Source organism: Centruroides vittatus, unplaced genomic scaffold (assembly GCF_030686945.1).
Source record: "Centruroides vittatus isolate TY-2023 unplaced genomic scaffold, ASM3068694v2 contig_459, whole genome shotgun sequence".
Taxonomy (NCBI): domain Eukaryota; kingdom Metazoa; phylum Arthropoda; class Arachnida; order Scorpiones; family Buthidae; genus Centruroides; species Centruroides vittatus.
The window spans coordinates 3,221,712-3,365,890 of NW_027122255.1; the positions used below are offsets into that span (position 1 = coordinate 3,221,712).

The 144,179-nt window shown below is 26.7% G+C and overlaps 4 protein-coding genes across 5 annotated transcripts; 2 read left to right on the forward strand and 2 right to left on the reverse strand.

Moving 5' to 3' along the window:
* The first annotated feature begins 20,562 nt into the window (after window positions 1-20,562).
* LOC136977492 (uncharacterized) lies at window positions 20,563-22,167 on the forward strand. Its single transcript, XM_067272988.1, has one exon. The coding sequence runs from the start codon at window positions 20,563-20,565 to the stop codon at window positions 22,165-22,167; it is 1,605 nt and encodes a 534-aa protein (XP_067129089.1).
* A 262-nt stretch (window positions 22,168-22,429) lies between these two features.
* LOC136977493 (uncharacterized) lies at window positions 22,430-23,737 on the forward strand. Its single transcript, XM_067272990.1, has one exon. The coding sequence runs from the start codon at window positions 22,430-22,432 to the stop codon at window positions 23,735-23,737; it is 1,308 nt and encodes a 435-aa protein (XP_067129091.1).
* Window positions 23,738-37,637: 13,900 nt separating this feature from the next.
* LOC136977499 (allatostatin-A receptor-like) lies at window positions 37,638-92,462 on the reverse strand. Its single transcript, XM_067272995.1, has 2 exons — window positions 92,426-92,462; window positions 37,638-39,233 (listed from the first exon to the last, which is right to left on the reverse strand). The coding sequence occupies exon 2, from the start codon at window positions 39,228-39,230 to the stop codon at window positions 38,046-38,048; it is 1,185 nt and encodes a 394-aa protein (XP_067129096.1). The 5' UTR covers window positions 39,231-39,233; window positions 92,426-92,462; the 3' UTR covers window positions 37,638-38,045.
* Window positions 92,463-133,369: 40,907 nt separating this feature from the next.
* Window positions 133,370-137,971, reverse strand: LOC136977500 (uncharacterized). Of its 2 annotated transcripts, none has more exons than XM_067272996.1 (7): window positions 137,913-137,971; window positions 136,572-136,786; window positions 136,390-136,490; window positions 134,120-134,279; window positions 133,940-134,053; window positions 133,759-133,845; window positions 133,370-133,683 (listed from the first exon to the last, which is right to left on the reverse strand). In XM_067272996.1, the coding sequence occupies exons 1-7, from the start codon at window positions 137,918-137,920 to the stop codon at window positions 133,397-133,399; spliced, it is 972 nt and encodes a 323-aa protein (XP_067129097.1). In that variant the 5' UTR covers window positions 137,921-137,971; the 3' UTR covers window positions 133,370-133,396. The 2 variants fall into 2 exon arrangements, with proteins under 2 accessions (XP_067129097.1, XP_067129098.1); XM_067272997.1 differs by lacking the exon at window positions 137,913-137,971 and adding an exon at window positions 137,713-137,740.
* Window positions 137,972-144,179: the final 6,208 nt, after the last annotated feature.

A 144,179-nucleotide genomic window follows, 5' to 3' on the forward strand; every position in this document is an offset into this window, starting at 1 on the left:
TCTTAAAAAAACACACATTTATTCTTCTTTTTTTCATCCCTTCTTAAAGAAATGAAAGCATAAAGAAAAATATAAAAGCAATTATATAAAATGAATCATTTATTAAATAGAATGTTATTAAAATATCAATACAAATAAGTATATATGAGTAAGTATTAAGTTTTAACAGAATAATAAATTATGAATGCAAAATTAAACATATATTAATAAAATATAGAGGATGTATCAATATATATAATTGTATATTGAAATTTAAATTAATATCTTCGTACATAAAATATTTAAAATTTGTTATTAGGATAAAGTACTTTATTTATAATTGATTGGTTTTTTTAATATATAACATTTAAATATTTTTTATATTAATCAATTTTATTAAATCTTTTAGAATGAATTGAAAAAATGCCATTAAATTAACGAAGGTTTTAATGATGATGAAATGATTCATAAGAGAATGATGCTTATCCTCATTAATACGTTTTACAAGGTTCTATGATGCATTTATGAGTTGAAAATAAACTATAAACAGGATATATTAATAGTAACGAATACATGACAATATATATCACATATCATAGAAATTTTTTGTGATATGAGATATAGAGTGGAAGGACGTCCTATATAGAAATATAGGACAAAAATATTTGTAACTCATAAGAATCTCGAGTTATATCTGAATGTAACAAATATAGGAGAAACCAGGCAGAACGGAACTCCTTATATTTTTTGTCAATGCGTGGTGTAAACTACCGAGAACTTCATGAATTTCATAACAGACCCCACAACTCAAGTCTGCCTTGTCGATGTCACGTGCTGAAACAGTTCATCCCTCTTTCCAGCAAGATATCGTAATTTTACTGATTCTTATTTCCGCTATAACTCAAAAACTTAATGTTAAGTATTATACACGCCGCTATTTCTTTAATATCGCATTTTTAACTGTAGAATAATACACATATACTATAATTACTCAGTTTCTAACATTAATTAACAACAGTTCAAACATAACTTCTTCGTCCGGGGAAGCATCTGTTGAAGGGTCGATCGTTTACCACAACTGCCTTAAATGGGCCCATAACTCTTGTGCTGGATGGACTATGATGTTATTTTTATATGTGAATTTTTCGTTTATTAAATAATAATAATAATAAACAGTTTTTGGTATTTTTAAAAGAAATATTATGTTGTCTATTAATTAGAAAATTAAACTTGTTCATTTTCAAATAAATATGTATATATTTTACTGTTTTACAATCCTTAAAACCTTAAGTGTTTCGTTTTGCCTGGTTTCCCTTATTATACAATAAATAGAAATGTGATGTATACAGTTTAAGGATTTTGATACTTTCTGAATAAAGTAAAGCCTAAAACACTGTGGAGTGTTTCATTACGTTATTGATTAGAATCAGAAGTTATATACCTTAATCTACTCGGAGCATTATAAGTGGAGCGGACAGAGATAAGATAAACTTCAAAATTAAGTATTCATTAACAGTCTAAATTTTATCAGCTAATCTGATAAGACTTTTATAGAATTTTATACAATGTGTTTAAGAAAATGGAGTATTCTTTTAATTAAAGTTAAAATGTACGTGTAATTAATTGCATTAATTATATGTAATTATAATGCAAATGTATTTAATGAATCACGTGTAAACAGTGTACTGTACGTTACATTGATATTTTCAATTCAAAAAAAGTCTTCTTGATGAGTAAATTTATTTTAAGAATTAAATAAAGATTAATTAAAATAAATGAAAGTATAAATTTTTTTCAAAATAATAGAATAGAAATTGTACATATTAAAAGAACTGGCTACAGTCTTACTTCGATTTATTGCCAGTATTTGTTGGTCTCTTAAATTGGGAAAAAAGAATCGAGCTTGGCATTAAATTGAAATACCTTCAACATTAAAATTTTATACTCTTATTATTTTTTAACAACATTTTATTACATTTATTTATTTATTTTTTAATTTATTTCAGTTTTACTTGTTCTACCCCACGGTTTTAATAATTAGTTATTCCAGTTGTCACTATAATTATTTTTTGAAAATTTTTGTGAGTTACGCGTATGTTATATGTAAATAATTATTAAACACATTCTGTAATTTCTTATATAGTTTTACCGATTTACATAATAAAATAAGGACTGAAGAAAGGCATAAAGCCCGAGATGCATATTCGATGTGGATCATAGAAATTAAATTTTTTTAATCAAAAGAAGTGATTTTGTATGATTTGTTTTCAATAGCAACTTTATGCTAAGTTCCAAAAAATATACAACTAATTGGGAAAACAGCAAGCAATCAAGTGTTAAGGGTTATATATAATAATGAATTTTGATTTTGAATTTAAAAGTTACGTAATTTGATGATAATGATGTCGTTTTTTCTTTTTCTCATTCTTCTTCCTCCTCCTCCTCCTCCTCCTCCTCCTCCTCCTCCTCCTTTTTATTGTTATTCTACAGCAATGAACAAAATATGATTTCTAATTAATTTTAATATATGCAATTGTTTTTTAATTTATTGCTCTAATCCATTTAATTTCATAATGAAATTAATACAAGTGTAATTATTACTCGATCTGTATCATCTACATGCTCCATTAATTTAGTAAATTTCTCTTTAAAGTTAATTATTTGAACTTAAATTATTAAAAAGCTTAAAAGTATCAATTATAAAGTAAATAATTAAGAACTGAGAATGCTGGCAAATGCAAAAGTAGATATAGTTCTCGTAGATTAAATAAAAAAATTGTTTATAATAGTAATTAATAACATTCATAATGCTTAGAATTTATTTTATGAAGTTTAACTCAAAGTTTAATAACTTTGAAGATTATTAGAGATTATATAACATATAAATTTATTTATTAATATAATTAAATGTGAGAACTTAAAACTGAAATATCATTTCACTTTTTGATTTTATTTTTTTTAATTCTATTTATGTAATTCTAGAAAAGATTTATTCTAATCATTTAGTTAATATTTTCTATTTAATAATTTTGTAAATTATTTAGCTAATATTTTTACATGCTGTTGTACTGTACATGGCGACTTGACCTATTTTCCAATTTAATTTCTTATTTCAATTGAATGACGAGTATAGGCCTACAAATATAACTCCAATGTCATTAAAATCGGCATATTACAATGTGTTCAATATGTTTGTTCTTAACTTTAATTTCAACTTTTTTTGATTTTATCCCAAAGTTTGACACGCATTTCTAAGAATCTCTCGAAACGCCCATGATTTTACACTTACAATTTTCACAGTTAATTGATTTGAGCTTCTCCAAAGTCCTTAGATTGGCTTGGTGAAGTATATCCTCGAAATACACTGTACCTTGTAAATACGGCTCAAGGATTCGGATCTGAAAAATATTGTAAACAGTAAGTTGTTCTTTTCCGAAATGTTTTCCATGTTACAAAAACCATTGAAGTTAAAGGCCAACATTCTGTAATATGAGTTTAAATACTGATTTGATTATTATTTGAGTAATATTTGCAAGTCTCATTATCAGTTGCAATAAGCTTTACACTCCTTACATTCAAAATGGATTTGAGCCATTCTGCATGTAAAAAAATGATACAAAAGTAATAAATAATAATGATTTTTAATGTAAATTTCAATTTTTAAGAATTTAAGAAATAATTTTGAAAAATATAGAATAAAATCTATCAAATTGAACTATTTATTTGTTTAATTAAAAAATTAAATACGTGTACTTAAACAACGACCAAAGTTATAAAAAAAAATAATTTTTAATTCATTAATTTATGTTCAAAATATTGTATCAGAGAATTAGTATTACGGAATATAATATTTACAGTTACAATTTAATTGCATAAATTAATAGCTTTAATAAATCTGTTTAAGATTTATTAAAGTTATTAATTAAACCAGATTCAAAAATTCGGGTTATAAAGTCGCTATATGAGCAATTTCGAATTTAAAATTAAAATTTTAATGAATATATTTAATATATTTATAACATAATAATGTATTTGGTATATAATATTTATTATATTATATATCATTAATTTATTAAAGTATTCATAATAAATTAATATTGTAAACACATCTGTATAATGATGACTAAATAAATATAAATTTTAAAGCATCTAAAACGACAATTATAAATATAGAGTGTTTATAAATAACTATTTCTGGAAAAATATTTTAATAACTTTCGTCGTGGTGTAAATAAGTCAAATGCATAAAAAACAAAAAATCAATATAATTCAACATGACTCCCTTGCATGTCAACACATCTCAATGTTCAGTGGTAGCGCTGTAAACTCATTTCAAGATATCATGTGTCACCTTAGTCACTGCAGCTGTAATCCTTTCTTTCAGTTGATTAATGCTGTTAATCTTAACGTCGTACACCTCTGATTTGTTAAAATCCTTACCAAAAAATCTAGAGGTTTCAACTAGGAGCCAAAAATCTGACTGAACCTCTTCCTATCCACATACCGAAAAGTTTCATACCGTTAGTCCAGACAATTGCTGCGAAATGGTAGTGCCCCATCTTGTTGAAACAAAATAGTGTCGATAATTCCATCAGAAACAAGTTGGGGCACTAAAAGGATTGTCATCATATCTAGGGAGATGTTACCGTTTATTATGTCCTTAGGAAAAACCCAACAACGAGTTGCGTAACTTTTCCAGCAAAGGAATTTAAAACTGAGTGTGGCACCACCTGTTATGATATTTAAAAAACTTTTTATATTATTAATTATATAATGGAAAAAGCTTAATTTTCAGGATAGAGATGGGTTTTATTTGAATAAATGTAAAATTAATGAGTGAAATGTTCATTAAGTCCGTCTCCGCTCGAGATACAACATATATACTCTTTTTGTCTCCCCATCCTCTTGACCTTCGACCACCAAAATTTAATAGCATTAATCTTTCTGATACACAAACATCCCTGCAAAATTTCAGAAATTTTGAACAAAAGATACAGGAGTTATTAAGCTTCAAAGTGGGTAAATAAAAATATGCCTCTCACATTCACATGCACAAAATCTACACGTACAGGAGAAAAAAAAAACCCAAATGTTTCTGCATTTCTTGACGTCTTTCGAGTCTAAAATGTAAAAAGTGAAAGTAAAAAGAAAGGCCATAAACCTTGGATTTTGTGAAGTCCAATCAAACACTAACATCTGAAAAATCCGTTACTTACTCCAGAATTTGATGTGGATGTTCATAAGCTAAGATCCTGTAATAATGCCTGTTTACATGTTCACATGTATATGTATGGAAGATTGCATCATTACTGAACAAAATGTTATTTACGAGATCTTTTCGTTCCACGTCTTTCAAACCCATTGCCGCACAAGTTACATAGTCTTACCTGTGTACCTCAACAAGCATATGATGATAACAGCGTTTTTCCAACGTAAAAAGTAGGGTTTCGCAAACAACAGTAAGCATTCCTATTTAGTCTTCTTGTTGATGTACGAGGGCTACTATTTATTGCATTATCGATGTGTTGCACAATTTTTGATGTTATCGGAAATCGATCAGAACGTTTCTCATCGTGAACATTCCATGTCTTCCGAAATTTGTTCACCAGGGATCTGATTCTTGCTTTTGTTGAAAGTAGTTTCTGGAATTTACGAATGAACTCTTGTCTTACTCTTCCGAAGGTCAAACCTTCAAAATATGCCTCAACTATCTTCATTCTTTCTTTAGTCATCAACATGCTTCACAAAAGCTAAAAAAGATTAATATCTTTTCTAGGTTTTGTGCAAACATACTAGCGAGGTTGAGGCCGAAGTTTTAAACGCGAAAACGTGTACGTCGAACGTTCAGCGCCGCTTTCCTGTAAGTCTAGAACAGTGGTTCCCAACCTTTTCTAGGATGCGGAACACTTTTGTGAGCAATTTTTTTTAGCGGAACACTTACTTAAGTTAATATGAAATATATAAGCTTGTCATCAGTTATTTTATTAGAATTGAGCAGCTATAATTCAAAATCTCTACTCATATTATTAATGCCAATTCTAAGACAGGAAAATATATACCTAAATAACTTTAATGGGAAACTTGTGCCTGATGTTTTTTACATATTTCATTCAGTTATTATCATTGCCTTTATCTTATTCGAAAGAGTAGTACACTCCATAAGTACGAGTCGTACATATATACTTAAGTTTATGAAAATTTTATGATTTTAATTTTTTGATATTCGGCGGCTCGAATACGATTGTACTGTATACTTTCCGATTTGCGACTAAATCTGCGGAACACTTGAGAGATGCTTACGGAACACCGGTTGGGAACCACTGGTCTAGAAGTTTGGCAATGGCGTTTGGAAAGTCAGTGGAATCATGCTCGAGAAAGTCCATTGTATATAACTACAGGGGTAGCAGGGTTGTTAGAATCCGCTTTTCTTTCATATTCCAAACGCCATTGTCAAACTTCTAGGCTTACAGGAAAGCGGCGGTGAACGTTCGACGTACACGTTTTCGCGTTTAAAACTTCGGCCTCAACGTCGCTACTAAATGCAGATAAACCTGCTATAAAACATGCAGTCTTATAAGATTCTTTTAAATAAGAAGTAGCCTCTCAATTACAAATTCTTCATATCTGAAGATTTTACACTATTATTTTAATATTTCATCTAGTGTTTGAATTTTAATTACTAATTATTATCACTTTTTATATCAATTGTACGTATTAATATAGGCCTATACAAACTATTTAGATTTTTATACTGTATATAACTACAGGGGATAGCAGGGTTGTTAGAACCTGCTTTCCTTTCATATAAGAGAATTTCACACAGGGGTTCGAAATTCAACATTTTATGTAAAAAAAAGAAATGTGGAATTTATTTAAATTAAATCTTTTTAAATAAACGGTTTTAAAAATCTGTTTATTTATTTTATTAATTTCATTCTGGTATTATATGACTTTTGGAAATAATTACCATTTGTAATTGGCCGTGAGCCCTTTTTTCTAAGCCTTGAATGTATATAATAATATTATAATGTATTTATATATTTTGTAATTAATAATGTTATAAATTATTTGAAAATTTGATTTTATCTTTACATGAAAATTAATGCAAAAGATTTATAAAACAGTTAGCTTATTTTTTATATTGCTGCAATGTTTTATAATAGCATTTGGTAAAAGCTTTTATCTACTTTTACATATAAAAAAAAATGAAATTTTATATATTGTATATGAATTTATTAATATTTTATTACATAAGAGAAAATAGAATTAAATAAATTGTTTTAATTTATAGAATTCTCCGGAATAAAAATAGAAATGGTGTGTTTTATCTTGAATGTGTATCATTTCGCCGCCGTTGCTAAGCAACGAAGATAAGGCAAAGAACAAATTAAAAACTTCAAAAATTCAAACATACGTCATATGACGTTATGTTATGGCTTTGGAGTTTATTTCGCTTTCGTTATAATCTCAAACCTTATGCAAAAATTATCAGAAATTTTAAATAGCTCATAACAGTTTAAATCTATCTTATAATTTTTCAATATACATAATTATGTTCTACTTCGTAATGAATATGGAACTATTTTCCTTCGCGTACGTAGACACGAACATGGCTTCGTTCTTATCTTGGAAAAGACTACAGCAAATTCTTATTGTTTTAATTTGTATTATTTTAAATTATTTTAAAAATATTTTACTGTTATTATTCTTTAATTGCATATCGTTCTAACTTTAACAAAAAGTAATTAAGTGGAGAAAAAATTACAATTAAAATTCAATTAATTACTTTAATCAATGAAAATGTGAAAACGTTTATTTTAATAATAGAAATACGAAAAATAAGTCTTATTTAACCTGAAATTTAAACATAAATATGGTATGAATAACATATTTAATTATTACTTGAAAAATAACGTATCAATTTACTATTCTGTTCTATTCTTATATCTAATAATGATGCTGAGTAGGGATTTATCTTGTTTATCACTTGGATTACTTCAATATATTCCTATGTTCAACAATTTTAATGTCAATATAATTTACAAATTTCATTACCTTATAATAATTAATCATCTGGAAATTATATTTTACTTTTATTTTTATATAATTTAGTGTCATTTTAGAAATATTCTGATATATATATTTTTTATATATTCTTCTTTAATTATATTTATTTAATTAAACATAAAGCTGCTGATTTTAGTAAATTTACATGTTAATTTTTTTCTATTTATTTCTTTATTTTTTATGTAAATATATATTAGAAGGTCTAAAAATATAAATTTATATGCTTTATAATACAGCTTTAATGGTAAAGAAGTGATGTAAAATTTTAAAAAAATGTATATATCATTCAATAAAGCATATTAGTAGTTAAAAGGCATTTAGTGATAGATCTATTTATATGAGAGATGATGTACATAATAAGCGATTTGACATTTATTTCTTTACTAACAAGCAGACAGATATAGCATCTGTCTGTTTGTTACTGCTAAAAGCATGTATTAGCGATACGTTTATTCTTTTCGTATTTATCATTACTGATTAAAAGCGTTGATTGATAACAAAATTGATATTTATTGATGCTGATCATCAACATCTGGTAACATCATGTTATCTCATGCAAATTTTCTTAAAGCATTAAAATAATATATATATATATATATATATAATGAAATTATATAAAATACAATATTTAATTTCCTTACGGAATAATTTTAAAATATTTTTCGTTATAGACAATATTAAAATTTTTATATAAATCATGTAAACAAAGTAATTTATTATTAGAATACGTTAAAAATTATGATTTTTAATTTATAGTATTTTCTTTGCATTATTATTAATTTAATTAAATATATTTTAGTAATATTTAATTTTAATACTTCACAACAACGACATTTATCGCCTTTAAAGTCAAATTGTTTAATCAAAGAAGGAAAAAGCGATACGTAATCGTATCCTTGTCAAAGAAGTTGTTTTGAAAGAAAATCCTGAATACCATAAAAATAACGACTTGTTGCTATAGTAACTACTTTCTCTTTAAGGAAATGACATCATCACATACAATATCTATGCCACTAACAAGAACAATGTTTTTTTTGCAACTTTAAAGCTAAATTCTAATCTTATGCATATGTCTACTACATTAAGAATTCTCTAATTATCGATAAGAAAACTGGTTGAATATCGTAAATCTATTTGTTCAGAAAATATTGATTGTATTATATATTTTATTATTCATAATTAAATAAAGAATAACATTAAGAATTTTTAGTTTTCTTAATGATTTTTGCAAATGAAAAATACTTTGATTGATTTTAAAAAAAATAAATGTTTTGTATATAGTTATTCCGTCAGTTGTTTATCTGAAAGATTTCTCAGAAATTAAAAATGCAATTAAATTTTTTAATTTTTATTATAAATAAATTTATTCTTTTCGAAAAATTACATCAAATTGACATTTTCCAGCAATTCTAAGTACGAATCGTAGCCTTTATTGGAACTAAACTCGTTTGAACTATAAAGCATTCTTTTCATATTATCCATCTGTCTATTTGTTTATTCCTCTATTCGTCAGGTAGTCTGTCTGCAGAAAAATTCTTGAAAAATAATCTTAATTTGCAATTTTTGAGATATTAAAACCCTCAACATTTTTAAAAAAATCATCTCAACTGAATCTGTATAAAAATTTTAATAGTTTCCTAAAATAAAACTTAAGCAAAAATTAAATATTATTTATTATTATTTTTTTTAATGAGAAGCATCTTAAAATATTTTGCTTAATTCTTCTGTGAAATTAAAATTACAGTTATTAACATTGTAATAACTTTATGAGAATAGGATTATATTATTAAATTATTACTAAAATGATTATTTATTATTATAATAATTGATTAGTTACTGGTACTTATTTAATAATAATAATAATAAAGTTTAAATCTACATGCAAAGAGAATCTATGATTAGTTTTCGATTGAATATCCTACTTTATTGTTGTAGTAATTTATTTTCCATAGTACTCTACAAACAAATAAACACTTCCGACATCTAATCACAGCTCATTATATTTTGACAAACTACTCGAACAGAAATTTAGCCAATTATTGTAGTTATTTTGACCTAATTCTTACCCAGTTTTCTTTCTCTGCTTACCATTAATGATGACTAAAGTTGTCATCCAATCGAAATCCCTTTTCAAGGTCTCAACCTTGGTCCAAGCAAACCCCTTTCGATACAAATGATGGATCAATTAACCAGTTACATGTAATTGCACCGAGAAAAGACTTACACACGATAATTAATTTCCCTAAAGGCTTGAGTTTATTCATTACAATCCTTTGATTCTTGTATTAGTCAATTCCTTAAAGACTTACTTTTCTTGCAATTATTAATTGTCAAGGAAGTTTTGCTGTGTTTTTAGGAGTTTCAAGATAAGTTTTTCCGTGTTTTTTATCTTGTTTATTATACATTTTCCTGTCTAAAATGTAAACAACATCGGACGGCATCTAAATATTATTTTCTAAATCCCTAAGAGATTAAATTGAGATAAGTTAGTAAAAATTACAAATGTATCTATTATAATAATATAAAATATTATGTGTTTTTAAAATAAAATATGATAATAAATTAAATATTTATTTATTTATTTTAAAATGGAATCAAATAAATTGGATTTTATTTTTATAAATCCTATTTAAGTTTAAAAACATCGCCAACCTTAAAAAAATTGTCTTTAAATTTTAAAAATCTGTAAAATATTTGATTAAAAATCGATCATTTTTATTATAATTTTTAAATAATTATTTCAGTTTTAAAATAAAAGATTAGAATAAATTATTATAACGAAGCAATTAAATTAAAATAAACATTTGAATATACTAAAATTAATATTTTAAATTAATTTAGAATTTTAGTAATATAATTCAAATAAATTATTACGATAAAATTTGAAAATCTTACGAATGCTAGACTCTCGATTTTAGAGTCTAATTAGTTTCTGAAACCGTCGTAAAACGAGCCTCTCTGTTCTATGCTATTCGGTGTCATTAATCGATGTTACGTTCTCTGCTATTATTTATGTATATGTACTCTTGATACAGTTAATGATTTGGCCCAGTCCTTTGAAAGTTCATTGGAGAGTACATTGTATATGGCACCTCTCAGCTTTTCATACAATACAAATAGAGTATTTATAATAGTCGTAATAACGAGTCTATAAATGGAGTGTTCGTAAAGCGGGGTCAACTGAATGTAAGTACAAGAAATTCTCATTAGTGTGAAATTTAGGGGACGAAATATTCGCGACTTCGAACTATCCGAGATTTACATTTTTTTTTTTTTTTTTTTGTACTGTATGCCAAATGCCACGTAATTTTAACTGATGCTTGCATAAGTATTTTATTTATGCTTGATCAGTGGATCAGTAGATTATTTTATATAATTAAAAAATATATCAATAAATTAACATAAATAATATTATTAATTATATGAATAACATAAATAAGAATATAAGAAAATTCCGATATAGTGAACAATTTGTTGGTTCTTGCTATTCTTTGCCTATGATATAATGAATGATTTATCTCAGTCCTTTGAGAATTCACTATATCGAGACTATACCAGATTATGAAATATAATTTTATTTTTTACTAATATTATTTAATTTTTAAAATTTAGTTGATTTAATTATATATTTTTTTTAACATTAATGAATTACTTGCTATAAACATTGTAAAATTTAAATAAAAAAAACGTAAGCACTTTATTTAAGATATGTTATTTATTATAATATATAATATAATATGCTGTAACATAATAACTGTAATATAGTCTATTTTAAAATAGAAAAAAATAAATTTATAACACAAAAAATAACATCAAAAATTACTTTAAATCATTATTTAAATATTCAATTAAAAAAAATTTACTTAAAAATAAATTTTAAAAATGTAGAAAATGTAATTTCCTTGTTTTAAATTGAAAGTTTAATATTAAACAATAATTGAATATTTATTTGTTTAAAATATATCATTTTAACAAATATTGAAATAAACTAAAATGGATTATTTGTTTTCAATTTAAACAAGGAATTAATTAAAGTCATGCCTATTAATGATATATAATAATAGGAGATATCTACAATAGATGAATAAGAATACCAAATTATTAAATATTCTAATAATATTCTCAAAATTATTAATAATTGGATTATTATTGAATTCTCTTAATAATGTAATAAACATTACTTATTTATACGAAATCTATATAATTGTTGATTATATAATGAATAATTTAAGTTCTGAACAGAATAAATGAGTTATTCATCAATAAAATGATATCATTTTTCTTCTTTTGTGAATATGTTATCGCGATCCATTAACAGTCATGGCCTTCAGGATAAAGTTAGGATTTTTAAGAAAGGATGGTTTATTGTTGCATCTTAAATGCTTGAAGCATATTTCAGAAGGGAGCTTCTTTGCCTCTCTAAATAAGGATTTGGGTTCTGTTCTCTTCTAAAATCAAAAATCCAATTTTATTAGACTTAGTTTACTTTTTTTTAGATGAATTATAGACTTATATAATTAATTAATACTAGTAATTGTTCTAAAAATCCGAAAAGAAAGTAAGACAGCGTATTCTTAAATCTTAGGAGCTTACTGAATTTCCTAAGAAGGGAATCGAATTCTGTTCCTAAATAGAGATAGGAGCTTAAAGACAATTTTAATTTCTTTCGTGTATCGATTATAAATTTATACGATTAATTAATTATAATTAGTTTAAGAAGAAATTTTGAATCCTTAAGGATTCTTAAATGCTCAAAAGTTTTCTTTTAGAATAGAACAAAATTCATAAGATGCGGATTCGGTTTTGTTCTTAAGTTAAAGATAATTTTATATTTTTAGTTTTACCTTTTCCTGTATGATTAGTTTAAAGTAATTGTTCTAGTCGATGAAATTATGAATACTAAAGGAAGACAAGACGATTGAAAATTAGATGACTAAAACATAAATGTTAGTTGGAGATCAAGGGATCGATTCCGTTTTGAAATGAAATTCTTTTATTTTTAGTTAGAATAGGTTGTTGTTAGTTTATCAATCATCCAAGGAAAATGAACTAACAAGATATTCTTATACTTTACATGCTTAGACGCTTCCGTATATAATTACATAATGATGTAGATACTTCACATAAAAAATATCCTTTTTTAAAGAAAATCCGTTCGCATGAGTACAAATTCGAGTATATTATATGAATATTATAGTAATAATTAATAAAAACTAATTTTAATTGAATTTTACGGAAATTTAATTTTTTATTTTTTATAAAATAAAATAAATTCGAGATTTTAATATATTCTATATGACTTGTTTTCCTTTGTAAGTTTGGTTTTTTTCTATAGTTAAAAGATTGGATGATATCCAGGAAAATTCTCGCTCTAATAAAAATGATGAGTAAGTCTCTTGAGAATCGATCTATCAAGATTATCAACCGTTTATACCATTAATGTTATAAGATATGCGTGATGTAACTCAAATTGTCAAATTTAGTCAAATATAATCTTTCCTGTCAATATAGTGAATTATAAATGGAGAAACGTAATTAATTATCATTTCCTGCAACTTGTTCTTGTTTCTAGAAATGATTTTAGCAATGGAAAGCTTTTATGAGTTTGAAAATCTTATTTTCTTTGTTGACAAAGAAACATGAATTTAACTTTACAAAGGAAAAAGAATGGCTCAATATTTTTTCATTTCATTCTAGAATGATTTAATACAAGAATTGGCCATCTTTTACAATATAACTTTTGGAGAACGTCCAAATTTTACAATTGTCAATCAATAATTTATCTTATTTAAGAGCAAGAAAGTTCACGAAACAACATATCCTAAAATTTTCATTAAATGTAACAATATATATTAAAGGTAAAAACGAAATTTTTCCATAACTAATTAAATAAAATTGAAGGAAAATTGCCGAATTTGGACCGGTTCTTAGATTGGTACAGATCTTCTTCTGAAACTCAGAATCTAGATGTAGTCAGAGAACTCCGTTGATGCATCTTTAGACACAGAATCTGACTCAGGAGATAGTGACGACAGTAGTAAAGATAATGATTATAAACCATCTTTAAAAGAATGAAGCGTTTTAAAATGCTATGCGGGAGATTTTCCCCTTTCTAAAACTGTTAACTGATCCACAACCAACAACGTCACAAAGAATCCAAAGAAGTGAGCAAAAAGCAATTATGATAACTAGCAGCTTTTATAAATGGATGCCTGGACGTTCTAAAAATAAAGAAGATAAAATACAATACGCTTAATAAGCAAATTCAGATGCAAATGACGACTGCAGTTGTTTTTGCATCTTGCATGGCAAAAGCAGTAAGGAGAACATGGTGCAGTGTCTTCAGTGTCGAAGCTGAGTTCAACACTTGTTGTGCTAAGATGAGATCAAGTACTGTTTCAGGTGCGCCGTAAAGCAGATTTCTGATATTCTACTTTATGCTATAAGAGAATTAAATGTCAATTTTGTAAGCCTACCATAATTATATTTCTAAAGCCCATAATAGTATTTTCAATTATCAGTTTATCACAATGCACAGTTTACTTTTGCTCTTCCAGTTTTATTTAATGTTTAAATTTCTTCTTTTTTTACTTTTTTTTAACATTTTGAATAATTTTTTTAGACTGTAGATTTCATTTCATTTCATTGGTTTTTAGAAAGGATTCAATATAGGAAACATGTGATCAAATATAAGAAACCAATTGCTTAGAATGGACGATAAACACATGAGAAGAAAATACTTATGACGTTTGTCTTATTTCAATATTTGTTTACGTGCTGCAATATTTTATGTTTGCATTAAAAAAAAAATATTTAAAACTGGTTCCAAATTAAGAAAATTCTCCTATATATTATATTTTATTTTAAAAATAAATATTAGAATAAAAGTTATATATACGGTATTAATTAATTCTCACGTATTGTGAGAATTTTCTCAAATGCAGTCAAACCTCGATACAGCATCTTTTAAATAATGTCATCTTCTAGAGAATATTTGTGAATGGATCTTTCCTTAAATACTAAATAGATAGCCTTTCGGTATCTAAATATGCGATTTTTCATTGCAAACATCATTATCATCAAATAACGTGACTTTCCAATTCAAATTTGTTTGCAAACCTCATTAATAGCTATAATTCTCATTGTTTAAGGTGATTCACTCGATTTAATGCCAATTTCAGAGGCGAAATAGAAGCACTAAATCGAATATGACGGCATTTGCTTTTCTGTAATTAAAAGACGACGACGACGATACATTTTGTATTAGAGATAATATTAAAATGTACAAAAATGCATACTGTGCATCTTAAAGTATCAATTTGTATCATTAACAATTGGAAAAGTTTCCATCTTGTTAAAATAATTAATGATCCTTCCTTCCTTGGAGCAATGCTATTTTCTTTTGCTATTCCCATTTTATAATAATTTAATACGCTGAATTTTAGTTGAAATATTATTTTTAAAATGACAGTAAACTATTATAAAGTTCAATAGAGAAGTAATTGATGAACATAATGCTGTGTATAAGTTTTAAAAAGTAATTTCCTTCTTTGTTGAAGCGAGTTCCTTATTTTCCGACGCTCTTTTACTTCAGGTTAATCGGATTATCTGTATTTATAAAGTATAAAAAGGTAAAACCGACTTCGTTAAATATTCTATGAATTATCGTAAAAGTAATGCTCATGAATTGATTAAAAATGAATTAGGCGTTGACAACAATATGCTAACTTTTGTTGTCTGAATGCAAGGGAGGGAAAAAAATTGTTATTGTCTTCCTAACGTATCTTTAAATACATTTAATAAAGGGTTAATTACGTTATAAGATGTTCAATTATAAGTAATATTTAAAATTGTTTATATATTAACTTATATATAATATATTCTGTATCAAGCAGAACCATGAATATATTAATTGTATCGTGACTACATGAAGTGTTAATATAACGCTTTTCACAGCAAAGTTGAATAAGATAAGAAGGCAAAGATAATAAAATAAAATTAAAATATTCATTTTTTGTAGTATCAGTTGAAATGCCAGAATGTCAATTATTACATGGATAAAATATATGAAAAATATATAACGAGGATTACGTCAATTATAATAATACTTGTATAACGTAGTTCATCGAGAATATAATTTCTATCACGTACTTTAAAAAAGAATAAACCTAGATTAGTGGTGCTTTGATCACAACCATTAATCTATATTTATTGGAAGTAGTGGTTACAGTTAGGAGGCTCATAGGGTAATTAAATAACATTAGGAACACTATTTTGGTCAATCAATGTACTCTCTACATTTAGTCCTCATAGATGAAGCGTCAACTGACTGCTGGTGAGCACATTCCATTTCTAATATTTCATTACTTAACTTCTCCTCAAAGATTGACCATCCTAAACTCGAGCTGCTGCCGCACTAGTTACTGTGGCAGGTCAAACTTCCACGCAGTACCCACAATAATAGTGCTCACCGCGAATATCTCTTAAATAAAATTAGGCGCAAGCGCGCCCTAACGCAGCCGAGGTAAAAAATCGCTCACCCCGAGTGAATGCAGGACGCATTCTGATATAGCGAATCCAATATGCAGCCATCATAGCTCATTACACGTATGCAGATTCCTCGCTCCTTGATGATCATATTATCTAGAGTATTGGCGTTCGTGGTACGCGCCATTACATTGCTTAGAGAACTGCTACTCCTGCTATATACTTTGCTAGTGACATGTAACCCAACGACTATCCAGGAAGCGCAAGTGATATCAGAGAGATCCATATTTACATATTTTATCTTTCCTACCCTATGAATAGTGTCTAATCTTCTACTTTCCCATGCTAATAATGGAAATCATCTACAACGAAACGACGCGTATTATATATATATAATATATCTGATCACATACTCTTTATGACAGTCTAAAAACCACAGATGGGGGTATAGTTGATAACGCCGTTTCACACAGTATCAGATCCTCGTAGAGTACTCTATAATGAAACCTGTGCTTAAAGTCATGTAACGCAATCCCTTGACGTATTATTGGAACTGCTTGTCAAGTACTGATTGCCGCTCTCTCGCGCAGGCTGCGACGTACCGATATTTTTTTGTAGGTGAAGTGCAAATGCAGAGCCCATCGAGAGTAATGTTAAAAGTCAAACGGCTCCGATCGGAAGTGTGTACCGCTCGCGAGTTGTTTTTAACGGCTCATAGAAGTATACGCGTCCTCAAGGGCGCTCAAGCCTACTATTGCTTTCTTCTTCCTTGTTTTGAGCAGTCTCCATCACGTTCGAGGCACTATGGTAATCCAGGTCGACCGCAAACCGCATTAAAATTTTTATCATCAACCGCACATGTTCGTTTCGTTCTCCTGATCAATATGTCTTCTATAGCCAGCTTCTCCGATGTAGACGAATCTGACGCAAAGCACTCTTCACTAGCGGTCGTCGAGGTTCGTGCGACTTCGTTGCACAGCTGCATGAGAAGAAAGAGACTTAATAATATTATGCATATCCACGCAAATGAGATTAGAGTTCAAACATTGCATGTAAAAGTTTCGATCCTCCTCATTCCATGCCCATCCCATGTAGGGAATATAAAATATCGTATCTGTTATATATCTTGCTACCGACTTTATCACCGTCAGGTAGAGATTTAAAAGGCTATAGTATCGTGAGTGCAATTAAGGAAACCAAACGGCTCGTTCTTCTAGATAGAAGATTGGTGTAGTTGCCGACGTATACTGTAACCAGCATTTGAGTAGTAAAGTGTCCGACTAGTTAGTTGAAAGCGCACGTAGAGACATGACAGAAACCTTTCTAGAATAATTGGATCAAGTCTTTAGTCAAAGGAAGAGTCGCTGAGAACGTTAAACTGGACGAGATCTGAGGGACCTCCCCTCTATTATCTCTAGCTCCCTAACCCTACTCTCATGGACATGGTATGTATAGGTCTCTCGAGATACGTGAAGAATCATGAGGACAAACTTATGTAATGATATGTATAGTAGATTTAGATCCCAGTCTTAGCCGCAGTATCAACGCATCAATCTTAGAAGAGGAGATTCCCGTCCGTAGACAACGTTTTATGGTGAGTCAGGCCCCCGTAGGTCCGATCAACTTATAACCCTCCTGGACTAATACCTTGAAATTTTCCAGAGATTCCTCTACCGAAATTCTCTGGAAGATATGAAGAATGGGAGTAATTTAAAATGCCAATTTTGATTCAAATATTCATTCGGCTCAATGTCGAGCAACTATTCGGATTACCTCCTGCTAACAGAAACTACATCATATCTGTAAAGCCTGTCCCGTCATCATCACGAGCCGGGTGAACGCTTAAGATGTTTTAAGAAACACGTTACAAGTTGACTTTCATTTTGCCATTCATTGTCCCGATCTCAAAAGTCCGTTACTAAGAGTATGGTTACGCAAAACTCAAGAAATTCAAGCATAGTAGAAACCCTATTGATTTAATTGCGGATTCCTGGACTCCTGTCTTATTAAAACTAGAACTATCTATGAGGTCAAGCAAAGTGGCTTTTGCGTGATGACTTACCATTGATTTCTTATGTGAATTTACGAATCAATGCGAGCCTTAAAAAGGTCTGGGAATATGCAAAGGATATTGAGCTCTGCGATATCTTAATCATTAAACATGCTTGTGACTTCAGAAACTGTGAAAAATAAAAAGGAGACACTTAACAACCAGTACAAGAAAGAAATATCCACAGATATGTAGTTCGAATGACCAGGCCGTTTTCCTAATGCTTAGCATTTAATTCTGATTATCATTTTTTGGCAAAAACGTGTTCTTTCAGTATTAGAAAATATTAATAAGCGGCTCCGCTTCGTGAGCCATAGGTGTAATCAAGTGAGTCTTAATACACTGAGCAACTCTTATTGTAGATATATGTATAACAAATTTCTATGTCTTCGTCTGCACGATTTTTATGTTAAGCATGATCACGTCTCTGGTTGTTACAATGTTGTGATTCTTTTGCTATCACGAGCTTGGATCGTTCACCTTCCCAAAAGAACCACGAATTGTGTCGGCCCAAAATACAACCTCGTGCAATTCAATTTGCATTAAAATCGTGCATCGGACAACTAAAGTTATTCAAAACTGTAACACTCTCTCAATAAAAGCCTCTGGCTACTGTGAAGATATGCCAGAACAGTCGCAGCATAAATATACATTACTCTCTCGCCACCGGAAGATGAACAACAAGCTTCTATCAAATCTGGTTCAAATTGCACCGGCATCGACAAATCTGACAAACTCGATTCTTCAACAAGCAGGAGTTTCTTCCAATCTCCGACCCGCTCTCTCAACTAGAGTTTTCGTGAGAGGATATAAGTGTGCACATCATGTAATTGACATGAAGGGAAAATAGGCAGTAATTCTTTCGACACTAGGTCCGAATCACTGGATTTATGAGAGACTTATGTTTCAAATCATACTACTCCCGGAGCCAGCATTCAAGCGCGGCGGCTCGCACTGCCGCAGTGCATTGGCACTTCGCGACTAGCTATGCAAATATGTGCCGTACTAGAGATTTAGCAAGTCGTCCGAATCAATCCCCCTTCGGTGCACACCGCCAAGAAGAAGCTTCGAACCCCTGCACCAGCTACATTTCATCAGCTCATAAGCGAAGAAATAAAAACGCTCTTCTCGGTGTCACAGTCTCTTATAGGCATGCCTCCCGTCGCCGTATCCATTCATATTAATACGGCTAATGGCATCCTATTTTAAACGCCTAGAACTTCTTCATGTCTCTGGTGCCTTAAGGATAGTTTCACGGATTTACTTCCGGTTCTGTCCTCACTCCTACTACATGCTCAGCCAAAATCAGAAATACTTCCCGGTTCACAGTTAGTCTGTTATCCATAAGATTTAGTCCAGATCACCAGGCCAGATATTGGACCGATGCTTTATTTAGTTCGGATAGCCTGTCCAAGCAAATATTTCTCTGGCAGCCTTCCAGATTAACAAGTCAATAAGCACTACGGAGATATCCAATTCGCTCTCATCGGCAGTCCGCCAACACCAAAAATCATAGAATACCTGACGCCCTGTACAACATTCCAGCCTGACACTACCCAACGCTCTGACGGTTTGTTGGACGACCTCAGGCATCACTCTCTCGGATTCGCTAATCTACCATAGTGGTACTCCCAACTAGTACCTTCCTACATGAGCCTTCGTCATAATAGACTTACACTCAATATTCGATAGCGTGACTAAGTCCTAATCACGATCAGTGTGACTGACATCATAATCTTCGTTATAAACACTGTATTACTCATAAAGGTCAGTACCTGAAGGCTAGAAAATACGTGAAAGACTCTCTTTAGCAAGGACTCCAAGTTCTACATCTTCGCACCCTCAAGAACTGGAAGTACAAGCACATATGCAATCAGCATAATAGCTATACATTGCGCTAAAAGCTATACTCTAACACCCCACGTAAATTATACAAAAGAACTCACAGACGTAATGAAGATGGGAGATACATTGTGCAGATGGCAACCAAGGAAATACAAAACTTGGGAGAGTCAAGGAAGTTAGCATTGAAGAGATTGAATCAATTGTGGAAGAGACTATCAAGGGACAAACAATTAAAGGAGTTATATCAGAACTTCATGAAGGAGTATTTGGACTTGGGCCACATGGAAAGGGTGCAGGAACCTCCCGCTGATCAGACAGCATACAATATATGTTACTACCTTCCGCATCACGGTGTGTTTAGACCAGACAAAACCACTACAAGGTTAAGGGTAGTCTTCAACGCATCTGCTCCCACAACTTCTGGGCTGAGTCTAAATGATCATCTCTTGAAAGGTGAAGTAAAGGAAGATGTTTTCGAGATCATGACAAGATTTCGAAAATACAAGTACGCTTTTACAGCAGATATCCAGAAAATGTTTCGTCAAATTCTAATTGAGCCCTCGCAACGAGATCTCTTAAGAATTGTTTGGAAGAACGAGGAAGAAGAGATGCCAGTCACCTACAGACTGAAAACTGTGACTTATGGAACCGCCAGTGCTCCCTTTCTGGCAGTGAGAACCCTTAAGCAGTTGGCTTACGATGAAGCAGCAAGATATCCTCTGGCCTCTAAAACCATATTACGAGATGTCTACATGGATGACATTGTGTCAGGTGAGCAAGATTTCGATGCTGCCCTCGAACTACAATCTCAGTTGTGCAACATGTTGAGCACATGTGGAATGACACTACACAAATGGAACTCTAATTCAATGAAATTGATGAACAGTAGTTCACCAGAAAATAAGGAACATTGCTTTTCCTCAAGTGCGGAACCAACAGTAAAAACCTTAGGCATTATTTGGAAGCCGGTTGAAGATCAGTTCATATTCAGGGTATCGATTCCAGAAAAATTGCTTTATACAAAACGAGAAGTATTGAGTGTCATCGCCAGACTTTATGACCCCTTGGGTCTTCTGGGACCAGTTATAACTCGAGCAAAGATCTTTCTACAAAAGCTGTGGCTCATTAAGCTCGACTGGGAGGATACTCTACCAGAAAACCTTAACTATGATTGGGTGAACTTTGTGTCGTCCTTGAAAGCCCTGGACGATCTTAAGATCACTAGATATATTTTAACAGATCCACTTCAAAGGGCTGTCTTGCTAGGATATGCAGATGCCTCGGAGTCAGCTCATGGAGCAGTAGTTTACATGCATTGCATAAAGGAAGATGGAACTGGCAAGACACGACTTATTGCTAGTAAATCTCGTGTCGCTCCTCTTAAGGTTATGACAATCCCTCGATTAGAGCTATCAGCTTGTCTAGTACTGTCTCAACTTGTCAAAAAAGTACGCTCATGTCTGCAAATGGATATAGCTGAAGTGATCCTACACACAGATTCAACTATTGCCATCGCTTGGATCAACACTCCCGCATATCGCCTGAAGACCTTTATTGCGAATCGTGTGGAAAAGATCCAATCTATTACTGAAGGCTGCCACTGGAAACATATAACTTCCCACTCCAATCCTGCAGATGTAGTTTCTCGGGGTTTAAATCCGCAAGATCTACTATCCATGGAATTATGGTGGAGTGGAAGTGCAGTCTCAAGTAGCACCAACCGTTCAACGTCAGGATGAATATGCCATCGACACTTCCTCCGATGAAAAATATCTATCTGAGCTTAAAAAACAATCGCATGTTAATTTGGTGTCAGTGTCAAGCTCTGACCTTGACAATACCCTGTTTGAACTTAGTAATAATTACATCAAATTAATTCGCATACTTAGTTATATTTTCCGGTTTCTACATAACATAAAACACGTAACTCGTCGATTTGGCCCTTTATCAAGGAAAGAACTCCAAGAGTCCAAAATTTATTTGATCGGCAAAGTACAAGGAATGGCCTTTGCTGAGGAAATAAAAACATTGCAAATGGGAAGGAATCTAACGAAGGGTCAATTAAGCAGATTACATCCCTTTCTAGATAAACAGGGTCTAATGAGAGTCGGCGGTAGATTGAGCAATTCAAATTTATCATTTGATAAAAAGTTTCCAATTCTGCTACCTAAAAATCACAAGTTAACCCACTTGATTATGAGATATTATCATCTGAAAAATTTGCATGTTGGTGCACAGACTTTACTTTACCTCGTCAGACAAGAATTCTGGCCTTTAAGTGGAAGAAACCTGGCCAGAAGGGTGGTACATGAGTGCCTCGTTTGCTTTAGAAATAAACCCAAAGTCATGGAACAAATCCTAGGAAATCTTCCTTCGGAGCGAATGACTCCAAGTCCCCCCTTTAAACATGTAGGGATTGATTTTTGTGGTCCCTTTCTTATTAAATATAAGGGACAAAGAAAGGGCACCTATCAGAAGTGCTACGTCGCAATCTTCGTTTGCCTTGTGACTAGGGCAATTCACCTTGAAGTAGTTACCGACCTAACAACCGAGGCAATGATAGCAACCTTGAAAAGATTTTTTAGCAGAAGGGGTAAAAGTGCGTCACTTTGGACAGATAATGCCACAAATTTTGTGGGTGCCAGTGCGGAGTTGAAACGCCTACATGACTACGTAAAAACACCTCCTGACAGTTTAGCTGATTATCTCGCCAGCGAGGAGGTCACTTGGAAGTTCATACCGCCCAGATCACCAAATTTCGGTGGCCTTTGGGAAGCAGGAGTGAAGTCCTTTAAACATCACCTAAAAAGAACCGTAGGTAACTCGCATCTAACTATAGAGCAGTTTATAACTATCACCACGCAGATAGAAGGAATTTTGAATAGCCGACCGCTCACTCCTATGTCCTCTGATCCAAGCGACTTCCAAGTTCTAACTCCAGGACACTTTCTTATCGGAAGACCTCTGACTAGACTACCGGAGTCAGATCTCACCAGTAAACCAGATAACTATTTGTCTCAATGGCAAATGTTAACTAAATTTGTTCCAGTTATATGGCGTAAATGGAAATTGGACTACCTAAACAACCTACAGGCCCGACATAAGTGGCAATTTGAGAAGGACAATATAACACCAGACTCAATGGTCGTCTTAAAAGATGAAAACCTCCCACCCGGAAGTTGGTCGCTGGGCCGTGTACAGGAAGTTATCAAAGGACCCGACGGGAAGGTGAGAGTTGTTCTGGTGAAAACCCCTCAAGGTGTTTTTAAGAGAAGCATAACAAAATTGTGCCTGTTACCATCCATCTAGAAAGAAAATGTGATTCTCCTTGGTGACCTACACGCGTCATTTCTGTTGTAATTGTTAAATTTAAATTTAATGTTTAACATTGTTTATTGAAGTATTACTTCAACGCGGGCCGGGATGTTGCCGCCTCGAGCGCCACCGTATTTTTTGTGAGAAGAAAAAATGATAATTAAAAAACGTTTGGAGACGAGAGTTTTTGTAACGGCCAAGTAACGGCCAAGGGCGTCAGCCATATTGTTTTTTTTTCTTGTTCTTGTGTAACGACCTGCAAACCGCATTAAACTTTTATCAAACCGCAAGTGTTTTCTTTCATATTTATACAGTCCATTAAAGATCGACAAACAGTTAGTTATCGACTTCGGAATTACATAATTATTACTGTCAAAGAATAATATTTTTACAATAATTACGGTGATTTGAAGTCTAACTTTTTGGTAATATTTCTTCTCTCCATAACCTAACATCATCCGAGTCAATTTTTACGATTGATCACAGCTTTCACTTTACACGTAACCAGGATTTCGTGTGTTACATTTCGTAACACGCTTATTAAAAATTAACAAATTCTATAATCACATGTAATTTTAAATAAATTATTAGCGAATTGAACTTAGTTTTAAAAGATTTTTTCAGATAAAATCGACTTATTTAAGCTCTGAAATAAAGCATTATCTGTTCAAAAGTCTCGTATTTCTAGTTTCTATCGTTACAAGAAGTTTTTGAAAGAAAACATATAAGATACTTAAAAGACGTTCGTATAACTGGAAGTTTCCTTTTGAAATTCAACAGGAATTTAAAACTTTTACTATGATATACTGTTGCTTTTCTTTAAAAAAACAAAAACAAAAAAAATCTTATCTTTTTGCTGTTGAATCACTATTAAATATTTCAATATGCTTTTAGTATATTAAATTTCTACATTAGATACGATTATATTTTTATATTAGATGTAGAAAGAATAAAACTGGAATCAAAAGATGCATATACAGTCAAACCTGTTTTTATGCGGGGGATAGGGACCGCATAAAAGAAAATGCATTAAAAAAAATCGCGCGAAACTTCACGAGTGGCTATAAAAAAATAGTTTTCGCAACACAATTAAAAAAAAATATTTTTTTTATGCGGTGAATAGGGACCGCATAAAAAAAGTCTCACGTAGAAAATAACTCGAAACCGTACGAAATAACTAGGAATTGCTTTTTTAACTCCTTGGGCCTTTTTCTGCAACACCTAATGGGGAAAAAAATCCTCTAAGAATTTTAATTTTTATATTAATTAATTATTTCCACTTAAATACGAATCTAACATTAAAAAGTTAAAAATAATCGTTAAATAATGATTTTATTCGATAAATATAGCTGCAGGAAGTGTTATTTCATTTAACAAGGCGTGAAATTTCACACCTGCAGTCTAAAGCTGGAGGGGAGCTAACTTACCGCATCTGTTCAAATATAACATAATATTTATGGTTTTTATGCTATTAAAATAAGAGGGGACCGAAATAAACGTATGAGAAAAACATTTTACTGAATAAAAAATGAAAAAACCTGCTGATGTCATAGAAAACAACCAATAGAGTTTTTAAAAATTTTACAGGAGTCAATTATGTTCCAATTTGATTGAAATTTTTATATACCGCACAAAAAAAATCGCACAGAAAAAGACCGCACAAAAACAGGTTTGACTGTATAATTTTCTATGTATATCGCATTTGTTTACGGTAATTTTTTCCACATATTTATGGAAATTTATTCAAAATTTATCATTAAAATTATAATTTCATTAAACAAATAAATATAAAAGAATTCTCTAAATACAATTAACACATAGTATAACTACTCAATAATAGACTTGAGATAGTGTGAAGAAAATTTATTACGTTATATTACAATTGATGAATACACGTAAAACATTTTGTTGTACATTTACACATTGTTAGCTTCAATAAAATATAATAATGATCAATATATTCTCATATTTCCAAATAAAACAGTGTGGTCGAAATGTCAGTTAATCGAAATAAGTAGCTTAAGATTAATAAACTTACGAATCTGAACGTATGTAAACAGCATATACTGTATATAAGCGTATTATTTTTTAATATTATTTGTATATTTTTGTAAAAATATGCAAATATAAAATGCAAAATATAAAAAAGCAGATCTTCAATGTCATTTTTTATTTATACATATCTTCTGATGTGACACTGGTTTGGCAATGTGCCACTAGCTTAAAAATGGTCGAGAACCATTGTGTTACAGGATTCAGGATTTTTTATGAATCGATCAATAAATAATATATATATATATATAAAATACTTAATATAAATAATAAAATATGTAATATAATATAAATACTATAAATAATAATATATGTAAATTAACATGAAAAATAGCATTTTTTTTTATTTTAAATTGATTAAATCTAAGACTAACCTATAATTAAACAATATTGATTTCGTTATTGATAAAAAAAACAGCATGATATAGCTTGCTGTCGTCTAAATTTGGGCAATTTTTCTAGGTTTATCACACCTTGTAGATCAAGTGATGAAAACGGAGTCAGAGATAAGATCCAAAAAATATATACGCTTTTATTGAGCTGCAATTTGAAAATATTGTAGAGAGAAGTACGAGACCGGATAAGAAAATAATAAGGCCCAGATTAACTATATAGGAACATCTGATGCAAATCGCAGTTTACGTCATTTCAATTCAAAAGTTTCTCCTGAAAGCAGTTAACAGAAAAACGCGCCACGACTCTATTCTTATAGGGAAAATATGATGTACTGTCAGGAGCAAGCCCCTACTAATTTAAGATGGAGAGCATATATTTTGAATTAAAAATATTAAAAATTTCATCCCGGTATTGTGACGATGTCACAATAAATAATTGCTCGTTGTCAATTACATAATATTTAAATAATTATCAGGTATGTAAATTGTACCTATAAGCAGAAAATTCTGGCATTTATATGTATATATATATATATATATATAAAGATAATAGGATGATCCTGCTGTTAACGACAATTGTTATCCCGAAAAAGCACATTTACGTATTTAATTTAGACATAATTATAAAAATTTTAACAGAAAATTCCTTACAAATAATTTTAGCTTATAATTATATGATTTTCTAACCTCCGAATTAACAGATTTCAGAAGAAAAGACCAGGCGGTTTTTTAACTCATAACTATAAAGTTTAATTGTACAGTACATAGCCGTTAAGAGCAGGAACATCATATTATCTTTATATATATATACCAGAATTTTCTGTCTGTAGGTACAGTTTACATGTCTGATAATTATTTAAATATTATGTAATTGACAATCAACTTCGTCTGTATTATATAATTTTAGTCATCTATACAAACTGGTTGGAATGATGAGGAACTGTAGAGTCCGAAATGCATTTCCAAAGTTAATACAAGTGTACATATTTTTTGGATCTGATCTCTGACTCCGTTTTCAAAATCGTTTTATATATAATTTAAATATTTTAAAACATTTTTATAATTATTTTAAACACTCTTTGTCTTAAACTAATCAGTAAGCATAATCTTCATTGCGCTGTTTGTTATTATAAGTTAAATGAGGTTGATAATTACATAAAAGAACACTTAAAATTGTTATTTTATTATCGTAAAAGTTGTAAATTCAATTATCAAATTTACATAAAAATTTACTCATGTCTTACACACCTGTGCACGCTTTATTAGTACTCATTACAACATAAATGTTTATGTAAATCTAAGCACTTTAATTTCTGATTTAATAGAAAACGTTATACAAATTCATTTAAAAATTTTAAATATTCAAATATTATGATATGAATTATGATAAAATTAAATTGAAGTGAACGTTCTGTATAGTAACATTAACTATAATTGTTAGTAATTTAACATTGAATGTATTTTATTTCAGATAAAAATTTAAATTATATATAAATATTTTATTATATTTTACAAGTTTTTAACTGTTTTAATATCCCGAAACATCGTTATTTTGAACATGATTAAGAAGAAAAAAAGAAGAAAAGGTTATAAAATGTTGTGTTAAACAGAAAAAATAAATTACTAATATTTTTCAAAAATGAAAAAAGAAAAAATGGTGCGAACTTTTCACACTTCAATTTTAAATAAATTCCCCTCGAGTCATATCTTATTTGATTCTTTTTCTAGGTTTCGTTTTATGTCTTTTTAAACGTATCTGCTCACTGACAATTCTTGTAAATATGATGCTGAATCTTAGTGACAGAAAGAGAAAAATATTCCACTAATAAAAATCAACATCCACGTGTACTTATTGATCTGTCACTTAATATAAGGTTTTAAAGTTATATAAAATATCAGTTCTTTTAATGTAACTTAATACTTTTTCATTATAATTATTTTTATATTTCGTAATTTAATACTCTAAAATAAATTATTTTGATATATTATATTACTTCTTTCAATTTTATCGTATTATTATTATTTTCAATATATTTTTTCTGTCATTTTAAATCATTTATCCAATTTAATTCATCAAGAATGTTTGCTGTAAAGAGAAAAATAAAGAGATGAGAGTCGACCTCAACTCTTCTCTGATTATCAGAGCAAATAACTTTAATTAAACTGAATTTTCTTAAATAACGAGAAGAAATCTTAATGAAGTATAAGTATACTCTCAATATAACTTCTTATAAATAGCTCTACCTGTATTTAATTATAAACAGTCTGTACTTTATCAAATATAAAAATTATATAAAATAATTATATATAAGTTAAAAATAGACAGAGTTATTATTATTATTTTTTCTTTTTGTCTTTTGTATTAAATAATGTTCTAAATAGCTACTAATTTGTTACTACCACTTAAATTAAAAAACTGTGGTCTGATAAGTCCTTTTGAGTATCTATTAAGAATATTATAGACAGAGTTATTTGTATGAAGTTAAGTTAAGCAAGAAATGAATAATTATCTTTTGTAATAATGGAGGTTTTTGGATAATAGAGCCAAAATCTTATTATTTCAATGCATTTTTTGTATATAATGCGGTCATAACCACGTTAATTTGATTAAGTTTCATAATTCCTATCTATATCTCTTATCTAAAATTGAATTATTTAATTAAATAACTTGTTTCTGAACTTTCATTTAAATTTATTTAACTTTTTGATGAAAGATTCCATACTACCAGTGCGGTGGAGTCAGTGGCATTGTTCACTTATGTGTATCTTCCTTCCGATGCATCTCTCAGAGGCTAGATGAGGGGGATAAATTAATAGCATCTGAAGTTGGTACTAATTTTGATGTTGTAGAAGATTTATACATTAAAATTGTAATTAAGGTTTTATAAAATGTTAAAGTATAAATTAAAAATTTTGTATTTTTTCTCAAAAAATAATTTATACTAAAATTTCTAAGAATTTGTAAAATTAAACTATTAAGTGATGTGTACTTTTAGGTTAAAACCATTAGTAGAGAATTTTCAAAGCCCTTTATCAAAATTTATGAATGATGATTCTTTGTTACTCATCAAAGATTTGATAAAAGTTGAGAAACAGACTCAGAGGGAGGCGAGTAGGACAATTTGGCTTAGCTCGTGACACAAAGATTGCCTAAAATTTAATCTTTTATGTAAAAGTGATATAAATGTCAGAAGTAACTTTTCATAACGGTGAAAATATTTTAGTGATTTTATTCGGATTTTTTATGGCTTTCAGACACCACATTTGTGACTGGTGGACCCATTTCCCCCTTCTTAGCTCCTGTTGAGAATATAAACACGGTATACTTTAATACCAGAGAGATATAACTTAGGTTTATAACTTTATTACTACAGAATTTCTACGTAAAACAGGTTTACGTTTATTGTTACATGACTCCGTTTTAACGCTTTAACTATTATTCTATCGTAAGTTACGATATTAAAAATTTATTTAAAAAAATTCAGTTTAATAGAAATTTTTCAAACACCTTTTTCGCCATCGTAAAACCCGATACACTGAAGAAATATATCAATATAATCTATTTACTTTTATATGAATAATTGAGAATAAACTAGAGCTTTTAATAGTTACCAAATATATTTTCATAACGTTGATATAGTATTAGAAGAACAATATATTAATTAAACCTTTCTAGTGTAAGTGGTACAGGTAAAATCCATTAAAAATAAGAATATGCTGCAAAAGTATAAATTTATCATGCATCTTATTCATGCATTACTTTTATTATAATTTCTCTTTTACGCTGTGTAAATTTAGTAAATAAAGGAAGAAAATATTAATAAAACATTAAACTCGAGTTGAAATTTTTAAATAAAGAATCTTTCCTAACTTATCTAATATTTTAAAACTAAATATAAGAATTGGATGTTACTGAATTCTCATTTTGTGATATGATCAAATTTGATAAATATAATGTATACAGAATAAAATAGAGTATTTAAAAAATTATAAAATAATTAAAAAGTTAATAAAATCTCTTTAATATTTATATTTATATGAGATAAATAAAAAATAATATTTGTGAAATGTGCATTTCGTACACGAATATAAACACTTCTAAATCAATTCACAATTCTAGAAAATATTACACTAGCCTACGTAGCAAACAGACTGTAAAAGAAAAGATCCATGGTTTGCTATCGGATATATTTTTAAGTACTTTCTGATGGAATTGAGTCAGTGATTTAAGTGTCTTGACTTATTAATATTGTCTTTATTCAAAATACCAATGCTTTGAATTTACTAAACTTTATCTAACTTTAAATTACGAGCAATTGTGTTTCAGTTTGAAATTACGAGCAATTGCGACTGTAAATCATATTGCTTGTAAGCCGTAGAAATTTTCCGTAAAAACTTTGAAATTTCACTTTTCTTTTTTCTTTTAAAATTCATTTTAAATCTTCTTTTCTTTTATTCTCTAAGAGAAAAATACTTTGTTTTAGAAACCTTACCAGAAATGAATGTTATATGGCTTTAAATTTATTACCTAACATGAAATCCAACCTCAATATAGAGTTCACCTATATAACACCATCCTTGTAAATCTTCAATGAATACTTCTTATGAAAGGATCCCTCATAAATATTAAATAGAAAACCGTCAATATCTGAGATTTTGCATTGTGAAAACAATGTTATTCACGTTGTTAACGAAACATTGCAAAATCAATGTTATTGTTTGAGATAGTCTACTTCTGTTTAGCGCCACACTAGATTTAATATCAATTTCAGATGCAAACAGATGGTGCCATTAATCGAATGTTTAAATATCTTTTTGCACTATATACTTTTACAAATAATTTAACTAATTGTAAAATATATATCATAGATATAATATACCTATAGTACATAGATAATCTATATTAATTTCTAAATGTAACGAACGTGAGGTAGTATTTATACTATTTTATATTATCTTTATTTCTCTCATAAAGTTAAAAGAAGCTTTCCTAACTCAATAAAAGCTTGATTAATTAAAAACTTCATTTTTTATATAATTTTCTAATATATAAAATTATGTTTTTATATTATTTTTGTGTATAAAGTTGTACGCAATCTTTGAATTAAAATTCATAAACAACCTCTGCTTGCGAGTTAATAATTTCAATCAATTGCCGAGAGAAACAGTTTTGGGCATTTATTAATTTATACATTAATATACATCAATATTATCAATAACATTTATTATATTTTATTCAGTATAAAATTCCCAAAAAGATTCTGTTTATTACTAATTTTTCTAATGCCATGTCTAGCTACTTTGATGTTAATTCAGAAGAAAATTCAAGAATTAATTGGGTTTTATCAGGACTTTTATATTATTTTTGAATAAATAAGCGCAATAAAATATTAATATATTTAAAAAATGATTACTTTTTAATTAAATATATTTTTAAATAATTTTAATTATATTTTTTTCTAAATGTATTTAATTAAATAAAAATATTTTTTGCATTAAAGCCAATATTTTATTTTTGGAAAAGTTAAAATATATTAAATTTTATACCTATTTAATTACAATAAAGAATATTTTATTGGTTTTTTTAAATTAAAATAATACACTTTTTAAAATATTTATTTATTTTTATTTTATTTAAATAATAATATTTAAAAAAATATATCTTAATGAATACTTTAATATTATACAAATGAATTATATTGAGAATTGCAGATTAGATATATGAAAATGAATTAACGTAAATCAATTTATATAATTTAGTAATTTACACGTTGATATTATTATTGAACATATTACATAGTACTTTGAACATAATAAAGAATTTATACTATATTCTAACTTTATAACAGTAAAAAATAAGCTTATAAACCTTGCTTTTATATATATATATATATATATATATGAAGGCTCATGATAGTTTTTTTAAGGGTGGCCCAAAAATTATTTAAGTATTTGACTAATTATTTAACTATTGTGAAGATTAAATTATTGTATTATTCAAATATTTAAATATTTAATTATATATTTTTACGTTCCTACCAATTTTGCAAAAAAATTCTTTGTTTAAAACTTAGTTTACAAATTCATATGTATATTGTATATATGCATATGTGTATAACCGACTATTAAGGCATCCTACAGCAGAATTGCAAGTTTCATTAAAGTATTTATTTTTTGAAGTCCGAATTTTAAGTGCCTTTACATTTATTTCATTCACTACATTTGAAAATAGAAAAACAGTATAAATATAAGAGGATGTCTATAAATTACGTAAGGGCGATTTCGGCCATTCTAGACTCCCACCCACCCCTGTGTAAGAAACCGTAATATTTTCTTTGATCCCCCTCCCTTTCCCTATCTTACGTAATTTAGGCATGATTTTATAGAAAGATTTTAACAAAAAAAATTTTTTTTATGAAACTCTAAAACACTTATGTCCAAAATATGTAATTATTAATTAGTTAACTAATATTGTACTATTATTTATTAAACACTTTATGTGAACAAATTTAATGAATTCGAATGAACAATTTATTTTAAGAACTTTATTTTTTAATTATTAACAATAATTTTATTATCATCATCATTAATCAACGTCATAAAATTCATTTTTACATTAATTTTAATTTTTATAATGGAATGCAAAAAAACTTTGACAGATCGACTAGCTATTACACGTGTAAACAGAAAAGTCATACAAAATAAAACAAGAGAGAATAGAGAACCACATTCCGTTGCCATATTTACATCTTGGCTAAGGCCGAGAAAATAAACTACGTGCTGATGAAATGTGCTAGGTGCACCGGGGGACTAAATCAAAACGCTTATAAAACTCTATATAATGGGGAAATACAACCAATGCTACTCTACACGGCCTCTAGCTGGGATCATGTAACTAGTAAAAATTCAGTAGCAAGTAAATTACTCTCTCTTCAAAGACAGTTTGCCATCAGAATCTCAAAGTACTCCAGAACTGTTTTTACTAATGCTTCTTTGATTCTAGCAAATCTTCTTCCTTTGCCACTATGTATTGTAGAAATGGTTCTAAACTACTACATCAGAACTACAAACATTAAAACTCAACAACGGTCTCTACTCCTATCAAAGACTGTTCATATGCAATTACCCTATCTCCGATCATCAATCTGTAAACAAGGTTATCCCCAGGGTACATTTGGTGTCATCTGCTTCCTCCATGGATAACGATGCAGACATTAATATTTAGACAGATGGGTCCAAAAGCCCCCTTCTTGTCGGTTCAAGTATCTGTATCTTCCTCCAAACTAGGTACAGATACCGCCCACATATCTCCATCTTTCAAGCTGAAGAAGATGCTGTCTACCAAGCTGTTTAGTGAGCCACTACCAAACAAAACTCTTGTCTATCAACATTTACGGCGATTCTCAGTCTGTCCTAAAAGCTCTATTAAACCCCAATTGCAATAGCAATAAAATCACATATATTCAGCACTATATTAAAAATCTTGTAAATAAGATAACTTTTATATTTGTTCCTGGCCATACTAGCATACTAGGAAATGAAAAAGCCAACTTTGAGGCTAAGTCAGCTGCAAAGGACACTGACCTGACATCTCTCTCTCACCTAGCAGCCTTAAAAATTATATTCATGAAAACGCTATGCAAAAGTGGAATCAACAATAGTTGAGCAGTAAAACTGGTAGAATAAGAAGGTTTTATTTTCCTAGTATTGAATGCAGGTTCTCATCACCACTTAGAGATTTAACGTTTGCTACTGCTCAACTATTTACTGAGCATAATCATTTTAGAAGCCGATCTATAACCGGGCAGAAACTGCCTCTTGCTTTTGCTCTACAGAAAACCTAGACAGTCGACCATATGATCTGTCATTGTCCAATCTACGATCAAGATAGACTTATTCTCAAATTAGAAATTTTTACGCTTGGTTTCAGGTGGCCATATCCACGCGACGTGCTTGTTCAGAAGCCACTGTTTTAATGTTTTTAAAATTATGTTTAAAAAATATGGAAGAAAAGACTATTTATAATTTATAATTTCTAGTTTTACATTTTAGTTTTCACTAAAAGCTAAATACTAATTTTATGTTTATTTTATGTTTATTTTAATTTTATGTTTATTGTATAGTGTATTTTGGTTTATGTATTCTTGGTGTTATACTCCCATAGGAGTGGTGCACTTATTCTAATAAAAAAAAAAAGAGAGAGAGAGAGAGAGAGAGAGAAAGAGAAACCACCACACGTTCTTAATAGAAACCTCCAAATTGAAGCCAAATTCAAAACTCCACCACTCAACAAGATCAAAAAATAAAAATAAGAAAATTACGCAAGACGAGATCTAATACTCCCTACCTCTGAGTAAGAAATCGTAAAAAATCCTTGACTCCCACCCACCCCAAAATACCTTACGTAATTTATGGACAGCTCCTAAGGGGTAATTATTTACAGGAATCGATTTTTTCTGTGCTCTTCTATTTTAAGTAAGAATAATATCGGAGAAAGATTTGATTCTTTCACTACTTAATATTTAGATAATGCTTTGTCAGAATTTGTGTACTTCTTCTAATTTTGTATCCCTTAGTTGATCTGAAAAGGATTGGATTGGATTAATGGAATAAGATAACATAATAGATGGGTAATCAGCGAAAGGGGGGATGTGGCCGGGAGAACTTCTTAAGGAAAACTGACTCTTATTTAAACTATTACGCATGAAGAAAGCCCGGAAAACTCCACGCGCCTAGTCCGTTAGAGAGGCGCGAGCTCGTGACAAAGTATTAGTGTGCAGTGGTTTTATTTATTCAACCACTGCACACTAATACTTTGGCCATATAAAAGGAAAAGTGGTTTGAAATGATTATTAGGACGTTGAGAACTCGTCCAAGCTAAAAAGCTTTTTTTTTTTTTTTTTTTTTTTTTTTGAAAGAATCTACAAGTTGCTATTGCTGCACTTCTTACATAATTTCAATGTTAATTTTTTGTGGTTCCGCAAAATAATCCGGGGATTTCTCCAAAACATGTTTTTTAACGTTATTTGTGCCATGACTCCCTTTGACAGTTTGATCAAGTATATAGACTCCTTTTCGGAATAATGTTTTTAAATACATAAAAAAATCAATTAAATTGAAGTAAAACTGTTACAAAAATACTCTTATGGTAATATATAGAGAACTTTCGAAATAGCAAACTCTCAGTGGACTAAGTTAATTTTTCACTACATGTAAAATTTATTATATACGTAAGTAATAACAAGGGTCAACAATATTGTTCACCATATCAATAGTACACTCTGCCTGCTTCTTTATGAATGCATTATGTAATAATACTTAAAAGTTATTGAAAATAATGATGTAACTTTTCTGATTAAGTTTACAGACTATCTGAAATCTATTCACAGACCTTCAAGGAGTCCATGGACCTCAGCTTAAGAACTTCTGGTATCTCCAATACAAGAGGATTAAATATAATCTATATATATAATCGAGACGAGTTGATAATAATAATAATAATAATAATCAGCGCAGAGCCCAAACGGTTAGGAGTTGAAAGTTGAAATTTGGTACACAGTTAGGGTACATCACGAAAACGCACACTAAGAAGGGATTTTTCGAAATTCTTCTCCACGGGGAGAGGGACGGGATTAAAGCTTCTATATACATTATCGAGACGTGCCTAAACGGTTAGGAGTTGAAATTTGAAATTTGGTACGCAGTTAGGGTACGTCACGAGAACGCACACTAAGAAGGGATTTTTCGAAATTCCTCCCCACGGGGGAGAGGGACAGAATTAAGTCTTAACACTTCCATCAACAATGGAAGTGTTAAGTAACAATGGAAGTGTGAAGCAACAATGGAAGTATGAAGTAATAATGGAAGTGTCAACAATGGAAGTGTTAACAATGAAAGTGTTACGTAACAATGGAAATGTTAAGAGCCCAAACGGTTAAGAGCAGAAAGTTGAAATTTGGTATATAGTTACGGTACGTCACAAAAACGCACACTAAGAAGGGATTTTTCAAAATTTCTCTCCACGGGGAGAGGGACAAGATTAAGGCTTAACACTTCCATCAACAATGGAAATGTTAAGTATCAATAGAAGTGTTAAGTAACAATGGCGAACAAGAGAAGGCGACGTGCAAGATTTACGGACGCTGGAGGAAAAAAAAAAAGTAATATGTTAGAACATACTCGATTTTCAAATTTAAACAGATTAATTCGGTTTTTCTCGACTTTTCTTCTTTAGAACATTCGATGAAAATCGAACGATATAATCAGAACACGTCGTGAAAATCGAACGATATTACAATATTCGATTTTCAAATTCGACCTTTCATTAGAAATATTTAGTTTGTTGATGAAATTACTCTTTTTCTTCTGTGACTATAACGTAATAATCTTAATCTTCGCTATCATTACTTTTGCCCGAGCAACGCCGGGCCTATCTGCTAGTTTGATATAATTGGATGTAAGTATAATTTAGTATAAAAGTTTTGAATTCTATATCTTTTTCCTTATAAGTTATTTTTTATAGTAAAGTTTTTTCCTCCTGGCTACGTTTTTCTGCTTTAAACACCTTTTAAGAGTGAAATATAAGAAACTTAATTAAAAGTGAAATTTAAAAAACTGTTGTATATTCTTGTAGTATATTATTAATTGCTTTTCAATATTTTAATAACTTTAATTAATAAAAACTAAATAAAAATTCAATAGTTTAATCAATTTATAAATAATTAATGTCAGAAAATTTATTTTGAAAGTAAATTTCTTGAAAGATTTTATTGATCTAAATTTATTTATTTATTTTTTAATATAAATTTTAATTTAACATTTACACTTCATTCTGTTGATTTTTTTTAATTATATATTCAGGTATTAAATTTTATTTTTTAATTATTATCTTTTTTAATAAAAATTCTACTAACTTGTAAAGTATTCGATTTTTTATTTAGTGGAAAAAATTCAATATTTATTTATCAAATTTTTAAATCAAAACGTAAATATTAAATTTTGAACAGTTAAATTGCATTCGTGCCATTAATGAGAGATAATAAGTTTATTATTGCAGTTAAACCTCGATATAACGTCTCCTAAATATTATCACTCCCATAAGAGGCCAGTAAATGCTTATGAATGGTTCTTCATCATAAATGTTAAATAGAGAACCCTTCAGTAACTGTAGTTATTAAATATACGATTTGAATTGTAAACGACAATGTTTATCACTTAATCGAATGAATTTCAAACGTAAATTTGTGTATAGTATATATAGTATATATAATTTCTATTGTTCGGGGTACTTCACTTTAATGCCATACACGAATTAAAATTAACTTCGGAGGTGAACAATTATTGGCTCTTAATCGAAGTTTGATTATTATCGTTCACGCGAGTGACGAAAACATCTTTGCTTCTATTGAAAACAATTAAAGAAGCGTTATTTTTTTTTGAGCATTTTATTTTAACTAAGAATAAATATATATTTATATACATTTTTTTCTCTTAAATTTTGGCAACAAAAACGACAGAATTACTGTAAATCTATTGTTTTTCTTTACAAATTTCAGTTTATTAATATGTTATTTATGACCCAAATAACATCCGGTGGCTTTAGTGACACTACTAGTAGAGCCCCATTTACGAGCAGTGTCAAGAAAACCTCTTAGTTTTATACAATAATTCCAAGACAAAACCTCATTCATTCTCTTCACACATCATGACAATCAAGATGTCTAACACATTAAATTGTAAATATAGCACCTATCTACAATACAATATTATTCATGACAGAAAATATACAGCAATAAGAAGAAACTGATAAGGTTTTTCTTTTGTTTTTGAGAATTAAAACATCTAATTATCTATAACTAAACAGCAGAATTTGTTACTTTAGTGTGCGAAGAAGAATTGTTGAACGAATCGCACAACAGTAATTTGTTACACGGTGAGTTACACGATATAACTTTATGGAATGCTTTCCTAAAATTATCGGAGAGGAAAGCGTAAAGGATAGGATTTACGCAAGAATTCATATATGCCAATGTATGAGATGTAATTTGTACCATAAGTCGAAATGGTGTAATTTCGTAGGCGTTGATACTCTTTAATACGAGCACAATTTGAATTGGACACCAACACACTGCAAATATAACAACTACAACAACTACCATTCTGGTAACACGTTTTTTTGATCTTAAACTTTCCGCACTGACGTGTCCTCCGGGTGAGTTGCCAAACCATAATCGCTTTAACATTAGCATATATAAGCAAAATATAAGAGCCAAGGGTACTACGTAAGAAGATAAGAAGAAACATATGTGAAATGCGGCTAAATTATACCCTTCCTCGGATAAAAACCCGCAAGTTGAGTAATGAACGTTTTCGATAACGAAGGGAAGTTCTCCGTGTGATTGAGAAACCGGGATACACGACAATAATATGAGGCACCATAAAAGACCTATGGCAATATAAGCATTTTTTTCGGTACGGATAGACATAGAAGTTATAGGATGAACAACTGCGAGAAATCTATCTAATGACATCAATACTAATGTGTAGATACTAGCGTAAGCACATACAATGACTAGATACTGTACTGTTTTACACCATATATCTCCAAACGGCCAATATGGGAATGCATAGTCCCATGCTGTAAATGGTACACAGAATATAATAAACAGAAGGTCGGCTACAGCTAAATTGATGATTAAGATGTTAGTGGTTGAGCGCATTTGTGAGTTACAAGACACCACAACTACAACTAAGGAATTTCCTAAAAGTCCCACTGCCACGATGATACCAAATAGAGTAGGTACGAGGATGCTGACAATATTAACAATTTGTTCCATGGCAAGGTTATCACTATAAGAATAGTTATCGGATTCGTAATTTTCAGCATTGCTGCAGTTTGTATAATTACAGGTTTTTTGAATTAATTCGTTTATCTTGTGTGCACTACTCTGAGTGCTTGATGTGCCATCTGTATTTGAAATGTGGTTATTTTCTGGGATATTATTCGGATCGCTGTCTGTCAGACTCACTAAGAAGGACATTTTCTGTAAAAAAAAAGAAAACTTTTGATTAAAATTAATTTATTTATAATATTTCATTAAAATTATATACAAAATTAAATTAAATACCTTAATTTAGAACTTTTGAATATACGGAACATGAAATAAACATAATAATGTAAGGAAACAGATCAACAATTATAGAAGTTTATGACTTGTACATTGATAAAAATTACCTTAAAAACATTTTTCAATATATGAAAAACTTAAAAGTTGAAGCACTTGATAAAAAATTTATTTATTTTAAAATATTAATATAAAAATTTCAATGATTTCGGCTATTTTAATATTATATAAAATTATTATATTAGTATAAAATTAATGATCATTTCTATCTGTAAAACTTAAACTTGGCTATTTTTAAATAACTTCACAATAAAGATAAATTAATGAATAGAAAAAAAATACTTTTTGAAACTTAGAATTTCTGTTAATAGTTAATACGAAATTAAGAAAAAAAAATTGTTTTCAATGTTTTATTATATGAAAAGAAAAATGTATCACGACACATTAATAATAAAACAAATTATTTAAATAAAAGTTTAAATAGGGCATTAATAACACAAGATATTCTAGTCAGTTAACCAAGATATAATTTTAAGGTAATGACTAAGTCACATTCTTTAAAACCGGTTTCAGTCGTTCTTGAAATAATGTTAATAAAATATATCTCGGTTAACCGACTGTTGAGTCTTCTTGTGTTTGCATTTAAGTGACATTAAAATTATTTCTTTTTTATTAATTTGCATATAGAGGAAACCGGAGCAGAACGGAATACTTAAGGCTTTGAGGGTTGTAAAATAGTAAAGAATGCAAATAGACATTTGAAAATGAACAAATTCATTTTTTTAATTGCTTGAAAACATAATATTTCTTTCAAAACTACAAAAATTAAACATATAAACTGTTATTTATGATATAAAAAACACGCACTTTAGTCCGTCTGCATCGTTCTCCGCCGGAACAAAACACTGCTATTTTTATTCTTTAAAAATAACCAATGATAAAATTACATCGTTCTGTAGTTTATTTTTCTTTATGTAAATATTATTTGTCAAAATTAGTTGCATTGCACATGGAACACTTTCTTGAAAAACACATTTAAAAAGTTAAGTGAAAAACTGTTTATTATTATTATTTAATTAAATTCACAAAAGAGCATAGCATCTTTATCATCGTAGTGCATTCCACCATATGAACTACGGCTCATTTAAGGCAGTTCTGGTAAACGATTCAACTTTCGACAGATCCTGCCCCTAACACAGATGTTTGAATGTTGTTAGTCTACGTTAGAAATTGAAGAATTACAAGTACGTGAATCTACGGTTCAAAGTGCGATATTAAAGAAATAGAACTGGGTATAATATTTTACTTGTTTGACTTATCCTGAAAATAAGAATCAGTAAAATTAGAATATGTTGCTGGAAAAAAGAATGAACTCTGTGTAAGCACGTGGCTGCCAACTGCGTTATCCAGTGAACTCGATAACGCAGACAGGCGCTGTAGAATCTGCTGTAAAGTTTTTTAGATCTCGTTAGTTTGCACCACGTACTGGCCAAAAAATACGGAGAGTTCTGTTCTGCTCCGGTTTCCTTACAGTAGACATTCATTAATCTGGCACCCGATAATCCAGAATGACCGCTAATGCGACTGCAAATCATAATGTTTTAAATGCGCTAAAGATTCCGAACGGAAATCGAGGCGAAGGTGAAGATGCGACCGTACAAGTTGCTACATATAGAGAGGTCATCAGCCTAAAAATAGTTAGGAATTCAAATTCCTACGCAGTATAACTTGGTAAAGTACGTATACAGGTATACCTCGAGTTACGTCGCTCTCGAGTTACGTCGTTCCCGATTATACGTCGTTTGTCAAAAAAGTATATGGAAAAATAAAAATCAAATTTAAATCAGTTTATTTGACTTTAAATCCGTCCGCCACAAACATTGAAGTCGTAATATCACTAGAAAAGCGTTAAAAGCACATAAAATCATATTAAAATATGTATATTTACAGTAAATGTTAATATAATCATCATAAATCCTAGAGAACGAAACATAAAAACATCTGTGTTCCTGTGTTGTCGTCTTATTTAGCGGTCTTTAAGTGCTCATTATCGGCGTTTCCTCCATTATTAAGTCGAAACTACGACTTACGTCATAACTACACAAGTAAATTCGACTTACGTCGCCTCTCCTGGAACCAATTACCGACGTAAGACGAGGTATACCTGTAGGTAGTGTACTGTACAGTGCATTGTATTGTGCCGAACAAATACTGCTTAGAGCTGGCGCATGTCACACGTTTCGTGTTTAGTAACGTTCATAATTGATGTATTTTATTCTTCACAAGTTAATGAAAGGACAATGCACCTAACAAAAGTTTCTTATACTCGGATCATGTGTACATTTTGTGAATGTATATATACAGTACATGTCTGGAAAATAAATATTATATGCACACGAATCGTTGTGAATGTTGGTTTTGTGCAATAACGTGTTCATTAATGCTTTTGTAGGTTTTTAATCGACTTTAACACAGTATAGTCATACAATGTATCATCTTTAGACTGATTAAATAACGTGCTTAAATAAATCGAAAACGTACAATAACGTGGTATAAAATATACTGTACAGCAATATCTGAATGTTGCATATCGAACTTTGCCAACATAACTATAAAGTAGTCCGGTAATCCGGCATTTTCGATAATCTGGTACCACCCCCTAAGATTCCTGATTACGAATTTTTGCTGTTTAAAAAATTTTTAAATATTGATTTATTTGAAATAAGTTGTATTATCGTTTTTTGCTTTATAAGATAACATCTCAAAAAATTAATTTCCGTATTAATTAAGGTTGCTATTGAACACAATGAAAAATTTTTTTCTCGTTTTTAGAAGCTAAAATTTCTAAAATCATTATCTAAAGTGAAACTAGTTTTTTTAAAAACTTTCTAAATAAATATATTTAAAAAAATGTAACATAATAACTTGTTAAAGATAAAACTTTTCTGATTTTTATTCATTGTAAACTTATATCATATCAAAAGTTGGCATAAAAAAGATTAAAAAATAAAGTAAAATATTAACGTTTTAAAAAATCTATAAATATATGTAGTTTAATTTTTATAATTAATATAAATAAAAAATTAATTACTTGTTTTAGACACAATATATAAACATTTTATAACTTACCAAGTATATTAGATTAATATTTTATTATTGTTAATTTTGTAATGTTAGAGATAATATATATGCAAGGAATTCTTGCCTTTTGACTAGGTCCTAACACCTTTAGGGCGTCAGATATGAACAGAATATGCTTATTGATAAACAGAATTCTAGACCTTGAATATCAAGTATTGTTGTCATACGAGTTATAAATTTATTGAAAAGGGACCTCGCGAGTTCTTGATTGTCTATGATATTGCATATTGAACTCTCACTACGTATCGATGTAGCGATATTAAAATGCTGAAAATATTTACGATTTGTTATACTAATTAGGCAACCAACTTCGGGGTTAGTTACCTAATTTATTCTATGTATATACAGTATATACACAGTATATATATAACTTATATATGTTATATACTGGGACCCAGAACAGTCATAAGCGCGATACTTCTCCCAGTCTCAAATGTCATAAAAATATAAATAAAACAGATTTTTAAGATTATTAATCTTATAATTAAATTTTATCATGATTAAAAGAATCTAATATAGAAGTATAGACAAATATCGCAACTTTGTAAGCATTTAAATTTCTAATTTTTAATAATTTTATTACATAATTCTAATTAATGTTATAATAAAAATAGTCAGTTTTAATTATAAGTGAGGAGAATAAAAATGATATAATATGTAAAAAGTATAATTAATGCGATTACGAATATATAGATTAAGGTATAAAAGTAGTAAAATATTAAATTTATTATAAAACTTTATAAAATTCTCGAAATGATTATTATTTTTTAATTATAAATAAATTATTTTTCGAATATTTTAGAGAGATAATACATTTCTAGACACAACATAATCTTTCAAAATCCAGTTTTAAAGTTAAAACTTCAAAGAGATTATAAATAATATTAAATGTATATAAAAACTAAAAACGAAGACTATTTTCATGTAAATGAAATAAAGTAATAATAATAATAAATGAGTAAAATTTAATTAAAAAAACTGGAAACAATAAAGGTCACGTTGAAAACTGTTTTTAAAAATGATTAAAATTGTTCACGACAGCCATTAAAAATTATTAAAATTAAAAAATAAAATCGAGAGGATTTTAGGATCTAATTTAAGCAATTGAATTTTTAAAACTTTTTTTTTAATAATACGTTGTTTTTATCTTTCTTTTTCTTTACTTTTCTTAATCAAATGTGACAAACAAGTATTTAAATATACGAAAATAAATTGTATTTTACGAATCATTTATAAAATAATTTAGATGTTTCCGGAGAAAGATTAATAAGATTAATATTTACAGTAAATAAATATTAATTTTTTTATTTCGGAAATAACACTAATCAGTATTCTCCTCAACTTTACATAATTATATAAATGGCTAATGTGATGCAGGTGTAGATTTTCGTTGTAAATTGTCACCACGAAGTAAAAAAAAAAGTAAAAATATAAAAATTATATAAACTCAGTTTTAGTAAGTGAAGTAGAAAATTTGTAGTTTAAAACAATTTAGAAAACATTTCTACGTTTCTAGTAATAACAGCTAAGAACACAGGTAGCAGCGTGTTTGTGTGTCTGTCTTTATTGTTTTTGATTTTTATTCATTCCTACACATTTAATATATCGTAAATTGTGTGGGTTTTGCCCCCAGACACTCCAGAACATACTGCGTGTATAACACAAACCCACACACAGACACACACGCACACACGTGTGTATAGGTGTATGGGTGTGTGTATGTCATATTTTTATAGTCGCAGTGTGTTGTCGAGTGTCCGGGGTGAAACCCACACAATTTACGATATATTAAATGAGTAGGGATGAGTAAAAAGAAACAAAAGGGACACGAAGACTTCCTTATATTTCAAACTCCGCATTAGAACTAACCTTAATTCTCACCGAATAAATATACACGTGGTAATTTTCATTATTACGAAATGATTAATTTTATAATTATTATTTTTCATTTCTATATAAAATTATAGAAAAAAATATATGGAATGAATAAAAATTGAGACTTTTAGAGAGAGAAAAATAAAGAATTAGAATCAAATTTCAATTTAAATTGTCTGAAACTATTGTAGAGAAGTTAACAGATCCCGTGTCATATGCATTAATAGATTTAATTATTACTAAATTATTAATGTTATAATCTGTATTATTTATTATTTATATATAATTATAGATAACTATCTTCTTTTCTGCACAGGAAGAAGAAAAATAATGTTTTTTCCATCGACGTTTATTGATTAAACTATTATTTTATACACAAAGCATGGTTTTTAATCCCTTTTCTATCTCGAATTTAGATTTAATTTTCATATAGGTAATAAAATTATTCTTGTAATAAACTTTTAGAATATTTTAAACAATCCTACGCGTAGATAATTGGATAAATATCAGTTTAAAGTATGAAACAATGATTAAGATCAACATAATACCATTCATTATTTAGTCAAAATTCGACAACTTCAAAGTTGATTTACGTATATAAAACGATAATTAAGTGCAATAATACCAATTAAATGTCTGTCTCCTTCCAACTAACTAGCTGTTACTTTACTTATTTAATTTCTTTATTCGTGTTAATAGGTAGATTTTTAATATAGAAAAAGAAAGATTTAAGAAAGAGAATATAATTATCCATTGTGACGTCTTAGTTTTAATAGCTCCCAACTGAATTACCCTGCAACGTGATATTAAATTTAATAGATAATTTCTTACGTGACATAAGATTGAATATTTATGTTACAAAAAGTAGCTATGATGTTTAGAAATGGAAGCCATTTATCTATTAAAGAATTTAACACGTTTAAGGTACCACCCCGTCCTAAAGGTATTTGCAGAATTTAATTATCTAAGAATTTTACTTATTACCAATATTATTTTTTCGAAAACAATATAAAGAAGTTTTAAATAAGTTTTAAAAAAATAATATAAGAGTTTATGATACGAAATTTCACTTTAAATACGTTAATGTTTCAATACCAAATTCTGCATTTTAACTTATATTTTAATGTTTATTAATAGATTATTTCACTAAAAATTGTAAACTCTGATGAAATTTAATGCTATTTAAGTAAATTTAATACTATTTTTTAACGATCAAGCTTATTAAATTCCTTTTAAAAAAGTAGATCTAATCCAATTTTATCCAATAGCACAACAAGAATTTCAATAGCTTATGCCAGACTGTACCATAATACTTAAACCAAGAGTTTACTAATCCCGAAATCAAATCTAAAGTTTATTTTTTAAAAAAAAGAAAATCCATTATATCAACAGAAAACTTCAAAACCAATTTACTCTCAAGTTTAAGAACTCAGGATTATCATCTGATGTTGCATATGGTCATCACTAGATTCTTTAAGAACTAGGATAATTGATTAGTTTTAAAGGTTGATATCTGTTCTATCATTTCAGAATTGTATCTTTATTAGTTGTAGAAGAATAAAAATGTAGTTAATCTTTTATGATCTTTCGAGATAAGCTTGGTTAAGCTAGTAGAAAAGATAAATTATTACTAAGATTGAGTTATTTTTTAGAGTTTAGATGGCATTTTATTTTGAAAAAATATCTTCAAAATTTATTTATAGAAATACGTATACCTGTTTATAAATCGTAAAATATTTAATTTTATATATTTTTATGTTTTATAAAGTTATATAGGACTGTCTGATGACTTTTCCTAGAGCAATGCTTTATTAGGGTGTGTAATGAATTGCACTACCCTTTTAGATCATATGTATTAATTAATAAAACATAATCAAAATATATATCGATATTATAATAAAAATATAAAAATTAGCTAAATAAATATAACTATAACGTAATTATTAATTATAGACTTAAAGATTAGTTATAAATTAGAATAGTTATACCCATATATTGATAATATATTACGCAGTATTGTAACATATAGTGAAATTCATGTTGTAGTGGAGTCTTAGTTTATATGAATTTATATCAAATTTATAATTTACTATACACTCGAATAGCTTAATCTAAAAGTTCTATGTTTAGTATAAAGCTATTTAACTTAAATAACATTTAAGTTAATAATTAATACCTTTCACTAAGCTATAAACTATGTTATAGGTATACAATTTAAAACTTTGCAGTTGTTTCCATTTATTTTTCAGTTGAAAAAAGTAATTTAAAAGAATTTCATTTCTTTAATTTTTTAAAAGGCAAACAAATACATATTTTACAAAAATAAATTAATGTTTTTAAAAAATAAGTTAACAAATACTTTTCTTTCGTAACTCTATGCAAAAAAACAGCATCAAATTGTATTTTATCCTTCAAAAACTCTAATTTTAGGACTTATTTCTATTAAATTTGAATAAAAGATGGATTAAACTGCATGTAATCATCTATTAAAAAGTCTTTAAATCAATGTAAATAGTTCTAAAAACGTGTTTATTATTGATACCGATTTTAAAGCTACCGCATAGAAAAATAATTTAAAATTTAAAATAATATATTAGCTTATATAAAAGAGTTACTGAAGAAAATTTATTTTTAAAAATATACTCTCTGTCAATATTTTATCTTTGGGTAATCATTGGATCAATGTACGTTCGAAAGATTAATGAAAAATACTGAAATATAAGATTAGGAAAGGCATCTTGAGTTACCAAGAGTTATTATTTAAGTTATATATTTTCTTTTATAAGAAAGAATATTTATTTGATGTGCCATATACTTTCCAGTTATAAATTCTCTTACTGATAGAAAATAAGATAAATGATACTAGAATTTAAAATCATTTAAACAAGAAAAATACATAATAGTAAGCTGCTAGATTTCATTTTAAGAAGTTCTTCTTGACAAAATTCACTCAGTTTAGGAATAAAAATAAATTTTTTCACATTAATTTCATGGAAAAGTACTTTATAAAATCCTCCAAGGATCACATTAAATATTTTAAAGCATCATTTTTATAAGTAATTAATTAAGTGTTTCTTCAACAATTAAGGAGTTGTTAAAGTGAAAATTAAAAAAATTAATTAAAAAAAGGCTATTCTTAGATTACAAATAAATTAAGATTTCTAATTTAATGTTATTTTTAACAAATTTAAATGCTTTATTTTTTATTTTTTATTATATCCGAATGAAATTTTATCGATTTTCTTTTAGTTTTTGTTACTAAAAGTGCAGAAAAATTGTTCGTTTTTATTTATAAATTTTTCATTTTTACGTTTCTGAAATTGGCATTAAATCGGGGGTGGCCCTAAATCGAAATATTTCAAATCATTAAAGTTATGTGTAGAAAAGTTTGTTTGACAAATTGAAAGTCACTTGATTCGATGATAACGACGTCGTGTACAATGTAAAATCATATATTCAGTAACTCAAATACTGGAGCCTTTAATTTAATTTACAATTTAATTTTTAGGTGGACGATTAATTAACAGGTAGGCTATTTATTAAAAAATTACGAAGGTTGCGCTATTTAGGGTGATGTCATGCCAGTTTGACTGTATAGTAGGGAGGTCCACACGAAATTTCGAGTTTTAGAGTTGGAAAGCACACAATTTGGTAATAAAAACATTGTTTTCGATGCAAAATTTTATATTTAGTAAGCTTAATTTACATTTACTGGGACTATATTTAATTTTTATGAGAATGATCCGTTCTAAAGCTGTTTAGAAGAGTGCTACATCGAAGTTTGTTTATGCTCTCAGAATCTTCTTTTACATAGTTCCAAATTTTGATAATAGAGATTCTTGATTTTGTAAAATGAAATAAAATTTAATTTATTAAATTTGATACAAAATTCGAAAATTTATTATTCTTAAAAATTTAAGAAACAAAAATAGAATAGAAAACGACTAGATGATCAATGGAGGAAAAGTGTAATAAAAACGAATGCTTTAACTGACTTCACCCTAACGTGTTGAAATAGGACGTAGATGATTATGATGATCGATGGCGAATATTTTTAAATTTCGTGCGCCGTTTTGGAAAAATTTCATAAGACAAAATTTTAATTACTCATTTCAAAAGAGCTTAAAACGAGTGAAATTTTCGTCAAGTCTTACCCCAGCCGAGATGTGATTCATGACCTTTATCACTCCACCCCTTAAGTTCTGTGCTCCAAAATTTAATAGCTGTCCTTATATACATGTTACCATGCCAAATTTCATTTCTTAATCTTTACCCCTGACATCTTGAGATATTAAACGAGATAGACAACATCACACGCATTCATGCACACGCACACACGCATTCACGAAAGTTTCTTTCCTTTTCTTTTTACTTTTTTGGATTCAGGGGTCTTAAAACTTTGAGATTTGCAAAAACCCGGAGGATGACATTTGACACGATTAAATACTTTCCCGTGTTAACCTGTTCAAAACGGAAAAAAATATTCGGTGCCATACGAACAGGTATGGCACCGAATATACAGCCGGAATAATAAAATTGGATTATTAATGCGCGGATTTTGTTATAAATATACGGAAATTTGTTTCGTGAGTAATGTGGAATGGAATTTATTTTTTCTTATTAAAAAAACTGTGGTTATTCTATAGTTGCTATAACCATTTAACCTTTCGTGAGTAACTATACTCACGAATGGGTAAATGTAAACTGACACGTTATTTGCATCGATATCAAAATTACGGTCTAATATCATTACTAGATACAGTCTGAACGATTTTTAAAAGCGTTACAATTATTTTCTCCCTTGTTACATGGAGACTCAAAGAGAAAAATCGTTACAACTTCGTAAAAACTTGTGAATTGACTCAAATGTTCTCACTTTTAGATAAAATAACGATCCACACATGAAAATATTCGTCTCTTTTAAATTAATTAAAGATTTCAATACGTAACTACAGTAATAACAACTTGAAATTTCGAGATTTAAATGATTAATATATAAATTTATTGTAATTTATTCAAGATGTGACGATTAAATATTACGTTATTTATGAGAAATTTAGGATTTAATTTTTCTATTTTTATTCTGTATATTAGATAATAAAACCATATTTTTATTTCCATAAATGTCATCAAGTTGTGTTGTGTGCAATTTCTTTCTGAATTTGTTTCGAGTGAAATAAAAATATAAAATAGTGACAGAAGAAAGGAAATGAAAACTATTAAACAAAATTTATTATTATTTTTTTTCTTTTCAGCAATGACTTAAAGAATAAATTGACTCTTTACTACCAGAAACTAAGCCAGGACCTTGAAGAACTTGAGGACCCGGGGTGTAGCGGGTCTTTTGCCAATTTTTTTTTTCTTTTTTGAATGGATTAAATATGTAAAATGTTCTTTATTAAGAGACATTCTACATATTTTACATGGATTTTATTTTTATTAGTAAAAATGACATTCATTTATAGGGATAAGAACTACTATGGTCTGCTACCTTCTCTCGACGGTCCTTACTAAAGCAATAAAGGGATGCAAATTACAAGCTACGAGCAATAAAAATATAGAAAAATCTTAATTTTTTCATACTAAAAATCTTTATTTTAACTCTATAAAATATTTAGAATTTTACATGATAAATTGCGTTTAAATAAATATTTTCAAATAATAAATTATCAACAGAGTGTGTTTTTGAAACAAAATTATAATTACAAATAAAAGATAAATTTATAAAGGAAAATGCAAAGAAAATTAAATATAAAATTGATTTTTCAGTTATTAAAGTTTTGTAAAGAATATTTTTAAGTTAGAAAAGAATAAAATTATGAATAAAGTAATAATTTAGAGACTCTTCAGTTACTGTAACAAAAGAATCAGTTAAAATCTTATCATTAAAATGTATAATTTGATATTTGATGTATAATAATCAACTGATCTTTTTCTTTTTTAAAGTAATTTTAGGAAATTTAATCGCTAGATAATACTAAAAAGTCATAAATTTTATTTAAATATGATAGATAATAGCAGGGAGGGTGTTCGGGCCATTTAATCCTTGCTTTTAACACAAAGTTTAATATTTTAAGTAAAAAAAAAAAAAATAAAAATAAAACCACGATGTAGACGTATTATAAATTAAAATTTATTTTAATAAATAATTTAAAAATTTGTTTTATTTGTTTATCGATTTTATTAATGCATTTTGAAGACTTTTAAAGAGAGCTGGAGTCCTATATTTATGAACTGAATTAATGAGATAAAGCAACGTAACATATAAACGATCTGTCAAGAAGTGGTGCCTCCAGGGAGGACTGCTACAGACAACTGGCCCTTATTTAGGTTGTAGACACGTGAAGAAAATCCGAAAAACTTCATGCGGACAGCAAGTTGATCAAGCGCGAACCCACAACCAGAGCTTCTTAAATAATTTATTATTATTTTATGTTTGAAAAATGATCATTTAGCACCTGCTACAGTCACGGGGATGGTGAAAAAGAGGATTATTGCATTGAAAACTCCGCTAAATGAGCACATTATTAAATAAATTTTTGTAACAAGTAAGTTAACAGACCAGAAATTTTATTTGTAAATAAATTAAATAACATACAGGATGATCATAATTAAAAATCAGGTGCTAAGAGCATTCTGTAGAAAGAATTATTAGATAAATCTCAACCATATTTGGTCCAAATAGTTTCCTGAGTATGCGGTCTCGATTTTCTAAAAAAGAAAACAAAATTTACTTCAAAATTCATCCGCTGAGAAAAATTTGGTACAGTAGCGCATCGATTATCCGACTTAATTGGGGACTGGGGTTGGTCGGATAACTGAAAAGTCGGATAACCGAAAAGTATGAAAAAATACATTATTAGTATAGTGTATTAGGCCTGGTTTAAATACTAGCCTCCCTTTCATGATCGAGCCAGTGCTGCCAGCTAAAACATGCAAAAATTTAACAAAAATAATATTAAAGTAGCCAAGACATAACCAAATATTGTAGCGCCACATCACTAGCGTACATTTGAATTTACCGACTAGAACGCGGTCGGTTAACCGATAAGTCGGTTAATCGGGGGTCGGATAATCGATGCTCTACTGTAGTATTTATGCCAAATTTTGTCGAGATCAGCCGCTACAGAGCTCTAAACAACTACTGTCTAATTCTAATCAGTTTGTAAAATAGATTGCTCTGTTAAATCATTTCTATAATTTTTAGAAAATCTTTTGTTTGTTAAATTAAATTATTTTTTGGTAAAGAGAACAACGTTTTCGGAAATATAGAATTAAATGTTATTAATTATTTTGTTTAATCCTTTGAAACGATTGTGAAATTCACTTTTCATTACATTTAACAGTGTATAATATTGAAGATATTTAGACGTATTCAAGGATTGAAACAAATACAGACCTTAAACATTGATTTAATTTTCAGAAAGTTTCTGAAAGCACCTCTTAACCTTTCTGGTTCTATTTTCTTTAAAAATTATATCAATTTCCTTGCAAACTCAAAGAATTTTTGACAAATTTCAATAAACCAGTGACTAAATGTTTAAAATCACCGAAAACATTTGCAATTGGTTCCGAGTTTCCGCCTCACTACGGTCTGGTCACGTAAAGTTCTCCGGGTTTTCTTCACGTGTCTCATTTCTAAATAGGTACAAATTTCCCGTAGAAAGTTCTCGCGGAAGGCACTTCTCCTTGGCAGATCGCCCAAGTTTTATAGCACCCATTCACCATTTTAAAAAAAATGCGTATTTATATCCAATTAGAAAAATATAAGCGTAGCCATTGACATGTATGAAACTGTGATTATCATCATTGTCATAAAAGTCTTTTGTTCATACGCGTCCCTCTTTGATCTGACCCATGTCACTTGAACATCTTTGGCAAGTCTAGTTACGCCACTGGATTGACTGATACATTTGTGAATTGCTTGAGATTTGTCTCAAGTTCTGGGAAAAAACATGGAATCGATCAATAATTATTTTTATTTTCTAAAAAGTATCTCTTTATATGGTGAGTTGTACCATATACATTACAAAATATATGTTACAAAATTTTATATAAAACTACTTCTGCAGAAGAAAAATACAGTAAATTTTAAAACTTCAAATTTGAAATTTCGATAAAAATTCTAGTTTTTCCTTAGTGATAATGTAAGTTAATCGTTAAGTGATTTTTTTCATACTATATTTATTACATAAACATTTTATGTAGTAAATGTGTAGTGTATATAAAGTCAAACCTTGATAAAGGAACCGCTTAAATAGTGCCATCTTCGTAAATTGTTAATAAATACTTGTAAAAAACTTTATAGAAATTAAATAGAGAATCCTTCAGTATCTGTGAATTACTAAATGTATGATTTTTCATTGAAAGGGCAGATCAGCGGATCATCAAATTACGTGACCATCAGTCAAATGTGTATAGACTCGGTATTATACATCTAATTACTTGAGATTCTTCAGTTTAGCACCATGCTGGATTTAGTCCGATTTTCGAGGAGAACAAATAATGCCTCTAAATCCAGGTTTGACTGTGTACAAACACGTTTACTATGTGTGCAGTAGCCTGGCGTAGATAGGATTTGTGCCGCCCTAGACGGTCCTTGAGTTTGCCACTCCATGGAAAACAACATAATATGCATCAAATATACTTAGACAAAAATTAAAAAAGACGTATAGCCATGGACGACAAATGGTCACTAGCGTTTTACCAATATTATTAATTACGCACAACCAATCGCTTAGATACATATAATGTCCAATAGATCTATAGACTTTGTTTAAAAAAAAAACAAAGTCGTTAACAATACTCGGAAATTTCCCACCTCGTCACCAACTCCAAACACAATTTATTTCAGCAGTTTTATCGTGGAAAAATAAAATTGTGTCTGGAATCTCGTATCCTCTATTATTCTGACCCCCAAAAAACTTTCCTTTTCGTTACAGTAGACCAAAAGTGATAATCAGAATTTCCAAATGAAATTTTAAATGTTCCCTAGAGTTTTGTCCAAAAGTTCCGTAGACCAGTGGTCTCCAAAGTGGGGTACGCCAAGTTTTCCTTCAAAATGCTGTATGTGTGTCTTGTCCGCAGTCTGTCTAATCTTACAGTCATCCTCTCGAAGAAGTAGGCTCACGATCACTTGCGATCATACACGTAAAAAATTCAAATTGCGAGTAATGGAAAATTTAGCAGGATTTATGTATTTATAGTGGAAATTTAGCAAATTTTATTATGTTATAGGGGGTACAACATATAATTATTTGTACGCGATCAAAAATGTTTGGAGATCACTGCCTTAGGCAAAATAGCGTAATATTGATTGCGCGATAGTATATTATTAATTATAGAGATTAAAGTTATTAATCTCTACAACGTTAAATTAATGTTAAAGATCATTGAAGATTTAATGCCGTACGAGACACCAAGCAAGCATGAATTTGCAAGCTTATTTTATACTTATGTAACGTAGACTCAGTATCGAATGATACGGGCGATATGCCTATATTGTACTTTATAAGATCTGTGATCTTAACTGTTACTAGATTATAAACACTGAATCAAATTGAGACTGATTATAGACAAGTATATACTGTATTTCTGCGTGTCTGAAATTCTAAAGACCCGAGGGCCTACTCAAAAGCTTAGATCTTACGAGTTAGATTTTCTATATTTAAGCAGCCACTAGAAATATATGACATCAAAATATAAATCTTAAACAGTTGTAAATATCTAATACGATTAAGGTTATAGTATAGGATTATAGCTAAACAATTCTAAATGTAACTCTAATCTTAAATACTGTATATATATAACAACTTGATAAATGCACATAAAATTGTAAAGAAAGAAACAAACTTTCAAGTTTTCAAGTAAAATTTTAAGCTTGATCCTTTATTTAATTTAAAAAAATAAAGTTATTACTTTAACATTAGCTAATACACTTTAATTACTAATTATTTATTATTAAATTTAGTCACACATTTCTATCTATCGGTAAGGGTCTCGCTGATTTTAACTTGAAGAAAATTCTTATAAAACAAAACACTTGTATTGATTTAAAATACAATAGATCTTCTCTTAACGCGATGCACTTATTACGCTATTTTCGCGTAACGTTGTTTCCTCCGTAAGAAAATATTGGTTTACGTAACGTAGTGCTTTACGCGACTGTGTAAGCGAAGAGTGGCCGAGCATGAAATTTTCTTGTCCATGTTTGTTCATATTAGCAGTTTTCATTCTAAATTAGGATATTTTAAACTTAGTTACTGGATAAGAGTTTGCAATTACGTCTTAGAGTTTTTCTAGATAATACTTAATGTTATTAATTTGAGTGTTTACAGGAATTTCTCAAACTCTTGTGAAGAATTAAAAAGTTTGGTAGGAGCGAGGAAACTTTAATCCATAAAATACTTTCTTTTCAAGAATTTATCGCTTATTATATCTAATTTTTAAATATTCACTTTATTACAATATTATTATTATTTCGATTGTTTTTCTAACATATTTTACTTGGATTATTTATATTAAATTATATATTATATTTAAAAATAATAATAATAATAATAATGTATTGCTTTAATTATTTAAATATTTTGAATTTTAAGAGGTGAAAAATTTTCGTCCATATTTAAAAATTCGTTTCTTTATTTACATGAAATCATTAAATAAATTAATGATTCGAAAGTTTTGTCTATATAATGTTTTTCCCGCTTCTTGAAAAATATTTATCTATAAAATTCAAAGGAAATAAGAAGAAAATTTAATAAATTATCTCCCCTTATTAATAGCAAACATCTTGAAAGAATGTTGAATTTTTTTGAAAATTTAAAATAAAGAATTATAAGAAAAGAATTTTGAAGTTTTTACACTTAATAAAAAAAAAGGATAATTTGTTAAATTTTCTCCTTGTTTCTTATATTTACAAAAAGAATTTAAACTTTTTTCCAACAAATTTCTTCTTGTAAATTAATTTTATTTATTTATTTTTATTTCTAACGCTGAAAGTAAAAAAATAGAGTAATTTAATTTATTAAATTGTTTATGCTTTTATCCAACAAAGACACTAAAAATTATATATATATTGTATAGCTATAAAAATCATATAAGCTACAACTTTTTATAACTGTTTATATAACTTTTACAGCATAAATGTCTTAGTTATAATTAATTCAATTTTTAATTCTTAAAAATTAAAATTTAATACTAATTAAAATATTTTAAAAAGTTCATACAGAGTAGCCCAAAGTTAGCTAACTCCATTATTTTAAATGGCTCTTAAAGTAGTTGTTTGGTTTAGGACATCCAGAATAACCAAAACAGTTTTATTTAAATTATTTCTTCAATTCTTTCCTAATGAATCTTGTTTACGAGCTGTCAAAATTTCTTAATATATAAAAATAAATCTGAACTGTCAAATTTATTAAAAATCTTCAGCTTTAAGGAGTAGAAAAAGAGATCTTTTGTAAATTGTAACATGTTTACTTTCTTACAAAAGCATCTAACGACCCTCTAGTAGCTTCGTTTTACCTCCCAACTAGTTACAATGAACTCACTTTATAAAGGCAAACTTATACTTTTCTACTCTTATTTTCTAAATAATTGTTATATTTTCGGCTTTTTAAGGTTAATTATTATATCTTTATTGAAAATTTAGTTAATTTTACTCAACAATAATTTAGGTTATTTTATTTCTTAATGAGTTATATTAACTTTATTTTGGGAAATCAAAGCCATAAAATCTGAACAAAAAGAATTTATAAATCAATGAAAGGAAATTCTTTTGTTAATATTATTACAATTGAAATTAGATAAAATGCCAAAAGGCAAATTCGATAACTAAAAGTCTAATTAAACTTCGTTCTAAATAGAAACCAAATAAAGAGAAATTAAACTAAGAAATTGGAAACAAAACTTCTTAAAATGATAAATTAAATGTGTAATTTAATTATAAATTAAAATTAATTTTGCAATTGTAAATTGTAATAGGGAAACATTGTGATATAATTAACATTAATATGAATAAATTGCACTTGAAAGTTTTAAAGTTTCATAAAATTTAATGAAAATAATGTTAATTTGTTGAAGAATTTTGACTAAAGGTCAAAATGGAAACGACTTGTACTTAATAATTTAATATTTTCTTATTTTGAAGATGATAAAATATTCACCTGCAGATTTATATCTGTCATTTAACATTACAAAATTCAGATTCTCATAAATTAACAATAAAATTAATTTTCAAAAACGAAAGAAAAGCAAATTAAGAAATTCAAATTCAATAACTCAACAATTGATTGTCTAAAGTGCTCAAGAGTTATTTTGCTGGTAAAATGAAATTTGCTGATAGTAAAAATATAGGATGAACCAAAACTCAGTTAATAGTGTTTTCTCTTATATTCCGGGTACACTTGTGAAAATATTAATCGTAAATCGAGTCCCGACTGTGTCGTTCTTTCACAAAATTGGCAAATACGATTAATTATTTATGAGAGCAATTTCATATCTACCATGACAAACTGACTTTTGGGCTGCTCTGTGTATATGCAAATTAAAATATCCGAGAAAGCTATTTATACGCCGGAAATAATCAAATAACAAGAGAAATTTTTAATTTGAAACTTCAATCTTCATACAATCCAGTTGATGATTTCAACCGTATAAGTTTATAAGACTATCTAAATTTAGTAACAATCGAATTTTATAAATTTGTATAATATTTACAGGAAGAAAAATGTAATATATAAAGGAATATGATGAGAATATATGTTACAAATATCCATGTAACTATTCGAACTTATATACAATAATTGTAATCGATGATTCCTAATATACAGTTGATGAATACCCTCAGTAAAAGTATTGTTTATGTGATCACGAAAGGCAGATATTCCCTTGGGGCACATATATTACCCACAGAGGGCACATACACGTATATACTAATATCGCCCTTCAGAAGATGTCCATTATAAGAAAAAGAATATTGATAAGAAAGTACCAAAACTACCAATTTATACCTTACTGTGTATAATACCTCTCAACAAAATCTATGATTCATCGTTAATTTTTATATTTTTGGATGTGTCTAGTGTATTAGTTACTTATATCGTATTATAATGTATAATTTGTTCATTCCATTGGCTACACTGTTAGCATGAATATGATTGTTTTTCATCGAAATACTATATAAATATGTATCCCTCATGCAAATCTTTACATGAGAAAAAGATTTACACGAAAAGAAGACTTTAATAATTTGCTTATTTAATATTCATCACTTGTATATCTAATGAATAAATAAGTATTGCACTTGTACTTATGAAGACATACGTAAACGTTTTGCTGCTTTGTGTATTGTTATAACATTATGAAAAATAATGTGACATTTAAGAAAATGAATGTTAATTTACGATTATTAAGCAATTTGTGACGTTTTCATTATTCAGTATTATATTTTATTAAGGGCAGAGGAAAGTGAGATGAAATCTCGTATGGCCACAAATACGTTGCTTTATTCTTCTACGAAAGTCATAAAAATATAGGCAAAAATCAGCAAAATATATTTATAAACGGATTTTTTATCACCTATCAGAAGATTGAATTGAATTCTTTGAAATACTTATTGAATTCATATCACTTACGTAACATATTTTTAGTTTTTGCCCAGGTTACGAACCAAATGCTGGCTCCGGTCTATACATATTGTGTAGCGTTTTTATATATACCAAAGATTGTTTCTAGATTTTTTTTAAGATAGCGAAATTAATATTTTAATAAATTCTAATTTTTTTGTTAATTAAAACTAATTAAAATATTCAATTAATTTAATATCTGCAAGGAAATCTAGATCCATTCATCCATTTAACATTTACAGTTGCTTAAAATAACACCAAGTAAATAAAAAATTTGCATTTATTCCTCTAAGAAAAATTGAAAAATTTATCAAAATTGTGAAGAGATTTCTTAAACAATTCAATGAATAGAGTAAAAATAGAAATATTCTCTTATTTTTAATATTTAAAAATTAATAATAATAATAATAATTTTTAAAAAGATATTCTTTCTTCTTTTCAAACTTCAGAAAGTTTTAACAATTTTGTTAAAATATATGAAAAATGTTGTAGTAAAAATAATAAATATTCAAAGTTAAAATTTGAAATAAGAAAAGAAATTTTCCTTCGCTCTAATCGTGACTCAATATCAATAATGAAAGAATAAAACCATTTGCATAATTAAAAAGAGGAGAACATAATAAAGTTTATACTTTTAGCTTTTAAACTTTTTTAACTCTTATAAAGATTTTGCTCTTTTGATATTTCTTAAAATAAAATAAACATCAAAAGAGCTTTTAATTTAGTAAATGCATTTCATTTAAATTTTGAAGCTGCAATCAGGAATTTTCTTCAATTTTCTACATCAATTATTACTTAGGTTAAATTAAAATATATATAAATAACATGTTAAATTCTCTAGAAATCAAGTTATTGCTTTTATATTTTTCCCTAATAGTTAAGCTTATATTTAATTTCTCCTCTTTTGCTTTTATAATCAATGTTAGCGATTCATTATCAGAGTTCTAAAAACAGCATTATAATGAAATTATTTTTAAAAGATGCTTTTATAACTTTATAGGATTATCCGATGCATTCAACTAAAAACAATCTCTCCGAATAATGCGAAGTAATATATTCTGTCTCGTGAGAGATGAGTGTGAGATTTAAAGACAGCAATATATCAAATACAAGCCAATTCGATGATTGAGATGATTCAGATTCGGATACAAATTCAGTTACATCAGTATAATTTATTTTAAAAAAGTAATCTGGGTGATAATTATTGTTTCTATTCCTCTTTAATACTAGATCGAGTCTACTGTAATTCTATTAAGTTCTATTAGATACCGTTCAACAATGACTGAGTGGTAAAACCATTGAATACTAGTCGTGGGTTCGTGCCTGAACAAAGGACTAGTCGCGTAAGATTTCCGGGTTTTCTTTACGTTTCTATACTTAAATAGGGGCTATTTTCTCATAGAAAGTACTCGGGAGCACCCTCTGGCTGAACTCCCGTGTGTTGCATTGCTCTATCACATCAACTAACAGGTGTCATATTCATGTGGATTAGGTCGATCGTAAAAAATACTAGTAATATCATTGAAAAATTGAGGCTTAAGGAATGCCATTTACCATGTAAATAAATAAATAAATACCATTCATTTAATGGTACTCTTGTGACTTGCGTTAATAAATCTAAATGCATTCCTGACTAATTCTAGAAAATCGTATTCAGATCTAACAGTATTCTAGGATTAAGTTTGCCATCATGAGTAAGATCATTTAGAGTTAGTAAGGAATGAATATGCATGAATTAGGTATGTGGAATAGTTTTGCTATAATGAATACGTTAAGATATAACGAATAAAATATCATATTGATGTTTCACATTAACAAATCTAACTTCTTTTATAATAAAAATACATCTATAACATCTCTACTACGAGTATAACGCTTTTAAACAAGTTTAAGAATGTTAATTTATAACCTTTTTAAATATATTCGGAAACTATATTAAAGAAACTATAAACATATATCTTTACACCCATTTTCATTTTGAAAATATTATTACTAAATGTACACTAATGGTATATTGCAAATATTAATATTATATATACAGGAGTACCGCATATTGAATATGAAATTAATATTTAACCGTTAAGAAAAAGAAAAAAATTTAAAATAAAGGTATAAAAATTGAATTGTGTAGCATATTTTTCAGAAAATTTAACAATCTTTTATCCTGAAATTATTAGAAATAAATGTTTCAAAATGATAACAACTCATGGACATTTGTTGGTTTTTCGGTATTAATTACACATATTTCAAAATTATAGATACAAGAACAGTAGGCTCAATTATCCGGAATAAATGAGAAAAAAATGCTATCCAAATTAATACCGTTTAAATCTTATATTGTGTAAACTGAACAGGTTTAACAAATACTCTCGCCTTCATAAGTTAAGCACGGGTCACAAAAACGACAATATTTTCAAAACCATTTAAATAAATTTATAGAACTTTTACAGAGTTATATATAGTTAGTTTCAGGTATACATTGAGTGTATACATTTGAGAAACGAGAGTGATTGTTAAAAAAGAGAAAAAAATAAAAGATGAATGCAAGTAACAATAAATGTGAATACGAAAAACGAGGTTTGAATAAAATGTTGAGGTCAATATGGAATGGGACTTCTAGCATTAATGCAAGCTTGACAGCATCGACTCAATAAGAAATTGCAAAAACTGAAAAGGCAGCAATTGCCATTTATGTAAGAGTAGTTTGGAGGTCCCCAAGGGTTTGTGGACAGCTGAAACACATTTCCCTAGAGATTCCCATAGATGTTCTACAGAGTTGAGATCTGAAAATATGCAAGCCAATCCATTTATTCTATTCTCTCTTCATAAAGCTATTGGTCAACCAGTTTTTTTTCCGATGTGGATGAGCATTATTGTCCATTAAAATGAAATTATCTCAATTTCATCAGCATACGGTTTGATATAATGGTTTAGTATTTCATTCAGATATCTGTAAGAAGTAATGGTACCTCCATCAAACACCGGGAGGTCCGTGCGTTCACCTAATGAAACAGACAGTCTTTCCACCACCACTAAAAGCATGTCTTTCCGTTATGTTCTGTGATTTGTAACGTGTTCCATCCTCCGTTCCAGTCAATATTCACCTGCTATCAGATTCCAGGAAAAAATTAGACTCATCTATAAACAAAACGGTTAATGTTACCTTAGGATCCAAAATGGCGGCCAGAGAAATTTTTCCCTACTTCGGAGACTGCGACGGGGGAAAAATTTTTCCCTAGAGTCGCGACGTCGACGACGTGGGGAATTTTTCCCCGTTTGGTTTCTACCCTGCGTTCGACGTTGCCGAGTATCCTGTAACCTCGAAACGGAGACGGTAGTGTGTAAATTTGCGACGGTAGAGGGAGCCTTTTCGTGACGTCGTGCAAGAGTAAAATCGGCGGGAAATTCGTAGGTGTGTTACGAACGAATATGCAAATACATGATCTGTGACGTGATTTCTGGTCATTTCTGGGCAGTATTATGCAAATCGACTAGTTTCCAGTTGGAATCGTTTACTGCTGTGTTGCGACGAATTGCGTATTGGATTAATTGCTGTTTTTTTTTCGTAACGATATTTCATTCGCACACAAATTGCTATCGTTGAATATTTATTATTATTATTTCCTCCAGTATTAGTAAGTACTTTTATTTCTTTTATAACAATTTAATCCTAAAAGTTAGAGAACCAAGTAATGAGAAATTAAGGAAAAGGCGTGTTTTTTTCCCTATCCTTACCTCCCCTCGTTTAGTTTATTGCCAATTGTTCGATAATGACTAGTTTTGCCGATTTGAGTTGCAACGACGAATTTTGGTCGAGATGCACTTCCCGTGATTTCTACAAGTTGATGGAAGACGACTTTTCGGAGCTAGGTTTGCGTCCCCGTATCGATAACGCATCGAATTTTGCTGTAAAATTAGGCATACAGCCGACCGAGTCCGTTTGCATTCATTGCGATGAAGATAAGAATTGCTTCATATGTCAGGCGAACGACAGATCAGAAAACACTGTGAATTGGATCGTTTATAAATACTTGAATTCCGGCAGTACGATAATAACGGACGAATGGAAAGGATATATGCATATTGACGACATAGAAGTAGTAGTGGTCGAACATAGAACTGTCAACGATTCGAAAAATTTCGTCGACCCCCAAACAGGAGATCATACTCAAAATATCGAACAATCAAAAAGTCAGTAAAAAACTCCTCTTTTTGTTGTTTTTTATTGTTTATTTCTGTGAAAAAATCCGCGGAGTCTGCAGAGAAATTCAAGATGGCGGCCGGAACCGCGGCCATCTTGAATGGAGGGAAAAATTTTTTCCCCGTCGCAGTCTCCAACGTAGGGAAAAATTTTCTCTGGCCGCCATTTTGGATCCTAAGGTAACATTAACCAACAAAACATAACCTATTGTTCTCGAGTCCTGATAACACTCCGGCGTGCCTGTCTACAGCAGCGCCGCTAGCTGTTTGAGTGCCCGTGTGCAATACCGACTATGCCGCCCCTGTTTATTCTACGGCTACCTACGCTGAGCTTGCCAGCAATACCAATTTTCCGCCCCCTGGACATGCCGCCCGCGTGCGGTGCATGCCTTGCACGCCCGCTTACGGCGGGCCTGCCTGTCTATGTGTGGAGGTTAAACGCCGGTCGACGGGCGTAGAGTCCAGTCTTGTGAAGACTTCTGGTAACAGTTGGGACAGATACCTGCCTTCCCGTGGATGAAACGAAGCTAGCACGCAGAGATGAAGCAGACGCCCTATTGTTTCTTTTGACTAGAAGTCGTATATAACGATCATTCGGAGATGTTTTTATCTATGGACGACCTGAAATAAGTCTTCTCACAATGACTCCTCTTATTTGTAATTGTCTCCAAAGCTTTGAGATAACAGAATGGTGGACATTAAAGAACTCTCTACTTTGGTAATTTATTGAATGTTCTCCGATCTTCCAACAGGTATCTATCTTTCTAAATCCTGTAAACGTCATTTTTGGGACATGAGTATATACTGTTTACACCGTAACAGTTCTGTTCTTTGTCTACAGTACCCTTTCAGCAAAAATAGCACTCTTTGGGAAGATGCCAGTATTTTTCTAGTGTCCTTCATTTGCATATTTACATACATTTTGCATAATTTTAAGGAGTAAATGTTAATTTTTATACTAAATTATACCTACACACTAATTTTCATTAAACTTTCATGCTATTTAAGCTTATATTTAGCTTTTTGTGACCGTACTTAACTTTTTGTGACCGTACTTAACGAGCAGTGTATATAGAATATTTAGATATAACGCAAAAAATTGTATTTAGTCACTCGACGGAATTAAAATACGTCAATCATTTTCAAGAAATTTGTTAAAAAATTCAAAATGTTTCAATAGTGGATACATAATGAACTTTTTGCATCCTGTGTAATGCGATCCCCGATAATCGAGAGTCTACTGTTTAGCTATTTAGTTACATAGTCCTTAGGCCATCTGTTATCTTTGGTAAACAAAATGCAAAGAACAATTCAAAAACATCATTTAATTTTATTTGTTAGATTAAAGATGGGTTTAGTCTGGTTTAATGGAATTTGGCAACAAAACACGTGGGCGATCTGCCAAGAAAATGATTCCTCCTAGAGGACATTTATAGAAAACTGGTCCTTATTTAAGAGTTAAATTTGTTAAGATAACCCAAAAAATTCCACGTGGCAGGCTCGTTGGTGAGGCTCAAACCCATAACCAACTTCCACTGTTCAGTAGTTTTATCTATCGACCATTGGTGGAATAAACGATAAAAATATTCTCTTTAAATGCATGTGATCAAGTAAATAAATTTTTCAAAATGATTTTTTTAAGAAAAAACTTAAAATTCCAAATAAAACTTTAAAAGCAATAAATAATATAAAAAAACAAATGATTTTATGTTATTGATAAGCAAATATATCTTCAAACTTTATCGAAACAACTAATCTATACCACTCGAATCACTTTTAAACGATTTAGCATAGAATTTTTTTAGAAGAGATTAACGGATTTAGGACATCACACACTACAAATCCAATCCAAACATTAATAAAAACAATATTTAAACTTACTCAACAAGATTTATAAAAGATGTGGAAGATTAGAAAGCAATCACGAACAAAAAATTCTAGAAAATATTGGCTATACGATATATTCCTTATATATCTAGAGTACAACGGAATACGGTGGTTAAATATTGGATAGTGTCTTTAGAAAATGGTGTAAACAGAAAGGAGATATTTTTAGTAAAAGTAATATTAAAATCCTTAATAATTTATGAAGGTATTTTGCGCTGGTTATGAGAAAAACGTGCTTAATTTCTCGACGTTGTTTCCAGAATACGCAATTGACTGATCGATATCAAATGAACTAAGAACTTTCGTGTATGAATCGAATGATAATAGAATGCCAAAATGTTGTAAAATTTGAGTTAAAATTAAATCAAATTCCAGTCATATATAAGGTTATGATGATAAACATTCTTATTTTACAATATAAGAATAAACAGACAGATTAACAAACGACGTCCATATTGTGCAAATTATTTTATGTTTATTATACAATTTTTAATGGTTTTTTGGAATTTTAATGTTGTTAAATATAATTTATTTTTATGCGATAAATAGTTTACATTTCGGCAAAAGAACAACAAAGATTTGCATAAGATAGTACGTTCTCAATAACTGTACAAGATAACAAAAGTCATAACCATTTTGCAAGATACCCTTAGTTTTGCCTTTGGAAACATGTTCGATAGATGTTCAAATGGAAAATTCAAATTACATGAAATGCTTTAATAATCCATAAGCGCATGGTAGTTCGATGCACTGTTTGAGATACTCGTTGACAATATTTTCGTAGAAAAATACAAGAGAATCATTTATGAAAAACGTAAAGTCATTAAATGATTACTCATCAAGTTATGTAGAAGATTCTTGCGTGTTGTCCTCAGGAACGTGAATTAATCACTGTTGGTCTATCGATAAATAAATCAAAAATAGTTAAATAATACTATATCAGCAGTTTGTGTTATTTTTGCTAAATTCATCGACTGCAGAAATTATTTTAATTGGGAAAGTCTCTTATTTACTGACGACTGTCGATTTACAAACATACATTCTAGGAAAACACCGTGGATCTCTTAAACTGTTCTTTTGAAATATACAAAACGTTCAGTTACATTTTTATTTGGAAAATCAACTCCGTTCAATATAAATATGTTTTATATAAACAATTACGATGAGATGGGTTTATATCAGAAATTTTATGCAATGAATTGCATTAAGGTAATTGTCGGGAGACATTTATCGATTTTCTTTATTCTGTTTAAAATATTTGGTTCGGTAGCTCGAATTGAACTTATTTAATTTAATAAATCTTATTTTATTGTCGCTTGCCCATCGAATCATCCCAAAAGGCATTCACCCAGCAGTACTTTATATTCATATATTTAAATATAAATATTTACATTCTTCTCGTACATAATATTTAAATTTTATGTATTTTTATAAGACAGAAGAAAACCATAATCTTCAATAAATTGGAATTTTTTTCTTTCGGGAGCAAAAAATATGAATTATTTAAAGAATTCAAAGAAATTACAAAAAGATTAATCTATTTGAATTTAAAACGTGCAAAATACATGCTTTAATTTCTAATTTTAAGAGTTTAGGACCTTACAAAAGAAATTTTAAACATAATAATTTATTAGAATGATCATAATGAAACTTATTTTTAATTTAATATCTGAATTTTCCTATGCTTTTTCTTTTTCGTCATTAAATCCAAGCTATAATATTTTATAGATATTTTACTATAATAATTATTTCAGCATTTAGAATCTATTTTTTACTATTATTTTTTTTGTAACTCTTTCCGCCCTGTGGGCACTAAGAGGACCTCTTATAGCAAGCCCATCATGGGTTCGGTCAGGCTCGCAATGGGGCGGCCGGGTGGTGAGGACGGGGACCGACATATCCGAATGGACCACCCCCTGAAAAATTCCTGAGGATTTTTTTTCGACCGTCTGGATTTGATCCCGGGTCCCCCAGGGCGGCAGCTGCTAACCTTGACCGCTCGGCCATCCGGACGCTATTTAGAATCTATTGAAAATCATTCAGAGATAATATTTAATTATGTTAATATCAAATTTATTGACTGAAGCTAATGCTATTATACAAACAGCATTAACAAATCTATTATATTTAGTTAAATGAATTGAACAGGGCCATAGAATTGGTTATTAATATTTTATTAATGAGGACGTCTTAATATTGTGTCAAATTGTATTGTATTGTATTTAAAATACGTTATTTGATACAATTTCGAAATTAATTTCGAATATTATAAGTAACGTGCTTACAAATTGAAACTAATTTTTTTTAGAAACAATTCGTTAAATTACGGTAGTGAAATAAAGGATGGACTAAAAGTCATTGTAAAGATTGAAGTTCTCTATTATTTAAATGTTTTAACACTTACAAACTCGTTCAAAACTTCTTGTTCAATATATAAATCACAACGCTTTGACATCTCTTTTTGCATAATTTGCTTTCTTGCAAAAACGACTTTTCGATCCTCTTGTATTTCTGAGAATGGATTTTGTCCAACAATTATGAAAAAACAATTAATGGAAATAAACTTTTACAAAAGAAACTTTAAGCTAGAAAAGTTTGGTTATAATTAGCATCAATATTCGCTGACAGTTAAGAATATTATTGTAATATAAATGTATAAACATTTACTTTAGTACAGAAATAAAGAGAAAAAAAATCAAAATTAACAATATTTTGAGTTTATTAAACATAAATGATTCAAATAATCCATTATATAGTATTTCTGTTGTACATTCATAATATCCAATATAAAGTGAAATTAAAACAAAAAATTAAGAAATTAGCATAAGAACTAGATATACATACAAAAGAATCTTTGTAAAATACTAAAATTTACGTAAATCCTTACATTATAAAAAAACCCCACAAAAACCGTTTAAAGCTTTTTATGTATTAGAGTATCCACATGAGTAACGATACTGTTAAGAATACTTAATAATTCAAACCAGAAAAACCTAAACTGAGATGTGGTGGTGTATTCAAGAGAAGAACTACAGGAGCTTAAGTGCTCCCCATTGACATAAAAAAAAATTAAAATTACAAGTTATTTGTTCAACCTACAAAACACTATTTTTGAAAATATGATGGTAAATACGATTTATCCGACTGTATCATCCACATGTTAATAAAAGATACTTATTAACTGTTCAAATATTTTTAATTTTTGAGTTAGATTTATTTTGGGTATATCTGAATCCACCAGGTATGAAAATTTCAGGAGTCAGCGAGTAAATTATATTTTTGAAACACTTTTTTCAATGTCAACTGCAGATCTTTAAACGATAACGTCACAAAATTACAGTAGATAGGTACAGTATCTATAAACTAAAAATACTACGATTGTTTTCGTTAAATAATAAAATATTAACTAAGAATATAAAAAAAAGGTCAGCCAAAAACTATTTCATTGTAGTGAATTTCGCGAGTTCATAAAGTTTAAGGGCTGCTGTTGTAAACAATAAAAATTGTAAAATTTCTAAAAAATCCGGGACGAAATATACTTTTAAAATATATATTGTAAAAATACAAGTAATAAAGACATATTTTTAAAAATTTTACAATATGAAATTTTATGAAAATATCCGAAATCGAGGAACTGATTAATATACAAAGGAAGTGCAAAACAATTTATAATTACGTCCTTAATTACATTATTTTTACTCTCCAACTATTATAGACTACATAACAGAAAATATGGCGATCAGTCAATGACCCCACCCCCAAGATTTGTACATTTTTGGAGTGAGGGGATTTTGAAATGTCGAGAAATGCAAAAAAGTTTGGAGGTTTCTTCTGTATGTAGAGATGTTTGTGTGTTTGTGGTGGCACGATTTTGTTCACGCTGAAGCTTAATAATCCTATTTTTTTATTTTTTATTTTTGTCGAAAATTTCTAAAATTTTGTATATTAAGGGGAATTGAAGCTATTAAATGTTGGTGATTAAAAGTCAGGGTGGAAAGATAGAGGGGGGGGTCATATATCGTATCCAGAGTGGATCGGACTTAATGAAGATTTTACTCGTTATTAGCACTTACAACTTTTAATAAGATTTTTGCCAATTTATAATAATTAATAATACAAAAAGTTTAAAATAATTTGAATTGAAGTGTTTGAATTCTTTCCACCCTGTGCGCATTAAAAGGGCATTGTTAATCATTCGGCCAGGCTCACGGTGAGGGCCCGGTTTAGGGATCGATGGCTATTACCTCGGCCAACCGGCTGTCCCAAATTTAGAAAAAAAATTTAAAAATCACAAAACGTTAAGTTAACTTCAGTGTAAGGTATAAAGGACTGTACTAGGTAGGCATCACTTTCATGTATTTGGTATCATTGAATCACGAAAAATCTTCTACTGATGAGATTGTAAATTGACATTGAGGATTGTAAAGTGAATGAAAATCAATAAAACGAATTCGGTGTAAGAAATACTAAATAATAATACCTTATTTTTTAAAATCTCAGTTAAAACAAGTTACATAATTAAGAAAATTAAATTTTAAAGTAACTATTGATAGAGATGTAATTATTTCAAAATACATTATGTACTTATTTTTAATTTATGTAAAGTCTCTTGATCTTGTATAATCTATTACATTATGTAACGAAATTAAATCAATTCTCTGTTGTTCATAATGACTCGGGTGATTGTTATTCTTCAGGTGCATATAAAGACTAGAAATCCGAAACCATTACTCAAATTTTTTTACCTGTTTTAATATGATAAAACAAAAACGTAGACTGAAGTTATAAAGAAGAATAAAAATATTAATGATTTTAAATAAAATTTAAATTCATCATATAATATAATGAATTATCAATAATAAAAATTATTTTTTTTTATTAATCTTATTACATTTGCTAGTGATATAAACAAGTCAATATATCAAACAAAATATGGGTATGTATTTTAAAGAATATTTTTCCTCCGAAAACTAAAGAAATATGAAGAAAAAATTTGTGAAAAATAATGTGACAAAGTATATAAAATGAAATTTAATCTTTTCCCTTTGTAATTAATATAGGATTTGACTTATTTGAATGAATGCCAGTATGTACAAACGAACATTTATTTTATTGCAATATAGTAAGTGCGGTGCCAAGACTTAAATTTATATAAATGTATTAATGCATGTACAGTACAATTGATGTGTTTATGCAGTATTAGAAAACATTTAAGATATTTCTCTTTAATATATTTTTGACTTAAAACAATAATAGGTTACATAATAGGCTTAAAGTTCGAATGCTGTTAATATCAATCATATATTTTATTATAAATTGATTCGTTTTAATGAAATTCGCTCTGTGTTCATCGACTGTCGGAAGGCCAAGGTTTTGGTGTACCGGGATTGAATCCAGGCGGTCGAATGCCCGAAGAATTTTTTAGGGAGATGGTGTGTTCTGGATATGACGAGCCCACCCCTCGTCACCCGATTTTCTCCATGTGGGCCTATCCGAATACATGATAAGTGTGGAATAAAGGCCCTCTTAGTACTCACAATGCACTAGGAGGATTAAAAAGCTTTCTATTCATTTATATTTTTGCCAAAATTGAAATAGGAATGAATAAAGCTATCATTGTTAAAAGGATAAAATGAATAATATAAAAATAATTTCATAAAGTTATAAAATATAATAAATAAATAGAAATTATCTAGAAGTTTATTTATTATTTTTTATTTTACTCTATTTCTATAAAATATTCTTCCCGGCATGAAAATTAATGAACATTACAATTGAATTTTAATGTAAAATAAAATATTCAATAAGTCAACATTAAATATGTTTGTTTTGTTAGAGTAATAGTATATTTTTACGTCAATTTGACGTCATTTTTACATCAGCTTATTACGAAAATACAGAAATAATGCCAAACTGAACCTTCTCTTGATAAACAAATGAACTAAAAATAGCAATGTATATTTGTATGGTATATAAGGCACTATATAAACAACAAATAGTGTGTTTCTGTTTGCTACTCCAAGAAAGAACAGCTCTTCTGTAGTCCGATTTTTCCCCGTGCTTTACCTTTTGGATAAACTTTACTTTTTATAATGGATATGAAACTTTACCTTTTATAACGGATAACCCCGTGCTTTACCTTTTATAATGGATATGAAATCTATAAATGGATATGATATCCATTATAGATACTGCCAGGCTCAGAATAAGATGACCTGATGATGAAGAACGGACATGACGTAACTAAATCAACCCACCAGTAAAAAATTCTGAAATAGCGCGATACTTAATCTTGCATTGTGCTACTATCTCACAAAAAATATTCAGGATATCACAATGTTACGAACTCGTGTAATAAGGCCCCACACTATGACCTCGAAATATTATGTAAGTAGCAACATGTTCGTGTTAAATTATGTAATTAACAACTAGATATTTAGTCTCTTGTTATGTTACCCGAACTCAGATTCGGGTTCCTCAGACGGCAGGCTAGTTTCCTTATCGGATTGACCGTACTGTCATCCAACTTGCCTGGATAATCCTAAGCAGTTTCTGACCCTCTACAGTCAACCTTCTTATGTCTTCTTGAAGATAAGAAGAGTTCCTCCAGAAAGAACAACCAATTACTAAATCCTCCAAAATCTTCCTCAACGAGATCTTCCAGGATAAACCATCATTTGTTAACAGTAATGAGGCATATTGATTCACGTTTTACAACTATACGAGAATTGCTTACACAAATATATAGGCTATAAACTTAAGTTACGTTTCAGTAAAACTTTTAGGATAATATATAATGTCAGAAGATACAGAGAAAAAAATAAAATGTTAAATTTAATATCATTCAGTTATACTAACAAGAAATTTAGATAAGTTGTGTTAATATGATATTAAAATTAAAAAAAATACAATATTAAGTTTAAAACAATACATTTTAATCAAATAAATATGGAGGATGAATATCGACTGGCGCAGTTTCTCCAATTCCAATGTATAAAGTATTATCACCGTGTTTATCAAATGATAAGCCGTACTCTTAATAATGTGTATTGAATTTAAGCATAGATATTTTTGTTAATTTTCCTGCTATTTTTCATTTCACTGACTCTTTTATCTTAGATATTGAGATCTATCTACTTGAAGCTTAGAAAGTAGGATCTGATAATCCATAATCCCATCTATCTTAGTGTCAAGAAGCGCACTTACACTTAATCTCACAATAAAACAGTAAATAAAAGATAAAACATTGTTTTTAAAAATACAGCTTTATATAATCGATTATTTAATATTTAATTGATAATCCTTGCATTATTAAAGATATATTTAAGTCCGAAAATAATTAAAATGTAGTTTATGATTTTCTTAATTCTGTAAAAATCCATTTATCAGATTAAACTTATGAATAAATGAATGCAGCATAATTCGTTTTCTTTATAAAAATAATGTATTTTAAATAGAATCGAAATGTCATCGTATTATCAAATTTCATCGAATAATTATATCTGAAATTAATTTTGTTGGTGACTTTTATTACTTAGGAATAAAATAAATGAAGAATTAATAAAATATTGTATATTATATTACAAATAGTTTCCCTGCTGAGCCTCCGTATTTATTATGTAATATAACAGGGTGGTCCAAAAGTCAATTAATATCGTAAAGAGTAAATTATTGTCTTATTCATTACTTTATTACTTACAAACTTCATAAAAGTGATCAAAATTAGACTAAAATTAGATTTTTGGATTACCTTGTATTCAAAAATGGGCGCTAATTTCTTGTTAATTTTACAATAGTTTTAATTAAACTGTATAAGAAATTAAATTAAATATCTGTAAAGAAATTACTCTGTAATTTATTCATTCTCAACTCTTTAGACCTATATTACACAATATTTAGTGGCACACCATCGAACCATTATCACATCAAATATACTATATAAACGATAAGTGACATTAAAGTATACTTTTTACATTAAAAATATTCACAAATAATGTTAAAAAATAGAGATACAATTAGCATTTTTAATTATTTTTTTGAAATTTTGTGGCACTCTTATGAGAAGTTTGGGGTCATACGTATGTCGTGGGACATCAGTTAAGAATCACTCTTCTATATCTATTGATAGAAGTAAAGACAAGTGAAATGATGTTCAAACAGATCATAAAATAAACACAGGCCATACATCGATTAGTGAGCATTGTAATTTGGTGATAACATTATCCTTTGCTACGCAATATCGTACATATAGTAAGTAACTCAGATATTGAAGTTCTCTATTTAATATAGTCTATATGAGAAAAATCTGTTCACAAGTCGACGGTTTATAGGATAGCGCTATTTAGGAAGGCGCTGTATCGAGATTCAGTTGTATTTTTGCTCTATTTAATTAGTTAATTATATAATTCTAATTAATAATTCCTAATTAGTGTATTTGTGTCTAAAAGTTTTTTAAAATTTCATCTAGTATATGCTAAGAAAATAAACTATTCAGTCAAGAAGAAAATTTGTATAAGTTTATAAGAAAAAACTGGAATTTAGTCTTTTGGGAGTAAAAATCTCCTTTAAGTAACAACTTCTTATATTTTAAATCTTATTTTTTATGAATTTAAATACAATTTATATAAGAAATTAAACTTAAATATTATATTTTACATACAGGGAACTCTCAAAGGATTGAACTAAATCGTTGACTCTATCGAAAGTTCATGAAGTTGGTTAGTCAATCCTTTGCGTATAGTCTATGTGTTTAAATAACGCTAATTACATTTAATTTATATGGCAAACTTTTGATATAATAATCATCTTATATAGTAAACAATTTTGTTGGTTCTTTCTTTTCTTTAAGCATATAATGATTTCTTGATATAGTAATGAATATAGTAATGATTTATCTCGTTCCTTTGAGAATTACTATGTCAAGAGCCTGGTGTAAGTTATTTACACCTAACTATAGCTTAATTATACATAAAAATTCTGAGAATGTAGAAAATTCAATTGCTAAAAAATAAATTATTATATTATAAATCTTATAAAATATTTATTTTTTTTATCTAATACGTTTTTCCTGATCAACGAGAAAGAAGAAGACATAAAAATTCGGGAGAATGGCCACTGGTACGTGACTTGCAGAATATTACTAAAAACATGACAAAATTGGAATTGATAAATTTGTTTTTATTTATTTATTTATTTATTTATTTTTTATAGATTTTTAAAACTTTATCAATTATAAGTTATTTGAAAAGAAATAAAATGTGTTGAAAATTAGATATGGCATTTTATATCCTTATAAGTCCAAGTATTGAATTATATGGTTTCCGTAAATAATTCAAATCATAAATAAATAAATTTTTGTAAGTTGTACGTTTAAAATAATTTTTAATAAACAAATTAGCTTATTTTAAACTATAAAGGATAACTCAAAAGTCAGTTAGCCTTTATAAGAAGTGACTTTCTGTATAATTTAACTGTTTATTCATGTTTTAAATCACGTTTAAACCAATTTTTAAAAGAAAAACATGTTTTTCTAAACTTAATTTATTGTTAACATGGTTAAGTTACTTTTGGTCTACCCTGTATACATACTTCAAGAATCAAGTTTTATCAATTAATTGGGCTTCAATTTGAAAAATTTGTAGACCTACAAATTCGCACTGTCTGCTGTCTCTCTGTCTGTCTGTCCTTCCTTAATTTAAAAAACAGTATTAGACAGGTGCATGTCAAGACCAGATATGGAAAATTTCGGAGCAGGAGGCCCCGATTCACTATACGTAAACTTCTGGTTTAAATCAGAAGCCACATAAATTCAATTTAAATGTTTTCTCTGGATGGAGTTACATAGAGGATAGGCACGACTCTGTTGTTATCAGGAAAAATGTAATATATGAAGGCAAGACACTACAAATTTGAGATGGAGAACAAATATTTTAAATTAAATAAATTAAGAATACGAGTAAAAATTGCAGCCTGGCATAATAAATAATTGCTCGTTAATTTTATTTTTCTGATATATTTATTTGTTTTAAAAATAAAATTTTAACTTTGAATGCTTAATTAAGAACAAAATTAAATTATTTTACAAATTATTAATTTTTTATTTATAATAAAATCATAATATATAAACTCAAGTCAAAACAATATGAAATTTGCTATTTTAATAATATCAGTCATTCTCCTATTTTCTTAATTTTATTTATAAAATGGTTATACAATTAAATATTTATTAATAGAGAAAAAATGGGAAATTGTTATTTGCCAAAATTTAATAATTTCTTTAATTAAGAACGAAAAACTTTCATTAAATACATATGTTTACTTAATAAAAATATTAATGTAGACTTAATTATCAAAATAATAATGTAATTTATTGTAAGATAATTAAAGAATTTTTTATGTTTAACGCTGTTTGATTTGATTTTAATTAAAACATCATAAATCTTAGTGTGAAAGCAGAAAATCAGTTACTTCATACCATGCTCTTAAGATGAATTAAGAAGAGATGATGTATGATGACCGGAGGGAATTTCTATAAAATTTACAAAAAGACATTTTAAAATTTTAATGTTAGTTAAGTTATTTTTTATGTATTAAACGTTTTTCGAGAATTTTGTCATTCAAGTAAATTCAGTATAAGAAACCGGGCATAACGAAACACTTAAGATTTTATGGATTGTAAGATAGTAAACGATACACATAGACACTAAATTGCACTGCTTTATGTAAATATTATTTGTCAAAATTAGTTGTATTTAACACGGTAACTTTCATGAAAAACATTTAAAAGATTAAGTCAAAAACTTTCATTATAAATTAACGGAAAAATTCACATATAAAAATAACATCATCGTCCACTCAGAATAAGAATTATGGACCCATTTAAGGCAGTTGTGGTAAACGATCGACCCTTCAACAGATACTTTCCCGGTCGAAGAAGTTATGTTTGAATGTTGTTAATCAATGTTAGAAACTAAATAATTATAATATAGGTGCATTAATCTACAAATTCAAAATGCAATATTAAAGAAATAGAGGCGCATATAACACTTAACATTAACTTGTTTGAGTTATTGAGAAAATAAGAATCAGTAAAGTTACGATATCTTGCTGGAAAGAGTGAACTCTGTTTCATCACGTGGTTGCCAATTCAAGTGACCTAGACAGGGCAGACATGCGTTTTAAAGTCTATCATGAAGTTCTTGAAGTTCTTACTAGTGTGCACCACCCACAGAGGAATAAACATAGGGAATTCTGTTCTGCCCCGGTTTTCTCTATAAAAAAAAAAACTCAGTTCGCTAATGATCGATTATAAGAATAACTGTTAGCGATTTTTCTTCGATTTTCCAAGTTTGTTCGATTATCTTTTGATATATAACTTCAATTATAGTTGACAACCTACTATATAAATCAAGAAATTAGGAGAAATCCTGAAATATACCTTACAGATAGTTTTATTTTCATACTACAACTCTGGCTATTAGGATAATAATTAAATATCGAATTCTTCTACAAAATTAAATTTATTAAATAAAAATATATAGATTTTTATAAAACTCGATGCAATAGGTTTTATCTTTATTTAGAGTAATCCTATTTTTTTCTGTTATTTTTATGGAAAAAAGAGAAAATATCATTACATTAAAATTTCCGCATCCCAAATTAGGGATAATAGCTGCAAGTAACTAGATCATCGTAATTAAATTTTACATTTATGTTAATGGATTATCTCGAGAAAGTTTCATTACGATTCCCGCTGGGGTTCTTGAGAATTTTTCTAGTTAAACACAGTAAAATTGATATTAATTTCTCCCTTATTTCTATTGGAAAAATAAATAATCTGTAAATAATGAACTGCGAGTATTTTTGCTATTCTTAAGAAGTAATAACTAATATCCTTCTTAGAAATAATCGCTTATTTTGCAGTCACGTATATGTTGTCTTAAGACAACATTGCATGTTGACATAATGTCCACTTGAACAGAAATGATGGCACATTGCCTTACCATCAAAATTAGTATGAAACTTCGTCACCGTCACATCTTTAATCATTTCTTTCTTCGTATAAAATTTTCAATCTTGTCAGATTTATATTTATTATTTTTGAACTTTATTAAATATTTCCAGATAAAAATTATTATTATTATTATTATTATTTGAAGGAATAAAAGAAAAATAAATAAAATTTGTAAGCTTTTACTCTATATCACTGCCTGCACCTATATAAATAATTGGTTAAAATTATTTTATTCAAGGGATAGATAGGCTCGTCTCTTATTATTTAGTCTAAATTTAAATTGTGTTTAAGCAGCTATTTATAAAGTAAATATATTCATATCCATTCATCAATCCATACGTTTAGTTCTAGTTAGGAAGTTAAAATAGAAAAAATATACATTTAAAATTAGTTTCGATGTGCAGTATTTTCATTTAAAGAAGACTCAATTATCAATGTAAAAAAAGGGAAAATGAATTAAAAATTTCAATTTAAAAAATTTATCCCCAGAGAAGCTTCACCCCTGAGGGTGATCACAGGTTATCAATGCTTTATGTCAATTAACTTAAATTTCTCGTATTTTAGTGACAAAAAATCCCATTAACAAATTAGAAATTATTTCTTAAAAATTAATTATTCATCTAAAAAATGTGAAATAAATTTTTCTAAAACTTGTCAAAATAATAAACTATTAAAGAAAATTTTTTTAACTCTCTAGTTCCTTTGAAAATGATGCTTCTTACAGTAAGCATTTATACTAATGATCACATATTCTTTGCAATTGCTACATAAATTTTAAATACGGAAAAGAAAATTCGAAAAGATTTTTTTAATGATTTAAAGTTAATGATAATATTCATAGGTTACATCAAGAGTAATTTACTGGAGTGAAAATCCAACATTTCTGAAATGCGACGTTCCCAAATGATTGAAGAAGCACCTTTTAAAGTTACAACATTAAATTATGTAAACAAGACTAAGAAATAACAAAAATATATTTTTTCTTTGATTTTTTATGTCGAAAAAAATTTAAACTTTTTAAATTTTTAGTAATTTTATTAAGTAGGAAAATATTAAAAATAATTTTTGTTAAAAAAACACAAAAACGCGCCGACACGTAATGAGAAGTATTCATTTTTCTTTAACTTTTTCTCTATAAAATAATAATTATTATATTAAAAATATCTTTTAAATCTAAAATACAGCCTTGAAACATTTTAACATAATAATTTTCGTTATATTAAATAAATATATATAAGAAAACGATAAGAAAGTAAGCTTCTGTTATGGAAGATATATAGCTTAGTATATTGATGAAAGAATTAAGTAAGATTTATATTTATAATTATCTGCCTCAAGAAATATTTGCCTCATAAATTTATATATACTGTATGTAATATATAATTAGAAAAAATATTTTTTCTAATTAAATTGCATTTATAACTTATATATGACATATACAAACTTGACATATATGAAACGTAAGGAAACATCTCTGCTCTTAATTATCTTCAATCCAGTTGATGGCGATGACAATAAATTCATGATTTGCCACTGCAAATCTTAGTATTTATTCTGGAATATGTTTATTAAACATAGTTAATCTATTTATATAAGATGATAGGTTATTGCAATATGTGTTTCTATTAATGTATATCGAATTATATTTGTGTAAACAAATTTTATTGGAAAATTCTCTACTCTCTGGAAAATGAATAATTTCAAAGTTACATTTACTTTCATATGTATATAAAAAATTGCAATTTCATATCATATCAACAATTCGAAGGTCTATTTTTGTATCTTTTCCTCGAAGAAGTAGCAATATACACTACTTTAAAAATTATTTTTTTAAATAAAAACAAAGTGAATCATTATATAATAAAACGATAAAATATTTAGAAATGCTTCAAAGAACTATATTTTATAAAATTATATTAAATTTATCTTTAAATTACTTTTTTAAAAGTAAATTACTTATTCATTATCATATAAAACTGTAAAATTATTCTAAATTGCTCTAATTTAATTTCTTGAAAAGAGTTTTTTAATGCATAATATTTTCTCTTGTGACCATATCATTTTTTTCCATTCGCTAGTCAAGGGTCGTGGTCGACATTTTTCTTATTTTATTTTATTTTTTAAATTTTTTCTCTGGCTTATTTCCATTTTAGTAGCATCGCTTTGGGGTTATATCTATACAAGGAGTATACAATCTTTTCAAAATATTTTTTGAAGTTAGAAACGCGAATGACAAGTCGAAGTCATTGACTGGAAAGTAAATGGTCAATTTACCAAGCAGCTTCTTCCAACAAAATTTTTTCCTCACACCAATATTTTGCAATAAAGATACTCACTGCGTTTGTTGGATAGAGTTACAAAAGGAGAACAAACAGTAAAGAAAAACAAAAAAACAACCGAAAATTTCAACAAGGGAGGAAAGATTTTTCTATTGTAACAACAGAAATTAATGGACTTTTAATCGATTTTTTAAGATTTTACACAGAAAAAAAATGTACAAAATTCGTGATTATTTTTTATTTCTTTTTAAAAAATAATAAAATGTTATGATTTGTAATTTGAAATTTAAAATATATATATATATATATATTAATATTGCTTAAAATCGATTGATTCTTAATGCAATATTCTGTATTAAATTTCATAATAATTTATTATAGATTAATAAAATCTGAATTAACAAATCTAAAGAATGAGTTATAATTAAATTTTAATGTTAGTCTTGTATAAAATTCATTAAAGATATAATAGGATAGACCTATTTTAAAAAATTGCAATTAAGCTATTAAATTATGTTTATTTATTTATTTATTTTTAGTTGAAAATTTAAATTAATTAACAAATTTACTCACGAAAATGCCTTATTTTCGTATAAAATTGACATGACGGAATAATATTAATATTATTTTTAAAGATGATTAAATTAAAATTTTAAAAAATGTATATATATATATATATATATTAATTAATTATAATTTAAAAATTGCATGTAGTTTAATGATTATTCCCATGGATATTAAGTTTGTTAGTTATTCGATTCTATTAATTAATAAAAGCCATAGAAAGTAGTTAGTTGGTTCATTTTATACTTAGAAAGTGCATGGATTCACTTAGTAAATGAATAAATGAATACCCCAGATTATAACAATAAGGAAATGATTAAATTATTTATGTTAACATCGTTCATGTTTACTGTTGAGTGCCACATTCCAGTTGTAGAAGTGGTGGTTGGTTGGAGGAAACAAGATGTCCATTCGTTTCTAATCACAGTTCAGACTTCTGTAGACATCAATGTTGCTCAACGAGGCTGAAATCAATTCCGAACATTTGTCGATCCGTTGTCCTTTCCTGTCAGAAATGTTCACTGAACGAAATTACGAGTGTACATTCCATGCACGTGGTTGATACGGATTACTGTTTAGAAATTTTACAAGTAGCACTTCAAAATTATTAGCTAATTAGCGATTTATATAAATATTATTAAGCATAAAATTTCTATATTTATATCATATTAATAGTTAAATATATATAACTTCTTAAAATTTAATGCTAGAGTTAGTTGGGCGTTAAATTCGATTACATTTGCATATATTAAATTAGTCATATCTCTCCCCTCTTGATGCTTATATTAAAAATATTCTTTTAATGAAGATAAGTGGCTTTTGCAAACACAAAATATTGAATGTTTAATGAAATTATAATGAGAAATTAATGAGCTTTCTGATAAATATCGATACTAAAAATATTTTTAACCTTCTATTTTAGTTTGATTTATCATCAAAAGTAAGAGGAAAATATATATATATTTCTTTTTTACTTGAAATTTTTATTTTTCTTCTCTTATTTAGTTTAATTGCCGGAGGAAATTGGAAGAAAATCATTGTGCAAAATAGATAAGTTTCATCTTTAATTTATTTTTTAGTAATTAAAGAAAAATTATTAATAAGTTTTATAACATGACTAAAGTTTAAAAATACAATTTATATTAAAAACAATTTATAAAATTTTCAAAACTTCAATAAATTAAATTATAATTTAAGTATAAAATTTCATATTTTAATGATTATATTAATGTAATTTTAATTAGTTTTAACTGCTTAAAATACTTATTTTATTAAAATTTATGGTGTAAATTTTAATTTAAATAACATTAAAGCAATCTTTTCAAAGTTAAATGTGTTTAAATAGTCAATTAAAATTTTATAAGATAAATTTATATAAGAAAAAATTTATAGACTTATAAAACTTAAATGTGCTGCTTTAAAAGGGAATAAAAATTATCCCTTTCTGATAAAACGTCTCTTTGAAAATATGACGACCTTTTAAAATGATAGCAAAGTAGAATCTTCAAGCATAAACTCTTGTAACATTTCAAGACCCAATTCTTTAAATTTCTTTTTTTCTTTTTTATTTTTTAAATGTAATATTACAGTATTATATTACAATAGTTACTTTTAAAGATGATTTTAAACATCATTTTTATATGATAAATATTTTTCAACTATTTCACATTTTGAAACTTTTATTTCGAAATAAAATTCTTAATTACGGCGTAAAAGCAGCATCAAATCTTCTTTTATAATACATACGGCATAAGTCAGTTAAACACTGTAAAGACTACGAGAGACACAGTAAGAAAAAATTTCTAAAAGTAGTCTTTCGCTATTAAAAAAAGTAGTCGAAACTTTAAAAAATAATAATAATTTCGCTAAAACTTTATTAAAGTATTAATTAAGTTTAAGTAATTTACATAAACACTGCCTTATTTTGTACCGAAATTTGTAGTACTGTACCGATTTTTTTTTTTTTTTTTTACAAAAAGGCGTTGTTCGGTTTACGATTACGTTTTGGGTCAACCTGTATAACGAATGCAAATAAAAATTGTTAGAATAATTAACTATTTTTAAATTTATAACTTAAAATAGTTCATCATTATCTTAGTTTATATCTAAACGTTTTCTCGATATTGTAGTAGAGCTTATGATGTAACGCTCTAGTAAGCTTTATGTTATTAAAGATCGATATATCACACTTGATTTTGACTTATATATCTTGCTTTTAATTTTTATAGATTCAGAATAATGTCCAATTTTATGACATAGATTAGTCAATATTAAATACTTTTTTCCTGTCTTAATTTATAAATTTTTCTTATTGAACTATGATCTTTACAGTCAAGTTTCATTTGCAGGAAAAAAAAAACACCAAAAATCATTATTTAAAATAAAAAAATAAAAAAAATTAACTGTAAAACGTCCAACATGTTGGACGTTTTAATATTAGTCATTTTATATAAAAATATAAAATAAATATATTTTACTTAATTTGCAACAGAAATAATATAGGAAAAAAATACATTAATTTAGAAAATCTTAAAGATAAATTAAATATTTTTAAAATAGGAAAATTTATTTATTTAATAAGATTAATGTTATTAAGTTAATTATTCCTTTTCATTTGGTAATAAATTTATTAAATTTAAAGATGAAAAATGCTTCTAGAATTTTAAAATAACATTAAAGCTATTAAAAATAAATTATTATATTTACTTTAACAGATTTTCTCTTTGACATTTACAAATAATTTTTTTAAAAATCGATAATTTAGATTTAAAACAAGAATAATTCTTAAACGAAGCATAAAGTTTAGGTTATGGATAATTTATGGAAATGTAACGACATAAAAAAAGTAAAAAAAAATTATAAGAATAAAAATAAAGAACTCTTGCCAAATATATATAGATTCATATCTAAAATTCATATTTATCATTTTTGAACTCGATTATTATAGAATATTTTTATATAAAATATATTTAAAAACTAAAAAAAAAGGCTTGAATGAAAGAAAAAATATAAAATTAGTTCCTTGAAAATAAATGTTAAATTGACAATTTTCCATTTGCAATTCATGAACGAATGGTGAAAAATATAAAACGGAATTTCAATCAGAAAATATGTATTTTGTTATTCCAAGATCCGTATTTTTATATTTTTTTATATATTGAAGTGTGATATAATTCCAAAAACTCTACAAATTCAATGCTACTCTATCAATAAATTCTATGCTAATCATTGTCTTTCGTATTTATATAACTTAAGTTGAAGAACCTATCCAATCAATTCTTATGAGGTTGTCCTTACCAAATTTTATGGGAATTTCTTTAGCCATTATTATTTTGTTTTTATTACTTGATGTATTACACAAAGTAATAAATGCCTATCATTAAATTAACTTTTTTACCTCATTAGGATCAATACATTTAATATATTTTATTTACATTATATGTGGTCTCAAACTTCATATTTAATCAAAGTTATGTACTGTACGTATAATAATTTTTCTTATGTGGAAATTCTAATTTGTCTTATGTGTATATAATTAGAAGGTTTGAAAGAAATATTTAGTGAATTTTAAATTTAAAATGGAATAATTAAATAAGAGAAGGGACCAGAGAGGGAGAGAGAAGTGGTAAGTAATTAACAAAATTAAATACAGAAAGTGGAAATACTTATTATGGTCATGTCAGGTTCAAAACTTCCAAAATAATGTCTAGATTGGAGGAAACTGGAAAGAACGAAACGGGATAAACCTAAAGACACTTGGAAAAAACTATCCTTGAGGGTACTGTTTTTCTTAAACTGGAGGAAGATAAAAACAAAACTCGTTAAAGAGATAAAACTTAGTGAAACTTCACTTTTACCCTATGGCTCGGATGGGTTGATGTATATATCGTAATTCGGGATTAAAGCTCTAATCCTAATTAAGATTAATCCGAACCACTTTTGTGAACAAACTTTTCTTCTTCCTTTCGTAAGTATTACAGCCAAAACTAGAAGCTAAACATTGATTACTTTTTAAAACCGTGCCAAATTTGTAAAATTAATATATGCTACGCATTTTAACATAAATATATATGTCAAATGTATTATAAAAGATCTTTTTAAATATGTGTATTTGTCTAGGACCTTTTTGATTTCATCCGAACAACGATAATTCAATCGATTGGGAAGAGTGTTCTGTATATGACTTAAATTTCTAAAAATTTATTATATTAAACACCGTAAAATTATGCAGAGTACCCCAAAAATTAGGTAATCAAGCTATAATTTTAACTTTGCCATGCAGCTGTTTTAATCGTTCTTGAAAATAACTATAAAAAACCCCTATACCTTAGTTAAATGCCTTTTGGGCCACCCCGAACCCTAAAAACTAATTTAAAGCAAATTAATTAATATATATATTTTTTGTTATTTAAACTAAACTTTATTTCTGAAAATACAGAAATAGTATAAAATCCATAAATAAAATATAATTTTTCTTTTGTTAACATTGATTTAATTTTGAATTAATTAAGTTTTTAAATAGCTTAAAATTAGAATAGGACTTAAACAATGTAATTATGAAATAAAAAAAAAGAAATACGATAAATTTACACGCGAATTTACCGAAAATAAGTTTAGAAAGTTATTTTTTTCCTAAAAAATAATTTAAAAAATAAAAAAATAAATAAATTGTGAAATATTAAATTTGAAAAGTCAAATAAATTTAATTACGTAATAACACATTTAAAAGAAAATTTAAAAGTGTATAAAGCGAAAATATAATGAGAGAGAATTTAATAAACATCAAGAAAATAAAATTAAACTTTTTAAAAGGATTTACGGACATTAACAACCAAAATTTAATTTGTAAAATTATTTAACATAAAATTAACAATAATAGATTTATTTTAAAATGTTTCTTTACGTCTATAATTAAACGTTATATAAATGTTATTAAATTTAATTACTTTCTATAAATTTTTTATAAACAACTAAAAAAGTATTCGCAACGATATTATTGTTAACTGGAATATACGATGTACTGTACAGTACATGGCCTAAAAGTTTACATGTTCAAAGTACCGTTGTGAAAAAAATGGATTGTAAACTGGACCGTTTCTTTTATAAAATCAATGGAAACCTGTTAAAAGTTACAATTAAGTTATTGAATGAGACAGAAATTTTATCTTAATGGTTAACCCACTCTTGGGTCGCCCCATAGCTAAATATAATATAATTAAGCATTTGAATAGGACTAATTGGTCTTTGAGACAATTGACTGAATCATGATTTAGTTATAAAGAATTAGTTAAAAGTTAGTTAATCGCTGTAAACCATTTTATGACATTTATAATATCATTAAATTCATGGCACCACTGAGTTGTATATTTATTAAGTTAACTGATTTGATTATTATTCATTGCCAAGAAGTTAATTGTTTCAATTTCTTGTGATTTATTTAATTTTAAAATGTTTACAAAGTTAACAAATGAATAAGATTTTCTTTAAAATATTGAAACATGAGGTAAATAATCGTAGTTTGAATTTCAAACTAATGAATTTTTACATTTATTAATTGCATTAAGTTATTTAATTTAATTTTTAAATTATTATACACTTCAGTTACTTAAATATATTTAATATTTTCTTTATTTTTTACACATTTCTTCGCACTAAAACTAAATTTTTTCCCGTTTTATACTCAATTTCTTTTAAAATTTGAAATAAAAATCTTATATATATATTTGTACGTATTTTTATTAATATTAATTGAATACATAATAAAGTTAGCAATATCCTTTAATAAAAAGTATGTATTTTAACATCAATTAAATTAAATTTCTTCTGTGAAAACGTAATTTTGCGAATTTTATTACTCTGGTGATTATGTTATTATTAAGCTATAAATTATTGAAGATATTGAAGTAAATCCTGCTGGAAATCATTTATATTAGATTTATTTAGCCTATCTAATTTATATATATGAAGTAATTCAAAAGAAATTTCTGCAATGCAAGAAATTGAAATGACAGATGATAGAAATATTCTTTAAAAAATAGCTGTAGATATTTGATATTTCAAACTTGAAAAGAAAGTAATTTGATATGTCTATGCCAATTTTCGAATTGCTTTTACGGAAATTAAACATATAGATCACTTAAAGTTTTCCATTAAAATGTTGATTGAATTATTCTATTTAAATCGTACATCCATTATATTTCATTTTATATTTTCAAAATAAATTTTACACTTGAATAAAGCTATACAATTTAACGTTACTCATATTAAATATCCCCCCAGAAAAAAACTATGTATAAAGTGAAAAGAGAAAGTAAATAACTTTCTTTTCCATTAAAAAAAATTATACATAAATCCTTGTATTAATTTAATTTTCAAAAATAAAATATAATATAATGAAAGATTAATGGTAATTATCTAAACAATAGCATTTAAAATTTGAGGATTTTAATGTCAAGTTTTTGATTTTCGGAATTTCCAATTGTCAAAATTTTGAAAGATCCTCTTGATTAATAATAATCCTAACAAAACCAAGTTTCATTTAGATTTTATCTTATTAATATGCATACTGAATAATTGCATTATATACAAGATGAAATAGAAGTTTTCTTATGTTTTGGGATATTTAAGCTAGTTTAGAAACTTTCCATAATGAAATCATTCGGTTACTAAAATGTGGAGGGAGATAGGAACCATAATCAATAATATTGAAAATTAAATAATTTCAGGAAACAATCGTGTGAGTTTCTCTTCGAGCAATTAAAACTTGATTGACATTTATACTTATTCTTCGCCTCTAGCCAATTAGAGAAGTAAATGCACATGTTTAAATCGTGTCTATCTTATATTAGTATATTGAAACAGAAAATTTCTCTACAAAAACTTACCAAATTATCTGATATCGACTTAATTTTATCCAGATTTTATAAGATTATACATATATTACTTACCATATAAATACAACGATTCTGCCATATTTCGGAATAGAATTAAGCTAGTTTAAAACCTTCGTAATAAATTTTCCTCTTTTGTTTTTGCTTTTGGTTAAATTCTGAAGAAAGATAGGAAATATTTTAGTTAAAAGTAAAAGTAAGCAATGTTAAGTATGAATCTCTCTCTCTCTCTCTCTCTCTCTCTGAGTAATTAAAACTTGATTGGCATTTACAGTTAATTATTTGTCGCCTCTAGCCAATTAGAGAAGCAAATGCATATTTAAAAAGTGTTAGAATATTTCAAACAGAAAATTTCTCTATAAAAATTACCTAATTTGAGCTGAAAAATTTTACCTAATTTTATAAAGAATGCTACAGGGCACTCTTACATGTATTGCATAGAGTCATATATAGCAATGAAATAATTAACTTATTAATAAATAGTATATTGAGGTATAAATCTTAGTGAGTAAATAAGAAACTTAGATTAATTAAAGAAGAGTCAGAACTCATTTTTTTCTTTCTAAATCACTCCAATTTCTTTTTTGAATCTAATATATATAAGTCAATTATTAATATTTTAATGTAAAATTTTAAAGAAAAATTAAGAAATATTTATCCAATAGATAACTCATAGAAGGAAAATTGATACACAGTTTGAACACGAAAATCTTTATCAGATGATCGATTAAACTAAAAAAAAAATTGTAATAATAATAAATGTATGAGTAACCTTATACCATAATAAGTAACAGATTTATGCACTTTTTTCTACTTTATAAATTATTAAGAGGGTTCAATAAGTTATATATTTAAAAAAATATATACAAGAAAATGATCTAAGAATTTATTTATAACATTTCAAAAATAATATATAATGATAAAATGGCGAAAATAATCATTTTTAATTTTAAATATTCAGCAAATGCAATATACTATGTCAACAGTAACTTTACTATCATTTATCAAAGTCAACTGCTTTATTTGCTAGTCTGTCACCTTAGTTGATAACGGTATTGGATAGCGAAAAAGAGTAAATCCTATAAAGAAATAAGTTTTATATGGAAAAACATATTCTTTGCCCTACTTAATAAGGATTTGCTTAAGATATTTTTACCAAGAAACGACGTGTAGACACGGTTTTCTTCGAAGAAAATCACTTGCTTTTATAGAAAAGAAATTGTAATTTTTTCAACTTTCTCGAGTGTTATATCTGTGATTTTTTTTAATAATAATATAATCGATTCTTGACACTTAGTAATAATAATAATAATACTTTAAATCTGAGTGGAAATTAAACAGATTGGAAAATGAATTTCTAGAAAAGTGCATAATGATTGATGATTAATATCAAATAAAAAATATTTTTTTTTATTTAAAAAAAATTATACTGAAATTAAACAGAAAAAATTAAATATTGAATCAAATTTCATAGTATTTTATTATTTTTATGTAACGTTGCTACTTTATAATAATATTTTTATATTATTTTACAGTTTTTTTTCTATTTTTATTGTTTTATTATTGTTATGAAACCTTTATAAAAATATCGAAAATTCGTAATAATATAAAATTTAATTAAATTATTTACAAAATAAACGATTATTTTTAAAAGATTTTTTTTTTCATTTTTAAGTTGTAATGTTTTTATATACTAACTAATACATTTTTAATGTACAGTACAAGATGCGTTTAAATTGAGTTATTATTTTTTATTTTGTGCTTCATCAAATTACTAAAAAATGAGGAAAATATTTACGTTTCTTTGCAAATATTTTTATATTTGATAAAATTATGGACAGACCTATATAACGGATTAATATTTTATATATAAAAAAAATATTTTAAGTTAATTTTAAAATTGATATAAACAACATTTTTCTCTTCATTAGAACTTAGGAGTTTGTTTTAAATTTAAAATGTTATTGTAATTTTATATATGATTTATTTTTATTTATTTACTTTAATGAACAATTTCTAATTTTCTTTTTAAACTCTGTACACTAAAATTATTTATCCAATTAATTAAATATAATTTTCTGTGATAATGCCTCATTAAAGGTGGATTTATTACTCAATACTGAAATGTAAATAATAATTTTTTTTAAAAAATAACTATATTTACAAATTTTAAAATAATTTTAATTTATTTTATAATTATAATAAATTAAAATATATAAATTTTTAATCATTACATTTTAAAATAGATGGCCACGCTTAGGAGTCTTAGAACTTCCGTATAGAATGTATAAACTCAAATACATCCTGTAGTATTTTTAACTAAATTAAACTCGAATATATTACAATAAATCCATTTTATAGTAAAATTTAAATACGAATATTTATTTTTATTCATTTTATATAAGGCTTTTTAAAGAATTATTAATCATTAATTCAAGTGACAAACAATTCAACTTTAAAAGTTCACTTAATTTAATTCACCTTAAATTTATATTATTTAAAGATATTCTCGTGTTTATATAATAAAAATAAATTGTAAAAGTTAGTTTTTAGAGTAAATTTTTAATCACAGATTTTTCTAGTTTTAAACTGAATAAATGTCTTTAAAATTACTAATCGTAATCATTGATTTAAATGAGAAAATATTCTCCTTCGAAAATTCTATTTGTTCTCAAGAATATTCTCGTATTTATGTACTAAAAATATACTCAAATATATTATTATAAATACATTTATTGTAAATTTAAAGAGCAAAACTTGATTTTTATATTTAAGTATTTTTTTGTTTTTTTTTTAAATTTCAAGCCTAAATTATTGTTTGGAAGTTCAAAAAGTACTCTGCTCTTTGTAAGTTTCTAGAAAAAATTCTGTAAGAAATTTTTCTTGTCAAAGTAAATTTTAAAAATAAACAAATAGTCCCATAAATTTTAAAACTTTTAAATTATATTTTTATTTCTAAAAATCACAAGTTATTGTTTTTCTATCTAACTAGAAATTACAAAAAATAAGACAAATTCAAGTTGAAAATATATTTTAACAATTAAAAGTCAATTATTAAAATTAGTTTAAAATTTTAATTTTCGTTTAATATCCCTTTAACGTTCTTTTAATTAATTATTATTTTAGAAAAGTGTGAGATTAAATACTAAAATTCTTTACAAAAAAAAAATAATAATAATAATTCTGAATTATTTAATTCTAAACAGAAAACAAAAATAATAGCTTAATTAAGAAAGTAATTACTCAAGAAGTATAATTGTAATTTAATTTTAGATAGATTTATTTATTTATTTTCATGGAAACATTGATATTACTTATCGGAGTCTTATATCTATATATTTATATATAAAATCTGTAGGGTGACTTAAATGTAATAATGCAGCTGGATTAAAAATGTTAAAATCAATTATTCGAATGTTATTTGATAAATAGAAGCAATTAGAACTTTTCTGATTGAAATTACATTCTTTGTAACGTTTCGAAATTGTTACTTGTCCAGTTAGCTCTTAATTGCTTGAAGAATAGTTTAATTTTTCAATCAAAACTTTCAGTAACTTGGATACTTTTTGTTTGCACGATTCCTTACACGATTCCTATGCAATTTACTTTCTTATTATTTTATTTTATAAAATATACTCCCAGTTTTCTGATTATACATATATATTATGCATAATTTCATTGTTGATAACATTACATTAGTGTAACTATACCGATATTGTATCTAGAAAAAAATAGGATTTAACGATAGAATTTATCAAGAAATAATAAATTATTCCATTACAGTTATAACTAAATCTTATTTGTTATTATAAAATTAAATCACATACGATTTTAATTGTGTAATTTCAAAGTTATTAAAGCTATATCTAATGTGTTACGCTCGCATCAAACTGAACCGCAACTCATTTAAAGTCAAATTCTCACTAATTCGTTACAAAATTCTATAATTTATCCAAACGACTTACAAGTTACAATAAATTTATATATTTGTATTAATTTTAACATTAAAATTATCGAGAAATTATAAGAAATTATCAAGATATTACAACTTAGTAGCGAAGGAAGTATAAATAAAATATGTAATAAATATGCAAAATACTTTCGTGCCGACAGAGTTTAGAGTCATTATAATGCAGAAAAATTATTAAAATCAGTAATAAATATCGGTGATAAAGTCGAAAATTAATATAAGCAAATTGGCCGATATCCCGAGGTAACGATGTGTTTACTTATGAGATAGACTAGAGGGCTATTTTCTATTTCAGTTTGCTAACTGCTCAGGAACAGATAATTTCCGTCAGGACCAGGGATAACACGTCAAGTTTAAATACTTTCCGGTCTCCTTTATTGACTACTTAGAAACATTTCCTTAGAAGTCTGAGAGTGATTTTGTCGATTTCTCCTACTAATCTGGAACATTTCCTAGGTTAGACAACCACTTCCGCGAGTTGAACGAACGAAGATTAAGTGATTATGTCAAAAACTTCTTCAAGAACACTATTTTAGATAACCAATTTTTTTGTTTTTTAGCTACTTAAAAATGCTTTTCCAATTTAAAGTACTTAAAAATAGTTTTCTAGTTAATTCTAACAGTTTTAACGAATTCGCTTCATCAACTTTGATTTAAATGCAATAAATCAAGCTAGTGACTAGTAAACGATATATAAATTAATTAGTATAATATCATTAAAATTTTTTAAAAATTACAAGTAAAATCATTATTTAAGAAATTATTTTGATCATTCAAAATATATTTTTCAACAATAATAAATTGAAAATATATGCGTTCAATTTGAAGAAAAATTAATATTTAAAGGTTACATATATATATATATAAGTTTATAAGAAGATATCTGCAGATAGAGCAGTGAACTGATAGAATATAAAATCGAAGAGATATCAATGGTATCAATTCTCATTAAAAAATCATTAAGTATTCAAATAAATGTGAGAATCTTTTTTATAAATTTAATATTTTCACACCTCAAATGATATAAAATTTAAAAAACGATAAGATATAATTTAAAGTTTTCAATGCAATAAATCATTTCTATTTGATTTCGGGAGGGAAAAAAACAAGATAAGAATTTGAATATATCTGTTTAAATTCTTAAAATGATAATAAGAAGATTTGTATATCTGGAAATATGAATGTGGTGCATGGTTGATCTTCTTTATCTATTTTTTTCTTCTCTCTCATCCAAGCATATCCAACATGATTTCTAAATTCTGTACCTTCCTCTATCAACGTAAGCGAATATATATATATATATATATATCGTTAGGAACAAGCGCAAAAGGTTATAAAAGTATTGAATTTCCGGATCAGTTGTAATTTATTGAAAAAAAGTTTTGACTAAATCATCTTCGGGCTATTTGTCGGACTGATATGCATTTTGGTTTCTTGTTTTATATGTAGCTTACATATGTATGTTATATGGGAATTGTCAAGATCAAAACGATGGAAAATTATTGGATAAATTTTTTTAAAATAAATCTTATTAAATTAGTGTTATTCGAGTTGTAAAATTTGATATAAAGTTTTATATTTTAGAAAAAAACATGTAAATAAACAAGATTTGTACGTGATAGATGGGTCTGAGATAAGCTGTAAATCGAATGATTTCCGAGTGAAATTTGAAATGCTGAAATCTTTAAATAAATATTTATCAAACGTTACAATAAATTAAATTAAAAAAAATATGTAATAAAATTTCAACTGTTTAATTTTCTCCAATCATTTAAATACTTTTCAATTCTATTTGGAAAAATTTTACTTTTTTTACTATATTTAATAAAATAAATATTAAAAAAATTTAAACTTTATAATTTATTTTAATAAAACAAATAAACAATAACACTGTTATAAATAATAAAACTAAATTAATTTAAGTGAAATATAAAAATAAATATTTTTAAAAATATAAGTAAATATCCACCTCTTCACATTAATTTTACATGTATAATAATATAAAAATAATATTAAATAAAAAAAAAACTATCTCAAAAATTTATATTTTTCTCTTAAAAATTATTAATTTTTAAATCTAACATTAAATCTAGATATACATTTTTATATTTTAAACACAACTTTAAAGAAAATATTTTAAAATAATAATATGTTTTTCTATATCACTCACGTATAAATAATATATGTAAGTTTAATATACCTAAAAGTCTCTTTTATCATTTTAAAAGATAAATTATTATTTTCATTCTTTAAATTCCTCGAAAGAAAATACATAAACTGAATAAAGGATTAAATTCAAAATCTTAGTAAAAGATCATACAAGAATGCTACTACAATAACAATTTACTGCTATTAATCTACACCTGAAAGACTGTAAATTTAATAAAATACATTTGAGAGAAAATGTCATGCACAATGTTCATTGTCTTTAATATTTAAAATACATAAACATATACGTTAATATTCTTCAACAATAACGAGAGTGTATTAATGCTTTGACATTAAATTTTAATTATCATTATGTCAATAATTTTCTACATAAATTATAATTTAAGTACGTAATAAAATGTATAATTTTTTACAATAAAAATTCCATTTATTTGATTACAATTTGCGTATATATTTAAGTAAATTATATGAAAAATATGTGAATAAATCGAACCTTACCTGCTACACAGTCGAAACGTTGCTTGGTGAGTCGAAGTCTCTTTAGTTACTGAGACGACAATTCCGGAATATCCGGCCTCTCTCTCATTTTATCCAATCACAATATATATATCATTATGAACTAACCAATCATCATCTGTAAGAGATTATATTATCTCTCTTGAAAATATATTTTTTTAAATAAATATATTAAACAAAAATATATTTCTAATTAAAGATCCTGCTCCTTAACATAAAAAAAATGTATTTTAAAAATCTATAAGATGCTAAAAATTGTTTTATTATTATAAAAATATAAAGAAGTTGAGCTCATTTATTAATGTATAAAATTACTTCTAAAATAGTTTTAATGGCTAATTACTTAATGAAGAGAACAGTCATTAGCTTTGTAGTATAATTAGAGAATTTAATAAAACATTGTTAATGGCCAATATATAGAATTTAAAATTTTTAATAATGACTTTAAACTAGAAAATTTACTTAATGTTATATAAAATATAATTTTTTTTTTTTTGCTTTTTTGCTTTGTTTTTAATTTTAAGGTCTTTTATTTATGAGTAAAATTAATTAGTTTTTTGTGTGTTTATAAACTTAAATACAATTTAAATATTTTATAAAACACATTTAGTTTTTGTTTATTTTTTTATTATTTTTATTCTTAAAATAGAATTTTTGGACGCATTTTTGTATTCTGTAATGTATTAAAAAATCACAATTCTTGTATTTTTCTGCTTTTGTTTCTATTATTTTCTTAAAATATTTTATCCTTTAACCATATGTATACATATACATATAAATTGTAAAAAGAGCAGTAAAATTTGTATTTTTTTTTATGGATTTTTTTTCTTTTAAAATTCCAAAAATGTTTATTTAAAAAGAAACAAATATTTATGAAAATATTAAAGTTACATAATTTTATTGTAGAAACAATAGATTTTTATAAAATTTAGTTATAATAAATGTTTATTGATGCTAAATTTAGATATTTATTCTATAATATTTAATGTTTTTTTCTTGAATATTCATACACGTGCATGATTTTTAATAAAAGACATGAAGGAAGAATTTTCAATTTTGTATAAGTAAAACATTTTTATAATATCTTTAAAGTTTTATAAATATTTAAAAAATATATATATATTATATATTTACAAATTAAATTTTAAAAAATTAATTAAAACTATAAATTTATTTGTTAAAATTAGCTTATATAAATGTATTTTAATATATACTTTAATAGATTAAATATAAAATATTTTTTTTATAAATGAAATTTTAATTTTAAGATTAAATTGATGATTTTATTTAAATCTAGAATTATTTCAATTAATTTTTTTAATTTATTCGAAAAGAAATTATTTAAAAATATATATTAAAAAATTACATTTTAATATTTTAATTTTATAAAATTTCAAATTAAGAAATTTTAATTAATTAATACATTTTTAATTTTTTAAATTGTTAAAATAAATAAGTAAATAAAATATTTAATTTTTTTAAAAAATAAAAATGAACTATTTTATTATAAAAGAGAGTTATAAAATTTTAAGTTCACCAACAATGTAAATTATTAATTAATAAAAATAATAACATAATGAATATAATGAGCAATTATATATATTATTAAATAATTTATATTAAAAGCTATTTAAGTAATGAAAAATAAAATATTTATTTTAATGAATTAAAATCATAAATTAATGTTATTTTCTCTAGAGACACCCAAAATCTTTCCATTTATTCAATTTTATTTAATTTAATTGGGTGTTTCTGAATGATAAATGTAAAGAAATGTAGACACTAATGGCATACTTTAACTTATAAAAGAATAAAATATATGTAAATATGGTTATTTTTCTTCCGTATTCTTAAGCATGTCGTAAATATAAAGTATGTAACTTGTATTAAATTATAAATATTGATTTACTTTTTTATTCAAAATCATATCACACAGTGAATGTTTAAGGGTTTACATTTACTTATAAGCGATTTCTAATGAAAAATTGTCCATTTAAAGCTTAAAATTTATAATTTTCAACAAAATCTTTATTGCTTTTCATTATATAAGTGGACTTAAATCAAAATTTCCATATACTTAAAATAAATTCTATAAAATGAGATGACAAGTATAGTGAGAAAATACATTGTTATATCAATACATTTTATAATTTTTGAATAACTTAAAAGCCTAAAATTGATATTTCTAGAAATTAAAGACATCAAGAATAGCGTTATGATATCAAGGAAACTCTTGTCAAGAATCAAGTGTCGAAGACATTAGAGTAACTTTCACATAAATAATTCACTACAAGTCGAAGTTAAGAATTTTATTAAGTAGAATTTTTGAGAAATATAAAAAATTTTGTTGTCTTATCATTTGTGGAGAAAAAAAATCCGGAATGATAGAATTTCGAATTTAAAAATGAATTCTATTATGTCAAAAAATCGTGAATATTTTTCAGTTTCCTTAAGAAATTTAATATTATAACTAAGTTCTATAAATATTAAGACTTAAATATTATATTCTAATGCAGACACAAAAATCTAAGAGAAGAAATTGAGACAAAAGAATTGTGTATTTAACCTCAAATGGAAATCGAATTCATCCTTCAGGAATATATTGAATAATCTAATCATTGGTCTTTCTTTTTCATTGTGTGTGCATTTAATATATTAAGTTTTATATTAAGAATGTAATTTGAAAAAAAAAATTACAGTCTAAATATAAATTTAACCTTTGTTTCAATCTAAGAATATTGAAACAGCTTTTGATATAGTTAACTTAACTTCGCTGTATCAAATACTTATAAGTAAAATTGTTTTTTCTATTTTTTGATTAAATTACAGCATTCAGATAATTAATTGATCGATTGAAAATCTTTTAATTAAATGAAATAAAATCTTAATATCAGAAATGTGATTTGATATTCATCACGAGGATGCTCTGTAAAGATGTATTAAATATTTAATTATTTGAAACACAAGTGTTTGGATTACGATAAATGTATTGAATTTCATTACATAATACAGGAGATTTAAAATAGAATACAGAAGATTTTTTAAAATAATTTTTCATCTATTGTATCAACTGATACAACGAGTGTATAAATGGAATTCAAGTCATAAAGTAGTTGGATCGAATGCAATATAAATAGGGTCTTTAAAGAAATTTTATGGTTTTGATATGGAACAAGACAAAATGTCCTTTAATAGGGAAGTGCATTCGTTCCGCTAATTGGTTAGAAGCGGGTGAAACAAATGGCGTAAAACGCGATTGTCGGAGATGCGAATGACATTGTGATTGATCGAATCTCATTATGTTATAACATCATATTTGGCAAAAGTATCAATCATTTTAAATTGCCTACTGAAAACTGGATCCAGAGAAGTCTTCGCAACTGTTTTGGAATGAATTTAATATTTAAAATAATAATATCTTTTGGAGAGTAGAATAGTTTTTGATATCTTAATACGCATCGACCTAATTCTATCTACCCATATTCTTAAGAGGACATTTTATTTCAAATATTAATATTCTTATTTCGAATTTAACCTTCGATAGTCAATTTGAGTTGTTTGACGTATCTATATCAAATTAATAAGAGATCGTATGAAATTTCACCAATCACTACATTATGTAATAACTGTCTATTGGTAGGCCTACTTGTTTCAACCAATCAGTGGATCAAAACGCATTAGAATTTCAATTGTGTTATATCACCTGTTTCATAATATTCCATTGTCCAATGCTCTTATGTAATATTTTATCAAATTTATTCAAATTTTAAAATATACAACTTAAATTAAATTGTATATTTTGTAGATCTTTATTTCATAAACTTATATTCATAATGAATGAAATAAACATAATTCAAAAACTTAAAATCGAACTAAATAATAAAACATTGTTAATGTAAATAAGACGTATAATTTATTAAAATACAATAATAAAAATGTTATTATAAAATTTAGTATAACGATATTTTATAATCTTAATTTTCATTCTAGAGGCTATGAAATATCTTCAATAAATCATGTATCTAACACTTCAATAAATAAAAATTAATTATTGAGACGTATATTCTGAGAAGCTATCTTTTATCCTACCTTTATGAATTAAGATATAAATTTACACATCATTTATTTGTGATTTATAAATTATTGAATTTTAACGACATATCCCAATCAAGAATTTCTCTTTAAGCAATTATAAACACAGCTTTTAATATAACTTTTATCTTAATTTTTTGATTTATACTGTTTTAATAAAACACAAATTAGTTTATAAACTAGAACTTGAAAATTTAACCATGAGAAATGCTTTGTTTGACATTAATTAACAGAAGGAAGTTGTTATTATCAAGATATGTGTTTCGTGGACTTTATATAATTTGAATATATTTTGCACAAACTTGTTAATTTTGCAACTTTATCAATAAATTAATTTTGGAAAATTACAATATCAAGTTTAGAAATATAGAATTAGAATGTAAATATCTAAAGATAATAATAAGAAATTAATAATAAATAAGATAAAAATCAAAATATCACAATTGAAAATCCGATTTTTATAATTAAATTAGTAAAAGGTTAATTAATTGAAAAATTATAACCGTTATATTATTGTTAAAGAGGACATCTGTGGAAAACTCTTGGACACGATGTTCGTTGATTTGCAAAATTTGATTTAATTTCAGTGGTATGGAGCTAGTATTGGAGTTTGTAGCAATAAGGTTCTATGGAACTAGAGCAGGAGCTAGTAAAATAAAAACTGATTCCTTGGAAGCCATATTATCTGTGTATTTTTAATATATAAAGTAAATATCATTCCAACAGGACTTCATTGCTAATTTCAGCAGTCCAAAACTACTGTAGATTAGGATTTTGATAACTTAGAGCCAGAGTAAGAGATGTAGCGGCAAAATTTTCTTCACAACTTTGATAATTTCAATGTATTTGTTTGTCTTAAGTCATTATATGGACCAATAAAGATAATTTAATTAAATATAATCAAATGTTTTAATTTTAATGAATTATAAGTGAATTTCCTTTTAATTGTTTAATTTGATTTATGATATTATTGAATGTACAGTACTGTACCGTATTTTATATTTAAAATTACTTCCTTTAATCGTGGTGGTGAACCGGTAACACTTTGCTCGATGCACTTTGTCGTTCAAATTAAAACTCTGTAGCCCATCCTTCTACAGGGATCTATTCTATTATTAACGATTATAATTTTAATTTTTTAAATTTAAAGTTTCATTTTCATAATTAGATGTTTTAATCAATGGACATAATTAACTTTAAAGAGTTTTAAGCCGATTTCCTTGAATTATTCTAATTATTAAATTTGATTGATGATAATATTGAATTACAAGAGCTTATTTTAAAAGTGTATCAACCAAATTATCGTTCTGTTTCGTGAATTAATTTATTATTTATATAATATTCCATTAAATCTATTTTCATCGAAGATATTAATGAAATTAATGAACAAGCTTAACATCAAGTAAATATTCGTTATTATATTTCAAAATCAAATTGTCCTTCTATCAATATTCAAATTATTTGTGAACATTTTATTATTAATAAATTGATTTTGTATCGAGTACACTTTTAATTTAATTAATTTGAATTAACAATTGTTTACAGTTAATTTAATTGCTAAACAGATTTACTTATAGAATTATATTAAAATAAATTTCGCAATCTTTTAAATAAATAAATAAAATTAATTTAAATATATTTTACATAATAATAATAATAAATAATTAAAAATATATATTTATTTTATAAAATATATTTTAATACATTTAAAAATATAAAACTATATATTTTTTAAATTAAATATTAATAATTTAATTTAAATTTAAATAAATTTTTATTCATTTTTATATTTAAAAATTTTAATTTAATTTGTATTGTTTAAACTTCAATAATTTAAATGAACATGATCTTTTAGATATGATTAATGTTAATTTGAATCATTTGTTTTGGTTTTAATAACCTATTTTTCTTAATAATCTTTTATAATAATGTTCTGACTAATTATCCTTCTTTAATGATTAATTATGAAAATTTTGTAAGATTATTTATTAGCATAACAAATATTGTTCTTATTAATGATATGTGATTTTCAAAATTCTAAGTATAACATTCTACTTTAATAATTATATTTATTAATTCTTTCACTTGTTTTCATAACAGAATTACGTATTTTACATGTAAACAATAAACAAAATTATTTAAATAATATAATATAGTATTATTTATGTTTAGATCTTGGCTTTTTAATGCCATTTCAATTGTATTTACTGCTGTTTATACAAACTCTTAGCTATTTCAAGCGTCATTTTTCTTAATATTTTAAATGTATTTGATATTTTATTTACTATTTCATATTTTTACACTGTATGTGATTTTTACTGTTACTTACTTTTGTACGTTTTTATACTTGTTTTTTTATTACGCATTTTATTTGTGTTATCTTTTTAATGGGTTATTATTGTTACTTTGAGGGTAATTATTTCTAGTTCTATGGAACTTTAGTTGTAAAATTAAAATTAAAAAAATTCTTAATGTTTATTTATTGATACATTTTAATTACTATTAATTAATTTAATGATGTATTATTAGAAAATATTAATATTTAATGTATTTCTTTATCAATTCTATATCAAAAACATTTGAATTATGGTTTTTTCTCGAGTTTCTGTCTAAATTTGTTTTAACTTTCTCTCTGTTAGAGAAATCAGAGAGATATAAAATATATAATACACAATGAAATTTCAATAATGCTGCTAATAATATATTTAAAATTTTTAGAGCACGCATTATTGGCACAGAAAAATCATTTACAACGGAATCTTGATGTAGTGATTTTTGATATAAAGAACAATTTTGTTGTTCCTTGTAATTATTTATGTATGCAGTGAATTGCTGACATAGTGAATGAGTTCAGATCTATGAGAATTTACTATATCAATAGTACATTACATATAAACTTGAAAATTTAGTGTGATTCTAAAGATATTTAGAGTTATACATTTTATATATTATATTCTATAATCTTCCTCTCTAGAATTAGTTATATGGAGAATATGATTTAAAACTAAAAGTCATGAAGTCCTTCACGAAAACTGTTGAATGTTTGTGTTGGAATCTCAATGTTGTGTCTCTGCTTAAATATATCATTAAAATCCTATAATATTTACGATTAAATAAAATATTCACCATAAACTTAACGACAACAGCACCTAAACAGTGAAATATTTATGCTCAGAACAAAAACCAAATAAATTATTTGCTACAACTTTCTCTTTCCGTTTAATGATCATTTCTACCGGCAAAGAAATGAAGTAACCTTTACAGTTAAGAAAACTAGAGGAATTTACTTCTCTAAATACTCTAAAGATCTAGATATTATACAGGTAATGTCCTAGCTCTACGGACTAGAGATATTAATCAAGTGCAGTTCATAGCAGATATAGAAGTTGGATAAGTCTAGAGCAGATGGACAAGAAATATATACATTTCTTAGATATACACTTTACCTTACAATATGGAAAAGTCTATATGGGTGTAGATGTTAAACTTACGTTTCTACATACCTCATCGTTTGATCCAAGGTGCTAAGAAACGTTAGCATGTTGTATATTATTTGTTATTCATAATACACCATTGCATTAAAATCGGGCACCTGCAATTTGAGCTGAAATGAATTATCAATATTATTAGCGTGCATGAATATAATTCGGATTCGATTTAGCGACTAATTACATGATGTCAGGAGGAGCGGAATAGAAGTCTATCAGCATGTAGGATTCCAAAGCTTGGTCTCTAATTTTAAGGCATTATTAAAACAAATAACTCGACTACTGCATAATACCTAAGTGTAATTGTACAATGTACCGCATTGTATGAAATGACAAGGACTCTCAGTCTCAGTCTAAATTCGAAGTATATATGATTCTTACGGATACGGCATCGATACCACCTGTATTTGATATACACTGATAGCCTTTCTCTAGAAGAATAACAAAAAATAAATATGACGTTCGTACTGGGGAGGACAAACGGACCTGGCATCGTTTAAGAAATTGGACGATTCTGTTGTGCATTGAGGCAAAGCTCAGGTCATTAGAAATATAAGAAACCCGATCAAGGGGAATATTACCGAGAAATGTGATACATAGACCGTAATTGGTTGGAAATTGTCTGAACACCAGTGACTTTAATACGCTTTCATTTGTCTTGGAAATTCGTCTTGAGGAAGTCTCTACAGGAATTTTTTGTTTGTTTTTGTTATAATATATAGCATATAATATAGACTATACATAAATATAATGAACAAAACTATAAATATTTCACTTATTTTTAGAAATTAAATTGTAATTTTGTTTGTATTCATGTATCTTTCATATTTGTTTATTTTATATGCTATTAGTTGTAACCGCTTCTTTTCGAACATCCTATTCAAATGTTTGTAACAAGTTATATTTTTAAATTATTCTTTTATAACATTCTTTAATGCAACAACTAAGGATTACACGTAACACGAGTTGACACTGTTATTCTGAACACAAATATTTCACAGTTAAGGTGTTGCTGTTATTATCAACACTTTTCATGTTTGAAATTAATATCAAAAGGTTGTCTTGGATCATCACAGAATAACATTAAGCCCATTTAAATATTAATTAAAGAAGTAGAGAATTAAAGAATTAGACCACTAATTAAAGAAGTAAAGAATTATTAATTCAAAGAAAAATGCATTGTAGAAATGTTACAGAGACATGGTTATGGGTGATGTAACCATTTGAAGTTTTTTAATTTTGTAAATAAAGTAATACCAAAGAAATTAACATTTTGTATAAATAAAAAATGATGCTAAAGCATTTCTTTGGTATAACATTTATTTTCATTATAAACATATTATAAATTAGTGAAATAATATTCTTAAATCAGACGAGAAGTTATATGAGATGAAATTTCTTTTTATTTATTATTTAAAAAATATAATTATCATTAATAATAATTAAACACACCCCTTCTGTTCACTAAAATACGCCTCTAGCTTATAATATTTTCTTTTATCGATTATGTTTATAATTATACTGATTAAATTAAAAAACTATAATTAAATTTTTAATTATTTGGAGAGATTTCTATTATTCAGTAATTTAAATTTATTTTTTGTGCTATATTTCACGCAGCTTTATTTAATTATTAAGAGGAACTTTTGATAAAGTTTCTAGAAATTTTCTTCATCTTGTAATTATTTGAAAATTCAGAGAAACTTAAATTTTTATTATTTTGAATTTAAAAATATAAGAAGATTAATTAGAATATATTGCATTCCAGTATATTTTATCTTTCTTTACGTAAAATTTGAGGATTTTATTGTAAAAGAAAGAACACGAAAGTGAAGTTTATTGTCATACTGCATCGACATATTTCCATTATTTATGATTCTTCCTCTTATTAACAATAACTATGCACATATATAAGTAATGAAATCAAAACTGATTTACTAAACAACCTTTGAATTATTTAATAAATCAAATAAATAATCTAATACGTTATTTATTATTTCTATGAAAGAATCAATGAGAATTATTGTTCTAAGTAATCTTTCTATGAATTTTAATGACTAGAAGCAAAATGTATTAAATTATTCATGTATGTATTTTTATATGTATGAAAATATATAGAGAAACATTGACAGACAATATAACATTTTAATTAAAATATAAATATAATTATCATCAATAATAAGTATTTTGTGTTAAAGCAATTGCAAATTCTGTCCTTAAAACAAATATTTTGCTATATTTCGATCATATTTAAAGTTATCCTTTCACTTTATTTTTTTCATAAAAAATGTTTTTTTTAATATTATTTATTATCTTATATTAACAATTTTTTTTAACTAAAAAAGAATTTATAAAATTGATTGTTTATGCTCTTAAATACCAAAGTAAAAGAATTATCTCGAATTTTTGTGCAATAAAATAACCAATTTCTTAATTTAACAGTGGTACAATACATATTATTTAATAATTTTATTATTAAATTAAACAGTATCTCATATTCAATAATATAGGCAGGTATAGACTATACTAAATAATGATATTAAATGATCTGATTTTAGTTAAATTGAGGATAGTATGGCAAATTGTTCAAATATTTTGAAAAATATATTAAATTTTTTAATGTTTGGATCATTTATAGGAGCTTAACATTGAAATCATCATCGGCTCTTAATCTGTGGATTAGTAGATAGTATGAAGACCAAGCAGTGCACCTTATTTATTTAATGTGTTTTCATGCTGTGATTTCTATGAAAGAATGAATTAATGGATTCCTTCTAATAAATTTAATTTACTACTAAAATGACAATTAAAACTAGTCTTTTTGACTATTCATTTTCCTAAAATCATTTTTTATAATTTGTTAACATTAATTTAATACTATTTAAGTTAGATTTAGTGATAAAATATTATTAAAAATAAAATTATTAATTAAATTATTAAATAATAATAAATAAATTTATTACAGTACATAAATGCTAAAACTAAGAAAAATATCTACGTAATAGTTATTTTTAATTTTAATATATTTTTAATTACATTAATATTTTCACTAATACCATAAATAACAAAATTATACAACTGAAAAAAGTAATGCTTTTTAATAATTATTTATTCATTAAATGCTCATAACTGCAAATCTAATTGGTTTAAAAAGTAAATAATAATTTAAATACAACCAATAGAAATTTACAGAAAATATATCTTTTGGTTTGTATTAAAACTTGTCATTTTTTTCCTCTCAATTAAGGTTGAAAAGGCAAAAGAATTAAAGTCTAAATGAAAAAGTAATCCTTAATTCACATTGTATATCAAAGATAGGAGATTGCTCTATTGTTAAAGATTGGTAGATAATTAAGAAGGGAAAATAGAAAAGAAAATTATTTTTCAAATAGCTTAAGAAGTAAAAATAAGCCATTGCACTTCCCCACCTATCTTCGTCTTGGCAAGTGTACTTAACCAGAAGTTACATTTAGAACAAGTCAAGTAGATGATCAATATATTTTTTATTCGCAAGAACAATTTTAGAACCAAAAGAATAGAAAACTATAACTTTTCACTTCTTGCAAAAATTGGCACCGATTAAAATTTTCATTTTCTAAACTTAAAATTTAGGACAAATTTCATTATTTATTAAATATAATCCTAATATATATATGTGCATACAAACTATTATTCTTAATGTGTGGATGATAAATCTTATTTACATGTTAAGCGGATAAAAATAAACTTATTTTGCGAAGAATTTTTATCAAACTTAGAAAATAAGATTTAAAAATTATTTGTACAATATCCTCTTACAATATTTTATATTTATTTATTGTTTGCTCTATTTAAATTTGAAGTAATCTTATTTCTTTACCGTGTTTTGCCACGAATTTAAATAGTGGCAAAACACTTCATCAAGTTTGACGAATCTCGAATATCGACTATTCTTTTGACATGTGCGATATTTGTGATTTTGTTAGTTAAGATGGAAGCAATGTCCGAGTGAATCCCGGAAGAAAAAGGAAGAAGACAGAGTGGTATAGACAGTTGGCGCCAGTAGTTCTTTCTCCCTAGTACGTCGGGTTTGACGACCAGTAGGAGCCTTTTGTCATCAACCTGTCACAGAAATTTAAATTTTGACGAATAAATTACTTATATCCGCATTAAAATATAATATTTCGACTTTTAATTACGTTCTTTTAATGTTAAACGTCCATTAAATCGATATGAAAGCGTGTCAAAGAATTAGGGCAATTTAGTGATTCAATTTGATGTATTGAATTGATACATGTACAATCCTTTTAGTAGATCTGTGCTACATATATAAGCTCTAAATGCTTACAAAGGGTAAATCGTTTATGGTTGGATAAACTGAATTGAATGGTATGAATTCTATAAGGAAGCTTAACCGGTATTGATGGGTGTCAATGCTACTATTATTGTCCATTTTATAATTCATTCAATCATTCAGAATATAAATGATAATATATTGTAGAGAATTAATAAATATTCTTGTATAAATTATATTTTTAAATAATATAATTGAAAAGTATTGATGAGTAAAAACGGCAGTGTTGTGTCAATGCATGTTACTGTACTGTATAATTTATATTATTCTTTTCAATATAAATGTTAATATATTCAAAAAATTAATATAAATTATATTTTAAAATATTTTTTTATTAAAATAGAATAGAGATTATTTTAAATAGGTTAAAATTTAGAAGAAATTTATCTAAAATTATTTATTTTTAAATAAATAAACAAAATTATTTACATGAATATAAATATTTTATTTATTTATTTTTTATTTAAAAGTTTCAGTAACAATTTATTTTCATAAAAACACAATTCAGATGGGAGTCGACTATTTATCGATAGAAGTTGAATCTCATTTAAATGAAAGACAGCAATTTTCTTTAAAGCACTCTATTAACCTCAGTAAATCAAGATTTAAATATAAAAAAATTAATATGTCTTATTATTATATAAAATAAAATATAAATATCATATCAATTTTAATTATTATCTATACTTTGTTTATAGAAAATAGTATAATTTATATACCTACATATTAATTATTATTTACTGTATTTATATAAGAATATGAGAAAAATAATGATGTATTTACATGAACAGGAAAGTAAATATTTTATTTTCGTTCGATGAATTGATTACTGTCTCATTAGTATCTTGTGCTCTATAACATTGATTTGACACACAAGTTCGATTTTCAAATTTTATTAAATTTAAAGCAAAGTTTCATGAGAGACTTTATTCTCTGCAGCAACATCGAAGAGAATTTCCTATATTTCCAGTCGAGATGACTTTAGCTAGCTTAAAGCAGCAATTTATAGCTGTCCATCAGTAACGATGACTGGGTGTTGGAGTATTGCCAATTTTTCTATACGTCAGAATACCACTTAAAGTCCGATTGCTTCAAACCTCGATTCTGCGAAGTTCGATGCTTATAGTTGTCAAACGTTACTAGATAAGATGTTCTTCTTCCATTAGATATAAGGAAAATCTTTCTAAACTTTACATATAAATAAAAGTTTGAATTAATTTACATAGAAATAATAAACACGAATCTAATTCCAGAAGTAATTTTCTTAGAAGAGAAAATACAACTATTTTGTTTCTTCCTTTTCTTTTTGTGTCTGCTCTGAAGTTACCGCCTTCATCTGGATCATTTATTCAATTATTGTTAATATGACATGAGATCATTAATCAGCGGATGTCATCTCTAACAAAAACGAAACTGATTGCATTATATATATATATTTATCTAATCTATCAGATTCATCCAGTTGTAATGTCTTAATAACATGCGTATGTATTGTGTGGTATATGATCTTAATAAATCGAATCTTATTAGTGTTTTTGAGGGAGAGGAATATTATTAACGAAACGGATCCCGAAAAAAAGATGATTTAAACTGTTTTATGTCGTTATAAAGGAGGTGAGTGCATGCATCTTTATTAAATTTTAAACGCTTATCTACAAAAAGAAACGACCTTGCCATCTCGTAGTTGCTAGGCAACACAAGCATCAGGACATAGAATAACCAATGTTCGTGCTTTTAGGATTAAAGATCCCAAGAAAAATCTGATTCCTCTATTGACGTCCTGTTCCCAAATGGATATTTGTGTTAGAGGGGAACCATTAAGAGAGGATTTAACTTACTATATATAGGACTAAACTACTGTTATGTTGTTTTTAAAATGCTATTAGAAAACAGATCTGAAACAGGCTAAATTGCACAGATTTCGAATAGTCGTGGGGATTGCAAAGAAAGAAAAATATATCGTCTTTGATCCGTTTAATAAATATTTAGGTTAATTTAATGTTTGAGATAGGAGAGAATCGATGAAACGACGACCTTATTGATACAAATTGTCCATTAATTTTGATGTCAACGTTATATCTTCGTGTACATCCTCCATTGAACATGCAGTTATAGGGAGTTCGGCACTGGATATGGGGATTAAAGATAACTAGTTGGAAGATCGGATAACCGTTATTTCATGCAGAAACAAAGACATATGTTTAGGAACATCTGGATATTTCTAAAGAGAAGATAAGATCGTTGAAGGGGGTTGCTGCTCACTTGATTCAAAAATATTTTTATAAATAATAATATATTTAATTTATGAATTAATTTAAGTAAAATTAATTTCTTATACATAATATAAAAATTAATTTAAAAATTATTTGATTATTTTGTACAGTACTTCTATAAGTTAAAATTCACGTCAATTTAAATGTAGGTCATTTTTATTATATTTCCAAACATTAATTTCTATGTTAAATTTTATGATGTTGAAAATAGATTACAATTAATTTAGCTTAAGGCATTTTTCATGAAAGCTATTACTAATTTTCTTGTAAATTTGTAGAATTTTTTTATATTTGGATTAAAGTTTTCTTAATAGCTTTAATAAGCTATTAAGAGAACTTTATTCTTTAACATCTTTGATCGAATTTATGTTTTTTAAAGACATTTCACATAACATTGAATTTTTATAATTTAAAATCTAATAGAGTTTATTAAAATTTTATAATTTTAAAGAGAATTTTATAAGAATTACTTAAGTTAAACAAAAGAAAAACAAAAAATAAACACTTATTGAAACTTGAAAAGTAGATATTTATTCAAAGAACTTAAACACTAATTAAAACTATCTAAACAGTAATTTATAAAGCATATAAATCGATAGATTTTTTAAAAATATTTACTGAAATTATTCAAAAAGAATTAAAAGTTTATAATTTAATTTATTTCATAATTTATACACAATGAGAATGTACAGATTACAATCAAGTAATTCAATCTGTAGCTCGCGCCTCCCAAATCTGAAGTTACTATTATTCTTAAATATAACAGTATTCTTAGGATTAAAAAAAAATGAAATCGACAAACAAAAACGGCTAGAAATATTGAATCAGACCAAATAATACTAATAATAATAAAATTGAAACAGATTTCATTTGATAATTTTTATATTACAGTGAAATAAAATTCTAGTAATAAAAAAATCTTGTTATAATATAATAGAATAAAAACTATTACTTCTATATATTTCAATTAAAAAATTTACTTTATTCTTTTTAGTAATTATACTGTATTTTCTGAATAACAAGCAACTAATTATGAAACTGTTTGTTACAGTGAAATTGCATTTATTAAAGAAGAGAATTTTAAAAAATTACACATTTACATACGACTTTCTTCTATAATTAATTTTTTTATACTGTATTTTTAATTTTTTATAACACTGTATTGACTAGTTTTTTAACACGTGATTTGCTTTCTTTATTTTGCAAATTTTTACATATTTCATCGTTTCTTATTCGTTTCTAAATGTAATTTTTATATAATTAAAAAAAATAAAGTTATTGTATATTAAAAGTTGTAAATATTATAATGGTTAAAACATATTATTTTTAATATGTAATTAACTCTTATCATACAATTTTTATGTATTTTCACAAATTTTATTATATTGTAATTACAATTGAATGTTATTTTCAAATTGTAGCTATATTGTAGCTTTTATTATATTTATATTTAGTATAATATAATGTATTATATTAAATACAAGTATTATTTAATAATATTATATTGTAACATGTAACTACGGTTACATGGGTATAAAATTTTACAAACAGTAATGTAATTTATACATCTTTAATTAAAGTGAATAACATTTTTAATAATTATTTATTAAATTACTTGTTAAATATAATGATGTTTTGTGTCGAACATTTAATTTTTATTATTATCTTTATTAATCCTCAAATAATGTGTTCGTATGAGAGAAATCTCTAATGGGAATTGCAATTTTGTGATATTAAACAAGGTAATAAAAATAGAGGATACTTTCGAATATAAAATAATTATTTATGACTTAATATTTTAAAATTAATAAGGGATTTTATGGTTTCATATTAATTACTATATATACAAAGTAAACTAAATAATTCCATATCACGAATTAACATCATTAGTGAAATTAAATAAGTTTAAAAATTCAGTTTCTAAATAAATAATAATTATTAAATAATAACAAGTTAAAAGACATGATTAATTTTAAAATTTAAATTTTTATTAGTATAGTATTTATATAAAATTTTTCTATCTTTTTAATTTAACCCATTAAAATTATTTTAAAGTTGCAATTTTATCCTTGAAAATTATAAAACTTATTCCTTAGAGATGAAATTATAATAGAGTTTTGCTGGAACTTTTTATTTTCACATTTATTCCAGTTAAAAAATTTTATTATTAAATATAATATACTAATTAAGAAATATTTATATATCAATAGTAATTAATAATAAGCTTAAAGTTAGGCTTGAATTAGATATTTCTAATATTAGAAAACATAATTTTGTTACTTTTTGAAATAAATTAATTAATACACATTACATAAATAAGCAAGAATAAAATATTTAATTAGCTATATAAACTTTTTTGATGTATATAAATCGTTTTAAATTAATTTACTTCTACTAAAAATAAAGACTAATTTTCTTCGATGATTTTAATTTATATAAATTATATTAGTTTATTATTAATACATTTAATTACTGTATCAATCAGTGGGGAATAATTTAAACGCATGAAAGAGTAAAGCAAATTTATAATCAGATTTTACAGTAAGAAAATAAGAAAGTTCTAACTTTTATGAAAATAAATTCCTTTTCAAAAATATAAGAGATGTTTATCTAAAATTTTAAAAGTTTTATAAATAATTTGACTATACAATATACTTTATAGAAATAAATAAGAATAAAAGTTATTGGAAAATGGTGCGGTAAACAGTAATATAACCGGAATTACCAAATATATGTCATTGAATAACCCAAAAATGTTTTAAATATATGTAAAGGAAGTCTTACATTTTAACATAATATACCTGACTTGGATATGTTATCAAAAAGTTTTATAATAAAATAATAATAAGAATATCAAGTATTGATAAATAAAGGAAGAATTTTTTGGGAAATGATGCTTAATTTCATAAAATAATAATTTAAATTGTGTACAATGAATTCACAATTAAATTTTATTCATTAAAACTATTCCCAAATGAAATAGTTATTAGTCTGATTCGAAAACAACGTGATTTCAATGATCTCTACTAAATATGACTTCATTAATAGGATTTGGAGTAAGACTAAAGAGATATTTTTAAATATTAAATTTTTTTACTTTGGTAAGTCTTCAATACAAATGTGAATAACCATCTACTTAATAAAAAACTCAGTTTAAAAACAAATGATTAGCTCTAGAGTTAACATAAAAGAATTAACGATTGAAATATTAATTAATGTTGAAAATAAATGAAAGTATATTGGAAGCTATATAGAAAAGTACGAGTGTATGTGGTATGGACATGTAAAGAGAATGCTAAATGAGACTTCCAAAAATTGCCATGGAGACGAAAATTGAGGGAAGAGGGAAAAGATGAAGACCCAGAATGTGGTATGACGATGTAAAGAGAGCGACAACAGATAGAGAAATGAGAGAAGAATGGGTGTTGTGACAGGAAAAAATAGAAAAAAAATTGCTAGAGATCAGTAGGCATCGCCAGACTTCATAAACCGATAGAAAGATAGATAAAATATTAGTAAATAATAAGCTAATTAGAAGAATTAAACGTAGAACTTATAACAGACGTGTCTATTTTGGATCAAGGAATACTGAAAAGATCACTTGAATACAAATAAGTCTGTTAAAAAAAAGAAACAGAACCATCTACACAATCCAAAAGAGATTGATAATTCTATGAGGAAAAATAAGATGAAAATTAAGAATAACATTTCTCAGCTTCTGGCTCCATTTCGTAGAAAAATAAATCAAAAAGTTTCTTGCTACCAATTTCAAAAAGAATGATTGGCATGCAGAGAGCTAATAATAAAAGACAGAATGGGAAAAACAGTGGAGAGAGAAATAAACACATAAAAAGATACGAAATTGTATTCAAATATGAGAATATTTTAAACAAAAAACAAAAACAAATGTTGTATTTTGACACGAAAATCGATAATTTGAATGCAGCTCTCGGTACAATTTTACTACAACACTAATATTTACTTTACATATTACTTATGCTAATATTTCACAATATTTAATATTCGAATATTGAACTGTCTTGTTTCCTTGAACTGTTTTCCCTTTTAGAATCATCTCCCTTTGGTTTGACCATGTATTGCGAAACATCACGTATAAAGTTTTATGAAAATATGCTAATATTTACTTCTAACCTTAGGCTATAAATTACTTCCAATTCTCCAATTACTTTATTTAATTGAATAAATAAATTAATTTTATAAACCGAATAAAAATTTTGTTTAAATCATCATGTAATAAATATCATTTACAGGTTTATTTTTTGATGATTTTTCCAATATCTTAACAAACCACGGATCTTTTTATGTAGACATGTAACAGATACAGTGAATAATTTTAAATAATAATTTTGTTTAAGTTAATAACGATTTTTGGTTGTTTTACATTATACTGTCTCATTTTACGAATTCTAAGAGATTAGGTTAATTCTTAAATTTACCGTATATTAAATCAACAGTGTGAATTTACATTGTGCGAGGTTGTAAACAAATGTGCGCATTTAAGTCCTTTTAAGTTTATATAATATAAAGTTTCATATTAAACGATACTTGATATTGAACAAAGCATAGAAATCTTGATATACTAAAGTGGAGTATGGATAAACATACTCTATATATTCATATCAAAGGCCTCTAATAAGTTTTTCTCTAGGGCTTTTATTAAGGGCGTACGTAGCGTTTTCAAATCTATTCTTTAAAATAATTTATTATCATTATTAATTAATACCTACAAAATGTTTTATTACAGTGTAGATTGAAATTTGCGTGCCATCTTTCTCAGTTTGTATAATATTCTATATTTTAAAGAGTTAAAATTTAGAAATTTTATTTTACAATGATATACAACTTAAGCTTTAAAATCAATAATTCCAAGCGGTTATTTATCACATGATTGTCACTTAAACTCAATCACATGTCACTCGTACTATATATCACAGTTTATTCAATTAAATACTTTTTCTCTTCTATTCAAAAACAAAATATAAATGCATTCATCGTGGATAAACGATTCCTGCTTCTTCAGAATGGTATTTTTCTACATCAGAATACAATTAAAGTTAAATTGATTTGAATTCGTAGCAATTTTTCGTTTTATTTTAAGATATTTATTATATTTTATTGCTATAATTACAGTACATTGTTAAAAGGGGAAGGCAACTTCAATACGTTCTTATATTGCCTTTGTACAGTACTTAAATATAATATAATACAATACAATACAATAAATAAATAAAAGGAAAACAAGAAAAATATATTATATATTTCAAAAAATACTAAAGGAAACATTTGAAATATTTTTTCAGAAAGGAAAAAATAAAGAAAAATGTTTCCTTATATTTGAAGTATTATAAGGATGACTAAGAAATGTGAACGATTCAGCAGGAAATGCTTGATTCCAAGACTGTGTTAAGAAACTCTACTCGATTTTTCTCCGATTGCTTTATTTGTCCTCAAGCTATTTTTGGTTTCGAAACTCGCTGTCTTATCATTTCTAATATTTTCCACCTAACACCCTTCTTCACTTCCATAGAAACTTCTATAGAATGATAAGATTTTTCAACATAACTTCTTGCGCTAGAAAGTCTTAGGAGTGGAATATGTTTTCCTCACATCGATTTTTGTTTTTAGATATAACAAACATACTATTATTTTTCCCCCATTTCTTATTTCCTATTAAATATCTTTTCGTCATTATATAAATATAAAATATCAAAATATCGTTTAATTTGTTTTACGGTATTGATATAATATACAGGAATAAGAACTTATTACGATAAAACATATTAATTTAAATAGAATTTTAAAATGAAATATTTAAAAAATATTCTTGTTAAGAAAGGGGATTTTTTGCGAATTATTTTAAAGATGTGAAAAGGAATATTTTATACGAATTTGTGTAAATTCCGTATATATAAAAAATTTCCCTTTTTAAATTATCCCTTGAAATTCCTTACATATAAAAATTTTTATGCTTTTAATATATTCCATTTAATTCCCTCGCACAAATAAAATTTAAAATAGAAATATTTTTAATATAACTTTTTATTTTTAATACTTATTCTATCAACGTCTTTAGGTAATAAATTTCGTTTGAGTTCAAAGGTTTCCTGTTAAAAGTCAATGTATACAGTTGTATGATTTATTGGCAAGCAGATTTTTGATACCAATTCCATCGACATCTGTTTTCTCCCCACAGCTATTATTGACAAGATTTATGGACTATTTACAGAAAAGACATATTTTTCAACGTTAACTCAATATCATCGACATCATCGTTTTATCGACACATTACTCAATTAACCACACATTACTCAATATCTATTTAATTAATAAACGTGTAACAAATCCTATTGAATAATCGCATCATTGACAGTTGAACAGTTCATTTATTCCATTATTCTTTTATGATTTTTAATAACCACATTTATATTTTTATTTAATCGTGTTTAATTAATGAAAAATTAATTTTACCATATTTTTCTGTACGATTTAAGTTAAAAGAAGAATATTTTAAATATATTTGCTGATGACTTTTATTTATAATCATTTGTTTACAGCTGATACTTATAATATAAAAATTTTCATTTTCTTTATGTCAATTTTTATATTATTTAGAAATAACAATTACATATTTACTTTTTTCATTTACTCATTATAAATTTAACAATCATAGTTATACCGAAAACCCTATTATCCATGAATCGTCAAAATGTTTTGTCCATCTTGTATATGGACAGCATAACGTACGTGAAAACCTACTGTTTGTACTATACACATTATCAATGTATACAAACAGTAGGCTTTTAAGCTCAGTTGACATTCCAAAACCCAAATTGAGGTCAACCACTTTGGTTGACCTCAATTTACAAACGATATTTTAGAAATTTATTGATCGAATTCATGAGAAAAATTACACTTATACACCGTAAACAGCAGATTTAGAAAAAATGTCTTACTAGTATTAAAAATAACATACAATAATTTGGAAAAAAATATAAGAATTATACATAGAAATATAAAATTTAAATTTCTACACGAAGTTTTTAAAAGTTGAAGAAATCTACAGTTAATATGTGATAGATTTATATTAATACTATACGAAATTTACGACTTTATTAAAATCCTTTGTATCATGTCCTCAAATCTTGTAACTCAAATTTCAACCCTTCTTAATTGAGATAGAAGACTGAAATTTCGATGGCATATCTAAGTCTGATGATAATGTATTTTAATGGTGTTTTCCACAACCAGAAACCCGATAAACATAATTAAATATAGAATTTAGTAATGTGTGTGTGTGTGTGTGTGAATGTACTGTGTATGGTGGGAATGTCGCAACTCCACCATCTCTCATCCGCAATCTCGAAACATATATGACTAATAGAAGTGTTTTTCTTTAAATTTTAAAAAAATATTACATTGTTTTTTTGGAAAAAAATTTGTAAAAATACAAATAAAAGTGCGATTTGAATTCCAATGATAAAAATACCATAAAAATAGTAAATAATTTTCTTTTAGTATCAATGCAAAAGGAAAGGAAGAATGATGGTTCTATGACGAGTTCATAAATCAAGTTAAATTCTTTCTGTGTAGACAAAATTCTTTTTTGAAGAAAGAAGAAAAAATCGTATAGAATTTCCTTGTCATGAATATAATCGAAGGATAAATAAGAAAGTGAAATATTAATGGGAAAATCGAAGTTAATCAATAAATAAATAAAGCATTTTTTTATACATATGTACGTAAGATTATGGATTTTGAATCGAAATTTTTAAACTAAAATCAGAAAAAAATAATAATTAAGAAAGTTTTTTAAAATTGCAATTTAAAAAAAATATATATATATTCCTGATAAAGTATCGATTTTCATTTAAACATTACACAAACTTTTATAAATATAAAACGAAGAAAATTATTTTCAATGTATAAAAATTTCATTTTACACTTTTTAATAGAAAAAAATAATAAAAATTCACTTTAAGATTAGCTTAAATTTTGTGCGAATAAAGAAGTGTTTGATACATTATTTACTGTATATTTAAGTACTTAAAAGATTATTATATAAAATGTTTACGTAATGAAATTTTATAAAAATTAAATAACGAAACTGCATGAATTGTTAATTAAAAGAAATTTATTTAAAATTAATTTTAAAAAGTATATAAACAAGTTCAAATTGATAATAACGATAGAAAGTCGTACGAAATGTTAACACGTTTTATCCCATGAAAAATAATGATAAATTTATAAAATTTTTAATTAATTGTTTACACCAAAAGTTTTAAACTATTTTTTGAATGATTTTTTTTAATGTTTTATAACAAATTAACCTAACACGAACTTTTAAAATCAATATTATTTTAAACAAATTAAAGGCGTGTAACATAATTTGCATTTGTTATATAAGGAAAAGGGAATTTTTATGTTATATAGAAAGAATTTCAAGTTTATTTTATTAGATTATAGTGCTAATTATATTTATAAAAATTAGATTAAACCTTAAAAAAAATTCTTTTTACCTAAGTTAAATCTTAAAATTCTTTATATAAGTTCTGTTTTTATTCTTTATACTTCATTTACAATAATTGTCTTCTTATTTTTTAAATATATATATTTTTTTAAAAGAAAGCAAGTTGAATGTAAAAATAAAGGGGTTTTTATTATCATTTTATTCAGATGTCTGCTGTAAAGTTTTAAAATAGGAATTTTTTTCCTTTATTTATTTTTGATGGAAAAGCAAAGAGAATTTTTATATGTGAACTTAATAGATACAAAATAATAATAATAATAATGTAAGAACGTTGTAAACATTTTTAACTTTTTAAGGATTATTTGACTTTAAAAAATATTCTAAACACATTTTTACTTTGATTTTTTTTTAAATAAAATAATATTAAAGCTATTTTAATAAATTTTAATTAAAAATTATCTTTTATATTTTAGTCATTAAATAATTTTATATGATTTTTTAATAAATTCTCGTTAAAATAGAATTTTTAAAAATCTTTTTTTCTTAAATGATATGAATATTTACATTATAAAACTAATTATAGAATAATTAATTATTATAATTTGTAATGTATTTATTTAACAAACTACGTTGAAAATTAATGATTATTTCACAACAATAAATTCTTAAATTATTGATTAATCTGCCTCTTAATCAATTCTGAGTTCATTCTAAATTAATAATATTTACTAAACAATGAACTCATTTTATCCTTATTATTTATATAATTAAAAGTGATATTAAAGACAATTTATTAATAAAATTACTAAATTAATATTTTAAATAATGTGTTTAAAATCATCTTGAACAGAACCTAAATACATAAAAATATTAACGAGAAATTTATAAATTGTTTCAAGGGATTTTTTAAAATCAATTTTTAAAACTTTAAAGTATAAAATGAAGAGAAATTTTAGTTTTATTGCCTGAATTGGTTATATTAATTCTGTTGGCAATGGCGAATGTTGCTATGTTCCGGAGTAAGTTGATGACAAGATGGCCCAAGGGGGTTGGAATTCTGACATCTTTGTGACCTATGTCACAAGATGTCCATTGAACGTTCTCTATTAAGATAGAAAGCTACCGACAGAAATTCTCAAGAGATACAAAAGTTCTTATCAACTTTATTTATACGGATATGTGTGTATACTTCATATATTCTCTTTAACTATATCATAAATTAAGGTAGAAACCCTAATCCACATTAAAAGATATACACACTTGTACTTAAATTTCTTACGTTCTTACCAAAATCATGTAACGCACTTATAATATCTTTACAAAACAGTATTTATAGTTAAAGTACAAATTATATATTTTAAATAATCAATATATAGCCTAAATTTAATTTTAAAGATTTTTATAGCTAAATTTCATTAATTGGATTCAAACGTAGAGTAATGGGAATTTTATCGTAAATTTAATAACTAAAAAAAGGAAATTAAAGTATGTTTTAGGAATATTATTACTCTTTTATTAAGAAATTGCTTAAAATTTTAATTTTTAATCGTTTAAATTTAATGAAATTCAATTAATTGATAAAGTGATTGTAAATGGATTCGTTCTCAACATTAAATAATAATATTTAAAACAATAATTTTAAAGCAATTTCTATAAAAATTTCTATTATTTAAATATCATTAGAAATAAAAAAGAAATTAAATATCGATTTTGTTTTGAAATTTCACAATTCAGTAATGGAAAAGATCAAAAATGGTTTTATAAAAGGCATAAAATTCGATGTTTAAAGACTTGAAAGTTATCTTTAAAAGTCTTTGAATAAAAAAAAATGTTTTATTTTTATTTTTATTTAGAAAAATATTTTTATGATTTTTTTAAATTTTTCTTTCAAATTTTAAATTCATCTTCTAGACGAAAGTGAAGCTATAAAAATGATGCGGATGCCTTTTAACTACGAGAAATATATCTTAAGGAAAGTGTTCATAAAGAGAATTGAATTGAATTTATAGAAGTCCTTGAGACTAACTACTTTGATTTCCTATTCGCAAACAATCCAAGTTTTTCCGTTTTCACTGAAAAATATAATAATAACCGAAATAGGTCAGAAGAATGAATGTTTTTGAACAAACTTTACACAAAAATGCTAATTTTTTATGGTTTGTAAAATTTGAATAAATAGTCTATTCTACAATTAAAGTTAATTTATCAATAGAATATTGGTTGTAAAAACAAAAGAAATAAAAGAGATGAAAGGAAACGAACATTCGTAGGAAGTAAACGCTTAATAAGAGTAATTAAAATCATTCTTGTATGAAAATAATCAGTAAATTAAAGTAGAATATTCAATAAAAACAAGAAAATAATTTTTATATTAACTAAAACTCTTCTGAAGCAAAAGAAGAAGAAGAAGAAGAAGAAGAAGAAACACATACAAGTTGATTAAAAGTCATTGTTTCCTCCATTGTACGATTGTATCCAGAGCTTGATTTCTAAATGGAGGCAGTATGCCCGGGCCTAGAGAGGCATATAATATAAAAATTTCGCAAAAAACTAAATATTTCTAAATATTGTAATATTTATAACTAATTATAAAGTCTTCTACAGAAATATATAGATAACGATTTAAAAAATCTGATTAATTCAGAACATGTATGATGTCATTTTTAATTAAAACAATGCACTGTATAATACGAAGCACGTTCATTTTATAGTTTATTAAAATGTTTCATTATTGTATTTTAAAAAGTGCAGTAAATTTAATACAATTTTATAAAATATTCCATAACTAAAATCCAAGTTTATACTAGAAAAGGCAGCATTCTAGAATGTTTCTACCTTGGTAAAAGGTTTAAATTCGGCCCAGACTGTACTGTATTCCGTGCATTATATCTTTTGTTTTTCTGTACAAAATGACTTTTTGAATAAAATATTTTAATAAGACACGAAATTTATTTATTTTTTCTTATTTTTAAGATAATTTTTATGTTAATTGACTTTTCTAAAATAAAAATTACAAAGCAATTAAAAAGCTTGTATCCTTACTTGTCTCGTTTGTAACAAAGCTACGCAGTGATTTTTTCAGCAAATTATTTTATTAAAGACATAAAAAAAGAATAAAAAAAGAATAATTTTCGCTTACCTGAAATAAATAAAATACAGGGGTGATCAAACGTCAGTGTCACTTATTGTTCTGTTTGTAATACAGTGACTTTTAAGTCACCTTGCATTATAAATGTCAAATAAAAAAGCCATTTAAGAAATGTTTTCAAAACTTTAATGCAGAATTAAATGATATTATAAATGTTTAAAGGAACTGAATTAACAATTGAAAAGATTTATCTATACACATGGAAATTAAGTAGAACAAAAACGGTATCTGGTTCATTGAAAAGAACGAAATGTTGCTTCAATTAGTAAAGAAAACATTGCGACGATGAAAAGATCCTATTGAATTTGTTTCAAAAATCTTAAATAGAATCATCAATTGCGTTTTGCTTTATAAATACCATTTAATTAATTAAATTTCGTAAGAGTTTTAAGTTGAAAATTTGTCTTTCAAAACGTCCAAGAAGTTATCACCATCAATAAACTTTATATTTATTTAATCATTAATACAAAATTATACTAATTAAATGGCTAATACATTCATATAAATGAAGATTATATATAGTATTTTTTTATATTATTTTATTTTGGATATTTGCCCAATAATGTCTTTGAAGTAAATGAGGTGGATTTATCAAATCATAAATGATGGTTCAGAGGACAATGGAAGTCAATCTACACAGCAGACTGACGCCAAGAAATAATTGTTCTTAGTTGATGATAAGGTGAAAGACAGAAGCCTAAGGGGAAAAATGTCATAGAGAAAGTGAAAAGGGAGGAAATTCAGGTAAAATGATAGCATTAAAGACACAAGATAAAAGAAAATATAATATAAATGGTAAGGGAAGAGATTATAAGTTGAGTGGAAAGAATAAATGCAGCAATTACAGAAAACGATACGAAAGCTAGAGATGTTAATGGACAAAATGTAGCTATAATAAATGAAGAAAAAAATATTATACCACAGATGGAATGGACTAAGAACTTTTCTCTTCTTCCTCCTATAAATACGAAATGTTTACAGAAGTAATGTTATCAAAAAAGAAATTTTAAAGAATGATAAATAGTTGTAGATATGTCTTAACGGATATAACATTAGAAATTTAATAAATAATCGTCTTTGGATCGTAAAAACATGAAATTAAAAAGCTTTTAAAAATAAATCATATATAAATAAAAATAATGTAACATAAAAAGCTTTCAGAATTCCAATTTTAATATTTAAAAGGAAAGAAAAAAAAGTTATTGTTCGACCAGTACATCATCGTTTATTCTTTCAGCTACTGTTTAAATTTTCATGATAGATTATTAATTATGTTAAATATTATAATAAAAAAATAATTTTAAAAAAGTAATTACAGTTTTCTTTTTTATTAATTATTTTATGTGAAATAAAAATAATTTAATAATAATTTAAAGCAAAAGCTTATCTTTCATCTTCTCCATCACTTCAGAAGATAAAAACCTTTTAACAAACGATCGCAATTTTTATCTTTTTGCCACAACAAAAACGAAATGACATATAAGAGGTCAAGTGTCAAAACTAATAATATTTGTCTATTTTTTGACAATTTTACTTAAACGTTAACGCTTTTAGCTTGAAAGAAATCTACCCTCTCCCTATCCCAAAAGAGATGATGATGAAACATGAAGATTTAAACTGTTTAAAGTTGTATGTAGTAAACAATGTCCATTAAGATACATTATACTAATAAAAAGTAGTGTGTACGTATAGTGTAGTGAGTATTGTTCATATTGTAACTTTACAGTAAATATAGTATTTACTGCATGGTAATCTTCTATTTATTACTTACTGTTACTAATGTATACTATGTAAAACTACTATATAAATACATGCTGTTTATACGCCAATTCTTCTTAAGAGCAGTATAATGCAGCTAAATTATATAAGTTTATATAATTTAGCTGCATTACACAGACTAGCAGAGATTATACTAAACGATATAGAGTAGAGTAAATAATATACACAATATACCATACAATGCAATTGTATAGTGCATGTGTATTTATAATACAGAGCAATTCTGTATTGTATATTGTATAAAATAACATAAAATTACATGTGTATTCTACAGTATGCTGTATAGCAATATATATAGCATTCACTGTACTGTATACTAATACTGTCTTCTATCAAATGTAATACAGTTACATTATATACGATTAGAAATACACTGCTTATATTCGTCGACAAATCAAAAAAGAAATATAAATAAGCCAGCGCTGTAAAAAATCTATCAACATAGTAAACAAAATTAACTCTATTTATTTTTTCTTGCTAATATAAATATTTAACACGTATAAAAAATGAAATTATTTTATAGAATTAAATAACTTTATACACATACTTTTTATAAAGGTTAATGCATCAAAAATTCATAAAATAATCTTCGAAATTTAAAAAAGAAATAAACTTTTTAATATCACTAATAATTAAAAAGACATTTTTCAAGATGACCAAAGATATTTTCAAGTTACGGAAGTGGGAGAAAAAGATTTCCAAACTCATTATCATTGACAAGACATGATGCATTTTCTGATTATCTTTCGAAATTATAGAGTAATAAAAATAAAAATTCACAAAAAATATATAAATAAATTTGCAAATTAATTATACAACCAATTTTATCTTTTAAATTTTTAATATGTAATTTTATACGTAATATAATAAATATATATGTATATATAGCCTATATATAGCGACCCAAAAGTTTTTATTTTACAAAAAGTGGAGAATACCTGATAAAAATTATGTATTTAAATATTGCAATAATCAGCAAATTAGTTTTTACAATAGTTAATAAATATTTATTATAGCTAATTTTTAAAGATTATTTTTTTTAAAATGTTTTAAAGGAGGAAAAGCATAACATTTTTTGTTGTATTTTTTTCTGCTTGTCAAGTTTCAGCCAACTAAGATGCAATCTCATCTTATCCTCGTTGTCTCCTGTCAACAAGTTTGAAAAATGTCAAAAATAGTATAAAAAGACACATAAAGAAAGTTTTTTTTCTTAAAAAATAACTTTTATCTGCGAAAAATATTGATAATATTAACAAATAAAGGAAATGTAATTTACTTTTCATTAAATTCATCATTAATTTTCTTCTATGGATAATGTAAAAAAGTGAAAAAAGGAAGATATTAGATTAATAATTTCTCAGAGGTATAAGGTGTCTGAGTAGTAAATTGAAAAAAAGAAAGTTTAATATTGTTAATTGATATGTTAATATCAACTTTTGATATAAAAACTGTACTTTTCTATATAAATATATTGTTAATGGAATTCATATTGATATAGAAATTCAATGTGTTTTGTATCATCTGAATTAAGTAATGCTTTTCATTAGATAAAGATTGCCTTAGGAGAAATTGTCATTTCTGCTCAACCCTGTATTTACTAAGTCCATTTATGAAATGTCTTAAATGAGGACCGTACAAATGCCTTCAACTAGGTCAATCGATCTTGTTCAATTCTTGTGTTAAAATTCGTGAAAGTTTCTAACAATTTAACTTATAAAATACAAAAATCAAACTATTAATTTGATAATTTTAACAATAAATTTAATGAAAAACTGCGACGAACTACTTTTGTTAATATTTACAATTGTAAATATTAATCTTAAGATTCTATTACAGTTATTTTAATGTTTTCTGTTGGAAATATTAATAATTATAGAATTGTAATTAAAGTTAAAAGTATAAAATTACAGTTCTAAGTTCATTTCAACTATATAATTGGTAATTACAATTGTATAATTACATTACAATTATACTACAACTATAATATCAATATAAGCTACGAACTGAGGCTGAGAGATGTGAGATGAAAATCTGGCTAGTCACAGATCTGAATCTCCTTCCTAGAGCCTTAAAAACATGTAAATAAAATGAATAAATTAGTTATTTTTACCATTTACCAACAGAAAGATTGATTAAATAATTAATTAATTTATCAGAAAATGGCTAAATTTTAGGCCTTTCTGACTAAATCTCCCTACTTATCTGTCTCTATCCGGATCTGCATTTACAACTATACAATCAGCCACAGATAGAGTATTCTACTTAATTATACTGTACCATATTGAAATTAATATGTAATATAACACACAGCTATACATTTTTAAAAAATGTATAGCTGTGTGTTATAAATTCTGTATATACAATTGTATAATTACTCAATTATACATACACACTTAATTATAACATTTATAATTGTAACGATTTACAAAATTAAATATCAATACAGTTTAAATTAATAGCATATATATTATTATTAATTATAATTATAAAATATTCAATTCCTATTAATAATTTAATCTGTAAAAGTAAAATAATTACGTCGATTTAAAAATCATAACTGTTAATGTCTTACAACAAGCAACTATTAGCAGGATAACTGATTTAAAAGTATTTTATTAATATTACAATTTAAACTATTGTTTAAAAGATATAAAAATTTATTTATTTAAATGAATAATTGTTAATTAAAAAAATATATTAAGCTCGAGGACAATTCCACTTATTTTTTTTATAATTAATTAATGATAATTGAACAGGGATTCGTAATTAAATTAAGAAAGTAACATTAAAAATTCTTCTATTAAATCACTTTTTATGCTAAATTGGTTTGAAAGTAATTAAGTAACATAATTAAGAATAATTAACATTATGAGCCTTAATTTTACATAAAGTTTTTACTGTCGAAACTTGTAAACATCTTTATGAAAACTTAAGGCAACTTAAGAAAGAATAAAAGTGCAAAAAATGTAAAAAAATCAAATAAAATAAATAAATTCAATTTGTGTTAATTCAATAAACATAAAAAACTTAATCTGTTTAAAATAGGTTAAAATTAGGTTATTTAGCTGCTTTCTTGAAATTTAATTTAATATTTTTTTATTGTTTAAAAATTATTTTCCTATCGACTAAATAATTTTTAAAAACTGGCGAATTTGTTAAATGTTTATTGATTAGAGTAATGATAATTTTAAAGTACATTCTTCTATAATAATTATTTTCTTCAAAATTTACTAACAGATGGAACTAGTATATTTGAGAATTCAAGTTTACCTTCTGTGGCTCCATCTCTTGAATACAAAATATAATTTTTATATTCTTTGTTGGAAAAATAAAACAAAAAAAAAATTGACTTAATTTGCATGAAATATGAACAAATTAGAAATAATTTTAGACAATTTAAATCTCTTCTTGTAAAACATAAACACTTTTTTTATTTTTATGATTTTCAGTTTATATTGTTTTAATTTAAAATGGCGTATATGTTAATTTATATATTTTAAGCAAATTTATGTATTTTCATTTTTATAAAAGTTATCGTGAATTATTTTGTGCACTGTGAACAGATTTATTAACCCTACTACATTATCTTATGTACAGATCAAATTGATATTTGTATATACTTACAAAAGACAGAATTTCATTTAACACATATTACACTATACTGTCCCACTTTTCCTTATACTATTTAGAAAATACAAACTTTTGTAACTGGTATGACGTAATATGACAGTTACACACACAAGTTCACGTGTACCTCGCGAACTTATTTCGGAGACAAACAATATTTTATTAATATAGCAAGTTTGTTTGTTCGTAAACTCATTGTACGAAATTCATTTTTTTATTTCAATTTCATAAAGAATTTATATTAAATTTCTGAAAAAGTTGAAATAATATTTCTTTATTTCAAAGAACTTTCTCAAGACAGTGAAAGTTTCCAAGTTTTTTGGAATTTATAGAATTCGTTAAATTATTTTTTGTTTCTTATTTCCCGTCTGTTATATATACAAAACAAAGAAAAGTATTGGAATCGAACCCAAAAAGGGAAAAAATTTCGTACATATGTATGTATATGTTGGCATTTATTTCGTTTAACATTTCAGGATGGGTTAATGATGAAGAAACGAAATTTGGCATGGTATTTTGTACATAAGAGGCATTAATACTATTAAATTTTGGTGGTTAAAGGTCGAGAGGATAGGAAGATCGAAGTGATCATGCATCGTATCTCAGGAGGGATCAGACTTAATGAAAACTCTACTCGTTATTAACACTTACAAGTTTTTATAAAACTTATAATAGTTATGAGTTTTATAAAAACACATAACTATTATGATACTCGAAATTAAGCGTTTTGCCATTTTATAATAAATTAAAAATATAAAATGTTTTTGTATAATAAAATCTCATAACAGATGGCGCCACACAATTTATTTATTAATGGTGTGATTAAGAATATAAACGTTGTTATTTAAATAAAATCCTTTAACAGCTGGGAAAGTTACGCAGCTCGTTGTTGAAATTCGTTTTTATTTATAAAGTGCTTTAAATTTATGATATTTCAAATATAACTCGTCCTCTAAAGCAGTTTTTTTCGTTACGATAAAAAAATCCAGCATTGAGTTGCTTAACTTTCCCGGCAATTTTTGGTGGCGCCATCTGTTGTACTATTTTATTAAAGCTTTTTATATTTTTACTATATAAAATGGCAAAAAGCTTAATTTTGACGGTAGGGATGGGTTTCATAAAAAATTATAAATGCTAATAACGAGTAAAATCGCCATTAAATTCTACCCTACTGGAGATACCCACGACCCCTTTATATCCCCACTCTCTCGAACCTTAACCACCAAAATTTAATAGCATCAATACCCCTAATAAACAAAACTCTCTGCAAAATTTCAGAAATTTCGACAAAAAGCAGAAAAGTTATTAATCAAACAGGGTGAACAAAATTGTGCCCCCATACACTAACATTCATATATAGAGAAAACATCTCCGAATTTTTTTTCTGCATTTCTTAACGTTTCAAGGTCCCCTAAGTCCAAAAATGTAAAAATCATGGGGGTCATTTTTATCCGACTGCCATACTTTCCCCCTGTTATTGTAAAATCCACAATATCCGAGAAAAAAATGTAACGCGAGTTTGTTTCGAAAGATTGTAAACATCCGCCAATAGAAAAACTATCGAATAGTTTCGGATCGGAGGTCACCCCGATTGTCAGCAATTTGACGAGAAAGTTGACACATAGGTGTCAGAAAATGCCTTGTCATGGTCAACATGGACGATCACGTGATCGCTTTCCCGCGACAATCGAATAAAAGCTCGAGCCCCTGGAAGCTCAGGGCGATCCAAAGGAAGTTATACTTGTCAGTGTGATACATTCGTCTTCCGGCTCAACGAAAAGAGAAGACTCCGGTAGAAGACAGGCCACGGCTTCGAACTTCATACAGCTCGCCATATCGTCTAGGACCGTCCTGGCCAACCCAAATTGTTTCACGGGCCACTTTGATCACGCGTAAAATTACGGTGGGCCACAATTTAAGCAAACATGCTTTTAAAAAAGTAAAACAAATACAAAATGAATAAGATTTTATTGTTATTACCAAGAATTCGTACTCGCACTTGTGCGTTATAACAATGACACATGCAAATTTTCATTTATTTAATTGTTTTGGTATACACATAACGGGAAACAAAAGTTTTAATAGATTTATAATATTGCTTAGCGGGCCACACAATTTAACGTGACGGGCCACATGCGGCCCGCGGGCCGCGGGTTGGCCAGGTCTGATTTAGGACTACGATTCCTACGAACTAATCGACACATTCTGTTCGTTTCCTCATAGAGGTGTTTTGTTAGCCAATTGTGAACTCTTTCTCTCAGCAACGGAAATAGGCTTGGCCTAGAGCGGCCCTTTGTATCTATATTTAGAATTTAATCGTATTTAACATAGTTAGCTTTGTAGACCTTTTGTATAGTAACTTTAGGCGTTAATAAATGCTTAGTTATTTTATTTAACCTGTCTCCCGTCACTCCCAACTACCTGTTAACATGCTCACCTTCCTCGCCTCTCGATAAAAAGCCATCGGAAACGACAACGTGGGCGGTCTTTGCAGACTGTTGCCGAGTAAGTTGTCGGTAGGGATTAACCCCTTGCCCACGGTTTCTCACATTATATATATATGAGACGGGAAAGTAAAAAAGGGCTTGATAGTAACATTAATGCGGTAAAAAAAGAAAAAAATAAACAAATAGCGTTTCTAGTGTTGACAAAGGAAATATAAATATAAAAATATTGAGAAGGTAATAAGCCATTAAAATATCTGATCGAAGTATTCAATTCCTTTATAAAAATTAAACGAAAACGAACTCGGGCTACTTGCGAAGAGTCTGTAGAAGTTAGTTCTCACTAGACTATAAATCATTATCTTCGATGATTCCGGCTTTATTTGCAAATTTAGCTTTATAAATGAAAAGATTAAGCTTATTAGTATCAAACTGCAGTGTAAGGTCTGTTCTATATTTATCCGGACACTCATTAACAACTTAACAATGAAAGCAATGAATAGTTTAAGTCCAATATATACAAAACGATATTTATTTTCTAATGTTTGACGTAATACAATAAATGACGTAGAAACATATGATACTGTTGCTTTACAGATATCAAAAACAGAAATGGCTCAAAACAAACTGTTTCAAATTTATCCGGACAGGATGCTGTATCTCAGCATTGCACACGAAGTCACAGTCCAATATTTTCACCATGTTGCTAATAACGTCAAACACTGTCTGACATTGTTCTATTATTCTCCTATTTTCGTAAATTGTTCTTGTTAGTATACCTCAAACATTTTCTATGGATTTAAGTCTGGACTTTTGGCAGGCAAGTTATTAATTTTAATATTATTGTTTTTGAATCATTAATTTTTACACTTCGAGTTGTGTTAGGTGCAATGTCCTGCTGGAAAGTTTAATTTGGACCACAAATATTAGGTCAGCTTGCACTAAATGATCATGGAGCGTGTTTTTTCGACAATCCTCTAAATTCATTTTCTGGGTTATAAACGCTAATTTTGTTGTTCCATTAAAGCCAAAAGTATTCCCATACCATCACTGACCACCACTTTGAAAACATTTCTTTCTGATTCCTTAAATCATATCAGTAATAGGTCCAACCATCTGAACTATCCAGATTAAAATTCTCGTCACTAAACAGTATTTCAATCCATTCATTGCTCCAGCTCATGTATTTGCATGTCCAATTAAGCCTTCATTGTTTGTGTTGGGCGTAAGTGGTGGTCAGCTTTTATTCTGTATTTTACGGTAGACGATTTATGTAGACTTCCCCGTATAGTTATATGGCTTCAAAACAAATCTAATTCCTTCCTCAATTTCCTACTGACGTAGATTTTTTGGCATAGTTCAATACTATTTGCCTACATACTCGAGATGTCAGTTTAGGTTTGGATTCTGTCTTCCCTTTTAAAATGTTTTTTCTCTATCAAAATAAAAAAAATACTCTCTTACCGTTTATATCCGAACATCTATCAATGGTTAGCCATATTATACTCATGAATATATGCCAACTATAAGATATTATTACAGATAACCGAGAAGACGAGAGCATAACCGAGAAAAAATAATTACTAGCTTTAATGTAGAAGTAATGTAGAAATAATGATAAGCTGTCATATGAATTTAAACCATCTCAATGGCTTTATACGAAGGAATATTTTTCAAGATTAAAAACAAATTATGAGTTTTGTAAATGGAAACAGAAAATGAAAAAATATTTCATAAAACGGAGAAAGTTGGTAAATAAAGATATAATAATAGCACAAAAGGTAATTCATTTCGAATATTGGCTTTCTTTACATTAGCATGTGCAGACTTTTAAAAAGCGACTGGAGTAAATATCGTTATCATTACAGTGAAATGAAACTATATAAGATGTTACCATAAGAGCACAATTATTTAGAAGATACTAATTATCTTTTAAAAGGTAAACTAAAGGCACTAATAATTGACGCAATAAGAAAAAACAATATTCTATTTCTGTTAATAACATAAAAGTTTATTCTAACTTCTCACTTATCAATTATTTTAAAAGCAAATAGCCAGAATAATTAATTAAAATAAATAAATAATTAATAAATTCAATTCTCATAAACATTTCTTTAATTTATAAAAATTCTTATTTACCTGTAATATCTAAAACCTTTTGAAATCTTGAAGTTGTGAATGAAATTATAAAGAAATTATGAATTTGTTTTTTAAAAACCTACTTTTAAAAGTGGAAAGTATAATTATAAAATACGTGATATATTCTTTAAATGAAAGTATTACTGAAGTTGCGAAGATGATATGAATGATAACTATTACATAAGCATGACAAATAAGCAATATGTCATCGTAAATGTCAGTTTTGTCATTCGCTGATTTGAAGATCGCTTGACATAACAATGATATCGATTATAATTGATGATATTGCAATAATTTCGTTTTAAATTTAGATTTCGAACATCAAATTTTATTCCAAATACGTTTCAGATCAGGAGTTTCCAACCTTTTTGTTTGTCGACCCCTTTCTATGTGTATTGATACAGAGTAAGAATTATAATACGATGAAATAAAAAAATGCCAAATGCAAAATGCCAAAGTTTATTTTTATTAGATATTTAAATGTAATTAAAATAAATTTGTCCACCGAATCCCAAATGTCTGTTTCATAATGCATCAGGGCTCGTCCCTTAACGAATCATTGTGGACCTAGAAGAATCCACGACGAGCTAAAAAAACGTCGTCTTGCTAGCTACAGGGTGAAGAATTAAAATAAATAAGTAAATTATTTGTTTCCTCGGGGCTCTCTTTAGCGGCTGAATCTGGGCGAACTTTTATATCTTTCATTTTATATAAGATTTCATATTAAAAACTAAGCTGAAGTCACAGGATAAAATTATTTTATATAAGATATAAAATTATTTTTATTATAAAGCATAATTTCTAACACCTAAAAGAAAGATTTAACATGCCATTTACAATAAATTAGGAACAATACTGCAGTTAAGTTATTATAATTAACTGTAAATATAGGGTTAAATCTTAAATTAGAAAATGAATGACAAGTTTTATTTATACAATGCGTTTTGAATATAGATATAAGAAATCTTTTACAATTATTAATTTTTAGTATAAAAAACCTTTCATTATTAAGGTAAATCTGAGATGTGGTCAATTAGTTAATATCATAAAAATTTCCATTAATATGTTAAATAATAGGTTTATCAAGGATACATGAATCAAGCGAGAAGCATCACAGATGAGCAATTACGATTGGTAGTTGAATAAACTGTCTATCGCTTTCAGGTTTTGTACCTTTGAAATGAAAACCTGTTGAACAAAATCTTTTGTATTGCTAGGAGTGACTTGTGCAGATTTTCCTCAAACATTGTTTATTATTTCGAGTTTCAAAAACATGATATAGAATTTATTATAGTTATTACAAAATTCCTCGAACGTCACAAGAAAGAACTGTTTATAAATCCAGTAAAAATCACAACATAAACACTGTAAAAACATTTACATATAATTATAACACATATTAATTTAAAACAGGATATTACTATTAATTAGAAAAGCCTTACTGTCCTTAACATTTATTATTATTTATAGTCGTCTTCGTGGACGTTATTTATTAATAGGACATTATACTGGTGTTTAAGGGTTGGCACAGTAATGAGAGTTAATTCAGGAAAAATTTCTTTATTATATCACCTGTAGTAGCAATATCCGCGGATATTGCTACTACAGGTGATATAATAAAAAAGAAAGCAGTAAAAAGGAAAAAGAGAAAACAAAAAGAGCAGGAATGAAGGAAAAACGAACCGTAAAGTTAGACATTCTTACAGTCCAGATATTAAAGTGATTGTCTCCATACTGCTTTCATACGTCATCGGGACTAGAAGTTGTTTTTATTTGTGTAGCTTCTTCACTGTTGTTTCTTTGTATATATTAAATATTTAAAAGTCTATAGAGAACCTAAGCGGGCTAAAGAGTAAAAAATCTCGGTCATTTACCTGTATAATCGTTTACAGATCACGTTCAACAGAGACTACTACTCTCGGTCATGGAGCTAAAACACGACAACGTACACACGCACTACAAAAGACGAAAATAACAGAGAATAAACTTTACTTATTTTAGCATAAAAAACAGTTATATTTACAAATTAGGTGGTCTTTATTGATTCAAAACTTGTATTTTTTCTGATGTGTTTGTGATTTGATGTGTGATTTGTGATATATATATATATGTTACAGTCAAAACCCGTTTTTAGTTAGAACGCGTTTTAACTAGTTGAAACTAGTTTATACTGGATGTCTTTGTTAAAACCCGTTTTGTCTAGTTAAAACTAGTTTTAACTCAAATTCATTTTTGACTAGCAGTAAATTCTAGTTTTAACAATGACATCCAGTATAAACTAGTTAAAACGCATCCTAACTAAAAACTGGTTTTGACTGCAACATATAGAGTGATTCGGGGTAAGATGGTAAGGGGGGGAAGATGCCTACTTTTTGATATTTTCAAACGGTGACGTCAGACATTGTCATGTGTTTGTATGATGAATCGTTGGGCCAATATTGAGTGCGGAAAGCTGTAGTTGGCTACCGTTACCTCATTTTCTACATCTGAGAAGAATAAAAGCAATACAAGAACGAAGTTTTTGTTGTGAAATGTTTCTAGAATCATTTTAAAACTAAAAGTTAAAATAGAATTTATTAAAAATTAACAATTAATGTGTGATGTAGTTAAGGTTCTAAAGTTTCCATTGTGAGCTACCGCCGATCCCGATCGGACACGCTAGAACACGTGACTCCGCTAGGCATCTTACCCCGACAAATGGGAAAGATGCCACATTTTTCTTGGGGTAACATGCCTAATTTTTGTTAATTGAATTCCAATATGCCAATTTTTAATAAATCTTTGTTTTCTCGTTTTATTGCAGGATATGCATAGAAATTATATAAGGACTTCTCAAAAAGGTTTTTGGACTGAAAAGAGCTTTCAGCTAGCTATAGAGCACGTTAGAACCGGCGGAAACTTAACAATACTTATACTGCGCTGTTATACTTACTATGAAGTACTTTGTACTACATATGCAATAAATTAAATTTGGTTAAGATATTCGAAAATTAATTTTATGCAATTATATTTGTTGTCTTACCCTAATGGCATTTGGCATCTCATCCGGATACTTGGGGTGATTTGCCTAAAATGCCAGACAGTAAAAAAAGTCGTCATTGAAAGCACAATATACAATTATTTTTCATATACTCCAAACTTTTATTTGAAAAACATGCTCAAAAATAGGATATTTTCGTTAGAGGCCTCCAAAACCCAAATTATCGCTATAATTTCCTTCATAAGCATAATGTTAGGCACCTTTCCCCGAATCACTATACATAACTTTAGTTATTTCCCGCAAACATATTTATGTAGCTAAAATTAGTTTTAACTAATGTTAAAAGTTAAAACTAGTTTTATCTAAAATCGAAACATATACAGCAGTAAATTAACTAGACAAAACCCGTTTTGTCTAGTTAAAACTAGAATTTACTGCTAGTCAAAAATGAATTTGAGTTAAAACTAGTTTTAACTAGATAAAACGGGTTTTAACAAAGACATCTAGTATAAACTAGTTTCAACTAGTTAAAACGCGTTCTAATTAAAAACAGGTTTTGACTGTAACATATATATTGACTTCAAATAATAGTTTAAACCCTGAAGAAATACGAAAATAAAATCAACTGATATGAAATTAAATAAATGCTGCTTTTATAAAATTATAATAATGCTGTAATAAATTTTAAAGAAGAAATTTTAAACAAAAATTGAAATTCGGAAGGAATGAAAATGCCACCTAAAGATGAGAAAGAGTAATTTAAATTTTTAATTATCTTGCAATGAAATGAGATATAAATATTTTATAATTTTTTTAATCTCATTTTAAAATAATAATAATAATAATAATAATAATTTATGATAAACGTAATAATTTAAATAATAAGTTACGAAATAAATGACATCAAATTGGACGACAATATAACATGTGACAGCTACTAAATTGAAAGGAAGTGTCGCTTTTAAATATTGCAGAAGATGTATTTTATTTAAAGAAAATCTTAAAAATATGTCAAATATAATAATGTTAATTTACAAGTATAAAAATCGAGAGAAATATAGTGGATTGAATTAAATTGATGGGATAAGAAAATGCAACTCGAGAGCGAGCTTCCAACGTGCTTCACAAGATGATTTTTTTATGGAAAACGAACCGCTATTTAGGTGTTACGCACGTGATTAAAACTCGAAAATTCCATGTGGCTAGCCAATAGTCAGGCACAAAACCGCGACTAATTACCAATGTTTAGTAGTTTTAGCCATTCGGTTATTGATGGGCAGAAATATAATGATTGGTGAAGGCTCATCTCGCTTTACGATGAAAAAGCCATCGTAAAGCGAGTTGCATTAATTTCCATAAGTTTAGTATAATACAATAAATTGAAGTTACATCCCAGAAAATACCTTTTAACTATATAACACCACAAAGAGATTAATAATAATAATAATAAAATCTATAGTATAGAGCAGAAAGTTTTTATCAACCGTAAAAGAAAGAATCTATTTTTAAAGATCGTGTTTTAAAGCAGGATTTTTACAAATTTAGAATTTGTGTATTAATTTAAATGTCTATACATTACATATGAGAGATAAAATAGGGAATGGTGTAAGTGATACCACGGTCTCATAACAACAGAATTTGTTAGCATTAACTAAACTGTCAGTAACCAAAAGTGTACGAATGAATACAAAAATTATATTTTTATTATTGAAGTACTGTATAGTACATAAACAATTTTTCTTTTTAAAATTAGCATTTATTCTATTAATATGTTTACCAAAATTAAAGGTTTGAAGCCAAGTATATCGTTGCTGCTCATCAAGAAAGGATACGTCGAGCGTTAGAATATTTTGACAAAAATGTGTATTGTGGTTTTTAATTTACAAAATGTTTAACTAAACATTACTATTGCGTTCATTACTATTAGTTTAAAACATCAAAATTGATCTTGACAATATTATAAGTTTTAATTTAGATAAAATTTATACTTATACTTTTGTTACAGACATGGATTATTTCAATGATATTATTATATAAAATTATTCAAATTAACCAATAAATATCAATATTAGCCCACAGTTTTCCTAAAATAAATCATTTTGATGCTCAGTATATAAATTTATAATTTTTCTAAAAAATTATAATATTTAATATACATAATTTTATATTTTTAAAATTAAAATAGAAGCTGAAATCATGAGAATAGAAGAAAACTTCCTATTTCCTATCCCATTAGGATAATTATCGTACTCTTCATCAGACGTATCGTTTAATTTTTTATAATCATCCTCAGTAGGAAAATAATTATAATCTTGTGTAGAATATTTTATAAAATCCTCAGGTTCTTCTTCAGTAGTACTTTCTGCTGTAGTAAATATAGTTTCAGTCTCTTCAGATGACATTTCTGTTGACAAGGAATAGGGGAAACTTAGTTCTTTCATTGTAATTTCTAAATAAAAATAAAATATATAAAATTATAGTTCAGATAGAAAACAATTGTATTGATATTAGTTTAAAAATTTACTTCTGGTTGCTTCTTCGTAAGGAAGTAATTTTTTTAACATTTCGAATAATCCCTTTGTATTTCCGTAACGTTTGGCAGCTTTCTCCACTAAAATTATTAAGAAAAGAATTAATTTTATTTATTAACATAGAATTAGAATTATTTGTTTATATGTAAATGTATTGAGAATTATATAACATACAATTACGCCTAAACAAAATTGTTTTAATTATGTATACTCCAGTAAATTCATTCTTAGATTTCCTGTGTGGAGCTATATATTCAATGTCCAGTCCTCCATCATACCAAAAAATACCTATAAAAATATTCTGAGTAATTTGGAAATAATCTTTCTATTAAATTTTATGTAAATATAACCGACCTGTTGTAGTTGGTAAGTGACTACTGTTGCAAAAACAAGTTAAAGTCCGTTTTTCTACTTGTTGAGACTCGCATCCTTGTAAACCACAGTAATAAAGCCAACAGTTTTTAGTAAAAATATTACATGTTTTACCAGTGACAAAATGATTACAGATGCAATTCTGAAAGAAAATTAAAGGTAGAAAATTTTTATTTTATTCTCAAAAGCCTACCAAAAGCCTTGAATATTCAGGTTATTTGAAACTAATGATTAAAAATAATTTTATATGAAAATTAGCTTTTAATTGTGGTAATATAATAAGATTAATGTTTTTCATTATTATTTTTAATCTTGTAGAAAACTAATCTTCGGTTCTTATAAATCAGAGATAGGGAACTTTTTTTCAATTAGAACGCTTTACATTTTACTTCAGAGCGATTTTGTAAGGCCATGTGTATTGCACTCTTAACAATATATATATTGTATTTACAGTAGATAGATGTATGTTTATTGAATAATAGGCGAAAAAGCATTTCTTTAAGTTAATTTATTTAAAAAGCGAAAAAATATGGGCTGAAAAGCTTACTTTTATATTACGAGTATATGAGTATATCAATTTATAGTTTATCAGGCCAAATTAGAAACCGTTCCTCATCTCTGTTATACATAATACATCGTTAAAATTAATTCAAAAGTTTATGCTCATGCTGCACAGTTAAGCATTTTATTTGAATATTTATTTCTTAAAATGTTTAGTTGAAGACAATTGAAGAAGAGACGACTTGAATATTTATATTATACAATCAATATATGATATATTTGTGCTTATAAAACCCATTATCTCTTTCATATCTTATGCTGATTCTTCAGGATGGGAAAGAAAACTTAACACAACTGCTACAGAACATAGAATATATCCAATGTTAATTCGCTCACGTCAGGACAAATTAGACTAAACAGATTGATGTGTGTAACACACATCAATCTGTTTATCTGTTGATAGCAGCCATATTGAATGCAACTCCGAAATTGTAAATGGGAAAGGGGTTATGTGACACATCATCTAGGGTTCATAATTTCACAAGGAGTTGATTGCTGAAAGATTTTATTACTAATTAATCAATAATGTGTCGAAATTTAAAAACTGCACATTATTTTATAAATACTCAATATTTTAAAATAAAACCTTCAAAAAAGGAAATGGGAAGGGATCAGCTCTCAGATGAGCTATTAAACATATGAAGACTACTAGATTATTCAATAGATCGGCGTCGCTATTCTCTCTCATTGTAAATCTAGGCGACAAAATTATGACCACATAAGTTCAAAACGATCCAACGAATTTAATGAAAATTGAGAAGGTCCATAGTACTTCTAACGAACACTAAATATTTTAAATTTCATCCAAATCCGTCCTTTGGTCGTGGAGATATCAGGGCTCAAATTTGGTACTTTAAGGGTGAAATCACACCTGGCGCGGTAACAAAAAGGGATATCCCAAACGCATCTTTGTCATGAGATGGCACAGAACACACAAACGACAATCTGTTGTATAACATTCAAAATGGCGAACGATACCGACGCCGCCATTATCCTCGTGTTTACAATTTCGTTTTGTACAGCTCGTTTTATTTAGCTAGAAGATTTTGTCGCAGAATCGACCGAAAATTTTGGATATTTTCTTTATAGGAAGGATTGTTATGCAAAATATACTTATTCCTCGATTAAGATTTTTCGATGAAGAATCTTATTTCGAGCGGCATGGCTGCATGCATACTAATAATCCAAGTGTGACAGAGCATTACTGAAGAGCTCTACCGCTCTTTATTATAATCTGAAAATAATGAGTCATTCAAGTTTTCAATTTATATCAGAACAAGATGTTGAAAACGTAGAGATTATCCTCTGAATTTCTTGGTTTTGATTATCATTTGCACTTGCAACAGAATATATAAGTTTAAAGATTAAGAATTATTTTCTTAATTTAAGAATGCTTTTTTTTTCTTAGTTTTTCTTTAGTAAAGATAAACTTGATTCTTTAACGCGAAATGTAGAAAACATCAATATAGGTAAAAATCTTCTGGGTACGCTTCCAAGCGCCAAGCTTAACTTTACCAAAGAAAAACCCCTAAGAAAAATTTGATTTTCGTCTAATTTGTCATAACTTTTTACTTGGAGCAATGTTATTTCTTATTTTCGTAATACATTTGTGTCAGAAATTTTAAATAATTTCAAATAAGAATACGAACATTTCGTAAAGTAACTCAATAATAAAACTCTTTGTAACTTACTCCTTTGATATTACAATCGCCTTCCACACAAAAATTCCACGACCAAGGTTTTATTATATCAAACTTTGTATCAACACCCATTTCTCTTCCACATATTGTTTCTAAATAGGATTTTAAAAAAAACAAAACTTTAAAATGTTATTTAATATTCTAAATATCTTCATTTTGCATCTATAATTTACCTTCATTCAAATGTTTAAGTAATGCAATGGCTTGCATAAGATGTTCAGAAGATAAAGCAATAAAAGGTTCGTTCTTAACGGCATTGCAACAGTCAAATGCTTCTGATAAAATTAGAGTTAACAGTTTTTCCGTCTCTTTGGAATATCTCTCTCTTCCACTTAACACAGCAATTAATATGATAAGAAAAATAAATATAAAAGCCGTGAACCTTATGCTAAAAAAAAACAAAAATATAATAAAATTAACATGTAAAATCATACTAACTAGGCTGGAAATTTACTACAAAGTACTCATAATTAGAAGAGAAATGTAAATTTTGGAGTATTCATAGTTCCGTTTTATCAAAGGAATAAAAGTTTATACAGAAGATTGCCCTTGTGTCCCTTGTATTTTTATAATAAATTTTCCTCCTGCTACTAATAATTATACAGTTATATATTTTTTAAGTGTGCCTATATTATAGAGAATTTTTAACAATGGTATGTGTTTATATAGGGGAGATCTAACGAAAAATCGACTATCCTGTGTAATCTTATGTCACTGTGGTGTAGGACAAATTCTGAGAACTGTAAAATCGTCTTTGTCTTTTAATTATAAATATTTCATTATATATATATGTATATTATATTGAGTAACCTTATATACAGTATATATGGAAGGTTACTCAAAATAATGTCGGAAACTTTGAAATTTTATTTCTAATTAACTACATAGCTTCTACGACAGAAAATGTATCAAAGGAAGCATACAAATCGAGATTTTTACAGTCCTTTAGCATGGATCCCGTGTAATCCTGCACACTTCAATGCAGTAATTAAATTCATGGCACGCTTTCTCCAACATATTTTGGTCGATCTGAGCGATAGCTTGTGCGATACGTACTCGTAAATCATGCAAAATGGTAGGGAGAGGAGTACAAAAACATCAAATCGTTTATAAAACTCCACAGGAAAAGATTTTATAAAGTTAATTTGAAATAAAACACCAATGTAAACGTCATTTTGATTATCCTTCTACGTAAAAAACGTATATAATATACTAGTTCAAAGTAAACACTAAAAGGAACGTCAATTTTCCTTTAATAATTGTGAATTAAAATGTTGTTTTACTAAATATAATATTAAATAAATATTTACCAACATTTATTTCTTCTAAGAAGCATTTTAATTTTATATTAAAATAAATTTTTAATAATTTAAAAATAAACCTGGAATTTTCTTTATAATTGGAACGATTTTAAATATAAATTTTTAAAATTGATACGAACAAACTTTAATCATAATTATTGGCATTATTTTATTTAAATTTAATTTATTAATTAATATCTTTAAAATATTTACCTAAACATTGTTATTTAAAGTTTCTATTTTGAATAATTCTAGCAGCAACAAAACTTCTTATTTCGTTTGAAAATCTTCAATAATAATAATTAAAGAAACAAAAAAACTAATAATGAAAAAAAACAATAATAAGAATATAATTTAGTCATTTTAAAGTATAAAATTGGCTATTATATTATTATATTTAAATGATATTATTATATTTTTGTTTTATTAATTTTAGATAATAACCCTTGAAGTTTTTAATACGTAAAATTTTATTTATTAGCAGAAATTATAAATTTTATTAATAATATGCGAAAAATTTAAAAATAATATCAGAAAATCATAACAGATGGTGCCACTGACTCTTCGTTCCAGTAAAAATTGGTATAAGTAGAGTCTTTTAATATCGAATTTTGTAAATTATAAAGACAGATCACGGATATAATTTAAGTAAGAAAACACCCAGGTTTTTCATTGAGTTTAGAACCAACAGTTTTACTTTTATTAATTAAAATTTAAATTAAAACGAAACACAAAAATCAAAGTACTTTTACGAATTTCCTTTAGTTTTATTTATAAATATGGGTATTATAATACAGGTATAACTGTTGTCATTACTGTAAATAACTTATTCGTTAGAGTAGTACGCGATCTATTGATTGAGAAACACCACTACACATTTTAAAAGCATTTGATATAGTTTTGAATCAGCATTGTTTCTACTGTTATTAAGTGAATGTAAGCTTATTAAACAAATTATGAAAGCGTGGATTTGCGAGATCCATTTGTAAGTTAACCATATAATATGAAGATATTTAATATTATACAGTACAAACTCTAGAATCCTCTTAAGTATTAAATCTTACATATTTTACTTACACCGAGCATCAACAAACGTATTTGAACCTTTAAATCGAAACACTCTATCCAAAAAAACCTAGATTTCTTAAGCTAGAACCATCACTGATGTGGTGATATGAAAAGAGTAGGTCTGTACTAGTACAAAGGGTTTACCTCTTGTTAAACAAAAATTTATAATAAATTCATAAAGAATATTTCTGACAAATTGTTAATCTATATTTATTTATGTTTTTATGACGCTTAAATAAAGATAAATAAATCAAACATTCTAATCTAACCTTATATCTATATACAAATTTGTTGCATCCCTTACAGCGATACTTGGATATGCCACTGATAAATATTATAGCGAGTAAGTTAATTATTATTTTATAGAAATTTCATCTAATTAATAGCACATCCTATTATATATACAAATTAAAAATTCTTTTCATCTTATGTTTACTTTTAATAATTAAATCTCTTGTTAAATACATAAACACTTGTCATAGTTAACTATAAATTAGAAATATACGTAATAAATTAAAAATTAAATTATTCAATATAATATATATTTGTTATATTTACGTTTTATTTTTCAAATATAAATTATTTATAAAATAGTATATAATACAAGTAAAGGAAACAATTGATTCATTATAATGTAGACATCTAGTTATGTAAATGTTAAAATTTTATTGATTCATTTGTAATTTCTTCATAAAATTTTATTTTTAATGTTGAAAATTAAAATTTTACAATTTTTAATTCATTTAAAACACTCAACTATTACATAAACATACTGTTAAGTTAATGAATGAATGTAAAATGACTCCATTTCTCTTCAAAAGCATTATATTTAACAAGTAATTTCAGGAAATAAATCAATATTAAACAAATAATTAAGTTTAGTGAAACTGTAAAACTAATATTCGTATTCCGTTATCCCCAGCCTATTTAAAATGAAATTAAATTAAGATTTTGACAGTAATTTCGAATTATTATTGACAATTCAATTTTTAAAATATACCTTCAAGTAGTTTTTACAAATATTTAAGGCATTTTAGATGTCAATTCGAGTTTAAAAAGCCACAAAATCTATCCTAAAGGCGGATCCTTCTCAAGTTTCAATAATCTTGAAGAATATTGAACGATTTTTTATCTTTAATTTTTCTCAAGTGTTTAAACTGTGATTTGACAAAAAGTAATAATTAAATTGCTCAATTTTTTCGTTTGCTTTTTTATTATCAATTTCGTATTAACCTAAAAAACTTCAATTTTTTTAAAAAGAATTTTAATCTTATCAAAATATAATGATCTATTTTTGATTATTTCTTTTTACCAGGGAAAAAGTAATTTTCTTCCTCATTTATTAAACGTTCTTTAGCAAATCTAGAATAACTTAACTTAAGTATAAATATTTAACTTCTGTGAAGATTATTCTTAATTTTAATTCTGATTTAAGTGGATTTTTATTCAAAGTTCTAATATTTTGGTTAATCAATGAATATTTTTAAACCAAAAATTATTTATATTCCTATCAAAATTTTAAATACAGGATGGCCCAAAATTCACTTAAGCAAGGTATATTTTTTAAGATTATTTTGAGTTAATAACAGTTAAAGTAACAGCTCTTCTATTTGAACAAGTGAGTGATAAATCATTTTAAATAACTGACTTTTGAATCATTTCGTATATAAATAAATTTAAAAAAGTAAATTCTATTGATTCTATTGGATTAAAGAATTAGCCGATTTAATTTTTAACTACATTATTTTTTATTTAACTTAATTTTGTGTACAAGTTAAAATCCACAAGAAACAGGATCTTGGTATGTAAAATACACAAAATCTTGTAATTAAACCACTTCGAACTTAACTTTTCTTAAGAGAATATTTAATAAAAATCATTGAAATTTTAATAAAAATTATAAATCATAAGAAAAAAGTTAATAAGATCAACAAGAAACATGATCTTTAGTATTCAAGATACGCAAGATCTTGCTTGTTTCTTCTGATCTTAAACTTTGAACTTGATTTGCTTGCTGTAATATTCAATAAAAAATAACCAAAGAAATGAAAGAGCTTGAATCACAGGAGAAAGTAAAATTATTTGTAGCTAAATTTTAGATTTAAACAGTTTTCATTCTACTTTTATTACAGCAATTGAACAATGTAATAAAGTACGAAGCCATTCATATTAATTTACGCATGATCTATTGTAAAATATTCAATACAAAATGATATTTTTAGATAAAACGAATAAAAGTTTTATTTATTTTTTTAATTTCCCGTAATAATGAATTTATAATGAAAATTCATCGAAGCATTAGGTTATATAGTTTATGAATTTCGATTTTTATGTTAAAAATAACGGCATTCAATAATGACTTGATAAAATACTTGAAAGAAAAAAATACTGAATAGCTTACGTAATACTAAATTCAATAGTTTATTATACAAAAATTCGTAAAAGAATTTTTTAATGTGGTAGTTGCTTGTCTCAGTGGGCAACTATAAATCCCTGAGATGATAAATCATTTTGATAGTGACATAAAATAAAATCAGCAATTGCCAAAGCAAGTTCAAGGACGTTTCGAGGAAAAATTTCATTTATTTTCCATAATAAAAACGTTATATTCGTAAATATAAACGATAAAATATAACAATAACTGAAAAATACTCGAGTGGTTTCAATATATAAATTTTAAAATATTAAGAAGAAAATTGTTATTTAAATCATATCATTTATATTTGTCAATAATTTACTTGAAGAAAAGTTTTTTAGTGTTTAGCTGGCGTAAAAAACTAGATTCAACAAATTATACAATATAAATTCTATTTGGATTTTCGGCGTAGTTGTTGGTCTTCCAAGAAATTAATTATTTATTTTTATGTTCCTCTTTGAACTTTTACATTACATTAAATCTTTACACTACTTCTAAGCCACCTGAAGCAGAATTTCTATTTATTCATCAACAAAGTTCGTAAAATAAACTCTACTTTATAATTTTCATTAAATTTTATTTCCAGTGCACTTATACAAGCACCTATACAAAACCGCTTAAATAAGTATACACAAATTAAAGATTAAAAGTTAAAACTCTATTTAATTTTATCTATCTTTCTTTACTTATCGATACATTTTTCGTCTTGAAGACAATTCTTAGCTCAATTTTTTATCTTTAAATCTTTTTAAATCTTCTTAAATGATCATATATTACAATATTTAATAAATAAATCAGTTTGGTAAATTATTACACTAAAGAAAAGAAACATTCTTCGCTTAATCACAGATAATCCTTAAATAAACGACAGTATAGGCGAATGCCAACTATCAGAACACTCTCTGAAAAGATAAGAATCTTTTTCTATACATTAGAGAGAATTACGAGTTATATGAGGTCTGAATTTAAGATATTTCTTACTTTATTACAAGTGTAAAAATCTGGTGTATGTAATTTAGGTTTTCTTAGTTTATCAAGAATAGGTTTCTATACCTTGTTGATAAACTATACAGTTTGAAAAGTAATAGGTCTACGCTGATTTATGCTGTGGGTCTTCAATTATTCTCAGAAACAATGTCTTTCTATTACCAATTTTAATTCACAGTATAACTTACACTAGCTATAAAAGTTTTTTTGCTTTTCTTCATATAATCTAAACAATTCTTGTAAAGGTTCCTACAGCAGCAACAGAAAGATAAACAAAACTGTATTCATATTTTTCATAAAATCAAGTAAGCTTAACGAAACTGTCCGAAAGATAAAGCGATTTTGTCTTCCACTTGGAAGGATCGGTTTTTCCGGAGGAGGTCAGTTCAGTGGAAGGCATAATTAGCAAATTAGTCAGGAGTCCCAAACAGGGGAGGACTGAATGAACGCTACTGGCCCAGCTCGGATTGGACAATCGTTAGACCTGGAGAATCCCTTAAAAAGGAGAACCAAGAAGAGAAGGGGGGAGCCTTTTTCGGAATGCAAGAGGGAACAAGAGGGAAAAAGGTACATGATAAGCTTCATCTGGTCTGCGAAAAGACAGGGGAAGGTTACGTTTGGACGCTGTATGAACTCATTCCCTGGTGCAATCTTTATATGTGTGTAAAATAAAGAACTGACCATTAAAATTCGGGTCGTGAGGTTCCTTTCTGACGAATCGTAATAATGATTCGGTATTACGGTTCATCAGAGGTCCTTCTGAAGTGGAGAAAAAAAGAACCTCTGATCGAGACTTCTCCCTATACAGGATAATTGAACTTTACTTGCAGTTTTTTACCTAGCGAAAGTCACGCAAAATCTAATAGACATCGAACCGTTTATTTTTATATTTAGTGCATTTGTCACCTATGAAATTCGAAATGCCTTCTTCGAGTTCCTCCCAACATCTAAATACATGTTAATTGAATATTGTAACGCCATCCTAGTTATTTCTATACCTAAATAATATTTATATGATTACAACATATTTCTCTTGCCTTAAAAAACTTAATATTAATATATATCTGGAAAGATACACAGGAAAATTGATAACGAGTATAGAAGTGTATGATTACATAAATTAAACACGAAGGAAATATGCAAGAGAAGAAAAATACTAAGTGTAGTATATATATATATATCTTTACAAAGTAATGTTTACTCGAAAAACTACTTACACTGACTTGTAAGATAACGTATTCATGTAATTCTCTTATCGAATTGACTAAGGATCTTGAAATTTTAATAGCATAATGTCTTTTCCCAGATGACAACGAAAATAGTAAATGTAATTTTGATTAATCACTTTTACAATCAATAAACTTAGAAAGTATTCATTACGTTAAGATTTTTATTTTACTTTTTCTAAACATATTTTTAAATTCTAAAAATGTGTTAAAAAGCAATTACTTGATTTTTGTAGCATAAATGCGAACAGGCTATCCTAATCCTAATCCTGATACTTTCGTATTCAGGATTAGGATTAGGATTGATGGAAGGCCAAGAGGGTGTCTTCAGAGAAGACTTTCTAAGAGAAACTGGTCCGTATTTAGGTGTTAAGTATCTTCACAATCGAAAATCACATAGATTTAGAATCGAATAACGAGGTGGCCAGGCGGTAGGAAAAACGTGAATAATCACTCTGTTATCGGTGAAATTTGCCACAGAAATGGCTGCAGGCTGTGTTCAATAGGCAGCGGTTTGCATGAAAATGGTTCACTCAAGACTGTCGCTGTTGCAGTTAGGGTATGACAAAAGTATTCATAATTGCTTGGAATTTTTGGCTCGTTACAGAGTATGTTACAAGCCCATTGGGACTAACTTCTTCGAATAAGAATGGTTAAAAAGTAAATGTGGCTGTGAATTCGTAGGCCTACTAGACTGTAGGCAAGTTCAGTGGAATCTTCTGAAAAACATGTGAGTTTTCCACGGCCCAATTGCGACATTTACAAGTTTCCACTATTCCACTG

Coding starts and splice junctions, on each gene's coding strand:
- LOC136977492 (XM_067272988.1), top strand. CDS start 20,563: ATGGCAACCAAGGAAATACAAAACTTGGGAGAGTCAAGGAAGTTAGCA.
- LOC136977493 (XM_067272990.1), top strand. CDS start 22,430: ATGGCCTTTGCTGAGGAAATAAAAACATTGCAAATGGGAAGGAATCTA.
- LOC136977500 (XM_067272996.1), bottom strand. Junction 133,846..133,939: donor AATTTTGTTTAGGCGTAATT/GTATGTTATATA, acceptor TAATAATTTTAG/TGGAGAAAGCTGCCAAACGT. Junction 133,684..133,758: donor TTACGAAGAAGCAACCAGAA/GTAAATTTTTAA, acceptor ATTTTTATTTAG/AAATTACAATGAAAGAACTA.
- LOC136977499 (XM_067272995.1), bottom strand. CDS start 39,230: ATGTCCTTCTTAGTGAGTCTGACAGACAGCGATCCGAATAATATCCCA.